The sequence below is a fragment of the Lethenteron reissneri genome, chromosome 33 (genome assembly GCF_015708825.2).
Source record: "Lethenteron reissneri isolate LAM-NWPU_2019-01 chromosome 33, ASM1570882v1, whole genome shotgun sequence".
Taxonomy (NCBI): Eukaryota; Metazoa; Chordata; class Hyperoartia; order Petromyzontiformes; family Petromyzontidae; genus Lethenteron; species Lethenteron reissneri.
The window spans coordinates 3,356,070-3,457,161 of NC_083811.1; the positions used below are offsets into that span (position 1 = coordinate 3,356,070).

General features: G+C 44.2%; 3 protein-coding genes across 6 annotated transcripts; 1 reads left to right on the top strand and 2 right to left on the bottom strand.

Annotated features, from left to right (window-relative positions):
• Positions 1-1,274: 1,274 nt before the first annotated feature.
• Positions 1,275-49,943, bottom strand: LOC133350207 (PHD finger protein 21A-like). 3 transcript variants are annotated; one of them, XM_061564308.1, is made up of 16 exons: positions 49,681-49,943; positions 49,314-49,375; positions 47,540-47,572; positions 47,005-47,070; positions 23,618-23,680; positions 20,970-21,224; positions 16,839-16,931; positions 16,197-16,604; positions 15,627-15,704; positions 14,611-14,662; positions 11,199-11,278; positions 10,343-10,403; positions 8,758-8,936; positions 7,265-7,496; positions 6,733-6,836; positions 1,275-6,434 (listed from the first exon to the last, which is right to left on the bottom strand). In XM_061564308.1, exons 2-16 carry the CDS (start codon positions 49,365-49,367, stop codon positions 6,075-6,077), a joined length of 2,118 nt encoding a protein of 705 aa, XP_061420292.1. In that variant the 5' UTR covers positions 49,368-49,375; positions 49,681-49,943; the 3' UTR covers positions 1,275-6,074. The 3 variants fall into 3 exon arrangements, with proteins under 3 accessions (XP_061420292.1, XP_061420295.1, XP_061420293.1); XM_061564311.1 differs by lacking the exons at positions 8,758-8,936; positions 49,681-49,943 and adding an exon at positions 9,072-9,091 and having other exon boundaries at positions 49,314-49,640; XM_061564309.1 differs by lacking the exon at positions 49,681-49,943 and having other exon boundaries at positions 16,839-16,928; positions 49,314-49,635.
• A 7,038-nt stretch (positions 49,944-56,981) lies between these two features.
• NUP50 (nucleoporin 50) lies at positions 56,982-63,348 on the top strand. 2 transcript variants are annotated; one of them, XM_061564312.1, is made up of 8 exons: positions 56,982-57,181; positions 59,205-59,291; positions 59,510-59,599; positions 59,756-59,984; positions 60,116-60,820; positions 60,949-61,036; positions 61,717-61,835; positions 63,102-63,348. In XM_061564312.1, exons 2-8 carry the CDS (start codon positions 59,223-59,225, stop codon positions 63,299-63,301), a joined length of 1,500 nt encoding a protein of 499 aa, XP_061420296.1. In that variant the 5' UTR covers positions 56,982-57,181; positions 59,205-59,222; the 3' UTR covers positions 63,302-63,348. The 2 variants fall into 2 exon arrangements, with proteins under 2 accessions (XP_061420296.1, XP_061420297.1); XM_061564313.1 differs by having other exon boundaries at positions 56,982-57,150.
• Positions 63,349-64,312: 964 nt separating this feature from the next.
• On the bottom strand, positions 64,313-99,185 carry KIAA0930 (KIAA0930 ortholog). Its single transcript, XM_061564314.1, is given in 11 exon segments — positions 64,313-67,233; positions 68,542-68,697; positions 69,258-69,432; positions 69,992-70,291; positions 71,565-71,705; positions 74,172-74,273; positions 79,679-79,738; positions 79,740-79,757; positions 80,576-80,674; positions 92,734-92,882; positions 98,597-99,185. Coding segments are annotated over 11 exon segments (1,464 nt in total). The 5' UTR covers positions 98,820-99,185; the 3' UTR covers positions 64,313-67,192.
• Between the last annotated feature and the right edge of the window lie 1,907 nt (positions 99,186-101,092).

Below are 101,092 nucleotides of genomic sequence, written 5' to 3' on the forward strand. Positions count from 1 at the left end.
GGATGTTTTTGTGTCGTCACTTTGCTTGAAGTCAACCGTTGCGCTCGCAATGGATGCGTCCGATGATAAGACTGCTGGTGTGTTGTAAAAAAAATGTCATTACTTTAACGGGGATGCAAATGATCAATCGAATGCTGTCGTGGCAAGGCGATTGGGTCAAACGCGTACTGCGAAGCATTGGTGTCACAGCAGAACCAGCGTGTCTATAGATAGGCAAATGAACACCTCGCATTCATCTTAAGAGCAATTGCCTGAAACATCACCTTTTATGTATTTTTTACATTTAAGGAAATGTTATTGTGTCGAGTTAAGTACCTGGGCGTTCTCATCACCTGTCAATGCAGCATCACCAAAGTCTGCATGGTTCACCTTCCATTGATACCATGATATCACAGCATGCGAACCCCAGGGCTCTTTCATGTGAAGTGATTTTTTTCTCCAGTTTGAACAATATTTTGTAGTAGTTTACCGATTTTTCTGTTGCCATTAGTGGACTCACTATTCAATTGTACAACACCAAACGGTTTTTGTTAATGAAATGCCATTTAAATTACAGACGTAATTTCTACTTCAGGCCTCCCCGCAGTCAGTTGAGGGTGTTGTTTGACCATACTTCACACTTGTTAGTGTGGGTTTGAGACATATCACTTGCCGCAGATGTTCGCCGTGACTGGGAATTGAACTCGGGTTGCCAGGTTTGTCGTGCAGTATGCTACCCACAGCGCCATTGCTCCACTAAATACGAGTAGACTTCCTTACATGGTACATTCGTACGTGTAAATGTTATCCACGTTGACACTTATGGGTCTGTGTTGGTACCAAAAGGCGACACGCGTAAAAAAATGAAAGGCTCATTTGTCGTGCAAGATATTACGGCACTCAAGACGACGAATGTTCAGAGCAGGTCACGTGTTGGCTTGTGCACAGTTGTAGTCTCCTCCATGGCATCCTGTTCATGGCTTCTCAAGAGCACAGAGCCTTCTCCTGCTTGTAGCCACTTCTGCGCAAGAAATATCCATTACATTACCCGGTTCTGAAAAACTACAAACGGTACTGTAAGTCTGGAGCTCTGAAAATACTGAAACAGATTTTTGGAAGAAAAAATATGTACGACGATAAAATGGGAAATAAATTAGTTTTGCTTGTATCCACTAAACAATTTTCTGTTGTCCTTTACATTCCGAATGAGTCTCCGGTTTAGAGGCCGTAACACCGACATTGTAAAAATAATGACACAAGGCAAACTCAGGAACTCTGCGTAAAAGGACCGCAAATGTTATTATTTTGTGATCAAATTTATTAAAGAACAGTGATCTGAATAAATAACATTCTGAATGCAATTTGATCAAAAGGCTCTAGGGATGCGAAGCTAATCAACACCAAGCCTTCCAACTACAGCTGCACATTCACAAAAACATCATGGCTAAAACGCAGCAAAACAAACACATTTTGGCCAGCACTACTCACACTAAACTAAACAAGGCCCGCATGATGGCTCCAGCACTGGGTCAGCACCGCAACTGGTAACAAAGCATTCTTTAAAGAAACCCCACCCCCCCCAAAAAACGTAGCAAATTAATAGTAAACAAAGTGACTCAAGGCAAGCAATTACAAATATACAAATAAAGACAAAAAAGGATTCTCCAACAGTATTTCACCAAACAGCTTTTCAAACCTAACGCTACTTTCACGAGATAAAAGGCTTGTTTTTGTTTTATAATATAAATACATCTCATTGGAACTTGGTTGGAATGAGTACAAATTTAATTACATTTAAAGACTGCGACGCAGTATTTTCTTCCTTATTAACAAAAGAAAAACCAATATATATTTTTAATTATAAGATAAATTCCATTGTCGGAAGCCAGCTAATCCACTGATATGTCTTGTGCATGAAAAAAATGTGGCAGATTTTATTGAAAAAATGGTAGAGAAAAAAACGTTGAGGCTCTAAGCATTATCTCAATCTAAGAAACACAACACTAAAATAACATCATACGATCCAACATAGACAAGTCTGCGTATTCACTACATCCAAACCGTGGCACCATTCCTTCTGCCAAGCAAAGAAGCAAAACTTTTTAAAATTTTCAAAACAATTCGTTCATTTGTCACATGGTTCATCATCATTGTTGTTATTATTACATTTTATAAATGGCAAAGATTCTCAAAATACACAAAACGTTCCGTTGGGTACATCGGCAATTTCAAGTGAACATTAAACAGGGGACGTCACCACCGCACGGATTATTAAGAGACTCGTCTTGTTCGAGGAGAGCATCATGTACAAAGGATTATTATTGTACTTTCTACTGACCAACATACCAAACTACCTTTCCTCACGTAGGGTTAAAACTTCCTTGGTTTTGTTTACAAAGATGTGGGGTTTATTTTCGTTGTTTCATTCGTAATTTAACTCCAAAAAAACAAATGACATGCAAAAAAGATGTTGGTTTCTTGTTAAAGATAAAAATCACTATTTCAAAATGTACATCATCCCTTGTCAATATTTAGTTTCGCTCATAAAGACAACACCCCAGCAAATATGGGTAACTGTACTGTTTCTTGTTGCTCGTGTTTTTTTGTGTGAGGTAGAGAAGCTTAGCTTTCAGTCGGAAAGGCACTCGCCTGCTTACATTACCCTCACTGTGTACTGGTACCCAAACACAGTAACAACCCATTACTGTACCGGAAAGTCTATTTAACCAATTGGTTTTGTTAACGTAGTGTATTCCTGCATGCATACAAGTCTTGAGCCCGCACACTTGCCACCGTCTCTTCAAAAAAACTGTTCTGCTGATCGCCAAATCAAGAAGCCGTCTTTGTGAGCAGCGCTCATCCGATGATGGGGGCATGTTGTCCAATTGGTTTCTTCGCTTGTGGTCGGTACTGGTCACATTTTATAAATACCGCTTTCCCAAAATGAAAAAAAAATGCCGAGTATCTACCAAAGTACCAAATATTTTTGTTACTATGTCATTCCTCTTTTAAGCTAGTTAATAAGCGAGACAATATATTATATGTATAATTTCAGCCGACACACAATCTGGTGAAGAACAACCAAGCAGTTGGGCTGTCCAATGTTGGGCCATATTATCCAAGCCCATATATCCCCATGTGTCCATCCTACAATCGCTCACTCTCGCTCTATCACACACACACACACCCCCGCATACAACGGTTCCAGACAGAAGGGCACAAAGGATCCCCCCAAACGATTTTGGGTCAAATGCCACAGAAATTATAACATGACCTTTCAAACCAAGGCAGATACTCTAAATCACAAGGCCATAATTTGGCCTCGCCAAACTTCAGGCCACCGAAATGTTCTTTAAAAGGAAAGTAGCAACCTGCAATAATGGACAAATATTCCACGTTCAAGTATAGTTTAAAGAGATGTGTAACGATTGTTTCCCACCCACCACCCACCAATTTTAGAAATAAATACAATTTAAGCTAGCAAGATATTACTATTGTTATAATGTCATGAGTAACCAACTAGTAAAGCAATAGGAAAATATCGTTAAAAGCCTGAAAATGATAACTGCCTCCCCTTTAATTCATTTAACCTCTCCCAAGTCCACCAATATAAAACTTTACCAATCTTTCTAACAACAAAAATCTCCAGTGCCATGCTAAAAGATCAGATATGCAATAAACACAATATGTACTTGTACCTGCATGCTTCGTATATAATTATATACAAAAAAGCTTGTCTTTTTTTGCTGGTTTTTTAAAATATTTTTTAATATTTTACTAAAACTACTTTACAAAACGGCTATGAAGAGACTAACGGTAAGGCTATATACAGTTCGCGTCAAGCACTTCATTAGGGGAACAGGACCCCGGACCAGTTTGGAACTGCCTTTTGAGAGTTCAAATCAACTTGCATAGGGTTGTATTGGGCACGAGCACAAGACCACAGTGTTGATTTTCACAAGCCTAAGCCAGCCATCCCCCTGGCCAAGGGCACAACATTTTAAGCCATGGGATTCTCAGGACACACACGGGGCAAGTAGAAAAACAAAAGTGAAAACAGGCAAATTTACTCGACTTTAGATGGTCGCATTTATTTAAAACTAAATAAATATGTCACACAAAATAAATTACTAAAAAATGTAAACGATATGCTTGCATTCTTTAGCGTGTGATTTTATATTTTTCATTTCCAAGATTTAATTTAGTCCGAAAGAAGCGTAACCACAGTCTTCCACTGTTGCAAGAGTGCGTGAGGAAGCAATTTTACTCCAAGTAACAATTGCCTCCGATCCTGGAGCCTACAATGCAGTACGTATTGCGACATACAATATTTACTTGGAATAACCATTTGCTTGGTGACAAATAAGCACGCTCATTTTTATTACGCTCGTTTATCCAGGAAAGCCTGACCAAATGAGTCTCACGACTCATTTTCAGGAGGGTAACAGCCTATCAATGGGAGCACTAACTCGCGTTGACATAAGCAACAAACACACAATCAAGACCATATGATAGCACGGGTGGTCCCGAGAATCCACATTCTAGTTTTGTGATGCTCAAACGGCCCTGGCATAATGTGTAGTGACCCTTCCAGTGGCGACTGCTTCTTTAAACTAAGAGCACCCCGGAATCTTAAACCCCCGACGCATTCCGTTGTAAAATATATTTTGCGAGGACCTCGCTTATCCGACCAATTCATAGATCACTCTCGCAACATTGTCTGGCAGAAGTTGTCCAAGTTTTCACGCAAAAGAGACTGACACAGCTGCATTATTTAGTTCCAGCACTGCCTGACACAAAATGTGTATATCAAAAAAACTGAAAATAAAAAGACATTATAAACATAAAAAATGTACATTCATTTTTTTTGTTGTTTTTGTTACCAGCATTATCTGAGAAACGAGTCGCGAAAAAATAAAACCGGACAGAGATGCAGGTAATACCCTCCAACAAGTTACTTAAACGTTTAACTTATGGCATTCTCTCCACTCCACTTACTCCAAATACAACACAAAAGTCATTTCACTGTTTGCCCTTTACTTTGATTAACTAGTAATACATTTTCCTACTTTATGCATTTGCTATTAAAAAATTACTCTATACTTGTTTAGTTTGGCAACTGCTAGGTTTTTTGTTTGTTTGTATTTTTTGGTACCATGTATTAAAAAAGGTGAGCATAAATGCTCTTGTTCTTCTGCGACAGAAGGTTAAACGTGGTTCCTTTAAAGCCTTGAGGCTGCACAAGAGAAGCAGGAAGACGAAGGTAGCATGTTCGTCTGCCCTTGGCCTAACGCAGTTGCAGGACCCATTGAGAAAGGGTTTGATCCTACATTGTGATATCTGCAGCAGTGAAAACGGAGGATAGAAAATATTTACGATCCACTCTGGTTTAATTTACATTGTCAACAAGACAGTTGCCGCTGATAGTTCTTATGTCTAAACTGTTAAATACAGACCTAGAAGCATTCACCAACAACAGTTAACCTTATTTGCCACAAAGAATACAGATGTGTATGAAAAATCTAACAGTTAGAAAAAAGGATTCACACTCAAATGATACTGTTTAATATGCATACAATGTTCCTAATCATTTACTTTATAATCTATTCATGTATACCTTAATATACCAATATAGAGCATAACTGCATACTACTGTATATAAAAAAAATCATACTTGGCAACTTAAAAGGTTTTAGTCAGAAAAGGAGAAAAACCAGCAAATGCCTGCATTGTTTTTGTATCATTTGCAAAAAAGTTCAGTTTGTGATGCAAAATACCCTTTTCCATACTAAAGCTCAAAGGCGTTCCTTGCACAACATTTTAAGTGAACGTTGCGCTCTTGATACTCGAGGAGACGCCGACCTTTACATACTTAGCTCTCAACGTAGCTTCCTTTGAGACTTAACGGAGGGAGATTATGTTAATTCCTCACGAGTCGATGCACGCAGCATGCGAGACCGTGTGCGCTTTTACGTACATTGTGCACACGGTCTCCCATTTTGTTCCTTGATCATTGCTTCTCTCGTCGTCGCATTTCCAGCAACATCGTCTCAAAGCGGTGGGCAGCGAGAGAGAGAGAGAGAGGAGCCCAGCGTTCAGTGCTTGGCATGCGGCTGGTGGGGCAACTGGCCCGCAGGCGCCATCGGCGGGTGGATCTGCGTCAGGATCCCGGTGGAGGTCGAAACGGCAACGGAAGTGGCTCGAGCGACGGGAACTCCCATGGCCGTAAGGTCAGGGGTCAGCGTGGTGATGATGAGAAGAGGGGTGGCAGCGGTTGCGACGACGGGAGATGATGTCGATGCCACGACCTGCAAGGCTTGGGCGGCAGCAGCGGGTGGCTTGGACGGCTTGGCTGGCACGCCGTTAATCAGCTGCACCAGCTTCCGATATCTCTCCATTCCCACCTGCACTTCCTTTTGCTTGGACAGCAGGCTATTGCGTACCTCCATGCACTTCTGCAAGAATAAAAACCCAAAATGTGGGGAAAAATAAGCACCGCGCCGTTTTCCCCCACAAATTGCTGGCAATCATCGTGCCTTAAATGGAGATCGCTTGGTACAACAGCGGAGCATGTTGTGCTGTGCTCAGAATGTTAAATTATTTCAGGTGCGGGATCGGTTCATGTCTACTTGTGCGAACAAATGTAGTAGTTATGAATGCGCTTTTCAGGAGAAAGGCAACTTACGCGCGATAAAAGCACACACCGTGACACTATGAGACTGCGTATGGTCTATCAGCAGACAGAGACGTTACCAGAATGGCAGTGCTTAGCATCTTCGCTTTCTGCTCCAGCTGGTCTCTTTCCTGACGCAGCTCATTGCTCCTTTTCTGAAGCTTCCTCTTCTCTTCTTCCTTAGCTGTTTGCAAAACAAAAGTTGCAAACGACACAAGTTTTCAACTCGGCTTAACCGAAGGACAGTCAAGCGACCTCCATGACCGACACGGCGTGACGGAGGTAATTCTTCCAGCCGTGTATTTTACAAAGAGGCACCAAAGACATTTGTACAAATAAGGCAGACACACCTGCGGTAATAAAATAGTGTGCAAGTGGTGTTGCAAAACAAAAGTCAACACTGCTAATTATGGAGTTTGTGAATCTACAACAAACGGACCTTTCGGTTCCACTAAATGACGGCTGCAGGTGGATGGGCAAGCCGGACAGTAAAAAAATATATATTTTGCAAAAAAAACACAGGGAAATGAAATGCAGTCCAAACAACAACAACACCGTGACTAACGAAACAGCACGGCGTATCGAATCTCGACAGCGATAGCGGCATATCACCTGCTTTGTGCGCAATGTACGAGTGGACAATGGCCAGGGTTCCCGGCCAGGGCAGCGCGTCCTCCTTCCTCAGCACCTGCTCCTGACACTTGGGGCAGATCCACATGCCCTTGGGGATGGCCTTGAGTGGTGGCTCCAGGCACTCGAGGTGGTAGACGCGCGAGCACGTGTCGCACATGAGCAGCTGACCGCTCCGCTTGCACACGGAGCAGAAGTCCTCGTGGATGTCCCCCTATGGCGGCACAGATGGGGTGGGGTGGAGAGGGGGGGGGGGCTTTTCAGCGACGGGGTGAATCGGGCATTGTACCATGTGCCAAAGTGTGCAAGTACGTACGGGTGCCGCGGTGGCGAGATGTTAACTGCCTCGCCCGGTATACAGGAGGTCGTGGGTTCCATCCTGACCCTGACGCCTGTATAGTTGGAGTGTGCATGCTTCTCCCCGTGGTCACGTGGATTTTTCTCTGGGTCCTCCGGGTTTCCATGCATTTAGAGTGTTTTGCAACTATAAATTTCCACACTGATAAGCCACTTTGGTGAGCTTTCATTTGAGCTTCATAGCTCAGTGGGCCTTACCTGGTTCAATAAAAACAGTTGAAAGTTAAGTAGTTTGTATATGTTGAACTTCTCTGGCATCGTACGTGGCCAACAGTGTTAATCGGAGGTGCAGGGGTGGGACAACAAACTAAACACAAAAAGCAGTTCTAAAGAAATGAGTACTCAACTGTGGCCCTTCCTTCTGTGGGTATTCCGGAGAGCGAGGTGTAGGCATGCACCAATGTGCCGGTGAAAATTAACACCGGATTATGATAACGTTCACAATACAGCGTGGATAAAACGATGTGCTTGAGAATTACTTTATTATAATTTACGTGAATTACGCATATGGAATGCTTTTGTAACATTTACGGCTAATAATGGAGCAAACAGAACTGTAGAATCGAAACAGAATGAGAAAAACAAATGATTCCAAGAGCAATAATTCATCTGCACATTTTGTGGACAAATTCAAGTAAAAATCTGTTTTTTTATCATGACCTACATGAGAACTTGAATTAAAATTAGGCCACTTTTTCACCTTATTCAAATTCAAAATTTTACACAAAGGTAATAAAAGGATGGATAATAACAAGTATTAAAGGCGAAGATGTTTCGTGTTATGAAGACATGCCTGCAGATATTATTCATAATTTACGAGTCTTAACCCAGCAAAATTAACCATACATTCACAACGGCAGCCACGCTTACAAACTGTACTCGTGAAACGAAAGACAGGGAGAAACACATTCGCATGGTGACCCCAGGGACTCCGGGCCCTCCATTAAAACACATCCGAGGGGGGGTGGGGGGGGGGGGCGGTGCAGCGCAGCGGGGAACGTCACGATCTAGAGGCCAGAGAAAAAGGAAAAAGCGGCGGTGCCTTCCCTCGGCCAGGCCAACCCCCCCCTCTTGTCTCGTTTCCCTGCGGCGCCGTGCAACCAACGAGCGAAACTCACGTCGGAGACCGTGGCTGGGCTAGCGGCCGGCCCGTCTGACGGGCTGCACGGAGGGGGGGCACCACCCCCCGCCGCCTTGTCCTGCTCCAACGGCGCGGCCGGTTGACTCAGCGACGGCAGGGCCTGCACGGGTGGCCCCACCAACCCGGCCAATACGCTAGCGTACTTTGGAGGCCGACCTTTCCACGTGGCAGGGGTGGTTGACCAGGGTTGGTGGGGGAGGCAGGGCGGGCGGGGCGGGGATGGGGGGGCAACAGCATAATATTTGTGGGGGGGTTTGTTTGCTTGCATTTTGAACACACCAACAAACATACCTTCCACAAGAATTCCTCATCTGGACAAGCGTGTAAATGAGAGCGAGAAAAGCTTGAGGTTAGAATGTGCTTGAGTAGATGAAGCAGGAAAAAGGCAGTTAGCAGGAACAAATGTTAGTGCATTAGTCAGATTCACGTCAAGAAAGGCTGTTAATGTGAGTGCTACCTCTCAGCGCGATGCTGCTAAATACTCTCCGCAGAGGGTTTAGATATCAGAATGCTTGCTCAGAATTTGCAATGGATTTCCAACATTGCTGTTAAGGTTATTAAGACAAATTCCTCTAAATGTAAGAGGCACTTGGGTTTGAATAAGAGTGAATATAATTTTAAATAGCCTTTCTTGGGTAATCTAATTAAAGCATTTCTTTGAAGTTTAAAGAAAAGATACTGCAGAGAAAAGATAATATAGTTAAATCTAATTATTCAAAATGCAATAGATTTGTGAGAAAACTAGAACAGAATCAGTCAACACTTCAAGATTTTGAACAAATGCCAAAGATCGCACAACACTTATGACAATGTATTAACATCGCCTTTGGAACTCAATTTAATGTTAACATTTTTAAATCTCCTTTTGTACGCATGTAATCAAATATAAATGAATATATATGAAAGCCACTTATTACCATGAATGCAACATCCACTTTGTGGCTCTTCTTTTAAAATGTTACTAAATCCTCACTTTTTTAATGCATAACGAATCTAAGGTTTTGGCTGCACATCGCAATCCTTGATAATATTGGACGCAATATAAAATCTAGAATGCAACTGTCACAGGACTTGAAATGACTAAAATACAAAAAGAGGAATTACAAAAAAGTGGAAGAAGAGTGTTAAACACAACACGAGCAGCGATACCACTTAGTGTAGAAGTCGCCAAGTGCTGCAGTGTAGCATTCTGGGTAATGAAATAACTTAACTTGCGTAACTCTACACATCAATATAAAATGGGTTGTTATCTGTCTACTGGCCTTCCAAACGAATTAACCAGCCGCATTTACAGAAGCAAAAACAAGTGAATAACATAAATGACGTGTTTAAGCAAAAATATACATGTATAAAAGTATACATTTACATCTTAACATTTGTCATATTTACATTCTCTGATTACAGTAAACATTTGAAAACTAAAACGCACATATTAAAGGCTGTGTCAAAGTGAAAGAAGCTTGGTAATAACAACAACACTTTTTAATCACAGTTTTAATAATGTTAATTAAGTAATGTAGGTTGGAATGTATGACATTTATACAAATGTGACCAAGGAATACCTCTTTTTCTCGTGCCGGTTTGCACAGGATTATTCAGGTAGGTCACCGCACTGCGTTTTCTCTGTAATTAGGACCAAATGCAAAAGGCGCAGACATGAACCACCTCTCAAAATTAATACCGCTTTAATGCTATCAAAATAGCATGTGAACATTTTCATTAATTTAATATACATCGATGCACATCATTAAACATTTAAGTAACAGTATGTATACATCTTAATTTATTAATAAAATCAATGTGACATAAATACATATGCACGCTCAATCGCGCACTAAATATTCAAACATGCAACTCTAAAAGGATGCACATAATTTGTGCACTCTTCAAACTGTGTATACCGACGGCACTGTACCGCACAGTAAAACATCTTGCTTCTTGCATATACACGTGCTCATGAGATAGGAACATAATAAGCTGAAAGGTTCCATGGTTCACAACATTATTTTTACAGACAAGACAAACAAAACAGGACTGCGGTGAGTGTTGTTAGCAATCACATATCACAAGCCAGCACAGCACATGATGTGAGCCAGCACAGCACATGATGTGAGTGGTGGGGCAACGGCAACATCCAGAGTTGTGCAGTTTTGCTGAAGGGAGGGGGGGGACAGGTGACTTTCAGGTAACAAGTGACACCGATCTCTGCACAGCGAGGACTTAAAACCACGGGAGGTATATGGGATCATAATTCAGCACCGCTAACCAGCACCGCATACTACGATGCTCGCTCGCAAACTCGTGCACGCACACACACAAATAACAAAAGGAAAATAAAAAGGGAACTAGACAATTCCACCCCCCTCCTCCCACCCCTCTCGGGAGCTGTTTCTCCCCCCGTGAAAGCGGCCGTCGTACCTCTGGCTCGTACATCGCCCCGCTGTAAACGGGGTTCGCCGTCGTGCGCCGTTTCCTCTCCTGGCGTCTGCTCTGGATCTCTGCACAAAACACATACCGCGCGTTACATTTTTACCACTTATGGGAGGAAAAACCAAAAAAAAACATAAAAACCGGAAAGAAAAAAATTGCCGCTGTAAAAAAAAACGCGCCGATGGCTAAAGTGTAAATTCAAATTAATTCCTGCAACTCGCCGTTCCCTGGTGTCTCGTATAAGCACCTAATTTAAACTGTGAGTGGAAAAAAAAAATCCATAACCAGGCTTTTATCGTTACCTGCTACATGTGCAGTGAATAACATGACAGAAAATTCTTTTTTTTTTCTCCATCCATACCCGTGACAGTTGCTCCATGTTTACACAAATGTAATGTCGTGGAGGTGAGATGTGGCTTTGGAGTGAAGGGGGCTGGGACCTATTTACATTGGCTGCTCCCTTCTGGTGCGAGTTTTAATTACATCTGTTCCCGTGTTTCGCAGACAAATAATTTGCCAACGACACGCAGTCCGCGACACCCCGCTCTCCGTTTTTAAAGACCCGAGGTTTATCCCCATTTTATTATTGCACGGCATTACAGAGAAGCCCGCTTTTGCGCTGGTGTCCATCAATTCCTCCACTCCACAAGTGCGCACGATACAACACACACACATACTGTACAGGAATTAATGCATGGTCCGATTCACATGCCTTCCAACTACCAGCACCAGCACAATATTCTCCCTACACTGCATTGCCAAAATATATTTTCTTTCCATTTCCTTTTGAATTCAATTTGAAGCCAAGAGTCATATATTACTGAGGCGAGATATACACAAATATATAAATATGTGCAACTGTCCAAAGACGCTATATTACACATGTTTTATAAAATGCTTCTCAATCCATTGCTAGATGAAGCCCCCCCCCCCCCCCCCCCCGCATATTGAGCAGGTCATACTTCACCACACTGGTCAATGCGGGTTGGTGAAGGAATGAGAGATGTGGAAGCAAGTAAGTATAGTATCATCATGGATTTTCCTGCACTTTATTACACACCTATAATTAAATTATTTATGTTGAACATTTACTACTATAATGAGCCAAGTATGTCTCTTCACGTCGGCCAGCCCCCCTCATTAATACTCATGAACAGGTTACGTCCTCCACATGTAGCACTCCCCCCCCCCCCTCCATTAATAATCATGAGCAGGTTGTAACAGCCATAAGACAGAAAGTTAATGTATTATTTTTGTGTATACATTTGATGTACATCTGTCATGCATTTGTTGACAGACTGGGCATATTCGACTTGGAATATTCCAACAGTATAAACGGGAAGGCAGAAGAAGAGTCAGGCGGGAGAGAGTGGACAGTCTCCGACCATGTGACAACGTGATACAGGACGTGATACAGGACGTGGACAGGCGAATAAATAACTTTTGAAATCGCTCGTTTTTGTGCAACTAAAAAATAAAGAAACAGTTTTGATTTAAGACACTTCAAAAACGCGTCAGACTTATTGCTCCTACAGGTTAAGACGTAGCTTATTTTTTTGGTACATAAAAGCTGCGCCTTAATTCTAGATTTGAAGCTTTCGTGACTGCAAGGATTCATATTCTTAGGTTTTTTCGGTAAGGTCACGTAGGTAAAACATCCAAATTAATGAAAATAAAATAAAACAAAAATCACGACGTTTCGGAGGCAACTCAAGTCTCCGTCATCAGGTGGGACCGTCACAGCCGTATTAGCTGCATCAAGTGAGGCAATGATTCAAGATGTAATCCCTTATAAGCAAGTTGAAGGGGGGAGGAGAGGGGGGGCTCATCAGAATGTGACGTCACTCCACATAGAACAGCCCCACAAATTAATAATAACCATCAAGAGGTGACGTTTTCCAAATGGACACCCCCCCCCCACCATTAATATTAATTAGCGGGTGACGTCACTCCACATGGGGGGGGCGAGGCACCTCCTCCCCCCTCCTTAGCGTCAACTTACAACCCTCACTACAAAGGCAGAACCCTCACATCATGCGATCTCCGTAACGCTATTGAGACATAGAAGTAAAAAGGACGTCGTGATGAACAAGGGATTATAACCTTTAAATGAAATGTCTGTGTCACCGCGGCCTTACAAATTGCACACAAATTGATGCAATGAATATCACGTAGCGGTCTGCTTTTCGCTTACTAGTTTCAGATTTACTGAAATACACCCGTCCTTGCACGGGTAAAAGGCTAGTTAGCTATAATGATCACACAAAGGTCTGAAAGATATGAGGTCTTTAAAAACCACTCTACAGCAGACAGTGTATTTTGGCAATATCATGTCATGTCTGTGGTAGGAATCAAACGATTGTCCCAAAGCAGACTGGCTCAGTGGTGATAGCACTGATCACGAGGCCATCCAACAACCCCTTCGCTGAATTTTGACTTAAAACTTTCGTGACTGCATGAATTTATATTCTTGGTTCTTTCGGTAAAGTTAAGTAATTAGAAAACAAAAAATCAGAATTTTAAAAAAATAAAATAATTTTTTTTATAATAAAAATAATCAATTGAAAATAATAAAAGCTAAAAACCCACAATTAACATAGTAAAATAAAATAATAAAATTTTGAAAATAATAAAAGAAAAACCCACGACGTTTCGATCGCAACACAAGCGGTCATCATCAGGCTGACTCGAGTCTCAGGCAGACCGCCCCCATGAGGGCCACAGTTGGGAGCTCGGTAGTAAATGCCATGGCAGATGTATGAAGTTCAATCGATATTCACTCTGTAGCTCTGATAGGCTGATGCTCTAAAAGAAGAGGAGCTCATTCTCAGAGCCAGCAAACTATGGCAACACATCTACTCACAGCCGACAAGCACACAACAAACATCACCTGAAAATTTGAGCAATACTAGATGGTAGCAACAAAACGCAGCTTGATCCATTTTGTGTGTATTCCAAACGCTGGATGGAGCTATTTGATAAAAAATAAATAAATAGCAAGATAGCAGAAGAAACTTCTATGTTCAGAGAGATGTTGGATACTTTTCCTGAAATGTACTCGTGTATGCTTTTAATTCCTTAAAAAATACCTTTACAATTTACTTTGTCGAAAATCTAAACGTATAAAATGGACGACATGAGCACTATTTTTCCCATGTGAAAATTACTAACAACATTGAAGGAAATAGCTAAAACCTTATTGACATGTGGCAATTGCCTATTCACTCAACAGAATGACCCTAATAACCTCCCGGCGGCATACCACGGGTCTTTTTGTTGAATATCGGAAAACATAATTTCACACCAGTTTTTATAGGCCACTCACGACCTTCAACAGGGTTAAGGAACAACCCCAGACACGTGGGGAACCAGCAAGAACTATCGGCGAGAAATTACATACCTTCCATGTGCTCATGAGTCACAAGGCCCAAGGATCCAAGGAATGCAACCTTCTGTAAAGGCAAATGGATACGTCCGCGTGGGGTCCACGCAAGCGGGAATAATGAGCACTTATAACCACTTATAGCTAGTAGCAGCATATGCGAGTAGAGCTGGTATGAAAGCCTGCTTTCGTTAATTGTGCAGTTGTTTGTATTAAAACCGGATCTGTGATGTTTTAATAACAAGGCGACACAAATTATGCATTTATGCACATTTGGTTGGTAGATTATTTATAAGATTTAAAAAAACAGGCACTGAGAAGGCTGCTTTTGGACCTATCTCACAATGGTTAGTCATTTTGTAGAACACAATGTAACGAAGGTTTCACAGAATAATAGGTGAATTAATTCCCAATTCATAATAAAAGAAGTACAGTGTTGGCTCAGGCTATTTTAATATTTTATTTTTAAATGAAAAGTACAGTTTGAATTAAACATGCACGCACATAAAAAATAAAATGCCAGCCCTCACTCATATCCTGATGTCTATTTATAAGTGTTAAGGCTTCATATGCACACAAAAATATTTACACATGCAAATTAATATTTTAAAAATTCCGTAATCGTAAATGACGTTTACATATTTCTATGAATGATTAACCAACTGGGGCATGACAATTAATCTTCTCTAAGGATCACTGAATTGTCATGATTTGGGATGACATTTTTTGGGCACTGTGGGCCAATCATACTTCACACTGGCTGCAGGGAGGGGCTTCCACAGCCCAATCACATACAACCTTCATAAATCGGAAATAATCGATTCAATACATGCAGAAATCAATGCATGAAGTATAAGAATTAATTTTAATCCAATTAATCATGATATCCGTTAATCTGGGGCATACACGCTCACCAAACATTAATTCCTCTGAGCCCAAACACAAGTGAACGTTCAGTGCTCGCGCTGCGTCTGTTTCGCATCTACTTTGATGCGTGAGCCCCGTGTGCTTTTATACGACTCAAGCTCACTCACCTGTGGGTTTGTCTCCACCTGGGGCCTGGGCGAAAGTATCCGTGTTGACAGGTTTGCTCGGTACACAGTTTGTGAAGTCTGCACGACAGGACCGTGCAAAAAACAGTTAAAATGCCAGTTGTGAGAAATAATTATACCATGAACAAAATGAAAACAATAAAAAAAAACTCTCTCTCGATGCGCAGAAATTATCTCCGGTATCAAAACAACAGTAAAATAAATTAAAAACTTATTGCAAGCTCTAAATGACAACTGAATCGTGGATAAACGTAACATTCATGCTGTCATTCAACTTTAGCTCTAAAAAGGTAAGGGTTTATTACGACAACATTCAACAACAGAAAACACAACCCCGCACATTTGCTAGGCACTAACAAGGCCCGCCTGCTAAAAAACAACCTGACGTCTCTCCCAATGGCCTAATTCTACGCCAATTCCACCAAAAAGGGCCACGGTGCAAACAGTGTCCGTGTCCACACAGGAATCGATTTGCGTCCGGTTAATCGTCGCACCTCCTCTTCCCGCGTACGACCCTTGCACGCTCGCCACCATTTGTTCCTCCGAGCCCACCTGTCTGGCGGTGCCATCCTTGCTGGGCTGCGTGCCCGAAGCCACCACGGTGACGCCGCCCACGGGAGACGAGGACGACGCTGCCGACGCCGCCGCGGCGGCCGACGCCGAGGACACGGCCGCAGAGGACGACGGGGGCAGAGCCGCCGACGACGGGGGGGCGGCGGTGACGGAGGCGGAGGGTGCAGCGGCGAGCGCGGTGGAGGCGGCGAGCGACGCGTGCTGCGTGGGAGGTGGCGAGCGCGGCTTGTACTGCTGCCCGTTGACGATGCGCACGTGCTGCACCCCGCCCGCTCCCCGCACCGCCAGCAACGCATGCGCCTTGTGCAGCGGCACCAGCGACGCCTGGGGGCCGCCGCCGCCGCCCTGCACCGGCGACACGGCCGCCGAGTTTGGCTTTGGGCGCACCTGTGTGCAGGAAGGAACAGTCGTTCAGGAGCGCTGTTCTCGTTGTTGTTTTTTATAATTCGTGGGGGGAAGAAAAAAAAACCCCAACTCCGTGAGCAGAGCGACGAGTCTTATGCAGTAGTCGTGAGCACGAGCAAAGTTTTCCGCGTAAATAAATTGCACAGTTATTACTGCATAACCTAGTATGTGTTCTAAATTAGGCTGCAGTGGAGAATGTGGCCACGTGGTGTCTACCTGTGTTAAGGTGGCTGGATTACGTCCAGTCAGTCTGTGGACCGAGGACAGCTGGGGCACCTTGATAGGAGAGGACGCCACAGATAGAGCCTGCTGTAAAAGACACACAACAGTGAAAAGATCAAGGCATACCACCAACGCCAATATGGATTTCATTCTAGACCATGAATTAATATCAGTCAGTTCATTTTAACTACTTCAAAGATATCTGACATAAAACATAATTTTAATTGTCTACTTTAAGATCCATTGCTTCAAACTAATTTTATAACGAGACCTCAAGATTGTTTAAGGCTACCCAGAATCAATTTACAACTTCTATAATTGTGGGACAACTTTCACAGAATAAGTTGAGTCTTACCATGAAAATCACATTAAAATATTGTACATCATCGAAACATTTAAAAAAAATTAAACTTCATTATTTAGGTTGAAGTTTTAGTAACTGAAAGTTCTTTACGATAAATGGGAAAAAAGAAAACTGTTAAAAAAGGTGTGGGAGTTCATACTTCTTGCTTGCACTACGCCAAAAATAATTCAGCGTTTAGCCGACGAGAAACCAATTACAGCTTCAGAGTTTCTGGATATGGCTTTGGGGCCTTTGCAGCTCTGCCTTACACTCTAAGCAGTAGCCTATGTCCAGAGAACCTCTTAAAATTCATGTGCCACACAAATGTTATTTCTCGTTGTGACAGAAACCGTGAGATTGGCACAAAACTAGCAGGGAATAATAACTTTGGTTTTCCGTTCCCTCCTACATTTCCCGATTGCCCACTGGTTTATACTGCCTAGAGTTACGATGATGATTTGAAATGTGCTCACTCCATTCTTACACACGTCCAGAGTAACGAGTCAAAGTGGGAACCCATGCTCCCTCGAGCTTTGAGTGGTGTACACCACCATTGGTGGGCCCTGTATCAGTTGTGGCAAAGCCACATTCCTGTGGCAGAGATGACCAGGCCTTCCAAAGTGCAAACACTCTGAGCTTCAGAGTAAGCAGAGCTAACCAGGTGGCACTCATTTTTTACTGACTCCCAAAGGGATTATTGCCCGTAAACTCTGACTGGAATTTGAACTCGCGAGTTTGCAACCATGAAATCCGTACATTACACAGGAAGATAAGCCATTAAAATTAAACTAGCCTTCCACCCCACAAAAAAAGTCACTGTAGCCAAAAATACTGTTTTAGTAACGAGGTAAGCAGGAGACTAGATAATCATTGGCTATAAACCTTAGCTTACCTTAATATTTAAGCGTATCTTAGTGTGTCCTTACAAATGCATAATCCTCAGAATTTCAAGTTGATTTATCCAGGACTGCTAGAAGGTTTAACTGGTAAACAACCCCCCCCCCCCCCCCCCATATGGCCTTGAACAGATTGTTAGAGCAAGTGCTGTTCGGGACAGCACACAAGAGCACAAACACCACTCCAGGCCGTCTTTGTCTCCCCAGTGGAGATATTTACACACCACACCAGGTACTCAGTTGAGGCTGAGTCAACCTAGGGGAGGCTCAGGACCAGTTCAGTTAATTATTATCACTGGTGTTGGCCGTTAGCGGGAATCGAACTCAGGTCGCTGGGTTCGTAGCCCAAAGTGCTAACCGCTATACCGGTAAACGCACACACGCATAAACTCACCAGTATGTGTAATAGTGAGAAAATGTATATGCTCATTTCCACTCCCACCCACCCTCGTTTTTATTTGCTAAGACATTCATTACCGCTGTTTGTAAGGTATGACCTTTTGTGTGCCAGTTTTGTTCTCCGAAATACCACTGCCTATTTTATCCCAATACAGTTTTATGTAATAAATAATAAAATAACCCGTACTGTAAAAAAAGATTCCCCAAGCAGTAAAACACGAGGCACATTTTAAACACACTCCAAGCATCTTGTTATACAGTGAAGCCGCAAGACAGGGATGTGCCCTTCCACGGCGTGTCACCAGGTGCGTCCCCATGTATTTGAAATATATATTTAATATCTTTCACCTCATTTTATGCATATTGTGCGATCAGTGTCATGTTACGAGGCGAAGATTCCATTCAGATCTGTCGCAGAGCAGTGCAACCCATCTTGTTATACAATGGCTCACGAAAGTGGATATCAAAGAGCCCATTACTTGATGCGACCGCTGGTCCCACACAGTAGGGGAGAGAGGACTTTCCCACCCACCCGAATACAGGGTGTAAAGTTCATCACTGTCTGTCAAACATTTTCATGGAAAGGATTTAAATTTCGATTTAAAGCTTTCGTGACAGCAGGGATTCGTCTTCTTGGTTCTTTCGGTAAAGTCACGTAGAATGGAAATAATAAAATAATAAAAATAAAACATTATAAAATAATGCTCACGACGTTTCGGCCACAACGCAAGCAGCCGTCCTCAGGTGGAGAACAGGTCTGTCGAGAAGACAGTCTGAATGGCTCCAAGCCTGGGGTGTGTCATTCAGACTCTGTCTTCTCGACAGACCTGTTCTCCACCTGAGGACGGCTGCTTGCGTTGTGGCCGAAACGTCGTGAGAATTATTTTATTATGTTTTATTTTTATTATTTTATTATTTTCATTCTACGTGACTTTACCGAAAGAACCAAGAAGAGGAAAGGATTTAGTCAAATTAAGTGCGGAGACAAATATAATGTATGCAATACCCCGGCGTCTACAAACTAAGCTGTGTCTGCGGCAGAAGTTACATTGGGGAAGCTAAGCGACATGTCTCGGACCGTGTTCGTGAACATAAGGCAGATCTGAAACACGGTAGGACCAATACCTCAGCCGTGACTGATCATTGTTTTAACGCTGTGGGCACACAATAAATGTATTTTTCCAAGACGAAGGTACTCTGCAAACCCACTGGCTATCAGCAAAGATTCGTTCCTAAAGCCATCCAGAAAAATAAACACGGACACAATTTCAACCGAGAAGATGGGTACAAACTGAGCAATCATTGGAAGGACGTTATTAACCAGGTTAAGTCATCACTGGCTGTGATGTTGAGTAGTTATTTTCGACTCTCTGGTGTTACATTAACAGGTCAAATGCCTTTACATTAACAGGTTAAATGTCTCACTAACACAGCCACCGTTGCTCGTTTTCCTTGATGTGGCGGTAGCTCTACGATCTTACATTCACATGCAAATTCTTCACTAGCCCCGCCCACTTAGCTTATGACCCTTGGGCTACACCCATCTCAAACCTTTATAACATCCTGCCTCAGCAGCTCTCTCGCTATTCTTTCACCCGATGACGATTGCTTGCGTTGCGATCGAAACGTCGTGATATATATATATATTTTTTCTATCTATGTGGCTTTACCAAAAGACCCAAAAAATATGAATATAAATGTAATGTAGTTTTTTGTGTGTGTTCGGTCATTCGTGGCTGGGTTGAGACCATAAAAACTCACTACAAATTGAGAACTTGGATTAATCACATGATTGTAATCCAGGATCACGGCAGTGCCAGCTTGGTGCGGTAACGTTAGAGCCACCTTGCCAACTCTCTCTCTGTACTCGAATAAAGAGGCAGAGCGGGCATTATAACGTGCAGTGAATGTGTAATCTGGGAAACCCGTATGGTTGAAACTAAATACCATGCCGTGTATTTTTCACACTTTCCAACTCAGGTTTTAAAGATTTGTTCGACTGTATTTAGGCGGAGGTCAAAATAGCTCTTAAGATGATCCAATATACACAAAACCTGAGCATAAAGTTATGTTTCTATTTGGCACTTGCCCTATAAGCCCATAACTTGACGATCAAATCCAGCGCTTACAAAACAAACGTTGCCGACCAAGGCAAAGATGTCACAGAGCATGTGCTCGCCACCGCTCCCGATGACGTCACAATGCGCGACGTCACGTGTCGGTGTGAAATCATCATCCCGTGCTGCTCTCAAAGGGTAGCCCCCCTTTTACTATTACCAATATCACCATCACCAATTAATGTTTCAGTTTGGAAAATGTTACAAGATCCACGGATTTGTAGGATTTTTCTCTTCCTTTTTCGTTTACATAGCCACGTCCATCTCCGGCCCAGGCACGACTGGACATCTGAGAAAAAGAGCTTCACAAGCTCATCGGAATTCCTCCAGTACGAATAAACATGCCGATTCCCAAGTCGGTGTCACTCGCCTGCGGTTGCGAGGCCTTGGGAGGGATCCTCGCCACATTCTCCTGCAGCAGTTTGCTCGCCGTCGTCTGCAGGTTGATGGGGTTGGCCGTCGGCAGGTCGGAGGACGTCAGCGCCAGCTTCTGCCCGTTACTCAACGACGTCACCATGGCGACGGCGGCTTTTTGCGTCACCACGGCGAGCGGCGCGGCCTGAATGGTCGACTTGACCAGCGATATCGGTTTGGCGGCAAGCACGGGCGGCGTCGAAGCACTTTTCTGCAAGGACAGGTAGTGCGGTGTTTTAGCTGAAAGAAGATCACTCGAAAATAATTTCAAATCCGTAATCATGCTTAGTACCAACTCTTCATTTCTTGGGGTAAAGACGCGGTCCACGTAAAAACAGAAACAAATGAAAAACAAAACGTATTAGAGTGGAAAAACCATATTTTTACCTATATGGAACAGAGGTGGCAATGTAGAGGCGTTTGCGGTCACGTGAAAACCGAGTCACTGACCCTCGGCAAGTGAGGAGCAGCTTGTAATTAAATGAGCTTGCTGAAAGACTTATCTTTCAAGAACAGTTAATCCACACAGAGTCGAGAATTAACCGTACAACCTACCGTGGCGCATGATAAGAAGCAACATTTGTATGAGAAACATAATTTAGATTAAAAAGTGTCGTGCAAAATTAAATGCTAGTCCGCCCCAATAAGCTTCAATACATTTATTATTTACTCAGAGAATTACTTATTGCCCAACAGTCCTCTCCAGTAAATTGTGTGCGTCTACGTGTGTGTGACTGGAACTATGATAAGATCAACGAAGCTGACAAGTTACTATTTCCTCTATATGCACACACGGCCAGGGTTTAGCACTTGGCTTTGAGCGGCTACATAGGAACACCCTCGCCTGCCTAGTATCACCCCCCTCCAACACCGTTGCAGCGCCCCCACCAGAAGCAGCAGAGTGCTCGGCTGTGCACTCTGCAGTCCGGCACACCGACGTACAAGTGAGCGAGAGGACAGCCAACCGGACCCCGCTACGCCCTGAATGCAGTGTCTTGAGCAGCAGGAACAGTGCGTCTCTCGGCAGAGCCCTCGATTAAGGATGCGTGCACAAAGGCACAATGTGCTGCAGAGCTAAATGTCAGCAAGACCTGCTGCCAATCAGTAAAAGGCAGCAATGGCCGTTTCGCATGAGGCGAGGAAAAAATAATTATCAAAAGGGTTCTGCATAGACGTTTACGGCCACCAGAGAGCATCCTTCTGAATGCTTGCACTCCTTTCCGTTATTCTTTCCCTCAGGAACAACGCAAATGAAACTTCTTTCAGGATGTTTAACTGCCAGCTTGGCATGAAAAGAACCGAGCTTCCAAAAGAAACGCATAAGCCGTAAATATCAAATATCTCTAGAGTGCGTTATAATTAAATGATTACAGTACTGCAATGCCATTCAGAGAATTAAAAGTGTGCCTGATACATTTGTACGTACACTAGCTTATGGATCCGCCACGGGTACACAAAGACTTAAAATAAAGCCTCGCGTTTTTTTGCTACGTTCTTTTAATGACATTCACTCTGCATGCAAATAACCATTGCTACCCCCCCCCCCCTCTCTAGGCTATTCAAACCGGCCTTTGTCACACATCTTATCCTATGTAACTTCACAGCTTTTCTCGTCTACCAAAAAAACACACTGGCACGATTCAGCAAAACATACAAATATTGGGCTCTGTTGAGGAGCGTCGGGGGTTGCTCTGAAGCAGTGTGCACATGTCCCAAGATCAAGGTTGGTTCGAGCACCGCCCATGATGGCGCATCATTCAGCGGAACCGTGAAACGCAACAATTTCCTTCTGCTTGACATTGGGCTCCGTGTAAACAAGGCGTGTGCAGCAGCATTTCAGATGAATGTGCTGACATTGCCATTCACAAGGCGTGCACTGTTTATATCTGTTGCTAATTTTACTGCATACCGAGTTAACTCAAATGTCCTTGGCTTCAGAATTTTTATTTTATTTTATAATTTTCAAAATCGTGTCAATAGCCATATGGTATAACATTTATAATTGGTTTCTTATTTAAGCCTTCTCGACTTGGCTCTCCACTTTAGGCACGGTTCAATATGTGCCCTGAATTAAGCACCATACCTGCGCATAGCAACCACCGACATTGTTCCACCGAAATAGCCTTTCATGTGAAAATTACAAAAGTAAAATATATAGGACGCAGGATTTTCAAGGACTTCCAGCAAAACCAAAATGTATCTCGCGGACTGCAGTGTACATACTAATGAAGCGCTGGCTACATCAACAAACGCAAGTCCGGTATAATATTTTTTTTTATTTCTAAGTTTTATTCTCACAGCCAATTTGAGAGAGCAACAGCTTGCCTGAAGAACGGGAACATGTTTTTAAAAAAAAATCTCCACAGCACCACTGCTCATCACGATCACAAGCTCACACCAACGTTCCGCACGCAGCTATCGATGTTAATGCCAACAAAACATTTCATGCTTTGTTTGCAAATTGGAAAGATGAAGCAGGCAAATGTGAAGAAAAAAACCGCGCACAAAAACACACTTCACATAAGTTAAAATGCAATGATTCGTTTTAAGCCTTTAAATGTGTAATGCTGCAAATGGATATGAAGCATAGACTGTGAAGCTCACCTGGGTACTTGCAGACTGCTGCTTGATAAGCAAGTCTTTTCTCAGCTGCTCCACAACCTTTTTCTGCTCAAATACAAAAAAAAACACACACAAAAAGGGGAATGAAAAAAACAGTGAAGGCAAGGGTTAATGTCACACACACCTATAAGTCAGTGTAATATTTCAGCAGTAAATGTACAAATAATTGAGTAACAGAGGACACATATTGCCAGTCTGCACCTGCTGCTGAGGAGTGGATTGGCAGCCCGAAATCCAATTTGTCGATAACGAACTCGGCTCAGCAGGCTGCTACTAAGTGCAACTTCATAAAGAGAGGCGTAAACGAAGTGCACGCGAGATAAAAGGGGGCCAGTCCGGGATAATACAAATCAAGACGAGGCATCAAGGCGATGGCTGGGAGAGCGACACGACAATGCACGACTGATTAAAAAAAAAGACCCTCCCCCATGTTAAACGTGACGCAAAACTCCCATGTATTCTCAAAGCATATGGTCTTCACAGCAAGAAGAACTTATGGGACTTGATTGGAGTTCAGAACGCATGACCTTTGGGCTAATTAAGCACTTTACGCCCCACGAGGAAATATTTTGGGTGGGTTTTTTTTAATTAAATGATAACGGTTTCTCATGATGTAGGTTGAAGTGGACAATGATGCAATGCGACATTAGTGAGAACTAACCCCCTTACTGTTAAAAGCTTTTGAAGTGACCAAAAACATTAACCGATTGCTTCGTTATCTGCATTCGAAACTAACTAAACTCGCGATGGTTCTTTAAATGTATTGAGCGGCCACCATTAACCCAAAGACGTTATAAGCCGCCCTGACATTTAGAGAAGGAACGAGAAAAAAAAACAACCGACAGTCGAGCAGCTTCAGGCTTCAATAAACTGTCGCAATCACATCACAGCAGCAACATAATTTTCGGAGTTTACAATTTAAAGCGAAGGAGGGAGGTTATTATTAAAAGCACATCTTTCGTACCATTTGCAGTGCACAATATATTGCCAGAGTTTAAAAGTAAAAATAGAGTAAACACAAAATTGATTTGGAAGGCATCGGGATGAGATGTACAGTTGCCATGACAACTTAAGAATGGCTCAAAGTCCTGCAGTGTAGAAACTGGCATAAAACCTGACACTGGCATGCTTACGAATCCTACATTTATCAGCGGGATGGCAGAGCATCACCGTGTTTCTGCTGGAAATTACCAATCTCCTACTCACGACTAGAGAGATTCCTGCTCCAGGCTATAACCGACAGAGGGAAGGGAAGACACAGAGGAGAAGTTTTTTTTGTAGTGAGCACACTGAGAAACGCCGTTTGCGAACGTTACAAGGCCCCGGCAGATGGTCGATTGTTGCAGGGGATTTAGACGTGATTAGTTTCCTAATTTGTAAGGACAGGCCCTCCTCCCCTGCCCCCATTCTTCCATATCACAATTTCTATGTCATCATGTTCCTTTTTGGTCCTCAAAAAAAAAAATACATGCACATGTCATTTTCAAAATATGGCCAACTATATTTTTTTCACTTACACAGCCGTTTTTTTTAAATTGGAGCTAAAAAATAATCGGACAAACTTGCGCAAAACACAAAGTATCATTTGCTCACTTTTCAGCCGTGTTAGTTTCTGCGGAAACTACGCGATTGCAAAAGTTTCCTTTTGGAAGGCTAAGAACGCGGTGCACTTTTTTCGAGAACACACTGCACCATCCAATAACGCAACGTTTTCTTTTTTTAAATAGCATGCTCTTGGTTACGAGCTACTGCGCCAGATAAATCAATGGAATCAATAAAATACATAATTAACCACGGAAGGACTTTCTACGTGTGGGATTTATTTTTATGCAAATTTCTTAGTATATTGGAGTTTAATGATTCGATCTTTGTTATATTTAAAGGTTCCCTCCATTTGTTATTTATAAGGAAAGGTCATCAGTCAGAGATCAGATCAATGAGCAGGATGCTGCTGGGCGGGCATGGGGTCACGTGAGCTGGCTCCCAGCTGCCTGGGCTAGTCCATTCATTTGAATGCGAGAATGGTGACTCAGCCCGAAAACATGGACTGAACCATTATGCAAACTCGATCCCCACCCACCCACCAGCCTTTCTCTTCTTCCCTACCACCCCCTTTTTGCCACGAGTCAACAGTACAATGGTTACAAAATTAAATGAAGAAAAGATGCAAGCCTTATAGGAAATTGGAGAAGTGTACGCCTAAACAAATTTCCAATTAAGTAATTGTTATTTCCAATTTGTTTGGCAAAAGCTCCATCGAAACCTTTAATATTTTCAGAGCTTGCCAGAACAACACAATCGAGGAATGCAAGGAATTCTGGGTATGAGACGAGACCATTTTAAAATAAAACGGAGCCCGCAGCAAAATCCCATCCTCTGCTTCCTATATAAATATATGCAAGACATTGTCAAATCATATTTTTCACCCGCACCTTTAAACTTTTAAACGTATTAACAATTTTCATTTCAATATAATTTTAGTACGTACACACTACTGACGGCAACAGCAAAATCGTACATTTTAAGCACTTAGAGATACTATGAGAACCCATTTATATTTTGTTACGCACAGCGTTTTTAGAAAAAAAAATGTAATTTACTTTACCTTGTAAGTCTTTAATACATTTAATTATTTGCATTTCAATGTTAAACAGAACATTCCCCTTTTATTGCTTTGTTCTGATAATCAAACAAAAGACGAGAATGAAAAAAAAATCACTATTTGATTAAGTATAAAACGTGCGGTCTAAAGGTTTCATGTACACATCAAAGCAGCTTCGTCTCAGCCTGGACTTTTGCTGAGAGCTGATAAAAAAAAATCTTCATTCAACACCAACCCACCCCTTTACTCCCCCCCCCCCACTTCGGCACCACCCACCACTCTGTACAATCCCAGCAACCTCCCCCATCCCACCACCACCACCACCGCCTACACATACACTTTGTCTCTTAGCAGGGGGAAGTGTATCCACCAATCAACCCGCACCAACAAGTTACCTTGGCAACGACTCCTGGAAGAGAGCGATACGAGCAGAGAACATTTTTAAAAAAATCCCTTTTCTCCGCGAGCTTATTACTGAAATCAGCAAGTCGAGCCCCCTCCGAGCTGAATCCGTAATAAGCCCAAGCGCTGAAACAATTCGGAACGTGCGCACTAAATGTAATGTTTTTTTTTGCCACTTTCACACTCCAGTGGCGGTACCGTCTCATCACTTGCACATTTTTAATTGCGTTCAAGTCCAGCTTGGTAACGTTGAGGTCATTATGCAAATTCTCTTTTCACCTTTGCTTAAATGACAACAACGCACGTTGTGGGTAATGCCAACTATCATTAATTTTCTGGACTCTGTACGTATATTAAAAGAAGAAGGGAAAAAAAAATGTGTTTTTCTGTTGACGAAGGAAAATCCAACAACTGTCATCGGTATGCAAGTGTTGCCAATCACACCCCACGCGCGCCACGGGTTTTTGCACTTGGCACTTATAAAAATAGATTTTAATTCATCTGACAGCTCCCAAAAGGCAAGAGTTAACCATACTGTCCTACCTGTAGATCAAAGTTGTAAGACTGCTCTTCCAACCCATTTTTTCTTTCATATGTCATGTAGCGGAGCTTTCTAGTTTGCCGTCACTGACGGGAACCACTGCGTTTCCCTTGGGTTGTCATACACACAAACACAGGTACCGAATATTCAGTGACACACACAACACACTTAATTGGCTACCATTTGCCATATTAACACGACGCAGAAGAACACACTTTTAGACCAGTCACGGTGTAAAGCGTTCTCCCAAACAAACATTACATTCATACAGTGCAATGCATTAGCATGGAAGCGTTTGTCATCTAACGGAGGCGAGGATTTGATGTAGCACGTGACTTGGAAATTCATCAACGCCGCGACATGCCACGTTTCATTGCTGACGGTGTTGAAGTTCAGGCTGTGAACGCCTCCAAAAGCTGTTGTGCACAATTTGGGGTTCAAAGCTTAAGCAGGAAGGGAAAAAAATTACTTGGCTCACGCAGGGACTCGCTTTTTTTTCTTTATTGCAGTCGACAGGGATTAAACAGCGTGTGAATCAAATCTCACTCGGCCGATGACCACTCTTATCTTCCAAATTTTTTTTTATGGCGTCATTAATTAATTACAAAGCATAGAGGGGAAAAACAAAACTGGATGTTCCAGTAGCAAATGCCAGACAAGTCACGTCCAAAAGGAATGACAACATTTTGTAAATGTGGTACACTATGCCCAGTCACATCCTGGTGCTTGTTTATAATTCATCCGCTCGTATGCAAAAGGTTTTGATATACTGCATCCAGGGGTTTGTTAATTTTAATTGAGTCACCGATGATCTCGTGCAAAAAGCGGTCAAATAAATTAGATCATCGGTTAACCAACCTTCACCAATCCACACTGACCAGCGTGGTGAATTATATACAAACAATAGCCCATGACTTGACACAGCATGGGTGAAGACCAGCAGTGGAATGGCAAAGGCCTGAAAGTTGTTGTGCATTTATTTTTTACGTAACCGGTTGTCAAATGACTAAGCAGAACGCTCCACATTGTTTGAGTATTCGCGTGCCAATCGGCTCGATGGCAACTAAAATTGTGCTGGATTTGATTATCAAGTCCATGAATTTTGAAATCGATATTAATCGATTGTGGAAACAATTCTATAAAAATATAAACAAATCTATTCACCCGAATAGGCTCTTGCATTACTTTTTTTTTAAATAGGTCTACCTTTGTTGTTTTAAATTGAACTGTGCACAAAATATTCCAAGTGCAGTACATTTCTATGAACAGATTACTTTAACAGTGAAGAGCCCTACAATATCTTATCCTGAAAAATGTGATTAAAGCCATTTTCAACAAATGAATCGCTTTCTATAATGGCAAAGTTAAGTTTGTTACGGCTGGCGCAGTTCCAGAGCTGAACGTTCTGTTCATTCTGCCCAGAGTTAAATATATTAATACAAATCCTCGAGTCATTCTTTACAATGCATAAGACACCATATTGTATACCACCACTAAGCCACCACTCCCTGCATCCTCAAAGCCAAGATCCAAGTAAAAAAAAACAACAGGCAGCAGTGGCTGTGATTTTTCTGTATTGTTTTGAAAGCAATAATCTTTACATGCATAATCAAAATGTCCCATCACGAGCAAGCCCCAATGTCACGCACACCACGCTTCACAACATGCATTCGTATCATGAAATTTAAATTACCGTATTCCGAGTAAGAAAAATACAAGTTGATGAGCATTGCAGCCATTAGACCTTCATCACCGGGATAAAATTACATATTTTGCTATCTCAGAGTTATGTCCCTTCCTTCGCCACTAAACAATGCCGATGTGCAAGCAAATTAAAAACATGCAGTATTATACACGGCAGGACAAAGGCTTGGCGAGTGCTTTTCAAGCGTAAAAGGTGCGAGTCTGATGCTTGCCTTGCGAAATGCCGGCAGTGTCCATGTGTTGTGTGCAGGGCTAAACGGATGCTAAACTGTTCCATTGAAATATAACGGCTATTTTGTGATTGCTTTGCACCGCAATGTGCTACAAATAATATAACTCAATTTGCATGTGTAACGTGCCAGTATCTTGTAAGGTACAATTGTGTACAGTTTGCCCGTTAAACCGAGGTCATGGCCAATGTGAATGGTTGAATCAAGGTCAGGGTATATTAAATCCATTTCTACATACACCTATACCATGTCACACTACCGATGATTTTGTGCTGCAAGATAAGAAAAGAAAAAGTCACACTTATAACAAATAAAACAAAATTTAAACGTTGAAACAGATCCTCTAGAAGAAAAAAAAAGCCACTACCCAAATACCGGCTACGTTTTCTCCACAAACTCCGCATCGGCTTACGGCGCAGGAAAGTTACTGCGGGAGGCAGCAGCATACAAAACAGCATCCCGTGTGGATGGCTGAATGGACGGCAGCAGGATGCCAGCCAAAAAAAACCAGCAGGACGCTTACATGAAAAGGGCGAGAGAGCTTTGCCCTACAACCATCCCTCCGTTTAAGGTCCGCACATTACCGAAATCGCAAACCCCGCCACCCACCGCCGCGCCCGATGGACAATTTCTGACGCTACTTACTTAGTACGTGCCACGTGCCGGCGTGCCAAGAGTGGAAGCGATTACATTTTTTTAAATCGGATATATACTAAAATGATATTCGGAATTTTATTTAGTGCCCGTACTATTACAGTTGCCGCTATAAATATTTGAGTATCCACCCCCCCCCCCTGGCCCACCCGCACCCACTCCTCAATAGAGCACAGCGTGATACATTTATTTGTCAAATTATGTTTATCAAAATTACTTTTGCAGTAAGTGGCACAGAGAGAGGGCAGGGAGGGGGGGACAAAACATAAATTTGACTACGATGTCCAACAATCAATGTATTTAGGCCAGACCTTGAAATGACTATACTTATCACGAAAAAAAGAAAGCCCTCTCTCATCGTGCTTAGAAACATTCTAAATAAATGGTTCAATATGTGCAATAGATTTCAACAATGGATTCCAAAGAAACCTTTTTCAGCATGGTCGCGACCTTCACGTTCATTTGACGAAATCATGGTTACCATGGAAACTTTAGAAAAAAGGCACCAACGTGGGATTCCGTGTGTGTTCTCGTATTGTTACACACAAAGCTACATGCGTGGTTAATAGTAAACACGGATCAATTAAAAATCCTCGCATGCGCCAGGACAGGCAGGCTATGAATACAATGAACGCAATTTGTTTTTGTGTTTTTCGAAGCGGCGTTCGGAATAGGAAACAAAAAAAACTGCGCAGAAAATGCGATTGCCTAAAAATATACAGTACCGGGTGGTCTACATTAATTATTATTGTGCAAGTGGAGAGAAAGTGACAATGAGGGGGCTATCTTGTTCGAAAATGCATTAAAAAAGTGTAATTACAACAGAAAATGAATACTGCAAAAAACCACACACACACACGATACTTGCGCGTGCAGAAACAATACGCACGGACATAATAACGAATCCACGATCTCACATGAAAAGACATTTGATCTGCTTAGTTTAGGCAGTGTTTTAATAATTTACAAAGCTGCCGTTGTATTTACATGCATTTGAAAATCAATCACATTCAAGAGATGAAAATGATTAGAGCCTTTTTGTGTATTCCAGTAAACAGCTTCTAGTGTTTTACAGTGTACTTGGGGGAGCTTGTCAGTGCATCACTACTAGACTCCTCCATCTTCCAGTGCCAATGTGCCCCCCCCCCCTTTGTGAAATCTGTTCGACAGTCAATGAAACTAAAAAGGGGAACAAAAATAAGACATACTCTTAGGTTTTTTCGGTAAAGTCACGTAGGTAAAAAAGAAAGAAATATATATAAAAAAATAAAAATGAAAATAACTCAATTTATTATTCTTATTTTTACCTCCGTGACTACCGAAAAAACCGAAGAGTATGAATCCTTGCAGTCACAAAAGCTTCAAATCTAAAAAAAAAGACACTTGGCTTGTGGGACTCCTCTAATAGTAATAAGAATAATCTCTTACACTATTTAAACATTAACAGTCTCTGGGTCTCTCTTTTACTCCGGCTACATCTGTGTGTGGGTTCATATTGGTCTCCATAACGCAAACTTACAACTGGATCGCGCATACAAACAAAAAAATATATATGGCAAATGGTACACGTTAAGCCCATTTATTGCACGGCTTAAGATGGTACATTCCAATTTATTCTGAATTTGCACCCCATCCCCCCCTTTTTAAGTTAATTTGGTCTCTTCCAACTTCAAGGCAATTATCATCTGCCAGGGAAGACTGGCTTTGTTACAAGCATTCCCCCATATGGCTATAACGTTATATATAAAAAGGTGTCCTTACTAAATGTTCTGCTGCAAACAATGGTTTTCACCAGGGTCGATTTTGAATACAAAAAGAGAAATCCTTATTAAGTGTAGGCCAATGTATGTTTAACTGCAAATGGTATTTTTATGTAGTTGAACGCTAGCGCGGTTGTGTAATTTATCATCAATTCTTCGCTAAAGGCTGAGAATAAAGCCCCCATTGCTCCGTCACTGGGGAAATAACTGCTTTGTTATTATCAGCACCACGCAGGAGACTTCAAACGCTGTATCTTTTCATGCGCTCGGGGTCCGAACACTCGTCATCGTCAATCAAAAGTAATGTTGCCACTGGACTGAGTTAATGCCATTTTCTTGCTTTATATGAAAATAATAATAATCAACTAAGCAATGGATATTGGACGTGAAACAACGCGTTTGCACGCAAGAATATATGCAGCGTGATGCCACAAAATCCTTCCTAAACCTTGTATACTGTACCCGCTGTGTCTATATATTTGTGGGGAGCGGTGGTGTAGTGGTTAACCTGGCGACCCTGGTTCGATTCCAGCTCACGGCCAGCACCAGTGACAATTACCTGAAACCGGTCCTGGGTCTCCCCTAAGTCGACTCAGCCACAAATGAGTACCTGGTGCGGTGTGTAAAGATCGCCACGAGGGAGACGAAGACGGCCGTGCGTGGTGCTGGCCACTCACCCCCTTGCGTGCCATGCCGGCCTTCATAGGTGCTCGCTAACTGCACTTGCCCCAACAATCTGTCACAGGCTATACGGGGCATCTTTGTCTTTATACATTTGGAGAGTACTGTACACTTGACACCTTTATATTTCATAATTTTATAACTCTGCAATGCAGCGCGAGGTCGATGTTTGTTGACGTCATCGCCCAAATCAAAATTTGAAAATGACCCCACAACTAAATTGTACAAAAAAAAATCGATAACTGTTCCCCACCGTAAGGGTAAACTAGGTTGCCCTTGCAACAAAAATAACATAAAAAATAAATATCCAATGTCTGTTATCTTGATAAATGAAGCAACATTAAACCGAAGCGCACGTACTTGTGTATAGTAAACAGTTTTCTTGGTCATTAGTTTGTTTTTTAAACAAACACACTACAAAACAGATACAATTTAAAATAATCTCTCAGCAGAGTGTGTTGGGGGGGGGGGGCGGAAACAGTGTGCTTTGCTTATCTGGGATTCTTTACATCAATCCCAAAACCTAAAGGGCCCCGGCGCGAAAGGACGCAGAAAGATGGCAAGCCCGTTTGTTAGAGCAACCTCAGTATTAATGAAGCTAAGGGGCCTTTAAAAAAATCCTTTTAAGCAGATCAACAAATGAAGGGTGGGAGGGGGGCACGTTGGGAAGGGGGAGTTTGAGGGGGGGGGGGGGTCACAGCTGCAAGCTCATCAATTACTTAAAAGGGAAAAAATAGCTGTGAAGTCAAAGCCAGTTAATGGTGGTCATATACATTTTGGTTTTTACTAACCCCCCTTGCCCATCCCCCCTCCATCTATTAATTGGACCGAAAAAGTAAATTTTACAATTAAACCCATTTTCAGTTTATTAAAAGCATGCCCCCCCCCTTCTCCGTTTGCACGTAAATAAAATGCACGTATATGCGCACCGCGCAAACAAAACCACACGCGCGCACGGATTAAAGATCTGTATCCGTGCAATTGCGGCAGCGTATACAGAGCGGTGCATACATTTTGTATCAAAACATCCTGCAGTGTTGGCCAGTGGCAATAAACACAAAAGCCAGCCAGCCAGCCACCAAGCCAAGCCAAGACCGTAAGTCAGGGCACGGTGGCAAAGACAAATAGTGTCAGATGCGACTTGGGCTCTCGGGACTCCCAACAGCCAATAGAAAACGATCTCGAGTCTCCATCTAAGGGTTTAAGTTACAAACTTTGCGACGATGACGGCGATGACACTGTTGCAGGCATCTGCCCAGGAGGATTCAGGCGTTGCCACCAGTAGAACTTTGCCTTTCTTTTTTTGGCTCCAACGAGAATGCTAATGTCCCTTCACGCACAATTCATCCGAAATATTACCAATGGTTTTCGGCACCCGTACATATTTAAAGAAACCTTTTGCGTACACCGAATACACCACTGGCTTGGAGAAAATTGCGTGGGGGGGGGGGAGGAAAAAAAGATTGTGAACTATCAGATAAGTACTTATTGATTTCAGGCAAATCATGTCCATGATTGGATTTTGAATCAGCCTCTTTTCTCATTATACGTTTGCATTCCCTTTCAAACGCTAAAGTTGCGTGAGCTCACGCAGAAATGAACCCCGTTTAATGGCACACTGCAGCACGGTGGTTGGGCAAAAGGCATGAATAAACAAGAGCACAACAAATAACAGGCTTGTGGATTAACCCACGGCTATGGGCGCAAACGGCTCAGAATAACAACACATTGCAATTATAATTCCCGTGTAGAGCATGTTTAATACAGAGTCCATGCAAAGCAAAGGCTCTTTTATTCGGTAATATGGTTTGTGGTTTGGTCGAACAAACATGACTACAACGTTCACATAAATAAGCAGTAACTAGCGCGAACCAGTTAAGTTGCAAACGCTCACCACAAACATGCCCGAGACGCCTTCAGCACGAGAACAAATCTCAGCCTCCAGGTCCACCCCCCCCCCTGGCACGCAATTAGGCACACGAGCAATAGTTGCTTATGCAGGCTGCGCTAACAACGTCATGGGCACCTGCCAATTGCCCCAGCCCCCCCTTTAAAAAAAAATTGACATCTCTTAAAATGCCCCCCCCCCCCACACACACTTGCATGCAAATGACACGCGGTCACACGGATTTAAAAACGGTGGCCAGTTCAAGATCGTGGACGGGGGAGGGGGTTTAGGACATCCGATGCAACCTTCAACCAGCAAACCCCACTGACATTTATTTATGCACAGGGCTGAAAATGTAGCGAGCGATCCAACGTTTCCGAAACAGGAACTCGTTGTTCTAATTAAAAAGCCACTCGGTACAATCAGCATGCAATCAAGCAAAATTCTCAGTAGAAAAAAAAGTTTTATGACTTAACATTTAAAAATAAAACTCCCACTTTTTTTCAAAAGGCAAACTTGCATCACTAAGCACAAAGCAAATGCAGAACCGTTTTCCATAAACATACCCTTCAAAACACAATCCGATAGAGGTCCTGCCAATTCACTTGCAAGAAATTGTGCCTATTCATATTTTAAGACATCCCTTAGAAATGTATTTTTATATATATACTGTAGCAATCAGCTGCAGTGGGAAATTCAATGTAAATGGTTTCACTCGGGCACAATTAAAATTCACGGCGTAGCATGCTAAGCTCCCCACCCCTCCACCCCCATCCGAGTAAAGTATTGGCCCTTTTTGGAGAGAATAAGTAAAAAAAATGTACGGCTCTTACCTTGGCTTGATGTTTTGGTACCCCATAAATTTAATAACAGCAATTATTTTCTCCTAAACCACTGCATGCACGTTGTGTAGGAAGAAACGGCACAAGCGCAACCAAATCAAGGCGAGCGTATTCGGAATACACACTACTGTATGCACGCCTCCATGTTGGTGATAGAACGGTGATGAAGCAGATGCCTCTTAAGCTTCAAGTATTACACGGTAAATAAGTAGCCACAAAAGGGGGAATTAAAAAAAAATCCGCGGACCAACCACATGGAGAATATTTATGCGCTTACAGCCAATGCTTATTTATTAAACCAGTTGTAACTAACGAGCTGGCAAATATTTCGACAGGTCACAAAAGGCCTTCAGCTCTGGCAAAACTAAGATGCACTGTACATCTCATGATTTGTTTTTTTTATGTATTTTGTGTTTATCCAGGGAAATAGCCATTTTAATATTTCAGACACGTACCAAAGATTTGTCAAACTACAAAAAAAACATGATATGCACTTCTTTACAATTCCCTCATTTTAATCATTACAGCCTTGGGAAGACACTCTAAATAAAACACATTCAAATGATTGGTCAGAACACAACAAATAAAAACACTTACAACGTGCGAGCAACACGGCTAACAACGATCTGTGCTTCCAGTGCCATCTGACGTGACCAGGTTATTACGACAAACGCCTTGAGACGTGGGCTTTTTAGTACAAGAATTGTACAACTGGTTACCAGCAAACCCACCTCAACCACCCACAGAGCAATATTGTTCAAGGCAATGTGCAAATAAACATGGTCTCGCCACGGACAATAGACCAATAATTAACCTTAAAGCCACATTCAAACCCATGGAAAGGGGCACGATCTCAAAGTTTGCCAAAAATGTGTGTTTGATGCGTTATATAGACCTCAAAACGCTTCCTCTGCAGAGTGTATTGAAATCAATACATTTCCTTTTTAAATCAATCGCTATTCACGTGCGAGCATGTTGGCCAAACTTATATTTTCGTATATTGGATACCTGCACAACTTTAATATGAAAGGTCCATCAATTTTTTTTTACATATAGTTGCTAACATTTTCGAGAGGAATTTTGGGGATACTTGCATACAAAGGTCCCCTCTTGCAAATTATGTCAGAGGGGTTTTGACGTCCATTTTGCAGCAGATGGTGCATTTGTTAAGTGGAACTAGTGGGAGGGAAGGAGGGCGAATTTAGAATCAAAGCATCAAGGATAAAAACTGTACAAACTGTGTCAGTACTGACCACTAGACTGGTTATATGTATACATTTAGAGCTGTTATAATTAGTCAATTAATTATTTAAACATTGCAATCAAACTACATTTGTTTGTGGCTGATTACTCGGGCACATTTAAGAAATGGCACCACCACCTCTACATCAGACTGATGTGGCTAATGGCATTGGTAACATCATCAAGCCCTGCCCAACATCTCCCTTCCAGCGGCACACGCTAAAACAAATGCGAGACTTATTTTTTCTCAAACGTATATTTGCGTCCTCCCGACTAGCTGAGAAATAGAACCGATAACCAGTAATCTATTACTTTAATATTGAGATAGACCCAGCCGTATTGTAAATATATTTTTTGTGTACTTAACGGATGAAAATGACACAATGCAGAAGAAGGCCCGTGGAGAGGTTTCCGTTGAACATTCCGAACCAGAATTTCAAAAGCACAGTTGACACGGAACGTAAAAGACGTCTTGCAATCGAATGCAAAATCTGGGTGCTATTCGCCGATTACACAACCCTCCCCCGCAGAGCGCATATACAGTAATACTGCTACAGAAGCAGCTATCCATTCAGTTCCTACGTTCATTCTCAAACCACCTCAGCCATCAACTTGCCAGGAAGCAAAATTCAATCAGGGCTCCCCAAATGAGGATCCTGAAGTCTTCCACACTATGCTCTGACCACTCAATGACCTATTTATATGTAAACTATATACACGCCTATGGATTAGCGTGTGTGTATCATACAAGAAGTAGTCAAGTAAGCATATGTCGTCCATACAGTGTTAATAAGATGCTGCTTTTTAGACGCTGAGATTTCACACTAATCTTTTTCCCTGCTAAGATATATTAATATCCCACTCCATAACAAAGCAGTACATGTAAAGGAGTAGGAATTAATGTGTTATCGTCATCTCAAAGAGTGTCGGTGGCTGGGTATTGGACAAGATCTGCCTTCGTACATTTTTGGGAGCAGGGGGAAAAAAGAATGAAAAATATTCTGGCACACGTAGGATTACTAAAATGACTCCATACATTCCCATCTCTACCCACACCCCAGTGCCTCCACCTTCCAACTCCAACACCCCACCCTGAAATCCCTACACCCACCCCATTCCGCCTTAACACGCAGCATCCCTCCCATCACTGTTAAAGACACCGCCCCACACACTCTTGCAAAATGTCAGCACTGGAAGGGTCTGGTTTTTCCAAGGAGGGCCCTGTGGGCTGCCCCAACAAGGTGTGATGGAGCACACTACAATTACTGGACATATCAGTGTGCCAAATGGAGCGTGGCCTATATGGCTGGGTTGAAATGTTACATTTTTATTGTCAATTTAGTAGAATCAAAGGGTCCAAGTTCAGTAATTAAGAAGCTGTTTTTATTCATACTTACCTTGCTTAAAACTATGAGGATCACTACAACTTTTCCCCCCTACTCTTTCAAAGCAGTTAACCTGATTCCACAACATGATAAGTCCTCTGGACATGCCTGCCAAAATACAGTGTTAAATTTTACATCACATTTGAAAGAGAGAGTCTGGGTGGGTTTGTAGGCGACATTTAGTCACGCTGGGCCCCAAATGATTGTGTGAGCAATTGGCAGGAACGCTAGGATTTGCCGCTGCCAGATGGAGAAAATACGGCAATTTCACCTTCACATTTCAAAGCAGTACGGGCTTTAAATCAAACAAAATACGACTTAAATTCCCCAAAAAATTCCAGCGCAGACAATTGCAAGGGAATACTGGTACGATACAGTACTGAGAAATTATTGAATAAAACAAAATCAATGTCTCAGACATTAACCGATAGATTTTCCCAAGTCTCTTGCAAACCAGAAAAATATTTGGGATTTTTTTTTTCAAACATTTTAAAATAACTATCCATGGCACACAAGTTTTACAGTAAAAAATAAAAAAACCCAAAGGGTATATATGTGCATGGTCCGTTAGTCTGGAGACCATTTCAACAAGTTTGCTGCTCCAGAAGGGATTTAACGATTTATCCGTAAGCCTGTTAGGCTCATCGCCACTTGCTGTAAACACTTTCCATTTTACCAAGTCACCCCTACTGTGATGGTACACGTGTGCAATATATAAATATATATCCGTGTATATGAAGCTACCAGCAAACCGGGAGATAGATGGCATTTCCCCCCCCCCCTCATTTAAAAAAACACATGGTTCAAATATATAAACGTACGACAATTTAGATTACGGCGAGCGTGAAAAATGATATGAAACCGCCGCATCAGGAACACTGTAAAGTCCACTAACCTCGGCAGCTATCAACTTACGCCTAATTCCCAGCTCTATATTCATCAACTTGCATTTCCACTGGCTATCAAACTACGCAACCAGAAGTACAGTAATATTTAGCGGGTTTACATTAAACTGGCATCGTTTTACCTCTTGTTTTTGATAAAGAATAATTATGTTGTGGGGCTTACTACTTTGGAGCTTGTGATGTATACTACCGCGGAGGTTTTCATGGGTTGTGCAATGTAGTTGTTTTCAGATTTCAGATTGGGGGTATGAGCAACAACGCGTGTTGTTGGGGATGATGTCCGACAACTGGCTACACACGCTGGAAGCTTCTTCATGAACTTAAAATGTATAATTCTAATTGTTCAGGAACTGAATATTGAGAATACTCAGTTCGTTAACATTCAGTTTCTGCAGAACCTCCGAGCACATGTAGTAAAATATAGTACAGTAGGTACACACGTGTGTGTATATATAGAAAAAAACTTAAATGTGGGGCACGCAACCTGCACAGGATGACACACTTCCATAAAAACGGCTAACTGGGATCCTGTTGAAAATATTTGCCAATAAGTCTGTGGTCTTGTGAGTGGTGACTTAGGACGAGAGGCGACCTGGACTTCGACAGTTTGGCGAGGTAAAGTGAAACGGGACAAATATGTGAAACTTTCCACAAGGAGTCAGTCCCAGGGACAGTGAATTTATAACCAACATTAGCAGCCCAGCAAAAGGTCGTTAAAAACAATAAAAAAAAAACATATACACCAATTACATAATATTTACATCACCAGCCAATTATAGTAAACATAACATAAGCTTTGTGAAACAAATGTAACATTTAAAGTCGCCACTTTGGCTGTCAGAACTGTGAGATTTCCGATGGAAATTAAAAGTTACCACTTAGGCTTGAAGCATGGTGATGTTTCCGATGGCAATTTCGTTTTCACCCCCTTTAAACCAAGAGGGGGAATTGGGGAGCAGAGGGTGAGGCTTCCATAGAGCATCAACATCACTAATTAAAGTCGAGGGGAATGGACCGTAACTTGACAGCCGCGAGCCAGGATTTTGACGTTTCCTCATTCAATTGATTCTTCCCAATTAAAACAATGAGATAATACGACTTACGAACTTGCCTACGTTATACTTCTAACGTGCGTTATGGCCTGCAAAACCTTGAAATTCCCTTTCTCAACTCACCTCTCCGAGCAGTAATAATTTGGGAAATGAAAACGAACATCTGAGAGTTGCCAAATTATGACGGACCTGTAGTGTTCTCTCACAGGATCGTACTGGGAAAACACAAGTCGGTGTCGTGTATTTTAAATCTGTGCTATTTTGGATGTGAGCCATCCATAAAAGGTAATGCAATAACTGTGCGCAAAACCAATTTATTAAGCTTTATCTTTAATACTGGAGCACAAATTGAAAGGGATAATCTTTACCCTGGATAAAAAATTGCTTTAAACATGTCACGTTCACATCCACGAAAACCTCGTGGTACACTTAATATAATTTTACCGACCTTTTACAGTCAGGTTTGATTGTAAAAATATGTACGTACAAGAACATGCAAGGTGCAATTAAAAAAAATAGGCCAATCAATTTTGCCAATAAATGAAAACTAAAGGCTGACTCATTCCCCGTGCACGGGCAAAGTATTATTACAATTAAAACGTGATTAATATCTTCTTACCACGCATTTGCTCAGCCCCTGTTGCGTTGGGGCAATGCCTTCAGAATGACAATGATTAACACGGAAAGGACCCTCAAAGAATGCACTGTAGCGTTAACAAACCAACTCTATAAATTTTGGTCGGCACTCCCCGTGTCTCGGCTACAGCTGTGCACCCAAATGCAATCTCAAGTCAGGCGGGGCGAGAATTAATCTGCAGAGTTCATTATGGAACCAAACAGCACACTGGGGAAATAGGCACTGGTGCTGGGGTTTTTTTTTGGGGGGGGGGGGGTTACTTATTGGGGGTTGTTTGCTGTTGAAATTTTACCAAAAAGTTACGCAAATATACATATGCGGCTTAGGCACAATACACATCAATATAGAGTAGAAAATTACAAAACTGCGTGCCTCCATTTCACAAAGTAGCCTGTTCTTTACCCTGCTATTCTGCTGAGATGTACCACAATAATTGCTTCCAAGATGTGTAGAGCTCTTCATGGAAATACACTGCCGAGGCACTTGTATAATGCTGTCATACCGGTTTCCAATGCTCAACAAAGGACGATGTGTAATGGGCCGGTCACATATGCAAAGAATCAGTGAAGGACAAAAATAATCCTCAAAATAAAAAAATATTAACTTCGTGTGCAATTCAAAATGTCAATCAAGTTAACAAGAAAAACTGACGTACACAAACATGTGCTCAAGCATGTGCCATTAGCAATGCAGCGAGGACTTTAGCTCTGGACTGGATTTAAAAGGAGCCCTACTATCAATAGTGTCTATAAGGGTTACTGGATTGCAATTGTTTCTGTACTGCACTAGCCTGTAAATATCCCACCTGAAAACCAGCATCAGCAGTACAGTACGAACGATATGACCTTACTGCATAAACACTGCACGACAAAATAAAAAAAATACTCCCAATAGTGGTTAAATAACAGATAATAATTAACAATGGCGCAAAATGTTAAAATATGCACGCAGGCAATGTGGAATTAGAAACACTGCACAGTAATTAATGTTCCTCGTTATATTGTTTTGGTATTGCAAAAAAAACATCGAATAAACTATTTAATGCCATGAAGGGTGAAAATGCATTTTTATAAAGTGCAAAATTCTGACAGCTGCCAGTTCTGAACGCAGGACTCCTCCATCAGAGTAGCTTCTCTCTCTCTCTGCTTACCCCCCTCCCCTCCCTCCACTCCCACTTCTGTCTTGCACATTTGATGTTGCCGTCACTGGAATTCATTTATCACTGGCAGTCGCCGAAATGGAGGCTTGAGCACAAACAATGGAAAGGATTTGAGTTTAAGACTGCCCGAGAGTATTAAAAAAGGGGAAAGAGAAACCCTATTTCTCAAAAAAAACCCACAGAATCCACCACCCCCACTCGTGGGGATTTTGCCAATGCAACCTGTATTCATTACTGGCGTTGTACACTCACGAAATAAAAAGTACCAACCGTGTAACACTAAATGAGAATATTATATCCATACCAATGGTTATTTTTTCTAAGTCCATTGATTCAAATATGAAGGGGAATCCTATATACACATCAATAACTTTAGCAGCATTTGGAGGCTCTGAAAATGGATAGGTAATTTTCTACAAAGGTTAAAAAGCCTGAAGCAATAATAGCATAAGTGGAAAATGCAAATGCTTGATGATTTGACTAGAGTGGTGGGGGGGGGGGGTTATATTTGGGGTCACGTGGCTCGCAATGGAAATCGCCATCTGATCGCTGTGCGGCTTGCAGGCCGACAAAAGCCACCCACCCCCCTTAATGGCAATAGCCACTAACTCCCTACACCACCCCCAGCTCTAAACCCCCTACGATTTCCACCCCCAAACCCCAATGCAACCTCACACCATCCACCCCAAGCACCACCACCACCACCGTCCCCCCACCACCCCTACCCTACCACCCTACCCAACAAAGGCCCTTCTCGACTGTCATGCTCCATGTGTTATGGGGATGCGCCAATGGTTTGATCGCCAGGCCTCTTCCCAAATGAGTGCTCTACTTTCCATACAACATCTGTGACATTCGGCAAGAAAAATAAAACACCCCGCGTAGACCTTGCCACGTTCCGAATGTAAATAACCCTCTGATGAGTCAGCAGTTCGTGTTGGGACGCTGCGGCCCGAGGTAATTCGTGTGGTACGGGGAAGAGGAATATGGTTTGGAAGAAACACAACAAAAGCAAGGATGTTCGTCTGACAGCCGAAACGTCTGGTGTAAAAGTTTCGTTGAGAAATCCCGGCAAAGAAGGGAAAACGGATGTAGAAAATGCGGGAATTACGGGCATCGAGTAGCCACCACGGGTTCATGATCATAAACAACGTCTATCCACAAAATGTTAATGTTATAAATTATTCACGAAGACCCCCTCTCCCACCACCCCCATCAGTCGCATCGTTTTCACATACACAAGAACTTAATCGTCAGCCGAGACTGACCACCAACTACAATTGACCAGAAAGTATGGCGTTAATATTTTTTGTTTCCCCTTACCAAAAAAAATAAGGGCACGCAACTACCCCCAAGTGCACAAAGCCACCAACCCACGCACCCAACCCACTGCTCGTCCTGCCCCTACCATCAAAACCCTGCAAAGGAAGCCGATGTGGCCTACAGAGCTGTAAAGTTCCAATTTATACACCGTGTGTGTACGTGTGTGTGCTACATGCGTTACGTGTGTTACATGCGTTACGTGTGCTACGTGTGTGTGTGCTACGTGCGTTCCGTGTGTGTGCTACGTGTGTGTGCTACGTGTTACGTGTGTGTGTGCTACGTGTGTTACGTGTGTGTGGTACATGCGTTACGTGTGTTACGTGTGCTTGTGTGCTACGTGTGTGTGGTACATGCGTTACGTGTGTGTGTGCTACGTGTGTAACGTGTGTGTGTGCTTACGTGTGCGCATACTCTGTGGTGGTGGTGGTGTAATACAGTAAACCCGACGAAGAGGCACGTGTGTAGGAGAGTGTGCGTGGGCCTCTGCTACTACTGCCACGCAGTTGCCCCCCTCTCCTCTCTCTCTCTGCCCCCGTTTATACGTTCTGAAAGCCAATCGCTATCGATTAATTCCGAGCCAGCGCAGCCACCACCAACGGCGGACACGGTGGTTGCAACTCGAAACAGCAGCAGCAGCAGCTGAAAATTCTTCCACAAGACGATGTACAACAACAACAAGAGGAGGCAGTGGCAACACTTTTCTTGATAACGCGGGGAGCACACACGTGGTGAATGTGGATAGAGATGAAAAGGAAGGCATCATTTGGGCTAAAAAAATATGTATACCATAAACTCACACCGCTTGCAATGCAAGTGGATTTTCCAATTAAAGAGAAAAAAATGTCACGGCTCTCTCCTTAATTCACTGGACTCGAGGAATGCCATCCCTTTGATCCAAGTGAAGTGTGAAAATAAACACAAAAAATACAGCACTACGCTGTGAAAGATTTGCTCGCCCGTACACTACAAGAAAATATTGCACAACCAAGTCCGCAAAAGTAAGCACACGATGTAACCATCCAAAATAAATGTCGCTCATCAAAAGCAGCAACTAATAGAAAAGTTTTAAATGCCACTGGGTGTGTGTTTTTTTGTCAAGCCTTCAAAAAAGCCCATCACTAATAGATGGCGGTCAGCCATTTTGCGTAGTCTTCTCAACCACCATTGTCAAGAAGTGTTTTATCAAAAAAAAAATGAACTGACGGCGAGGCACCTGTAGTATTGCACTATAAAAAGCAACAAATATTTTTTTGTAAAAAAAAAAAAGCTGAGAAATAAACAGTAACGAAACAAATAGCACCAGGGCGGAATCGAGAGAAAGATTTTTATCTCTCTCTCTACGTTCACGACACCCACCCACCCCCCACCAAAATCCTGCATAAATCATCTCACATCAGTACAGTGCACGAGACTTTGAAACCAAAGTCACTTTTTATCTGCGACCGTCTTGCACCTCGGGCTTGCGCTGCGCAAAAAAAAAAAACTATTGCAAAGCACGACGGGGAATTTGTTTTGGGTGGAAGTGAAAAAAAAACACACGAGGCCCTGTTAAAGAACCGCATGGAAATAAAAAAAGATTCAAACCCTCTCCTCCTCCTCCTCCACTCGCCATCCAATTGCTCAGTGGGAGGGAACCCCCTGACCATTGCAGAGGGATGCATAAACCTTCATCGCGCTACTGAAAATTCACACCGAGCTGCATCGATGCACTGTAATTCAAGCCTAGCCTACTTGCCTTTTTTTTTAATACAGTGGTGGCGAGATACGCATGTCCAGGCAAAACACTTTGTTCTCAAATATGTGCAGCGACAGAGTAGCTTAAGCGTGTACCCATCGCATTCACACTGCGTTCTCTTTTTGTCGGCTCCCCATACGCTACTTGAACCAACCGTACCTATGGATAAGAATGATTTTTTTTTTTACGGGGGAAAAAAAATGGAGCTGTACATTTTCAAACTTTTTTTTTTGATATGTGAAGATATTGTAGAATGAAGCGGTTTGAAAAACACATTTCTTGTATCAGGCAACGTACTTAAATAATCAATTTCTGCTGGAACAACAACAAAAAATCAGTGTGGCCACGAATATCACAAAGCATAAATTCCATTGTGGAACATCTTTGTTACCGCTCAAGGAGAAAATATGCCTGGACATATCTAAAATAACCCAAAACGTGTAATTCCGCCAGAACAGCAAACAACCCGTTATAATTTAATACCGCAACAATTTATACTTGCGGTGTTTAAAGAGAAATTGGCTCAATCCATGACAGCAGCTCCTGTTTAAGCATGTATGGCACTGTATTACGTTTAAAATATTCTATCAGTCACCTGCTTTAAAAGGAGCGTGCCTGTTATTCAATGTGAAATTCAACATTTAGACCCATTTTGTTTAACTCAAGTGTGAGGTTGGTGTCTCATCTGGAAACATCCTTCTGTCTAAATTTGCAGAAGCTGGCACGTGTAACTGTATTAAAAAACATTAACAACATTACAAAAATCTGATGTTTTTTTCAGTTTTAGATCCATAACATTTATTTTTAAAGATAGATAGTTAATGCAGTACTGGCGGCAAACCATTCAAAGGATCCGAATATTACTTCCCCAATACACGGATACCATTCGAAACAAAGTGCGAACAAATCTGATAATTTAGCGTGTTATATTTGTAAATGTTTTGCTATGCACACCAAAATAACGGAGTGAATGCAGTGCACTCAATTACGAAATCGGAGATGCGCCTAAGAACCATAAGTCACGCAAGCAGAGGAGGATGTGGACAATCACAGCCAGCCCTTTGCCCAGGCCCATACCCTCAACGTTGCTTCGTGACAATCAGGTACAACGGGCACCGTACCAACGCAATGTTGCAATAAACGCAGAGTGGTACAGTTCTAAAAACCCCAACAACTTGAGGTACCGTCTCAAAAATAAAAAGGATGTCAAATTTAAATGTTAAAAGTGCAGTTCTGACCCGTTTTGCCCTGATCTACATACAGCTTATCCAGAAGTGCAGTGCACTTATGCATTTTTAAACATGTGTGATCTACTCTTGTTTCAACTTTAGATTTAATAGATTTTTTTTTGCTACAAATACCATTTTCTTTATTTCTGTAAGCTTACAACAGCAATGGGCATGTGTCAAAGAGCGTTGTGTTGTCTCGTGCAAGTGGGCATGTTCTTGTACAGTATTCAAAAAAGACATATTATAGTTTACTTCAACTGGCCTGGTTTTTTTCTCTCCAATAAAGTTCCTATTAAAATAACTTCAATATCAATATTAACAATTTTCAAATCACGCAAAAACCCATCAAGTAAAGAGTACTTGTGTTTGCTCAGCTGGTCAGCTTTACACTATGAGATCTCTTTTACCAGTGGCAAAATATAATAGTAGGTTTTTACCCTTTTAACTGGTACAAATAAAGGTGTCAGTTTTGTACCAGTTAAAAGGGTAAAAACCTACTATTATTGGTCAGCTTTAGTTCCAGCGAATGCACAGCTCCCATAAAGTTGCAATTTTCTCTCCATTACCATCCATGATCTTTCTCGGTTCATCCTTACCTTTCGCTCCGTGACAAAATTCACAACAATGCCCGATTTATACAACGTACGATTGTTTACACAAATATTGTTTTCAATGCGAACTAATGTGTTGACGTCATGTTTTGTAATCATCACCGCATATCAAAAAAGGTAATAGATTTCTTTGACTAAAACAACACGCAACATTCGTGTGCCTATCATGTAAAATGAGGTTTGATGTCACGATTAAAGTGACACAATATCAAACAAAAGTTAACTTTGATAACACGTACGGCAGGCAGAATACAGCCGCTTTAGCGGACACTAAAATAATCATTCCTAACAATACGTTAAGACGGAAGATCACAACACACAGCTTAACAATAAACTCCCAGACTTAACAACAAAAATAGACCCCCACAGAAAAGCAAACATCTAAGAATCAAATGTTCCGGTTCCAGATTTACCATGAAAGGTGCTTAAGGCACCATTTTGATTTTTTCCAGGATTGGCATTTCATCTCATGGGCTGCATGCAATCTGTAAGTAGCAGGTGCAGCATTCCGAGTCCATTATCTTTGCCTATTTCTTTTTATAAAAACAACTCCAAATCTAACAAAGGGCACCTGCAAATGTACAGACCCCCCCCCCCCTGCTCTCTTTTGGAGCTGCTCATATTAACTGCTTTGCATTTTTTTAAAATGCTTTAGAGGCCCGTTATCCGAACGAGGATTATTTCTTTTTTAATATTCACAAAAAGTTGTCATTTTAAGAACCCACAAAAAAAACACTGGTATGAATGCAAGCCTCTGTAAAGATAGTGGACACTCGCAGTTACTCACTTGCTTTTCACTGAGCGAAGTTATTTTAGCCTGGCATTCATGGAGCTGCTTCTTCAATTCTGCATTCTGAAAAGTAAAAAAAAAACACCGTTAAAAAGAGAGAAAAAAAACATCACCTCCGTTTTATAAACATTACTGCCACGACACAAATTATATTTCTAATGCTGTACAGGCCAAACGCATGGGCAACCCATTTAGTCAAAAAAGTGCACTTGCTATAAATACACAAAAAAGCGTGATTCTGGGGGGAGGGAGGGGGACACGTGGTCATTGGGTGAGAAACAAGCGATACCCGGGCAAAGGCTCTGAGGATAGAGCCTAAAGACAGAGGCTTGGGGCGGGGGGCCAGGTGGAATGGCACCACCACTGGCCACAAGGACAGCCCAGGAACAATCGGTATTAGCTGAGCCACACCTACGGCTGGGGAGAGAGCATGGGGTGTTTTTTTTTCCCTTCTTCTTCTTTAAAGACCCGCCCTTCTCGCATGTGGACACGTGGGCGCACACAAGTATGGGAAATGGTTTGGTCATCGTACCTGGGGGTCTTGCTTCATCTGCACAACAAGTTTCTGAAAGACACACACACACGGTATGGAGTGTATATATGGTGGCCTGTAACCGCTGTACTTCTTAACACAGCAGTGTGAGAGAGAGGGACACTGCAAAGCAACCAAATCACTTGCCCCTACCCTAAATATAAGATACAAGCCTCTCCCCCACCCCCCCCCCCCCGTCTTCCTTCCTCCATCAAAGTAGCAGAAATGAAATTAAGTGTGAACAAGGTAAGAGAATGGGCTGCCCCGCTTTGAGAAGCATGTTTAACAACAAGGAAGCCTCGGGCGCCTGGGGCCTACAGTATGGATTATTCAACGACGCTCGCTACTGTGGTGCAACACGCATTACAAAGCAAGAGACACAAACGCGATCTCACGAAAGGGGAGGGAAGATATTGCATATCGACACAACACCCAAAACCATTTACCATTGCTATTCACACAAACGCCCGTGGTCTCAACTAACGTCAAGTTTATCAAACAAAAAGAGTAACACGCAAAGGCCAATCACCGAGGTACGATCACAACCACAATTCGCAACAATTCACAACCACAATTCACAACCAAAATTCACAATAACCAACGTAAATGATCGCCACACAATGCAGCACCACATATATTAATGTTGCAACCCAACAGCAGCAACAACAACCACCACCATCAAATTAATCCAACTACAAGCCACACGTGCCAACATTATTGTAATACAATACCCCCCCAAAAATAAGAAAATTAACAATTTGTATCGTCAAAAAGGGAACAGAAACACCAAGCAATCACCGCCGCCCATCAACTAAATCTAAAACTAACATGTATTTCTCACCTCGCGTATAACAATCGTGGTTTATAATGTTGTACGAGTATCAACTATAGTATATTGTATCTCGATTTGCTGCCTGCCACATTGTGCAAGTTTAACACTTCCTGGGCCAAGGCCGAGCCATGCGTCCCCCCCACCAACCCTGGCGCCTTTTGCAGGGCCTCGCTCGCTCTGCTCGGCCAAATAAAAAGTGGTGGTGGTGTTGGTGTTGGCAAGAGAAAGAGAGAAGAAGAGGGGGATAACAGCAACAACTTTGTAGGGGGAAAATGACAACAACGACGATGATGATGGAAGAGAGAGGGGGGCAATGCCGTGATAGTCGTGGTGACCACTATCGTTATCTTAACCCTCTAACCCAATAACCTAACATTCTCCCCTTCCCCATCCTCTAAATCCCGTGATGAGAGGGGAAATGTTGGCCTACGTGAGGTTAAGAGGAGAAAATATCCAGAGTTGTACTGTGGGGGTGGTGGGGGGGGGGCATAGGGTCACCGCGAATCTGTTATCATTTAAATAGTTTAACAAATTACGTATTCAGTCTTCGTACTATTTTGAGAAATCCGACTAGTTAACAATATATGTCGTGAATGTAAACTATTATTTCATCCAAATTAATTTAAATTATTATTTTAAGTAGTTCCTCTAAATCATCTAATCATGGTTGTGTGTTCAAAAACACATCTACAATATAATATTGTTCGCAGCGACAGTACGAGCCCAACGAAACCATCCAAACCCGAAACCATTTAGGAGGAGGGGGGAGGAGGGTGTGAAAAGGACGTAAAAAAAATAAGAAATAAAATAAAACAAAAATAAATAACAATAAAAAATACCCCCCTACCACCACCACCACCAACCACCAACAACAACCACCAAAAAATCCACACCACCTCCTTTACCCCCCCTCCATCCACCTCCAAGAAGTCCCACCCCTACCTGATGGCACTGGATTTCCTTCTTGAGCGCCTCCTGAAGAGCCGACAGCTCCATGCCGGCGACTTTGTTGGGGGGATCCGCCCAGAGCACGAACGAGGCCAAGAAGAAGCAGCAGCAGCAGAAGAGAAGAGAGAAAAGTACATTAAAAGTGCAGGGCCCCCACTAGAGTGGAGTGAACAATCGCTAAGTTATCTTCTTCACTCGCTCAGCCACAGCTGCTGCTGCTGCTGCCCGCTTGCTTTGCTCGGGACTCATCACACACTTTACGGCGCGGACCGACAAAACACAACACACAGAGAGGAAAAAAAAACTTAGAAAAGCAAAGCTCCCCCCTTCAACCACGCTTCCCAAAACAAGCGCTGCTTACCAAAAAAAATATCCTCTTCACTCCCCCCCCCCTCTTCTCCTCCTCCTTCTCCAACACACGTAAAACAGACGGCTTGCCGGACTAGCGATCCACGCGATTAAAAAAAAGAAACAAATGTTCACAAGTAAAAAAAATGTGAGTGGGGAGTAAAGGGGTGGTGGGACGGACTACGTTTTCTCCATTGACGGCGAATTTATTTCACTTTGTCTAAGGAATAGGTGTGGTGCGGCCGGCATTGCCTAAGGAAAGTACCCGGATGTAGGGCCTGCTCGCGACTCCTCCCCCTCCGCCCCCCCCTCCATCACCCCTCACCCCCCTCCCCCCGCGCACTACTTTACTACGCGCTCGCCAAAAAGTACCCGCTTTAAAATGGCAAACTCGGCGCCCCCTTCGCTTCGCGAGAGCCACGAGAACGCGAGGCAAAGAGTTGGTCGCCTTCTTTCTCGCCGCAGAGACAGCGAGCGCGGCGGGGAATGGGGGGGGGTAGAGTGATGTGGGTGGGGGGGTTGAAGTATGAGGAGGGGGGGGGGGTCCACACGTGTGGCCCGGGTGGGCTGGGCCCCTCACCCCCCCCCTCTCCCTCCGCGTTGTTGCGGGGGGGGGGGGTGAGGAAAGAGGCCCCCACGTAGTGCAGGGTCTCTTGTCACCCCCCCCCCCATTGACTCTGGGCACAACTTAACTATTGCCACCCGTACTGCGGTATTGATAATAATAAAACAATTACGTAACAAGTGCTCGGTTTTGAGCAAAAGATATTTCGGCAAACGCCTTTTAGGTGCCCCTCACACAAACTTAAAACACGTGTAGTTGTAACTGCCTGCGTTGTTGATTTTAACGCGTTTTAAATGGCTGCGTTGTGTTTTTATTTATTTTGAAGTATAATTTTTTTTTACATTTAAATTGCAAATGTTACTCCGTGTGACGTCACGTCGGTGTGACGTCGTGAAGTGACGTCATCGTGGATACAAAGGCCGCGTCGTTTTTTAGGCGACTCTTGCGTAATGACGTCATAACACCCCGGGGGTGGGGGGGGGGGTGCTGAGCTTGACCCATTGGCTTCAGCTTACAGAGTTGCTTCTGTCTGATGGCTGTGCACTTACAGGTCACAGTGATGTAGCAGACAGAAGCTTGTGTTTTCTTTTCCACCACCACCAATGGAGTTTCGGTCCAAAGTTTATACAGTACTGTTAAACCAAGTACTCTACTGTTGTGAGCAATGACTCCACTTAGACGTCAATGTCCAGTTGTGCATTTAATACATCATTTAGTGGTGTGTTGCGTGTGTCTACGTCTTGAGTCATGTTTTTGCTGACTAGCTACACCGATGTAAATGTCATAAACATATCAGGCTCAAGTACAGTGCTGGATTTGCAATACAATCTATTAGCTGCCAGGGTTGTTGCTCAATTAAAGAGGGTTAATAATGCGCAGCAAATGGTTATTTTTGTTTAATATCGCCGAGGAAAACAACTGTAGGTGTTTAGGCAGACTGCCATTGGGCTATTATAAGTGTTTACACATTTAATCCGCTCATAGCCTGGTATATTGTATGAACAAATCAATATTTTGTTAATTTTCCCACTGTACCGGTGTATTATGTGTATAGTACATGCAACTTACCCTTGTGTTAATCCACTACAAGATGAAGGCCGCCCACACCAATATATAGGAATATTTATTTTTAAACTACTATAGAGTACCCGTGCATAACTTGCACATCACTTTATACATTTTCTCCTGCTATACTTGTTTTAAACAATGGTTTAATACCATTAATAATAGTGGTATAATCTGTAAGAGGATCACAGTACAACAGTTAGCGCCCACTACCGACCCACCTCGACCGGACACGTGCAAAAGAGCTTTATAGCTCTTCGGATTCCTCCGGTACCAATAAATATTCAGATATTTTAGCCTGTAAATAAATGTATGCAGTTGTATTGTTAGCGCAAATTACTGCCTGCAAGAGTGGATTTTTTACATTTAACTTGATTTTATTATAACGGAGCAAGGACATCGGACTGATGTGGCGCAGGTGTTTGAGATAATAAAGATGATGGTAGTGGTCTGGGGAGGTCTTAATCCAGCAGTGTATTGACAGTGACTGATGTTATACATGTTATATAAATATTACACGTCACATTGCACATTGTGTTCCACACAAGGAAAGTAAGGTCATAGATTTACCTACTCAAGTCATTGAAATTTTGAACACAGGGGCTAGAACTTACAGGTAAAACAGCGTGCGTAACATTACAACCAGTGGCGCCCCATGGATAAATATAGCAGTAATTACGTCCAAATAACAATATTTAACGTCACAAAACACGGCGAGAGATAATTGAACATGACACACCCATTATCGCAGTTTAAATTACATTTTCATAGGTGTGTAAGTGGGGGTATAAGCTCAACCTGTCAGCTTTGGCTAACTGAATTACTATTATTCCTGGTTCTTTCGGTAAAGTCACGTAGAAGGGAAATAATAAAATAATAAAAATATTTAACAATGAAAATTCTCACGACGTTACGACTGCAACACAAGCAATCGTCATCAGGTGTGAAATCCACAGCAAGAACATTTGAAAAAAGTGGCATTTTTTCTAACGTCAGCACCACTTTTTTCAAAATTTCTTGCTGTGGATTTCACACCTGATGAAGATTGCTTGTGTTGCAGTCGAAACGTCGTGAGAATTTTCATTGCTTAATATTTTTATTATTTTATTATTTCCCTTCTACGTGACTTTACCAAAGAACCAATAATATGAATCCCTGCAGTCACGAAAGCTTGAAATCAAAATTGAATTACTATTGTTAACAGCGATGAATGTCGACGTTCCAGGCTCACGATGCATCGAATCGATATTCTGATTCGTATGCGGTGCATGTACCAGCAATAGGTTCGTGTTACATCGCAGCAACTAGAGGCCGCTTACATTCACGACACGCTACAGACACCGGCCTCTGGGTTCCACGGTACACTTTGCTTGGACGACTTGATTTGAAGGTTCGCTTTGGCCGTCCCGTGGCAGCCAGTTCGTTCGACCATACTTTCAGTTTCATTGATTAGGTATAGCCCTGTGAGCTATTCGGCTCTTGAATCGGGTGCAACCGCAACTAACAAAAACATGAAACAAAAACATGAACAAGAAAACATCTTAAAGTAACTATGTGACTATGTGCAAACAGAAAATCCAGGAAAAGACAGCAAAATATTCCACAAAAAGCACCGTACACCAACGCTGTGTGCAAAAATCCCAGTGGGATGCAAGTCAAACAACTTTGACCACGCCGGCGAGACATCTGGTGGACATCGGTCCATGATTTGGTTCAGATGTTACGACTCGCCCACCGAAATTGGGCCGCTAAACGACTGCGCCACCGCTACACTGCTTCCCACACCGTGGCATTGTGAATATAATAAAAAGGGCTTGTTGTGAGCCATCACCAAGGACGAACACAGTGCATGCAGACATCACCCAACGGCACAGAGAGAAAGGAAAAAAATACACTCACTCAAATTAATAAGTACGCGTGCGCTCTATAATAATTGAATACGCGTTATATTTGAGATACGAAATCACACTTTAAAGGTGCTGAACCGATTGTCATTTTGTTTATTTTCATCGGGGCTTGCCTGTAAAGTTCCGTTAAGCAAAGTGAGTGGGGCTGCATGACGGCCAGGAAGAGACGACGATGATGGTGGTGGTGATGGTCAAAACTAACGTCAGTTAGTAGCCCCTTAGAGCACGTCAACCGGGGAGATGGAGCGGAACAATTAGACCCAGATTGATGATACATCGCAGGACCGTGAGAGATTGTTACTTCTTTGGAGGGGAAGGGGAGGTCCCATCATCCAGCAGTGGATTGTTATTTATTTAAAGCTTTGGAGGCAAGGGGGAGGTGGATCACATGCACATTTGTGACACGACCACACCCGCTGGGCTGTCAAGGTGACTCCGGAGATGGTGGTTAATACACCACGTGGGGTTCATGAACCCGTCTGTGTGGACATTTCAACGTTACCCGCATTCCGCAGGAGCAATTAACACCGTTAATTGTAATGTTCTGTGTAGCTCTAAAATAGGACGTAATCCCTGTGGCCACAAATAGGCCCTCCAGCCACTTCTGTCGAAAATGCAAAATAATCCAATCAATGCTCTTAGATCGAAGGATCACATCGAATGCTTAAACGCATAAGACACAGTACCAATATAACCGATAGTATTATATTTGTCCAGTTTGAATCGGTGGCGCAATGGTTAGGAACACTGCACTTATAACCCCCAACCAAAGTTCGATTTCCCGCTCACGATCAACATTGATGACGAATATCTCAACCGGCTCAGGGCTTAACCATTGGTCGACTCAGCCTTAAATGAGTACCTGGTGTGGTGTGTGAACATCAGCACTGGGGAGACAAAGGCGGTCGGGCGTGATATTGGCAACCCACGTGCTTAGCCCCAACAGTCCGATGAAGGCTACAATACGGGGGATCTTTGTCTTTCATACATTGCACAACCGTGAGAGATGGTGACGGCTTGGGGAGGTCATCCAGCAGTGGATCGACCGTGGCTGCTGCTGATGATGATGATGAATGTTCGTATAAATGTACTGGAACCTATTGTACGTGGTGCCTAGAATTCAACATGGCTCAGATGTTGCACACAGCTGTTTTAACCGAGGGCGCTATTGAGTAAAATGAGTGACCAACGCATGGTTTACATTCACTACTTTTACACATAACATCCCAAAACCTGAGGGTATTATCCGGAACTCGGCCCTGGACGGCTCCTGTTGGCTGATATTAAACCCTGCTTATAGTAACAAGTATTGCACATACGTAACTAACCCAAAATTCCACCCTCACGAATTCGATTGTCACGATTCGAGGTTACGATGCTTTTAAAGAATCTGTAATTTTTTGTCGTCTTGTTGGCCCGAAGTGTGCCTAATTCTTTGTATATTTAGTGTTTAGCTCATATACTCTGCCTCGTTTGTGGCTCTTTAGTAACGAAGCATGGGCCAACATGAAAATAATGTGTACGAGTCGAAATTGCTGTCATATATCACGAGTGTATCGATTTTAGTCGATAAGTGAAAGCTTTTCATAAGTTTCTGAATCCCATTGCATGTTCAGGATAGACTGGGCGCGTCTTAAGAACGTGTCATTTCCACACCACTGGGTAAGATAAAGAAGTTCTATTCAGGATTGTCTCGGCTCAAGATTTCTAAGTCAATCGCGATTTTGTTTAAAAGGGAATCGAAATTTACCAAAGCCACGTAGAATTTCCAATGAATACAGTTCAGTGTTGGACATATCAGCTGTTTGCGGTTGAGGATATTTATGGCCTTGTGTGTTACCTGTCCCGGTTTGACCCGAATTTGATCCGCATAGTCCGGGAATTGGCCATCTGTGTTCGGCTGAAATCCTGGTAACCTCAAGCAAGAAAGCGGTTACCGGTTTGTTACGCTTAAGGACATGTCTTTTTTTTTTTCGCCCAACAGTATCAATGGGTCCGTCACAGTAGACGGACGGGCAGGTCGCACATGTGGTGGGAGGGGGGTACAGCGTGTGTGTGTGTTGAATCACGACCCACAGTCAATTCGTCTCATCAGTATTGGGGTGAAGAGTTGATAAACACAAGTTACCGTTCTAGATTTGAAGCTTTCGTGACTGCAAGGATTCATACTCTTAGGTTTTTTCGGTAAAGTCACAGTAAATTTAGCTGTGACGGTCCCACCTGATGACGGAGACTTGTGTTGCCTCCGAAACGTCGTGATTTATTATTTTATTTCTATGTCCATATTTATTATTTATTTTTATTTTTACCTACGTGACTTTACCGAAAAAACCTAATAGTACAAGTTACCGTGCCCTCTACAGCGCCCTCTACTGGAGGCCCTGCCACCCACCTGTTGTGGCTGCACAATTACCCTTTGACCTTAACTTTCCCAATCAAAAGCCGCACTCGCCGTGCCGTTTGTTCGCCCCCCGCTCTTTGCAAATGTACTGCATAAATTATTTAGCAATCCACGGGGAACGGGTACCGATTTTGCTTTTGCTGACTTTTGTCGCTTAACAAACCCAAATCCTGTATCGAGATCCAGTAGCCACCGGTGTTGTGGTGAACTTTAGTACACTCAACGTCGCTGCACAGATTTGATAATAGACCGAGAAATATTTGGCTGGGTTTTTTGTTGTTCTGCATTGGAAAAAGACGGCAACTCCACACATGTCAACCCCTTATCAATGCCTAGCTTATATTCTTGGTTCTTTCGGTAAAGTCACGTAGAAGGGAAATAATAAAATAATATAAATATAAAACAATAACAATTCTCACGACGTGACTTTACCGAAAGAACCAAGAATATGAATCCCTACAGTCACGAAAGCTTTAAATCAAAAAATGCCTAGCTTATTACAGACTAATTCAAATCTTATTGGTCACCTCGTGCCCTAAAACATTTCAACTGTTCATCCTACAAAGTCCCAATCACAAGGGGATAAACACAAACAGACAAAATAAAATGTTTGGCTCGTATTGAAACAGCTGTTACGTCGTATGGACCTGAAAACTCAATTTCCCTGCACAATAATACGGAGTCAACCTAATGGATTGACAGATATACAAACTCCTCCTACATGGCCCCGTCATGTGAACGTGGAATTTCAAGCAATCGGCTCAAAAAGCGAACAAAGCTAAATCCCCCCACCCAAAGCCGACCTGAGAAGGTTAACAAAGTAAGAACAATAATAATGTAACGTTAAGAGATAAAAAAAATCAACGTTACGTGCAATGACATCATCGCATCACGGCGTCGCGTACCGTTACATGACGTCACGACGCCCGCCCGCGACGTTTTGACGGCACGCAATCACGACGTGACGTAATTAGCGCCGCACGTAACGTGACAAAACATCCCCCTGTCCCAGCGTGCAGGTTAATCAGACTGCCGGGGAAAGTTTGCTGCTGGCGAGTAGCACCTATGAAGGCCGGCGACGGTTAACGACGGGGGGTTGGGTGGCAAACAACCACGCCCGGCCGCCTTTGTCTCCCCCCCCCCCCCCCTTGGTGTGCGATGTTTTTACACATCGCACCAAGTACTCATTTTAAGGCTGAGTTGACCTCGGGAAGACCCATGGCCGGTTCTAGATAATCGTCGCCGGTGTTGTGGGGGGGGGGATCGACCCCGAGGCCCGCCGGGTTCGTAGCACGGCGCGCTAACCACAGCACGGCTACGTGCACATGACGTCATATACCGGCACGCGTCGTGTGACGTCACGCCGCTATGACGTCACCCGGCATTTGCCGCCTGGTGCGTGGTGGTGGTCGGCGAATTTTTTGGCGGTCGCCGCGCGCGATTTGCCGAGTCGAGGCGGAGGAAACGGCGGCGGCTTTCTCAGCCCGACGCTTTCGAGACTCGCGTCGCGGCTTCTCGCGTGTGCGATAGAGGAGGAGAGAGGGGGTGAGTGACACGAGAGAGAGACGCCGCCTGGGTACGTTCCCGCGGTTCACGTGCGGCTCGGGCCTGGGCTAGGCCCCGCGAGAAAAATGAAGCCCCCCGCGTTGCCTGAGAGCCGCGCCCGGTTCGCTTCAGTTAACGGGATCGGTTTGAGGGGGTGGGTGGGGGGTTATATAGGGGTTGGATTTTAGGGTAAGGTTATGGGCTGGGGTTTTTATTTTAAGGGTTGCGAAATTGGCTTGGGGGATCGGCCAGAGTAGGGTTTGAGGGTAGGGTTTAGGGGTGGTGTAAGATTTGATTGGGCAATTTGTACCGTTAATGGGTTTTGGTTTAAACTGGAAAGGATTGCTTCCGGGGTATGGCTGTATTAGTTTGGGTTAGCACATGGTTAAGGATTTTGTTCGGGGCTATATTGATTTGGGTTAAGGGCCGGTTTGGGTCAGGATTAACTAGCCTGATTTTGGTTTGGTTAGAATTTGTTCTGGGTTAAGGATTGGGCGAGCCATGGATTGCGGTTTGGATCTTCGTATACGACCGTTAAAAACCTCGTGCGATATTCATTTCGTCGTGTGCGAGATTGATGTTTTTGTTGCTGCTCTGCTCACGCATTACGGATCTCCCGTGTAAAATATGCCGGCAAATGGCTAAACGGGATCATCCGTGTAACAAATAAAATGTTTTTATCTTAAACTTACCGATTGGGTGGTTAAGGGGCACGTTTAGGGTGAGTGCTTGATTTAGGGTTTGTCTGGATTGGCATGAGCTGTAATGGTGGGTGAGTGAATATTTGGACTAGGTTACAGGGGTTAGTTTTCGGTCTTGGTTGGGTCTGGGTTATGGTTTGAGTCCCGTCGGTTACATTTGGTGTGGGTGGCCTTAGTCAAGTTGAGCCTGGTTAGGTTGTCTTTGTTCTGAAATGTTTTGTATCTGATGGGGTTTTTCAGGCCGGATTGGGTTTTTAGGGTATGGTTTTGGTTGTATGTGGTGAGTTTTTTTTCTTTAAGTCTGCATTGGTCTGGGGCCTGTTTGTGTTGTAATTTAGTGGTTTGGTTGTGGCAAGGCTTAAGTTCGGTAGTGGTAGGTACGGTAAGGATGTGGTCGGTCTGGTGGAGTTGTGGTAGGCATTGTGGGATTATTTTGGATCAAGGAGTGTTTGGTGTGTCAGGTTTTGGTTGTGAAGCTGGTAACGTTGCGTCTTGTAAAGTTTGTGTCAGGTAAGGGTTCTGGTGTTTGGCCAGGTTGAAGAGGTGAAATTGGCTAGTGTTAGGTTTTCTGATTATTTCAGGTTGTGGGATGTTGGATTCGTTTAAATGGCTGCATATATTATATATAAATACACAAGTACAGGTACAATCACTGTTGTGTTGTGGAACAGTGGTCTTTGTGTGAATTGCCCTTGTATCATGAAATAATGAGAAAGCAGGCAAGTCAGCTCGGATATCGGGACCTGCAGAAACTGAAGTTGTTGCATTGTAAATGCTGTTGTGGAAACAAATAAATGTGTCTGCCCAATCTTATAATCTTATATTTTCATGTGGTCACTTATTCACAATATAAGCATGGCCTTGGGAAGGGGTCAGCAACCAAAATAACAAGAAGAAGTTTTACGAGACAGTGCTCCTTAATAAATAACGTCACGAAGCAGTCGTTAAAGAGCCGCACGTGGCCCCGGTGCCGCTGGTTGCAGACCCCTGGGCCTTGGAGTAAGATTTACTTTCTGCGGATATATTTACAGAATTACACCCAAGGTAGCTTATTAAATAACACTTATGTTTGCAACGTGTCAGTTTTTACACAATGTCATCTTTTTTTTCATTGCAGCCAACATCATTTGTGAAGAAAGAGCACACTGCATTTTTTGTTTTTAAACCTGGTTGGCAAATGGAGGTCAAGGATCAGACTTAGCCCAGTCTGCGCTTCCTTGTCGTAGATGGGAAAAAAACAGCACAGGTAGTAAGCATCAACGCGTGGTCGTCTCGTAAGAGCTGTGGCAACAAAAGCCAGCTTAGGCGTCTTCATCGGTCACGTGTTTTTTTCTTTTCTTTTTCCCTGCACAGTGCGTGCTGTGACTCGTGATGGCAAAACGGATTGCAGACAGGGAGCTTAACGACCGCAACTGGAACGACGAGGACGATGTGGAAGAGGTAGGAGTGCTTGATATCTTTTAACCAAATAGGTTTTTTTCTTTTTGCACCCTCAGGTGGTTGGGGAAAAAGCAAGCTCGTGGTTTCCTTATATCAATTGCCTCTTGCTGTTTAACACCGTGGGGATGCCCATGATTATTATTATTATCAAAGGCTACTCCGCAAGTGTCATTTTTCTACAGTTTGCTGTGTGTGAAACACTGTTTTAATGTTTATAGGCAGGAAGTTTCTCGGTCGCAAATGAAGATGTTCTGAAAGGCCGAGCCATCAAAAAAGCCCGGCGGAGGGTGGGGGGGGATACATCAGAGGTGTGTATGTCTCCATGCCTTCACATGCCATTCACATTTAACACTGTGGTTAATCAAATGCTCGTAGCTCTCCAATGCCAATAGCTGTGAAGATATGCTGTCGAGAATTTAACTTTAAATTTGCAACAAAAACGTTTGCTGTTTTATCTTGTGCAGTCCGCAAAGACAACCTTCAAGGGCTTCGGAGGGTTGGTGACCTCCAGCGCATCTGGGTTCGGGTCCTTGAGTTCTGGGTTTGGTGGATTTAAGCCTCTCGCGGGGCTGGCGAATGGCAGCACAGTTGCCTCATCGGCGCTGCCCACGACTCCCAGCATGAGTGCAGCCGGAAAGTCGAGTTTCCACTCCAGCGGCGGCGCCCAGACGAAGATCAGTCCCTTCAGCCAGGGTGCGTACTTTGGCGTGTCCTAACTCAGCCAGGAATAAACAATCTGTGGATTTGTATTGACTTAATATCGCTAAACCACTTTGCACGGATGTGAAAACTGCTAACCCTCGTGTTGCTGACCTGTCTTGTAGCGTCTTCGAATTTGAATGGCGAGAGCCCAGCCCTGTCGTCGTCCAGCACTCAGACTGCGCTCGCCCAGGCAGCCGGCAAAGGTTCGCCAAAAACCGGGAGCAGCACAGCGGATGCCTCGCAGTCGACAGCACTCGCCTACAGCAGCAGCCACAGTGACCACAGCGGGAGCGGCAGTGGCAGCGAAAAGGGCACGTACAACCACCAGCTGCGTTCGCTGAACTACTCGGTGCGCGACTGGATTGTGAAGCACGTGAACGGCAATCCGCTGTGCGACCTCACCCCCGTGTTCCGTGACTATGAGAGGCACCTGGCCGAAATTGACCAGAAGTACAGTGGCGAGAGCGGCTCGGACAGCGACGGCGCTGCCAAGCTGTCCCGGAACGCCGAGTCACCAAAGGCCGCGGTGCCCAGCTTCCAAGGTCTTCAGGCGGCCAACGCCACTGCAGGCTCCACGACCGCCAGCAACAGCAGGCAGAGCTCGGCCGCATCTTTTGCGATTTCCGGAAAGTCTGCCGCTCCCCTGGCTGGGAGCGCAACTTTTAGTTCTGTCAAGACCTCGGGCAAAGCTCCATTTGGCACCGCGTCTGGTACTGGCAACCCGGCACTGCCAACATTTTCATTCACAAATGCTGGGTTTGGTTCTACACCAGCGGTGCCAGGATTCAGCTTCTCTGCATCGTCTGTGCAAAAGCCACTTGCCCAGGGTAAGGAGGTTGTGCGTGTGGGCACCACATTGCACAGCCAAAGCAGACTTTGATTATGGTGTTCTGTTGCAATAAGGATGTGAGGCTCTTTTTATATATATAAAAACTCTAATGCGGTGTTGGTACAGAGTCTGAAGAGCAGGAAGGAGAGGACGAGGAGCCTCCAAAGCCCGTTGTGAATGAAGTGAAGGAGAGCGACGCCTTCTACTCAACGAAGTTAGTGCCGCCGGTTGTTGTTTTTGGGGTCTTCTACTAGGGGAAATGTAATAATTTGTTGGTTTGCATTTTTCCACATTTCGTACATACCTACTATAATCACCCAGGGATGTCTTGTCCTGAACGCTTGTGACGTCACTCCACAATGACCAGCCTCCCTCATTAATATTCATGAGCAGGTGACATCCTCCAAATGGACACCCCGCCACCCCTCATTAATAATCATGAGTAGGTGACATCACTCCACATGGAGCATCCCCCTCATTAATAATCATGAGCATGTGGCGTCACTCCACATCGAACAGCCCCCCTCATTAATAATCATAAGGTCTCCAAATGTACACCCCCCCCACCCCATTCATAATAACTTGCGGCTGACGGCACGCCACATGGGGGCCGAGGTGTCATGATGAACAAGGGATTATAACCATAAATTGAAATAGGTCTGTGTCACCGCGCCCTTACAAATTGCACACGCATTTATGCAATGAATATCACGTCACGTTCTGCTTTTCACTTGCAAAATTCAGATTTACTGCAATACACCCGTCCTTGGACGGGCAAAAGGCTAGTTTTATATAACTACATCTCAAACGGTTTGCGTTGAACATTTGTCTTCCAAAGAGCCCCGGTGATGTATCTGTTTGAAAGTGCCAATTCTTGCGCATGTGCTTTCCCAGGTGTAAGCTCTTCTACAAGAAGGGTGAAGAATTCAAGGAGAAAGGAGTGGGAATGCTGCACCTGAAGCCGATGGAGAACAAAAAGACCCAGCTTCTGATCCGAGCTGACACCAGCCTGGGTAAGTGACGAGTCAGAACTTAGGAGTCGGTGATGACCACTAACGACACCCCGGTTTTTAGCTTCGTCGTTGTAATTTAATTGCCGAAATCTGATTTGGATTAAGCAGGCGACGCTGTGGTTATCGGTTAAAATCAATATTGCACAGCAAATGAAGGTGGTGAAAGTAGAGATGTCTGGACTTATTAGTAAAGCGCAGCCAATGCAATCCTATCACATTGAAGATCGAAATTATAAAACCCGTTAACTGCTGGCATATGTTCGCATTGTTGTAAGGAAATTGTGCATATCAAATACTAGTCATGGAATAGTCCATGCATTTGATAAAAATCGATTCTTATGCTCACAACAGGTATCAAATTGTGTGCATGAGAATTGAGTGTTTTCGAATTCATGACCCCCGTGGCCAATTACAGGTTTAACGAAAATTATTAATTTGTTGAAGAGTGATATATTGCAACATTAGAATCATGACATTCATGGAATTGCTCCATGCCTATTAGACATTGTGTAGGTATCCTTGACTCTGAATTTACAAAATTGCCTATGACCAAATAACCTGGAATGCATTTAGTGCTATCGGTTCTTGGTAGCTAAGTGGGGGATGATCATGGGTAGAGCACGAATGGGTGACCACAATACGCAGATTGTATTTATTTATAACTATTTCGCACTGTACGTAGCCAACTGTGCCTGACCAACCTGCACTGACAAGTGGAGCGAAGTATGATCAAATCATTCTTACAACCCCCTCCCGACGTGGAGAGGCCCTTGTGCTTCACTTGATTGACAAAAGGGCTGTGTACCAGTACATGGAGTTAACACATTCCTGCGGAGGGAGCTGGTAGGAACGTTGGGTTGCTCGGTCAATGGCCAGGGTCAACTGCGGCGTGGTGTATTCCGCAAATATGGCCGACTTTGAGGGCGGGCACAAGCCAGGTTAAACGTTGAGTTTTATAAGGGCACCACAGGGTGACCTCCCCACCCCTCCCACCCCCCACCCAGCCTCACCCTCCCACCCAGCCCCTCCCCACCCTCCCCTCCCCACCCAGCCCCTCCCCACCCTCCCCACCCTCCCCTTTCCACCCAGCCCCTCCCATTTTTGTATGCACGACGGACGGACACAATAATCCCTTGTGGGGTGGTGTAACCAGGAGGTTCCTACCAGTACAAAAGTGACATTTTTAATCTAGATTGGTGGGTTTGGCATTCCTCCACGGTCTGGCCCCTTGACCTCCTGCCCGTCGCTTGTTCTCTCGTTCTGCAGGCAACATCTTGCTCAACGTGCTGCTGCAGCCGTCCATGATGTGCACGCGCACGGGCAAGAACGTGCTACTGATGTGCGTGCCCAACCCGCCGGTGGACGAGGGCAGCAAGGACGCCGTCGTCCCCATGCTGATCCGCGTGAAGACGGGCGAGGACGCCGACGAGCTTCACCGCGCTATCGACGACAAAAAGGGCTCGTAGCTGCTGTCACGTTTGTGTGTAGGCGTGTGTACGCGTATGCATGGAGAGTGCTCTGTCGGTTTCCTGTGCAGATTTGCAGTTCCCACCGTTTGTTCAGGCCAGTGGGTGGGGGAACCTCTTTCATACCGAGGGCAGAACAGGACTCGAGAATTCTGTCGGGCCACATGTTAACAGACACACCTACCTTGGCGTCATCTAATAATAGCAGGAAAAGTTAACGTGTCGACCCATTGCGAGTATACAGCAGGGGTGGGGGGGGGCCTTCCATTGAGGACAAAACAGGAACTTTTGACAGGGGCTGCATGTTCTCACGTGTTTGCATTACCTAACGTGAAAAAATATGTTGACGATATGAGGGGTGGGAAATCTTTTCTTTACCGAGGACTGAATGACTTTAAGTGATCTTTGATGGACACATTTTCCCACCATAGTGTTATCCAATAACACAGAACATAACATGTGGATTGGCCAAGTAGAAATAGAATAAGGGACAGGGTAACCATTTCCTGAGGGCCAAATAAAACTTTCAAATTATCTTGGAAGGGGCCACACAAGACTTGCCAAATTGAAAGTATTCCCCCTCTAGCACCCCAATTAGTGCTGCTAAGACGTGATGGAGAGTTATCGTTTGAGGGTTGTTTATAAGTTGTCGGCCTCATGAGGCTGTGGGTATTATGAAGTTGCAAGTCATAGGTTCCCCCCCCTAACCCCTTGTCCGAGTGCATCTAAAAGAGTACATGTGCGTAAAGAATGAATAACGTGCATACGCATTCAGTGAATGAGATGTTAACCTGCAGGTATCTTTCCATTCATCGGTTTGCCACGTTTTAAGGTGAACGTGTAAATGTTTGTGCTGGGAGAAAATAAACGTGTACTGGTTTCTACTGGAGTAAATTCTGAATGTTGGGCGCAAACTTTTTCAAATAAACGAGTTTGCTTTGGATACAGCTGCTAGACGTGTGGATCGGCACCGTCATAGAAATTCACTGGTGCATTGAGCCAAGTGCCTTTTGTAAATTTGAATTTTTCACCGAATTATATTTATTCGCATTGTTAGGAGCTTATGACACTGCTGAGCCAACAATGCATAAGAAGGCATAGTGAATGAAATGAATCGATCCTCTGGTTTGAGTTTGCAAGTGACCGTGAGCCCTGTTAAGGACTGTTAAGTTTTGCAAATGGAGAAAAATATATTTTGGTTTAAAATTCATTAAAATTGAAAACAAACCTCTTATTTGCATTTGGCAATTCTGTGTTGTGTACACATGGGGATACATCCATGTAAAAGCATCATTTTACTTGTAAGTTTTACACTCGGCAGCCTTCAATGTTGAACATATTTGCACGGATAATGTTGAGTAACTACATAATGATAAAAAAATTGCTTACATTTTTTCGACTATTGGCATGCACAATGGTAAACAACTAAAGTAGGCCCTGGTGGCTGTGATGAACGCTTTGTAAGATTCGCTTATGAAATGTACAAAAAGTTTACATGGCAAACGTCTTTGCATTAAAATGGTCGTCCAGTAGAAGGCAGCAGTGACTACCTTTTTGCATGCACGTGACGCGTTGCATACACTGAATACAAATCCTGCATTATTTGAATACTACATCGTGCTGCACATGCAAAACAAACCTCATCCGGTTCTCAAAATGTAACAGTGAAAAGCACCCACGTTGAGGCTGTAAATTCTTGCTAGCGAGATCATTTATTATTCTTACAACTACAATGAAAACATGATCAGTGCTTACGGCGGCGATAAAGCTGTCACTACATTGTTTATAACCGGCCTCAAATGTTTTCAGGAAATGACAATCTACTAGCAGCTGAGGGCACGTTGATGAATTAAGTGTAACTGTAATGAACGGTACTTGAGTTCGGTGATTTAAGCCATTCACAGCATCTTTCCCAGCCTTCCCATTAGAAGCATTTCCCCACTGACAAGTTGCCAACATTTTGAAATGACAAAGGTGAACAGCATGTCGATTTGTTTTCCAAATGCTTGCTTCACATGTGATGGCTCTGGCTGTCTACATGAAGAGAATGGTGCTTGTGTCCGTAACCAAAAATGTTCGATAAATACAGCCACATTGCGAGTTTGCTTTGTGAACGGAAGCTACCATTGTGCAAACGTAAAAATTACCACGGTTATTTTCTATTAACAGCATGTGCATGTTTTGCTAATAAAGGTGCATTACACTGCCAACGTGAGATTTTCTCCTTTACGAGTAATGAGCAGCGACGTGAGGATAGGAGGCCTGTGTTGTCGAGTGATGAATATTGCCTTGTGAGAAGTCAAGTCTTGCGCCACACAAAGTCGATGCGTTGGTCCCGATCGGCATGCTGTACGCGGTATGAAGCATGGAGATGATTGGCAATAGAGCTACTGCAAATACAACAATGGAATTGCTTTGCAATAAAATTCTGCATCCTCCCTCTAATGCTTATTACATCTACGATGGCTGTTTATCTTTACACCAGCGGTATCCGTTTTACCTCGTGGGATGTAAAACAAATTAACGGTACATTTCACAAAAAAAACTTTATATAATTTAATAGAATTTTCGAGGCTGGTGATTAGAAAGATCAGGTAGCACCTATCCCCTTTCAAATAAATTACGTGTTTTAAGACAATTCCTATAGTATATTGTCAATACGTAGCGTCGACACAAAAAACCAAACAACCTTTTCATTACAAAAATGAATCAACCAAGGACTGTAAAATGTAACAATTTTAGCCGCTTTCCAGCATGTGCTAAGTTTTACGGAATTTATTTTAAATTGGGAACATTTCACTTGCATCATTTTGAGGCATGTGCAGTTGTGCATGCGGCTTCAGTATTGTGATGAGTCAACTACCTTTGAAGTTACTACCACAAAAAAATGGTCCCGTCAGAATGCAATGATAGATCCAGGGCAGAAATATTAGACCGGTAAGGGGCCATCCATTTAGTACGTACACATGGAGGGGGGAGGGGTCTACTGAAAATGTGCGTACGCATAGGAAATGGGGGGGGGGGGGGGGGGCAGGTGAAGCCTCGATAATAATTTGGCTACATTGACCTTCAAATTAGTTAAAAAGTCCGGCGGTGTGGACTATCTGTTTGCTTAAACACGTTAATATTATTAATCCTTGATCGTTTCTGCGTGGATTAAATATTGGCCGTTTTAGGATTGGGGGGAGGGGGGTGCGTCAGGCATACGTATGCAAGTGGGGGGGTATAAAAAGTACCTGTAAGTACAGGGAGGGGGGGTAACATTTTGACAGATTTTTGCTTATGTAATAAATGGATGGCCCCTAATGCTGATGAAGCCTATTTTTCTTCTAATTATGTAACTCAAAAAAAAAACCACTGATGCAGCAGCAAAAAACATTTTTAAGAAACATCTTCAACATATTCAAAGTTGCTGTTCTTCACATTAATCTTGTCATTTGTATGAATGCGTCAGCCGTTTGCTCACCGTCATCCAACTACTGTATAATGATCACAAACGTAACCCTGCAAGAACAATTGTGACCACTGCTTAAAAAAAGGTGTCACAAATTTTCTACTTTTAATAGCAAATGTTTTTTTTTGTGTGTGTTGGTTCTAAAAAGAGTTTTATCCAAAGCTTCCCAGTAGTTCTTGCGGAAAGAGCGAGGGTTTATGCAATAGAAAGGCAGCCACTCCTTGGCTGCACAGTGGGTCCCTGCACCATCGAGGCGATGCCCAGAAGCAGCTGTCCGCTTGCCAGTGCATTGTCGGTGGCCGAGTGTGTAAGCCAGCACAGTGGAGGAGGCACTTGGGTCTGTAGGAGGCTGGCTCAACCCAATGTCTTAAGTTTCCCTTCATATCTTCTCGATCCCATCTTTTGGGCTGGTCCAAAAGATCCGGCTTTTTTTTTGTTTACACCATGAGAATAGCCTTTTGTCTCACCTCCAGGATGTCTGGGGAAAGAGTTGCAACAGACATTTGGGCAGTGCGCACAGGTTCAATACAAAGAGCATGTTTGCCTGACCCATATACAGAATTTATCTTGTTTGTCAATTTGCAGGATCCCACCCAAGACTGCCCTCATTATGCGATATATATTATTACACAAAGGTAGAAAAATAATAGATCACGACGTTTCGATCGCAACAATCGTCATCAGGTGGGACAACCACAGCAAGAAAAAACTGCTGAAGTAGCCTACTTCAGAGTATGGATTCCTGCAGTCACGAAAGCTTCAAATCATGATTGATATTATTATTCAGAGTGTTATTACATTTATCTAGGAAAGCCTCACCGAGTGACTGTTTCAGGAGGATACTGCCAATTTTTTTTGCGAAGGGAGACGACGATTGTTATGTATAATCCCAACTGAGTAAATTGTGAGCAATTTTTCATATTTGGACCATGACGCTGGTGTACAATTACGTATGAAATGAAGGGATATTTAACATCCACTGCGAAGCAGATGACGAGTATCGATACGGTGCCAACTACCTCGCCTGCTACGCGGGTCGTGGGTTCGATCCAGACCCCTGTAAATTTTGAGTTTGCATGTTCTCTCCGTGGTCGCGTGGATTTTTCTCCGGGTCCTCAGGTTTTTCCCTCCACATTTAGAAACGTGTTGAGGGTATTTGGCTGATAGAAATTTGCACGTGATAAGCCACTTTGTTGAGCTATCATTTATGGCCAGGTCACTTCTGAAAAAGAGCTAGTAAAATTAAAAGTTATTAAATCCTTTATATTAAGTTCACTTGCTTGCTTGCTTGCGCGCTTACGACCGTGCACATCTTTCAGTCGTTTTTTAACCCACTTCCCGTGATCCAATCGAACTGACATTTTGCACACAGACTCGTTGTGCGTGACAATTTATTTTCGTGAAATTTTTTTCTCCAAAATTTTACACTTTTTAGGAAAAAATAAATTATATTTAATTACCAATTGCTGAATGGTGGCAGGCAATCATCTGACCCATAGGTGTCAGCCATCTCAAGCCAGAGGACGAGAGGACTCTAGCCGCCACGCATATAAATATTTATAGTGAAAAACTTTGTTTTTACGGGTTAATTTTTTTTAGTATTAATCAGGGTGGCCACCCGTTCAGAGCCGCGAAAACCAACTCAACAAGCAGCGAACGCGCTACCGCTGGGCCGCATCACCGCTCGACATATCCACCCTGGTTATTTTGAGGGCGCGCTGCGTTTGTTTGCTCAAGAGACAGACAAGTAAACAGCATGGGGCAAAAGTGGCACGGCCCCACTGACCTGCGATGATGTGGTGCCAGGGCAGCATGACGTAGGTGAGGTGTGCGTACAGCATGTAGCTCTCCTCCGGCTGGTCCAGCCGCAGCCAGGAGCCTACGAGCGAGCGGCTCGTGCCCGACAGCGAGCGCGAGCGCAGGTTCGTGCCGCTCTTCCCATCTGACCGCGTTCCCACACAACCACGGATGCAATGAAACCCACCCACATGAGCACGCACAACACAAATATTCCCCTGTATGGGCTTGACAGAATATTGGGGCAAGTGCTGTTCGTGAGCACCTATGAATGGGCGGCACGGCACACGAGGGGGTGGGGGTGGCCAGCACCACGTCCAGCTGCCTTTGTCTCCCCAGTGGCAATGTTTACACATCACACCAAGTACTCATTTTAGGCTGAGTCGACCTAGGGGAGGCTCAGGACCGGCTCAGATAATTGTTATGGATGTTGACCGTGAACGGTAATCGAACTCGGGTCACTGGTTTCGTAACGCAGTGCGCTAATTGCTGCACTACCGCTCCCCATATGCGCATGCACAACGTGCACAAACACACACGGATACACCAGTATGCCTGGATTGACTGGTGGGGTAAGTGCCGTGAAGGACAAATGCTGTACTCGGTGCTTAATTTCAGCCTCATTTTGTACTCGTAATGTACATAAATCTGTTCACATGGTCATGCAAGTGCGTGGAAGCTGGACGACACGGTGCTTTCCTGTACCCGGATACTCCTCCGTGTCGGAGCCCTCGTAGCGCTTGAAGAAATCCTCGCTGTCGTTGGCCGAGTGCGACTTCTTCAGCTCCTTCTGCTCGGCGGGGCGCTTCCTCCGCAGTGACGGCGAGTAGAAGGTGGGACGCGGCCGCTCGGGTGTCGGGGGCTGGCTAACGGACGCCACCTAAGCCACGGGGGCAAGCCAGACCACCGTGGAAACGGCTCGGATTCAGCACGTGCCCGCTTTCCGATTGTACAAACGAGCAGGGTCGTTTTTCCACTGCAGAGACCAAAGCCGTGCCCGTTGATGTTGCATGCAGCAAATGAGTCGAGAAGGAAGTAAGAGAATGGGAAAGAAGGCCAGAGCGGTGCCGCCCGTGCTTGACAAGCGGGGAGTAAATGACATTAACAGATGGCATGGAAGTGTTGTCAGAAGAGGGGAAAAACGCATTGGAAGCAAGATGACGACCATGGAAGCACCTGGGCCAAGGACTGGAGAGGAGATGCAGAAATAGTCCAGGACAGGAACGAGCGGAGAGAGAGGACCCGGAAGGCAGATGCCACTTGAGCAGGGAAAATGCCACGAACAAGAATCTCGTAGAGTCCATATCGCTAGTGGCAGTGGTGTGTGGGTGGTGTGTGGTTGATGTGCAGTGTTTGAGTGGTGCGTGATCGGTGTGTGTTTAGTGGTGTGCGCTGCGCAGTGCCCATCCGCTCGGCGTGCGGTGTGCCGTGTTGCCCACCCGTTCAGCGTGCGCTCGGAAACAGCTGGTGGAGACGCCCCCCAGACCTCCTCGGTGACGTCTACCGCCGCCACCGCCTCCTCCTCCTCTCCCCCGGTCCTCATCATCGTCGTCCTCGTCATCGTCTTCCTCGTCATTCTCACCATCGACGTCATCCCCGGGAGACTCCAGCTCCACGCGGCTCACGGCCATCTCTGCGTGACCTTTGCCTTGCGGCCCCTTCATCCGCACAAACTCCACGCTGCTGTACTTGTAGAAGCCGAACGACATCTTCTGCGCCATCTTGGCAGCCATGCTCACCTGCAAGAAGGCAGACGAGTGGGTGAGATCTCCTTGCACGCAGTGGGTTATAGTGAACTGAGAGGTGCAGCAAATTCAGATTTGAGACTTTTACAATCAGGCAGGGATTCAATGAAAAGTCACAATTCAGCGTCGTGACGCAATTCAATTTCACGTCTCGTTTTTTACCATCACGTTTGTATTGTTTTTCGCGTGTTTTTCTCTCATGCAGTTTCATACTTTGCAACAGGTATCAAGGATTATGAATTGGACGAAAACATCTTAATATATAGAGGACTGCAAAGCTTCGGCAACTGTTGATGCCGGCTCACCGCCTGGCTGCTACCTTCTAGCTTTGTCTGTGGCTCCTCAGCGATTTCAGATGCAATTTTGAACGAATGACGACAATATGTCTGTAAACTCTATTATTTACACATGCTGTAAACAATAGATTTCACATGTATAACTTAATGCACTTATTATAAGCTTATGACTCAATATTGCTTGATGAATCATTGCAATTAGGATACGTCGCAATCAGTTTCCGTATTTTTTTTTATACTTTCTGTTTAAAATGTATCCTTTCATGCAACGGATAATTATTCAACACCGCGCGCACATTTCAAAGTACAGACAACATCATTATTCAACGGGTGACGCATCACTCCAACGATACATTAAAAGCCCCTTTGGCTTGGGTACTCATCTATCGTAATTGAGGCTTTTATGGGTAAACAAATAAATTACAATCCATATGAATACGTTCTGTTCATTTAAAAAAGGCCCACGGCATGTTTTAGACGCTTGGCAGAATTTTTTGGTTTTATTTCATAAATATTTTCTGGAAATCAAAAAGTGACAAACGTAGCACGCACATGGTAAACATGTGATACAATAGGGCACTTAACACGATACCGAAGCATCTTGAGAATTTTTAATATTCCTGTGTTAATGCCCAAAACTCAGATAGACAAAGGCATGTTTACAATTTTCAGGGTTCAGTGTTAATGCCCGAGGCTTGGACAGCAACGCGAAGGCACTTTAAGGATTAACAGTCAGCGTTAATGCACGAGATTCAGCCAGCCAGACTATGGCACCTTCAGAACTCTTAAGAGGTCAGCGTTAATGCTCGAGGCACAAAGATATCGGTATGTATGTTGGACTTCTTTCATACTGTACGTAGCCAACCGTGCTAATCGTAGGTGTGTGAGTGGCACAGATATGGGGGAATAGGTGGGGGGGGGGGGTGGAACAGCCAACAATGAATCAATTCACAAATTATGAAATCACTCACGCGGTTGTCGTAGACTTTGCGCAGCGCCTCGTAACGGATGGAGCCCTGGAAGATGACCCGCTGGAAACTGCTGTGCTTGTCGCTGGCCACCAGCTCCACGCAAACCATCTCCCCCTCCTCCAGCGTCATGTCCCCGAAAACCTACGAAGGAGCACGCGCCACCCGTCGTCACACGGCGTGCATGCCCCGACGGCCCCTCGCTCGCACAAGGAAGGTCGCGGCGGGCGGGCGGGGAGATGGCGGTGGCCGTAAGGAGCATGGCCGTGCAGGGTGTGACATCGCTCACAGGCGGATGTGCACAACTGTTTTTGTTTTCAAAATTACGTACAGAATCAGAATATTTATATTGGAGGAATCCGATAAGGCATAAGGCTCTTTTTCACAGATGTACAGTAGTTCACATATGTCGAGTACAATTGTATTGTCGGTGCCGTGTCATCGGACTAAGGAATTTCCGATAGGATTCGTCGTAGCAAGCGGTAAGCACCGCCTTGTTGGAAAACGGCCGTGAAGAACAATGTCACAAAACTGCCTTTGAAGCTCCTTCCAAACATCTCTTATGTCCACACCCGTATACAATATTCTATCAACATGCCCTCCCAAAAGTGTTTGTCGCAAGACGAAATTATATTTTTGTTAAATTCTCAGAGCTGGAATATACAGAAGGAAATAAATACATAATTTATTTACGATTGTTTTTGTATTCGTGTGTGATTGAGCTGAACTTCCGAAACCAGTTTAATAATTGTGGCTACCTGAATTTGAACCCAGGTTCTCAGTGGTTGCCGGCTCTGTGTCTTGACGCGGCATTACCCCAAAGTGCTGCTCAGCCAAGCTGAGCAGGCAAACACGGGACTCGGGCGTCGTTACCAGCAGGTTACAACTCCAAGACGGCTCGGAGGACGATCTATCTTTGTAAAACACACAGTTGCCTTGCAATGGCCGTAAAACACCATCCCCTGAAGATTGGCTAAGAGCTCTAAATAAAATAACGAGTTGGATGGGAGTTGGTGGTAACTTACTATTGCGGAGGTAGTGGGGGTGAGGAATGGGGGGGGGGGGGAGCCACCTATTTTGGCTGTAAATCCCACAGCCAAGGATATGTCAGCTCAGCTCTTTTTTTGTACAGCAATAACCAAAGAGGGTTGTAAATCTTGCACACGCTGGCCGGCCTCCAGGTGCCCGTTGTGCGTGCGTCATATTACACGGCGAAGCACGACGCAAAAAAAACATTTTGTTTATTTTACCAGGTCAGGCCCCACTGAGCCTATATAGATTCGCTTTCAGAAGCGACCTGGCCAACAAATTACGGCTCAACGCAATGGCTTATCATCACGTGGAAATGTACAGCAGTAAGCCAGATATTCTAAACGCACGTGGATTCCAAATGTGGAGGGGAAAAACCGGAGGAGGACTCGGAGAAAAATCCACGTGACCACAGGGGGGTGGGGGGGAGGGGGGAAAACACCAAAGTGCGGCTTCACTGTCGCTCCGCGGCCCGGTCTGGATTGGGCGCCCCGACACGGTGCACCGCGGGCGGCGGCAGGGGGCGAAGGCTGTCACGCCGCAATCGACGCGAGCGGCGCAATGCCCACGGAGAAGACCCTTGGCGGGAGCACGCTTCACTTTGTTTCGCGCGGGGGGGAAACGTAACGCCGATCTGCTGCTCGTCACCAGCACCTTCCGATATTAAGGGGAGCTATGCACTTTTACATCTTCCAGATTAAAAAACGAATTTCCTTAGAACTTCTTGCGTTTAGTTTGTTGTCTTTCACCCTGCACCTCCGATTAGCACGGTTGGCTACAGACGGCCCGAGCATCTCTCTCCAGCAATGTTGCGGTTGTAAACTAAGAGGTCGCGCTACCTACCATCCGGAATTCCCCTCCCCCAGGCCATCTGTGGTGTAAAAACTCCCTGTCCCTCTTGCTCAAGTCCAGACTCAAGACTTTTATCTTTTCCAATGACCGTCTCCTGAACATGAAGTGCTTTCAACAGCACCTAACCTTAAAAGCATAAACATACGCCTCCCTTTTCAAGGGTGCTTGTGATGCGCACGTTCGACCATTTATGCGGGGTTTTGAGATGTAGTTGCATATGGATGCTCGATCCAAATTGTATTACAAACTAAGAGCACAACAGAAAATCCTTTTGTACCATACCCACGACGACTGGGTATCAGCTCGAAGAAACACACATGTGCAGTGCAGAAGCCACTTTCGTTTACCAGCAGTGGCTGTGCTTTTAATCTTGGGGCGAAAGTCTCGGCGGTGCCTTGTTCTCACAAAAACCTTCACACTTTCATCACTGGCATTGTGAAATTGCATAAGCACGTGGGCTCATTTTCATTGCTGAAAAGCTGACGGGAGAGAAATGGACTTAAGCCACTGGCGAAATGGCGGTGCATTGGCCTCAGGGGAGAAACATTTCTGATGTGAGGCACAAGTACAGATGCATTGCACCCTTTCCACCCGGGGTCACCTTCCAACGCCTCTGCTACAGCTTTGTCCTTTCGCAATCGCAACCGCCAAAGCGCGGGAAAGCAGCACACGTTTGAAATTTGCGCAGCGTAATGAGTCGGCCGACAACCTCCTCGCGAAGAGACGCACCTCATCAAAGTTATCGATCATGAAGAATATGTTGGGGTAGCTCATCTCCGATTGCTCGCCCTTGCTGTCCATCCTGTGCTTGCTTGGCGAGGCAAAAACTCGCTGGAACACAAACACAAAGAGACACACACGTACAGCGCAGCTGCTTACGTAACAGTAAATGCGGTAATAGTTTAGTACGCGCATCGATTTATGTTGTTATGCGCGCACACAAAAGAATTCAGCGCCACCAGGCATCAGCCTTCAAATAAATGGTAAAAATAAAGGACGATTCAGAGAAAGGTAGGCAATCGAGATGCGTCGTGTTAAGACGGTGAAGCGATGCAATGTCACTTCAACAAATAGCCACATCCGTGCCAGATTAATAATACATGCAATGAAATCGTAGCAAGGAAATACTTTAGCCACTATCTTTCCATTTAAATTGTTTAGCTCAATGGCCAATCGCTGCAGCATAAGTTAATTAGATTAATGTTACACCATTACAGGGTAGGTTTTAATAAATAAATTTTATAATGCGCATATGCTTTGAAAAAAATTATTGCAAACGACCCATTAGCATCTGCCCAACAGCATCTTAACACCGGGCTACATTATGACAGCGGGCCTGTGTCCTTTTGTCGTCGAGGAATTCAAGAAACGTATTAACGCTTATCTATTGCATATTCAAATGTGCCATTTGTTGCTAGCCGCTCGGCATTTTGGGTGTTTGGGCCTGTACGCTGCAACCACGATAAAGAAAAAAATTGCAGAACCAACAGTGGCATCGTCATTGGCAGCATCAGTCTCCCCCAGATTTCATCAGACCCGTAATCTCCGTGGCGAAATGTGAACTCCCTCGCCTGGTATGTAGGAGGTTGTGGGCTCAATCCCGACCCCGACGCCTGTATATTTGGAGTTTGCATGTTCTCCCCCTGGTCGCGTGGATTTCTCGTCGGGTCCTCCGGTTTTCCCCTCTACATTTATAAACAAGCGTTTAAAGTGTTTGGCTGCTATAAATTTCCAAGTGGTAAGCCACTTCGCCGAGCTATCATCTGTGGCCAGGTCGCTTCTTGAAAAAGAGCCATTCAGCTCAGTGGGCCTCTTACCTGGCAAAATAAAAAATTGTTTATAGTTCATCATATTTTATGGTTTAAGTTCACACCAGATCAAGGGCTCGCAGTCGCTGCAGCAGCGGCGCACACAGCTCGTGCCAGAGCGACACCACGCACTCTGAGATCGGGGGGGGGGCTGCCATCTGCTCTTCCTCTCTCGGCAGGGCGCGCATGGTTCAAGGTGCCGTGGCAGGCTGGAGGGAATGGGGGGGGGGGACACGCTGCTTGGTGCGCTCGTTTACAGGAAGCGGTCCCCTATCTGCCGCCAGTCAGGCGCCCGCATCCGCCCGGCAAGCGAGTCCAGGCTCTGCGGGCCGAGCATTAAAGCTCTTTCGTCATACGTGAAGCATTGCCCTGCGAGTTATTTGGGGCCCATTACCAGAGGTGGGACAAAGTCATTGTTATGCAAGTCCAAGTCGAGTCTCAAGTCATCAAATTCATGACTCGAGTCTGACTCGAGTCCAAGTCACATGACTCGAGTCCACACCTCAGAGGTGGGACAAAGTCATTGTTATGCAAGTCCAAGTCGAGTCTCAAGTCATCAAATTCATGACTCGAGTCTGACTCGAGTCCAAGTCACATGACTCGAGTCCACACCTCTGCCCATTACCATTAACGCATGTCTATTATGGCAATGGGTGGACCGGCGGAGGCTCTTAACGGCGCTGTAAGAGAGACAGTGAGAGCGGCAAGTGTCTCCGTTGACGAGGAATGTGGCGATTCATTCACGTCGGTCAACTGTCACGATATGGGTTCGCGAATACGATTAAAACATGCCGTGTCCTTTTTTTGCATCTCATTTTTATCGTTGAATAAACTGCGCGCTTTATTTGTACAGTTCTGCTGCGTACACATCTGCTTCTGCTTTGCATATAAATTGGATGCGCGATAAATAATGTATTCTCGTGCCCGTAATTTTATGCATGCATCGCGAGCTTTAGAATCGAACGTTAATGCGGGGACAGACGCGTCATTACGCGCGCAACGTTTACCGATCCTCTACGGCAAGGTCGAGCACTGCAAACTCCAGCTCGCACATGTCGCTAGTGCAAGGTATCGGCATTGCCCTGCCAGGGATAGTTCAATGGTTTAGTGACTCGGCCATAAATCGCACTCCCACATCAGACGGTTAATGCACATCCGGACACAAACACACAACCCAGCGGGGTGGATTGTGATAAAAAAAAAACGTTAAAAAATACCACTTCAACTTGTGGGAAATACAACTCGCGTACAAAACAAAATGAAACATCAGATGCATTTTTTTCTCTTCCCACCTGCGAAACAAAGGATTAATTTTTGTTCAGTGACACTCAACACTGTCATCCTTTCCTCCCCACAAAGATCCCCCGTATAGCAAGTGCTGTTAGCGAGCACCTATGAAGGCCCGTACTCATTTGAGGTTGAGTCGATCTAGGGGAGGCCCAGGACCCGTTCAAATAATAATCGTCACCGGTGTTGGCCATGAGCGGGAATCAAACTCGGGTTGCCAGGTTCGTAGCGCAGCGCGCTAACCGCGACACGACCGCTCCTCACTCTACACAACCGCTTTCCTCTCCCCTGCCTGCATTTAGTGAGCTGCTGGAGGTGGGATGATGACGAGTCGAATTAGATTAGAAACTCCGCTTGTGATCCCTCTTCCCAAGCGACCCTCTTGCCGCCCACGCAGCCGGGTTGCTATGGCAACACCATCTGAACCTCAAGCCGGTGCCCAATCACAGGTGAGCGAGCGCACACACCACACACAGCAGTGGCATTTCCAGCGTATTCTGCTTCTAAACCCTGCGAAACAAATTTACACGCTTGCCATTGTTACTCAAAAAGGAGTTGCGTTATATACAAACCAAAAAAACCATTTGAAACGTAGTCAAACGGTGAAAAAAAAATAGTGTGTGGTTTTTTTTTACGTTAAACGTCTCTTATCAACGTGCTATGAATCCAATCACGTTGACTGTTCTGTGGAGGTGAAGAATGAGAATGTGTAATAGATAGAGAAACATTGTGAACCAGTGATTGCCGGAGAAGCCTTGCGTATGGCTGTGGGCCACTGATATATAATTTATTTCCATAAATATTTTATCACAGGAAACGCTCGACTCTCAAGTCACAGAAATTGGGTAAGCGTCTCAAGATAATGGGATTTCCCTCAAGAATTGCAACAAAAAATGGAGGCGTTGTTAAAGAACAGACGGGTGCTTAATCAGCCATCTTTCAATTATAGAGTGTGCAATTTTACCTAGTAATTTATTCGATTAACAAAAAATAATTAAACTGCAAAATCTAAGTTTTTTTTTGGGTACGTTATTAATCAAGTTCATCTCATGAAAATGTCCAATAGTTCACAAGACAACATTGTTTTCTTTAAATGTTATTATTTTTAGAAGAATACTGTACTTTCTAGCAGGACTTGTGATAATACATTAACTTAACTATTCTAGACCTAAAAGCCTGATTAGTATGCCTTTAAAGATTCAGCTACCCAGTGATTCCACTAGCTGTTACGATTCGGGAGTCACAATTCCAAGCAGCAATCTATCCTTTTGCAATAACCCACCCCCGCACCTCCGCCTCTGATCTCGAAACCTGATGGGGTTCACCAATGATGACGTCATCCTGCACTATTTAAGACCGGAAGCAGGTGGATGGCTTCACTATTCTGGAAAATCGCACGAAGATGCTGGATGTAATTACCAGCGAAACGTCGTACTCAAATTCTAAATGTTGTGGATTCACTCTTCAAACACACCGGTGAGCTGAAGAAGTAACTAATTGGCGTTTTGTTAACGTGACACATTTTTTACGGATTGGCCAGTGTCGGGTGGTGGAGGGTTGTGACACATTTATTATAACGCAAACGAAACCAAAAACCTTTACTATGAATAATACAGGTCGTGAAAGTCCTACGTGTTAAAGTGAGAACTGGTATTAACTCATACATCGATGCATCATTTGGTACGCTTACTCAACAGCATGTAACGATTTCATACTTACAAGTAATGCTGCTTTGGTGTGTGCTGCTGAAATCACATGGCTTAGGGCAGACACAACGAGGGCTTTAAGCCAGGCAATAGCCCATCACATGACTTCAGAGGTCACGCTGATACATCCCAATGCCATTTGGCATCACTAAAAATCCAGTCGATTGCGCACTTGATTAGTACTCAATTTACGCACCCAGGAAGTCCACGAACATTGGTTAAAATTCAAATTAAGAACACATTTGTTGTCCATCTCCTTTCTGCCGCCTCGTTTGAATGGTTTATCTTTTTTTTGCATCCTGTTTGTACAGTGTTGTTCACTCCACTGGCCTACATGAAGCATTCACCCATCGTTTGCATAGATTATAAAACTGCTGCTGCTGAAAAAAAAAGAGGTTTACAGCAGAGAGGGCAAGGGCTACAAAAGCCAGACAAACAAGCCCATCATCTCAGGACTTTCAGAAGGTCACAGCGAAATTGCCCCATGCCATGTAGTACCTCTGAGAATCCAGTTGATTATGCACTTGATTAGAACTCGGGGAGCTTAACCTGCATCCGCAGATCAATAGCACTGCTTGAACCATTTGCACTCGTTGACTCTAGAGAGGAGCAGCAGCAGCACAACATTCCCATCCCCGGCAAAAAAGCTAAGGCGCCAAGCACAGCATCGTTCAATAGAGAGTGCCAGACTCAATAGCAAGTGGCAGACTTCATTAAACAGACATACAAAAATAACACGATAAAAGCTTGATCAAGACTTAACTGCTCACCTGGGGACAATCGTGCATTTACTCAATCCGTAAGGACATCGTACAATTACCATTTATTAAACTGTCTGTATGAAATGGCATCTTAATTGCAGAAATTATGGCTGGCAGTCGGTCTCGGTTGCTCCTTGTCATGCCAAATAGGCCGCCTAATCTGCGAATTCGCATGCAGCTGGGTTGCGCTTTTAAAGTTTAAACTACATGTATCAAACTGTAATATGCACAGCCAAGAAAGGAAAACAGGAATCACAAATTTAGCCATTAATGACGAACAGGCTGCTCTGTGTAGATTAGACATGAAATTATTCACTTGCCATAGCGATCCGATTAATAGTCAGGATTTCAGGGTTGCGATTTAAAAAAAAAAATTGTAATCACTAAAAATTATACTCATTTATTTCTGTGTCGTTTGCACAATGTTATTCACACCATTCGCACCAATGTAGCACGAGCGTAGCACTTGTGTACAAGACGTAAATAATTGACTCTTTCACTCATTCGAGTCGAGCGGCTGGCAGCAACCGATTCCAACCGACGGAAGCGACTGCACCGTTACACGCTTTGGCGCAAGTGAAAAGCACCCCGGCGCTTGTGTGGGCGCTCCCGAGTTTTATGCGAGCGTAATCGTCGTTCTGGCGATGTCCAACGACGCCCGATGACTCTCTCACCTGGGACTTTTTGTGGTGGATGTGAATGTCTCCGCCGTCCGGTCGGGTGCAGACGGCGCACTGTGACCAGGTACTCGAACTGCAGCAGCGAGGAGCAGGCACAAGCGTTCGGGGTTAGACCGCACGGCAGAGGTCGCAACCGGGTACCCAATACCCGTACCCTACCCGATACCTGGCTACCCGTACCCGGTCGGGTACGGGTACCCGTTTGCGACCCTGGTGCGGCCGGGTACGGGTACGGGTAGGCCGTGAGTCACTGGTGAGTAACCGTTTGTCACTCATTTCGGGTAGGGTACGGGTAGGTAAGGAACGGGTACCCGTACCCAGCCGGGTACGGTTACCCATTTGCGACCCTGGTGCGGCCGGGTACGGGTAAGGAATCAAAACCCGTTTGCGACCTCTGCCGCACGGATACCGACGCAGTGGTGCCACCATTCATTAGAAAAATAAATCACCCCCTCCCAAAAAAACGAATAGCTTTCATCGTGAAGCTTCGTACCTAATCTAGGCATCATGGGCTGTCCTATCTGGGCCTGAAGTTGAATTAGTAGGGAAATAGATGTAATGACGCTTAAACCTCAAGTTGGGCACCCCAGGACATACAATACATATGTGTGTGTATCTACAATATAATGTTTATGTTTAGTTTGATACAGTCAAGCGGTGAGCCCGCACTACCAAAAACTGTACAAACTCTCCAGTCCTCTCCATATTAAGATGTTTTTAGCCAATTAATGAGTATTTATATATAAAAGCTATTGCCACTGCCAGAGAACAGCAGTGACGTTTTGCTTACGTTCAGTTTTTTTTGCGTGTCCGTGCAATGTTTTCAAAGCATGCGGCGGCCAACTTAAACGTGCCTGGTTGTGAAAGTTTCACTGGATCTAATTTACACACCCGCTGGAGGATGAGGTTTAAGTAAACAGTTTCTTCCCAATCGATGTCCGGATCTCCCAGACCCGGCAGCCTTCGGGAGTCCCTCCTGTACACCTCCACCTGTGGCGCAGACCAGACGGGAGACAGAAAAAGTCAATGTGATATTAGTCTTTGCACAACAGCACAGACGTAGACCGTTAGGCATGCCCTCCTGAGATGCGTGCCCTGTGCCGCATTAATAATGTGTTTACCCGAGTTGACACCACCAAACACGCCTTCATTCGCTGAAACTTGGGTGGTGACATACCTCCTATAATCACTCAGGAATGTCCTTAACGCTCGTGACGTCACTCCACATCGACCATCCCCCCTCATTAATATTCATGAGCAGGTAACGTCCTCCAAATGGATACCCCACCACCCCTCATTCATAATCATGAGCGGGTGACATCACTCCACATCAAACAGCCCCTCTCATTAATAATCATGAACAAGTGACATCCTCCAAATGGACACCCCCCACCCCGCCATTAATATAATTAGCAGGTGACGTCACTCCACATGGGGGGGCGAGGCGCCTCCTCCTCCCGTCCTCGGCGTCAACTTACAACCCGTCACTACAAAGGCAGAACCCTCACGTCACGTGATCTCCGTAACGCTATTGAGACATACAATTAAAAAGGACGTCAGTGATGAACATGAACAAGGGATTAAAACCTTAAAATTAAATAGGTCTGTGTCACCGCGGCCTTACAAATTGCACACGAATTGATGCAATGAACATATCACGTCGCGGTCTGCTTTTCGTTTGCAAGTTTAAGATTTACTGCAATACACCCGTCCTTGGACGGGCAAAAGGCTAGTCTGAATAATAATCTTCATCATCATCAACATCTGCAGCTACGATTAACTTACTGCTGAATGAAGGGCTCCGCAGACCACTGCCATGTCTCGTAAACGTGCGACGCAATCATAACAGCGCCCAGTATTTTACTCGGAGAGCCTCACTTAAGTCTGATTGAGATTTTTACAGAATCGTTCTGTGTTGGTATGTTTGGCCAATTACATTTACGAGTGCTGTGCTTAGCATGTGGGAGGAAATCTGGGGGTAAATCAGGGGGTAGCTGGCTAAAACCCACGCTTAGAAAGGGGATTACACTCAAATAAATTCAAGAATCCAATCCTGTACTTTCATCTCCTGGCCAACTGGCATTCTCAGACTGTCTGCCATCCAAATGCTAACCAGTCTCACTCTGCTTAGCTTCTGAGATCTGACTAAACTCGCACACTGAAGATGATATTGTACCAGCACTCGCTAATATGCTTGAGTGCACCATATAGCTGGCTAGCTTCTAGCCAGCTTGGTACAATTTCATCCAAGTCCATAAAAAGTACACCGACGCAATATCAAAGGTTGGAAACGTTTCCGTAATTTTTAGGAAAATTTTACATGCTGCTTTTTGCACCTCTTTGTCAATACACTTCATGGATGAAGACCTTCCCGTGTCGTATGGATCATGGCGGAGGGGGGGGGGGGAGGGTTTGATCATACTTTAGCATGCTGGTGAGTGTTGGTTGGTGAAGGGTGGGGAGGGTGTGTAGTGGGCAGATTGGTTCAGATATCATTCGCCATTGATGTTAGCTGTGGTTGGGAATCAAACTCAAGGCGCTAGCTTCCAGTTTCAAAGCACAGTGCAATAACCACTATACCAGTTTCCAATTTAAAAGTGCTTTTGAATATTTAAAACCAGCTCAATGCCCTCATCTCTCTTGAAAGCAACAAAACCATGTCAGTTTATCGGATTCTGTTGCAAAAGGATTCTTTATGCTGATCGAGATGAGGGTTCCATCAATGTCACTATTAAAAAATACCATTCCTTAGTTCTGGCAAGTGCAAATTTTCAACATTTCTCGTTACGACACTCCAGCCGAGTGTGAATACTTTAAAATAGTGCCGATTTTAAATTCAAGTCGTCCAGCTTAGAAATGCAGGACAGGACCAGGTGTGCTGAATTTAAATCGAACAACTCCAAAAGGAGACTAGGTTCTGACAGCTCAGTGGTTCATCCCATAATTCCATCTACTTCTTACCGCCACCCCACCCCCCCCCTGACGCCCCCTCCCCGCACCACTCTCCCACAAGCCATGAAAAGCAATTCCAGCCACGGTATACGGAGCACAAAGCCGCACCGCGTGTGTGTGCTCCGTGCTCTCACCTGCTCGCCCAGTGTAAACACTCGCGGCAGAACTCCCTGGCCCGTGGCCCCCTCCACCACCCCCCCACGGGGGGCTCTCGGGAGAGCGTGTGCCCCCGCGAGGCCTTACCTCCCACCCCCCCTCCTCCTCCTCCGCCATAACCAATTACCTCAATGGCAACGACCGACGCCGAAATTACCCCCCGGGGTCATTTGCGGAAGGAAAAATAAAAGTCAAATGGCGAGAGGGGAAAAAAAAAATTTGTTGCAGCAACGAACATTCATTTTTTGCGTTCATTTTTGCCACTGTTTTTTGTTGTTGCTTTCTTTAAGGCTCGTTACTCAATATAGTTTCAACTATTTGCAAATTTTGAGATCATCTGGGCCGCCCGGATTTCAACGAGCATGACAAACCTCAAGCTCCGAGGCTTGGCTCAGTTGGCTGCGAGGGCGACGTGCAATGCTCACGTTGATCTGTGGGCAAATTGCATTCAGAATCAGAATATTTATTTATACTGCAGGAGGAATCCGATGAGGTATAAAGCTCTTTTTCACAGATGTCCAGTAGCGGTGGCTAAGAGCGTTACAACAACAATACAAAACATGCTAGTAGTGTCAAGTACAATAAAGGTCATTAAATCACCCAAAGATATACAAATAAAACTAAACCATCCCCATCCCACCAGGCAAAGCCCACTGAAGTATGCACTTGTTTCTCAGAAGCTACCTGGCTACAAATGACAGGTAGGTAAAAAAAAAAAATTTAATAAAAATGTAATAATAAAAATCACGACGTTATTTTATTTTTCATTAATTTTAATTTCATTTTTTTTTTACCTACGTGACTTTACCGAAAAAACTAAGAGTATGAATCCTTGCAGTCACGAAAGCTTCAAATCTAGAATTACAAATGACAGCTCAATAAAAGTGGCCCATCATTTGGACATCTACAGCAGCACAATAATCTAAATAATCTGGAGGACCGGAAGAGGGCGATACATTCAGTGCGACACGAGGGGCCGGCATCGGCCCCCGAGGCGGCTCGCGTACAGTCAAAAGACTAAAAGCAAAACGAGACGTCGTCCGATGCTGCTGGGGGGCAAAGACAGCAGGGTGGGTGAGCATCGAGAGCACCTTTCTATTCAGCAGAGGGAAACAATGAGCCACGTGGCTCTCTGCGCCGGCGGTAATTATTTTCGAGTATTTCATCAATCAACTTCCATTCACTTAAGTAGACGGTGAATTGAGATTCATTAAGCGCCGCGCAAACGAGTCCTGGATAACCATAGTTACGGAGGGTGCAGGGACGGTTAATTATTTCGTGAAAATTGGCCGAGATGAATTTGCAAAAATTGAGGTCTGGTCTACGGGCTCACACACGCGGTGATCTACTCATGCGGACGACATTGCGGGTATTTCAACGTCAACTTTTGTTGCACGCTTTGGTAATTCAATGCGAAAATTAACAAGCAGAGGATGAAATTGGACTGTCAGTGATATGCAATCTGGCATAATGGCAGGCGTGGTGGATGCTAGCCTATTCTAACACCCAAAATAAATCGGTGTTAATGAAAATGATTATTTTTCTATATACGTGGCTTTACCGAAAGACCCCAAGAATAAAAATGTTAATTAAAATATGAAGCAATTTATTCTACTGATGTTTTTTGGAAATTATTAATTACATTTGTTACAAAACCATTCATTAAAAAAGTGGATATTTCTTAAAAACAGTCAACTCGATCGCAGACCAGTTGTTAAGCAAAATAAAAATAAAGCACCGCTATTCAGCGCTGATACTTTTAAATGTCAGGTTACAAATGGTCGCACCATTGATCGTCGCTGTAAATAACTAAATGATCAAAAAGTTCTGTACTTGGTAGAGTTTGGAAGGACGTCTTTATTTGCTATTAACGCGCCTTTCTCCATTAAGGTCAAGCGTGAGAGGCCCCTAAGCTGACAAAGAACCACAAGGCGACGAGCGACACCCAACGTGGGAGCCGGGCTGCGAGGACACCCGAGGGTCGATAACAGAGCTCCCGAATCTCCCCTCCACAAAAACACCTGCGTGACTTTTTTGAGCCAAGGGCATCGTGGGGAAAACGTGAAAAAATCTAAACTAAAACTACTCGCCTTCCTTAATTAAAACAACACAAAATTCCTAGCAATCGGCCTTGGCCTCCTTTTATACGTAAACACCAGCCCATCACTTATAAAGTTTCTCATCGATCCACAGCAGCTCGGGTCTGTGTGTTGCTGATAATGGCTGGCAATCACGTGGAGTTTTTTTCCCTTTGATTTTTTTATTGTTGTTGCATGGATAAAGGTCAAGCCTGTCCAGACAGGTTAATGAAGACAGCTGCCTATTGGCCATGAAGCCATTAAGTTTGCACGTACCGCCGCCACACACTCGGCAAAATTACTCATGAAGCCGACCAAATGTCTTGTAAGCGATACGTTTTAGCTGGATACAATGCGAGCTTCTTTTTAAATCGTTTCTGTACTTATCGTAATTAAAACCATTGATGGATGTCTCACCTATGTCATTTTATAAGTCAATGTTGACCGCAAAAAATTAATGCTTTCGTACGTCGTATACATCTGAAGCGACTTCACAAAAAGCCACAGTCGTCGAGACACAGCAGGCTCAGCTATGCTAATAAACATCGACCAGTGCTCCACCGGCTCACTCATTCCAACGACCCTGCCAACAACACTTTTGCTACGCATACGACAAAATTGTCCATTATGGTGGGGACAAGCTGTGCTGCCTTATCAACGTACTGGTACATTTCCACCACGGTTCTCTTTCAAGCTCCCAAAACATGCGCTCGCTCACGAAGGTCTGGCAGGATTATTTTCCAATTTATACATCTACAAAGTCAGAGGGTGTGGTGGCCAGGTGACTCAGGGGTAAGATACACTAAGCTGGCACCACTGAGGTCCTGGGTTTGAATCTGCATTCACAGCTGCCCGTGGTTAAATTGAGTTCTCACGTGTAGCGAGATGATGGGTCCCAACCCAGTGACCAATAACTGTCATCAACAGCACTGCTGGAAGAAGGCACTTCTCAGATTCTGTAAAAAATTTGTTCGTGAATGAGCATGTTTTCGAACCATGTCATAACAGGTGGTACACACAGATTAAAAACCTTCCTCTTCAGTTGAGCACTTCAACCTATTGTCTGCCTATTTATTTACCATTTTTATTCCAGTCTGCCTTAAATAGCTGTCCTCCAGATACATAATCCAGTGTGTTTTACAGCTGTGTCTCTCTTGTTTGGCCAACTTGTGGTACATTATCTGGTGTTTTGCTCGTATTTATTCTGGACCCGAATGTGCAGCATTCTTTAAACTCTTATTCCATTTCCTGCAGCTCATTTCCATTGGACGTTATCACGACTTTGCCATCAGAAAATCCAAGATGCATAATATTTTCGTAATTTGTATTTACATCTTTATTTTTCCAATCTAATATTCAGAAAACTTTTACGATGTAGCTTTGATAACATTGATGAAAGTTGGTTTGTCAGATTTCTCTTTTTGAATCTACATAAATTGTTCATGAAGATCACTGTGGTAGGAATAATGGAAAAATTTAGAGGCCAACTAAGCACAGAAGTAAACCAAGTTAAGAAAACATTCTATGCCATCAACCCAAAATATACTATAAAATATGATTCTGAAAAAGACCAATGAATATCAAATCCCATTATGCGTATCCTTTCTATACTATGAAAAGGTGATACGATATACAGTTATCTAATGTCTTACATACCAATGCGAAGGTAAAATAAAACATTTAGAAACAATAGAATTAAAATCGTAAAAATATGGAACATCTACACCGCGACTGCATGAAGTAACAAAATACATTTCACATTATGGGCCCTCAAATCACTGTGCGCAGCTGAATATAATTTAGAGGCTGGCATTTCCAGAGGGCAATTTGTCATCTTCACTGCGGCATGTCTGCTTGCGCTAAAACGGCACTGGCATTTTGAGCACACACACAGGGCACCTGAAATGTAAACAGCAACTTGAGTCGAGGAATCTCTCTGGGGTCAATTCTGCCATCAGTTCATTCGAGCGGGGTAATTATCTGGCAAGTTCCTAATCTCCGTTCAGCACCACGGACAGCCGCAAACGCTCACCTTTCCGCGCTGCGAGCTCCGGTGAGCGCCAGCGCGCCGTGGATAATTGGGAAGTACGGTGTGCGGGTTTTTACAAGCGACCCGGGCCAGTGGGACGACCGAAGCTCTCATTCCGCTATGAATTTTTAAACCGACCAGGCTCGCAGCCCCCCACGTGCGCACTTTACTCACACGAGTGGCCGCTCTGACGTAACGCACATCGGCGGGCGCAACTTTGGTGGCACTGAGCGATCTTGCTACCGCTCGGGACAGCGAATTACGGTCAAGGGCCATCCGTCTCTCCCACTCCGCCGATACAGGAAAGCGGCCAAAAGCGTGGCGCGTGTCCGACGGCGGGGGGACGTTTGCAGCATTCAGAGATTAACAAATCACCCCTGTTGTCCTAAAGCACGCGAGAATTTCTGATGCAGTACCCTTCCCCGGAGACGATTTCAAGGCCCGGCGCCATGTGTTTAAATGAAAGCGTGGAGTCATATATTTACAACGAAGCACAGTTTATTGTCCTTTAAAACGGTGTTGACGTATCTCACTGTCGCCATACCGCACGCCAATTTTAAGAGTCGGCGGAGAATTTTCCGCTAAAGTAAATGACTTGTCCCCTCCCACAGATAGGTGAACCTCAAGTGCTGGTTGGAAATTGAGGGTATTGTAGTTGCAAATGACCAAGTTAATACACAAAATAAAGGCGGAAATCGCATGCCAAAAATGAAAACAAAGTGATCCATATGTTTCGTTTTAACATTGCGATAACTACATGTATTGCACTCGAATAAAAATTACTGACGATTTCAGAAGAATCACATATGCACCGATAAGAATGCTATCAATATTCATCAATCAATTTGTGGGTCAATACGAACGTATCGTACAAATGTCGCGAATTTCATTCGGGCAGTAAAGCACATACGGCATCTAATGGCACAAGACTCCTCGAGCCTCCTCCCACACCGCAAGAGGCTGATTCACGGTGAACCTGGTCAATAGCATGATAAAGATGGCTTGCCGCACATACGTGAAGGATAATGGCCTCCATTAATCAACGCCTCCGTGCGACGCTTTTATTATTACGATCCAAAAAAGAAAATTGTTAATGGAGAAGCACTTTAGGTAATCCGGTTCAGGCGGCACTCGCGTGCACTCGGCTCAAGACCCATCTGACCCCCATCCCTCCTTTTCCCCTCGTTCATCAGGATCACGATGGGCATAAGCGCTCACGAGGATCGGATCGGGAGAGAACCACAGAAAGCATTCGCCCGTCTTTCAAAAGTGACGGGCAAATGTGGCACGCAGGACACACACACACACACACCCCTCCGCGAATTAACGGGGCATCTCGTACAGCCACGTCAGCTTGATCGGCTCGTTGGTAGGGCACCGCAGCTTCTACATGGGGGCGAGGGGGGGGAAGCTAAAGCCGGAGGGTGGCGTACACAGCAGTTTGAACCGTGTTAAAAATACCGTCCAGCGGTAATAGAGAATCGAATCTGTATCAATAGATTATAGAGCGGTGATGTCACTATGTCGCAAATTACGATCGCTGAATTTGTTCACGTCCATTTCATATTTATGTTGTATATTTAAATGAGTTAAAAGCGAATGTCTCCAGTAACTGTGTGCATACACACCAGACGATGCAATAGCACACGCAGAGCCGCAACTAGGGCACCTTTTTCTTGGTTCTTTCGGTAAAGTCACGTAAAATGGAAATAATAAAATAATAAAACATAATAAAATAATTCTCATGACGTTTCGGCCACAACGCAAGCAGCCGTCCTCAGGTTTCTGTCTTATCGACAGACCTGCTCTCCACCTGTCGATAAGACAGAGTCTGTCTTATCGACAGACCTGGTCTCCACCTGAGGACAGCTGCTTGCGTTGTGGCCGAAACGTCGTGAGAATTATTTTATTATGTTTTATTTTAATTATTTTATTATTTCCATTCTACGTGACTTTACCGACAGAACCAAGAAGATGAATCCCTGCAGTCACGAAAGCTTTAAATCGAAATATAGGGCACCTTTTACGATTGTTACGGTTCAGTGTGAATGCTTGAAGCTTGCAGAAGCCCGACTGTAACATTTACGATTCTTAGAATTCAGTGTTAATGCACGAAGCTCAGACCAGCAGGGACACTGCCATTTGAAATCACCAAGCACTAGAATAATATTCCTCAAAAACAATGCAATGGCACATACTTTACATTCACACCTCTGCTAACTGTAGAAGCTGGCATGAAGAGACACGAAGAAACACACAAAACAAAGATCTCCGTGTAACCTTATAGAATGTTACGGCAAGTGATGTTAGCAAGCCCCTATTAAGTCCAGCACGGCACATGACTGGGTGGTGGTGGGCACGATGCCTAGCAAGCTGTCCGTCTCCCAGGTACTGGAGTTGACACATCAAACCAGGTACTCATTTACGACTGAGTCAACTTAAGAGGCCCAGGAACAGTTGAGATGTCACTCGCCACTGTTAGCCGTGGCAAGTAATTTAACTCAGGTGGTGTGGGTTCCTAGTACAGTGCGCTAGCCATCCGCCACTGCTCTCTATGCACATACACAAAGGGACATGGTAGCTGATTAGCACAAATAATAAATCATAATTCACAGCATTTTGTCAATTCAATTCTGAATGAAGGCCTTCTCACGCTGTGTCAGTTAGGGCAGTTGTTTGATCATACTTCACCATGCCTGGCAGTGTCCAATTGTGAAGGGGGTTCACAGGACGAGTTCAGCTATCCCTCATTACTGATGCAGGCCGTGGCCGGGAATCAAACTCGGGTCGCTGCGTTTATTAAGTTGGGTTGCTAACCACTATGCGACGGCTCCGTCCCAATAACTCAAATGCAAGTACTTTAATATTGGAAGCATATCAATGTTTTGCTACTGCATTAGTAAACAGGACCAGCCGAGGAAAGGAAATAATGTACGTACAAAAGCTGGCCTAAATTGATTGAAGGATGATCCATCGGAGAGGATTGAAGAGTACTTTCCTCGGCTCAATTTTGGCGAGGTGCGGTCGGTCCCCCCTGCACAAGCGTGTCCAAGCATCAAGACAAACCAGGTTAGGTTTCCTCCTCAGAGTGGGGTCGGCACACGAGGGAGCTGCTGTAAAGCATCGCCACCTGCGCTCGTGCCCAATTAACTGGCAGCCCTGTAACGTTCACCCATGCATCAAAGAGCGGAACTAGATTTTGATGTGGATAAGTTATCCACGGAGCTTTTTTTGACCATTTTTATTCTATCATGTAAGGCCCACTGAGCCGTACAGCTCTTTTTCAGAAGCAAGCTGGCCACAAGTGATCGCCCAACGAAGTGGTTTATCATCGTGTGGAAATGTATAGCAGCCAAATACTCTAAACGCATGATTCTAAATATGGAGGGGAAAAACCAGAGGACCTGGAGAAAAATCCACGCAACCACAGGGAGAACATGCAAACTCCAAATATACACGCATCGTCACGGTCGGGATCGAACCCACAACCTCCTGTATATCAGGTGAGGTGTTTAACATCTCGCTACTGTGGTGCACTTAATGAACTGGCAGCTCTGTAACATTCAAGCATTTCACAATGAGCGGAACTAGATTTCAATGTGGCGGAGTTCCTCACGGAGCTTATAGTGTCACAGTGCTAGGCTGGCATTACTGAGATCCTCAACTCGAGATCCTTATTATTATTATTACGAAGCTTGTTTATTCAGGAAGGCCTCACTGAGTATCAACAGTCTTCTTCAAGAGTGTCCTGCCAAGTGTTTTAGGAGGGGCTAATATTTTTGTGTGTAATCAAAATCAAGTAAATCGGCAGGTCATTGTCAGCATTGGGATTTTTGGCCGGTATGTTGTTTTTAGCTATGGGAGGAATTCCTGAGACACCGGAGGAAAATCATGCAGAACAGGGAGAGAAAATACAAACTCTTCACAGAAAGGCGCCCGAGTTGGAAAGCGAAGCCATACTCTAAATGCATTCTCGTATAATTCTAGAGTTTATTTTTGGCTGTGTGGAGCAGGGGCAGTTATTTGCACAATGCACTCCAAAATGTCAAACTTGAATTGAAATTCCTCGTCACGGCTAACGTCAGTGGAAAGTAATATTGAACCAGGTCTGGTCGGCCTCCGCTTTCACAAACCCTCACTGACTAATGTAGTGAAGATAAAAAAACAACCCCAACACAACAGCTGACATGGCATAGGGATGCCTTCCTCCAGCAGTGGATGGATAAAGGGCTATAAATGTATTATTATACAGTAAAAATCTCTGTTGAGCTTTTTGCTCTATTTTCTTTGTAACCTATGTCTCAGTAGACCTGTTGTCTCAGTGGGGATCTCACCTAGTCATAAACATGACTGAGTGATTTAAAGCTTTCGTGACAGCAGGGATTCATATTCTTGGTTCTTTCTGTAAGTCACGTAGAAGGGAAATAATAAAATAATATTAATATAAAGCAATAAAAATTCACACGATGTTTCGACTGCAACACAAGCAATCATCAAGAATATGACTGAGTGAATTGAAATTGAGATTTCAGCCACCCGTAATTAAACCGGGCTATTCAAAGTGAGCCGATGGCCTTGCCCTGGTAGCTAATGACTGAACATGAAGCCATTGCTACAAGGAGTCATGTTTACATAGACCACAATACCTGCAGTCATAATGCAAACAAAAAACATAACTCTGATAATGTGCACTGTCCTTGCAGTTGATTGGTCCACACCCGAGACAGCTTTCCTTAGAGCCTAGTCTCACATGGGTTGGACCAGATGACGCCAGAGTTATGTTTTTGTTTGCATTATGACCGCAGGTATTGTAGTCTATGTGAACATGACTCCTTGTAAAAAAGGTGTCAGTTTTGTTGCCAGATAGAAGGGTAAAAAAACAATTATCATATTTTTTACTGGCAAATGAGGTTCCAATGATGAAGCCATTGCGTTACATTTGTCGCCCAATTCGGCGAGTTGCAACTATGTGATTGAAAAACGTCGACTCGATTGCCGTGCGATGAGCACTCAATGCACCCCCCCGAGTGTGGATCGGAGACTGCTGAAGTGATCGGAGAAGTAGTTTTGCAAGATCTGCAGGGGGACCGTGGTCTGACACGAGACGATTCGACGCTCACCGAGAGGGCCTGGAATGAAAAGCTCTTCATCTCATAGCAACAGGACACCGATAGCGTAGCTAGAAAAACATAATTAGGAGGTAGAAAAAAAACGCGATGAGGAGACGGTCCATTTAAAAAGCATCTGTTTTGTTAGGGGTTAAACCGCATGTGTGTATGTATGAAAAGCAAGCCATCGCACATACCCACACATTAAACACGTCGGCTTATACCAACGCACTTGCGTTCTAAAGCATGCATGCGTATGCTCACCACACTGGTACCCAGCTTAATATTACGTCTTTTTTAATGCATTTAGTTTTTCAACAGCATTTCCTTACCAACCTTGCCCAAACAAGTGTACAGATCTAGGCATTGCTAAGCTGTGTCGTTATTTTCAGAGCAATTCATTGAAGGCTTTTGAAAATATTCGTTTCGTTTTTAATTTTTGTCTGCCCCCAAATTTGACCCCAATTGTGCAACTGCAATCCTGTAGCACAATCCATTCAGAACTCTTGCAGAGCAGTAAATCATCTCCACGTTACACAGAACAATCCGCAGAAGGGGATCTTATGTGATCCCATCAAGTGACCCTTTAATATGCACTGTGGGGGGGGTCAACAGTTTCGACAGATGGACTGACAGACAGACGTAATATTTTGTGGGCATATTAAAAAAGTAGCTCATCGGTTCCTTTAACGAAGATACAGCAGATGGCTGCCTGTGCCCACCGACCTGGATACTGTTGGGAGCAAGGGTTTCGCCACACGATCGCTTCCTTCGCACGTAGAACAGCAGGTCGTCCTGGGCCTGCTCCGCCGTCTCCATGAAGTAGTTGGAGAACATCTGCGTCCAGAAGACGATGCGGTCATCGGCCAGGAACCCTGCAGGGTGGGGCGCCCACGTGAACAAGGGACAAGGAAAACGTGGGTAGCACCACAGAGGGAAGGGGGGAAACAGCAAGAACATTATTGAGACGCCGACGTTGTTGTTACAAGATGTTTAAAACTTGAACGGTGGTTGCGGTAGATTGTGTGCGCATTGGTAATCATGGTTTTGGCGTGGTCGGGTGGCTCAGATGTCAGAGTGCCTGAGTAGGCACCGCTGAGATACTGGGTTTAGACACAAACAAACCGTGTTCTTACGTGTAGTGAGTTGATGGTCACAGTCTGGTCACCAGTGACTGCACGTTAAATCTATCAGAGTAAACGTGGGTTTGCACTTAATAAGTTGGATAAATGCCATGCCTGATAATTAATAAAAACCAATTTCACTTTGACTTTAATGCAACAAGAAATCTCACAGCAGAGTGTATGGGAACGTGCAGCCCCTGCTGTATGAATGATAAAAAGGGCACTTTAAGGAATTATTTGGTGTCAGAGAACGCAGCCATTTTATGACACACGGGATGTAGGATTTTCAAATGTATTCTTCATCTTAGGGCATGATGTTGATAGTACAATGGGATAAAATTGGGGGCACGAGTGGGAGATAAGACCACAATATATTAATGAAAAATTCTAATATATTGGTGCTGCCTGTAAATAAAACAATCGTGTAAAATACATTAACAATCTATTGTACCGCATGATGTCCGACGTAGCACTCCACAGTAACAATTCAGTTGCCAGGCAACCGAAAAATGCATCAGAGAGCTGTACAACACAACCTCCCAAAATCTACGCAGTGGTACAATGATCCATATCAACGTTCTTTGTTCTCATTATGCACCAAGATATCATGGTTAAATAAACAAACCAGGAACGTATACCTCGCATTAACATAATCCATTTAACTACTTTTCTGATAATTCGAGTACCGAACAATTAAGTGCGCACTTTCGCGCAACACAACGGCAGCTTTGTCTGTCCGAGCAGGCTTATTGTCAGTGGGGCAATCGTGCGGCGTAGAATCACAAACGGATTATGGCACTGTTCAAACTGGTGCAATCTGGCTCGATCAGACGTGATGTCACTGCTCATCCGCCTTGATGTGTGCATTCATTTGGGGGTTTTTCCAACGCATAAACCTGCTTAGAAATAGCCATCTGTCTTTTTGCTGATGTATTGGTTGCTTTGGGATTTTGATGCGAATCTAAAGCATTAAAATACAATTTCATGATTTATCTTGCACTTAATCCACAAAAGACCGTTTTTTAAATTCATTCTAAACTGTGCTAATATACAAATATTGTTGTTTTAACCACCGACCATTTTTGCACAGAATATCCAGCGATAATTGGCACCAGTATCTAAGCGAAAGGTCAGGAATAAATGAAACACAAAAATATTCGTGGCTTTTCGTAACATGGCGTCAATTTAATCCTTGTCGAGCAGCGTTGGTCGGACGCATATTGAATGGGGCAACAGAAAGCACCCAACAACACTCGTCGTCACCTTACGATTAGAGATTTGCATTCAGTAGATGTAGGATGATGTCACTTGGAGTGCCACACGCAAAAAACTGCAGTGGCCACTGTCACATCAGCCAGCATCCTTCCGCTGCACTCTTTCTTCGCTTGAGGCTCGCTCTTAAGGCTATTTGGTTGCCAATGAAAATATGGGGTTGCATTTTTATCCGAAGCGTGTACAAACACTTAAGTGGTTGCAAGTGACCATATTAACAGCAGCTGTGTTTTAAAAAATATCGATTTAGTATCCAGTTACTACATCAGCCACACCCAATGTATGGGAGGGGGGCTTCTGCTTCTCTGCTTCTGCCCCCCAGGGGCTAAATTCCCTCCAGCTATCCATGCTGCAGACACCCTGCCACTGTCCAAGTGGCTCAAGACCTTTCTCTACTCTATTCATGACTGTGTCCCATCGATATAGTAATGTAAATGACACCTTACTTAAAAAGTTATTTATAGTACAGTTATATTCTAGATTTGAAGCTTTCGTGACTGCAAGGATTCATATTCTTAGGTTTTTTTCGGTAAAGTCACGTAGGTAAAAAATTAAAATTAATAAAAAATAAAATAAAAATCACGACGTTTCGGAGGCAACACAAGCTTCCGTCTTCAGGAGGAACCGTCACAGCCACGACAGCTGTAAAAAAAAAGCGTCGTGATTTTAATTTTATTTTACTTTTATTAATTTAAATGTTTTACCTACGTGACTTTACCGAAAAAAACCTAAGAATAGTACAGTTATAATTGTAAAATGTCAAGGTGCAGTCCTACAATGTATTGCTTATGCAACTGTTGCCAGAACGCCCTCACCTAGCTTTACAGAGCCCCCTAGAGGGTATGTGGCCTACTCTTCCACACTGGCCAGGTGTCTTGCAAGATGTGCGAGGACACACTCTTTCCACCACTGCACGGGACATGCTGATTGATTGTGGTTGTACCCATTTATACTGCTGGATGGACAGAGGCAGGGAGATGAAATTAAAATAACGTACCCATTGTTTGGGTGGACAGAGGCAGATTTAAGAACCTGTACCATCATAACTTAAAGCTTTGGGTATTTCGGTAAAGTCACGTAGATAGGTTCAAAGAAAATAACAAAAAAAGTACGTTTCGATCGCAACACAAGCCCCTTTTCCTGATGACGACTGCTTGTGTTGCGATCGAAACGTCGTAGTTTTTTGTTATTTTCTTTTAACCTATCTACGTGACTTTACCGAAAGACCCAAAGAATACTTTACCATCATTTTAACTGCCAAGTCTGGTAAGTTAACAATTACACCAAAAAATAAATTTGTAAATAGGGAGCAGTGTGCACAGAATCTCCAAAATCAGATGCACACGTCCCCACATTAGGTGCAGCGTCATTAAATTATGTTTTGTGTTTTATCCTGCATGAATGAAACACAGTAATTATCGTGACTCAGCTTTAATTTGCGAGAAGCAAAACACTGAGAAGACCACCAGCCTGAGTTTCCATTTCAAAGCAAAACACAGTGGGGGTTTATTTGTTTGTTAACACGATTACTATTTGCAGGGACACGAGATTAAGGACACAACACAAGATATCACCAATTGCCTGAGTTGCCTTGTGTCGCATCTGTACATGGAGTGGCTAACGGTGCAAATGGGTGAGAACAACCAAAAGTCGTGTTGGGAGAACAAAGAAATATGTGGCGTTGCCTCTTCTGGAAGCTCTGGCTAGGGTAGAAGTCTATATGCGTAAGGCTGATGAAAAGTTCAGTGGAAGAATAATCAAGCATGGACTTCCAGATGTAGGTATAACTGAGCAGCAGTTACCCACTGAAATAATGGGAAGCAGTGATATTGCGGATGGCCAGAACAGCTGACTGCAACAATCATTACCCTAATTGGTCTTGCCTCATCTGCTATACATCCACTACTGGTAATTACTACAATCACCCCAATCATTACTACCGTTTACACCACCACCAACATTACCAGAAGTGACGCAGTGGTGACAAAGAGGTTAGCGCACTGCGCTATGAACCCTGTAACCGGAGTATGATCTCGGCCACGGATAACACCATTGGAGAGCGATTCCTGAACTGGTCGTGGACCGGCAGTGGTCAGTGTGAAGTGCAGAGAAGGAAATTAAAAGAACCCCCACGATCAACGCGGTATGGAGTGGGATTCATCCAGCATTGGACTGACAAAGGTGCTGTACTGGACATCACCACCACCTCGATCATCTACAATACACCATGACTTGTCTCTATGAATACCAAAACACCTCAATCACCACCACGCCCCATCCAGCACCAAAGAAAGTCGAAGTGATTTTGTGGCACCTCTTATACAAATCCCGAAACAGCAGTGGTAATTCTGCATCCCCATAGCAGGGACGAGTTTATTCGTAGGACAAATGCTGTTGACTTCCCACATATTTGATACTCATTGATAACTTATTTTTTGTCTTTTCCCCGATTTTATTTCATTGGTATCAGGTCATGGGGGTTGCAAGTATATATTCGAAACTACCAGAGAGCCCTGCCTTACCACATGTGTTGGACAATCGTTCGTGGAAGGCGACATTACACAACGACTGTACTTCAGAGATCTATTTTAGTGACCTCTTATTAACACACTAGGGGGCGCACTTTTCCACAAACCCTGCAATGGATAAGTATTCATCGAATGGTATAGTACAGTCAGTACACTCGATATTTCTACATTCTCAAAGAGCAGCAATGTGATTTTCGTGTGGTTGTGGCCAGGCTGAGAACCGCAAGTCACCAAAATTAAAACAAAGTTTAATCACGGATGGCTAAAACCAAAATTGTATCTCTGGGCTCAGCATTACCAGCCCAGTGCTTCTGACCTTGTGAAAGACCCAACACAGAAGATCTCTGGGTTTGATCTTCCACGAAGCTCATGGTCCACCCTAAATCTCATCCGCATAAACCATGAGAGATGCGGATATACCTGATGCACAAATGGAAAATGTAAAACTCTCCAGTAGTGTGCGAATGTGGTCATCCAGAACAAGACTGTACAACGTGTAACGTCGCAATGCCCCCATCCACAAATACGAAAGAGACATGACAGGTTTTGTGGCTTGAACACCTCAATGTGAAACTGGAGTTGTTGTTCTTCATCTACACCAGCAGACGTACGAAACAAGACGTGCTCCGACCCCGAGCCACCAAGGCCATGTCGCCTTTGTTGATTTTTAACTCCATCATCAACCACACCAATCATCTCCACTACCGACACTACATTTTTTAAAATAGTTTGGAACTAAACAATGTGGCACACAGCTCTATGCCAGTGGTGGTAACTTTACATTTTCACGGCAGGGGGTAGTCAATTAATTGAATAAGGTTACAATTACAGTGTACTTATGAACCTGTGATATCCAATGGCTATATCTCCACCACAATTTTCAGCACCACCTCAACAACATTGCCACCAACACCATCACGACCATCACCAGCACAATGACCACTCCTACCACAATGACCACCACAACAATGACCTCCACCACAACGACTATATCACTTCCACAACGAACACCACCAACCACAATGACCACCACAACAATGAATGTCATCATAACAATGCACATACACCCACCGTAGCTACCAATGATTGCAACGTGCCCACACAATGACCATCACAACACAATAATGACCGCCGCCACAATGAAAATCCGGCACAATGACCACCAACTACTGTACCACCACGTTTGCAATGACCGTCACCACAATGACCTACCACCACCACAGTGAGCAACAACGATCATCATACCTACCAAAGCTACAACCACAACAATGACCACACAACCACAGTGCAACCAAAACATCTGCAATGACCCATCACAAAACAACCACCAACAACAACGACTACAATGCCCACCGTTCCAACCAACAACAACAACCACAACCACCACCACCACCACAGTGACCATAAGCAACAACGATCATCATACCCACCAAAACTACAACCACAACAATGACCACACAACCACAGTGCAACCAAAACATCTGCAATGACCCATCACCACAACAACCACCACCACCACCAACAACAAGGACTACAATGCCCACCGTTCCAACCAACCACAACCACCACAACCACCACCACCATCTTCATCACACCGATCTGTCCATAACCCTACAGGAAAACCCACCCTCTGGGTCTGTGCAATCCCCGCACCCAAACACCCACCACCACTCGGCTCCGGACCATCTTCACCCTGCCCGCAGCCCAGCCTCTGCCTCTCCCGGGCGATGGCGAGCAGCATGGAGGCCAGCGACGACGACGACGACGAAGAGGACGACGACGACGAGGTGGTGGACGAGGTGGACGAGCTGGAAGACGCAGAGGATGAGGAGAGATCCGGCTCAGGCGCAGGGAGCGAAGCCGTGGGCCGGGGAACTCGTGCCGCCATGGCTCGCCCTGGATCCGGGCGCTGTCATTTCAGCTGCGCCGAGACGACTTCCTCCGTGACTCTCGCCTCGTGTCTCCTGCCGTCCCAGCTCAGCTCCTACGGGAGGAAGAGGAGGAGGAAGAGGAAGGTGGCGGCCCCGGTTCGGGAGCCGGGCGAGAGCGTCTCATGGCAAGGAATGGAAGCGCGCCAGAGAGACACAAAGAAGAAGATGCTGCTGCTGAGCGTGGATGGGGATGCGACTGGATGTCCGTGCTCTCTCTTCCTCCTCCCCCCCCTCTCTCTCTATCTCTCTCTCCCTCACTCAGCTTATTGCCGCTGCTGCTGTTGTTGTTGCTGCTGCTGCTGATGCTGTCATTCCACTCGTGACGGTGGTGACGGTGATGATGTCGACGGCGATGACCCGCGGGTTGAGGTTGAATTGTGACGTCACCCGCCGACATGTTGGTGGTCAGTTTTTTAGAATGATGCTTATTATTTTTGTTTAGACGGCGGCTTTGCGCTGTAGTTTTGTTTTGGTTTCTTTTTGCGCAAGTTTTATGTCGGTGCTTTGCGAGGTAAGCGGCCGTGACATGTTCTGTGGGGGTTGTCTATAAGTTTTTTGCGTCGTTTTCTATTCGGAAATTGGTCGTTGTGATCGTTTTTTATTGATTGCATCCGCCATGTTGGTGGTCATTGTTGTTAGTTCGCCACCGGCTGGCTTGTTTGTGCGGTTACGTTTGAGTGAATACGATTGTTTCTGTGTTGAGGGGTAGCTTCATTGTACCTCTGGAAAGAAAGTCGACACCTGAAATGTTGGTGGGGCCGTCCATAAATGACGTCACGCCAATTTTGACGATTTTTGACCCCCCCCCCTCTCGTCACACGACGTCACAAAAAGTCAAATATGACGTCACAAAGCTCTGCCCCCCCCCCCCCCCCCAAATAAAACATGCTTCAAATTGCTTTAAACTATTGTCATTGTAGTGCGTATTTAATGTGGCGCTGCACTCTGATGTTGTAGGAGAAAACATTTATAAAAAAGTCTATTTAATTAAGTAGAACGTGTTGTCTATATTTATTTAAAGTTGCGCATTTTCATGTGACGTCACATTTCTCACCCCCCTTCCCCCCTTGTCACACATCGTCACAAATGTCTGACCCCCCCCCCAAGTGCGTGACGTCATTTATGGACAGCCTATTGTCGATCACCAAACGCCATGCTGGTGGTCAGTTTTTGGCAAAACACCAATGTGTGGTCACTGGTCAATATATTTTGTTCTAATACAGTTATAAGTGTGTGTGTGTGTGCACAGGGAATGTACTACAGATGCTATGTAAAGATTGTCACTGTAGTGGCTTGTATATGTGTTTATGGTCAAGTGTCAAATATGTGAATAGTGTTACATACGTCTTCTTGGTTCTTTCGGTAAAGTCACGTAGAAGGGAAATAATAAAAATAAAACATAATAATATACTATATAATAAAATAATATTTTATTATATTATATTTCCCTTCTACGTGACTTTACCGAAAGAACCAAGAAGATGAATCCCTGCAGTCACGAAAGCTTTAAATCGAAATGTTACATACGTGTTGTGGTCGTCATTGTTAACAAGGCCACATTCGGCATCTTGGTGGTCTGTGTGAGATCTCCTGTGGCTGTGATCACCCGTTCACAGGGTTTCGGCGTTACTATGATCACTGTAACCATCATAATCAACCATTATCCATCCACTGCTGGATGGAGGTCTCCCCACGCCATCACCAATCTTTTGAGGTCTTGCGAAGTCACAGTCCATCTCCTCCTGCACGTCGGCTGATCTCGACCCTCACGTTTTGCTGTGGTCATCATCCTCTCGGGCATATTATCTAATTTGCGTATCTTTTACCAGTTTTAGTGTATATCGGCCACCATCCCCGTCTAGCAGTATGACCTGGTGAAGTCCACTTTCTTTCCTTATCGTTCAATAAGATGTCTCTAATGTTTCTCGCTTGTCCCGTTATCCATGTGTTCATCTTAAACCTATCGTGGTTTAAGAGCCTTAATGTTAGCCAGGTAAGTATTTGAAGAAGAGTATTCTTGAATCCTAAAGCTCTGTGTTTGATTCCTGGAAACACTAATAAACCCACTCTTACATTATTACTGTCAGCGCTCAATGACAGAAAATATTGCTACTTTTAAAATGTATGGAGATCTCTCATTTTCTTCTCACCTCACTAAATCCTTCTGTCCCAATTTATTCCTCTCAGTTATGTCTCCGGTTCGAGTGGGTTTCATTTATCATGGGTGCAT

Coding starts and splice junctions, on each gene's coding strand:
- LOC133350207 (XM_061564308.1), bottom strand. CDS start 49,367: ATGGAGCTGTCGGCTCTTCAGGAGGCGCTCAAGAAGGAAATCCAGTGC. Junction 23,681..47,004: donor CTTCGCTCAGTGAAAAGCAA/GTGAGTAACTGC, acceptor GTATTTGAGCAG/AAAAAGGTTGTGGAGCAGCT. Junction 11,279..14,610: donor GACTCATGAGCACATGGAAG/GTATGTAATTTC, acceptor TGTTTTGTGCAG/AGATCCAGAGCAGACGCCAG.
- NUP50 (XM_061564312.1), top strand. CDS start 59,223: ATGGCAAAACGGATTGCAGACAGGGAGCTTAACGACCGCAACTGGAAC. Junction 59,600..59,755: donor TGGGGGGGGATACATCAGAG/GTGTGTATGTCT, acceptor TATCTTGTGCAG/TCCGCAAAGACAACCTTCAA. Junction 61,836..63,101: donor CCGAGCTGACACCAGCCTGG/GTAAGTGACGAG, acceptor CTCGTTCTGCAG/GCAACATCTTGCTCAACGTG.